The following is a 142,127-nucleotide window of genomic DNA, read 5'->3' as shown; positions in this document are numbered from 1 at the left end:
GAAACTGATGGTCAGGTTTTACTTGATCATCAGAGATTTGTGGGTTTGTTCCAAAGGCATTTATTGCCTTCGTCTTCTGGGGCTGTACCGCGTAATGAAGCTCCAAATGATCAACCTCTGATGCCTCCTCCTTCTAGGGTTCTGTCCAGTACTGAGGCTCCAAATGATCCCCCTTCGGTGCCTTCTCTTTCTGGGGCTCTACCGACTGCTGAGACTTCTCCTAAGCAACCTTTGTGAAGGCTCCCTCTTGTGTGTTTATTTTGACTCATGTATATGTACATATTTGTAGCTTATCGGGGATATCAATAAATAAGCTTTCCTTCATTTCAACGTACTGTGTTAAATACACCAAAGCCTTCTTCGCTAAGTTCTTTGAATTTTCTTTTGTTGAAGCTTGTATGTTGAAGCTTTCTGAGTGGAGCATGTAGGTTGGGGTAGTGTTTCCTTAATTTTCCGAGTGAGGAAAACTTCTCGGTTGGAGACTTGGAAAATCCAAGTCACTGAGTGGGATCAGCTATATGAATCTTAGAACGCCATTGTGCTCGATCCTGTGTCATGTCCTTCGTTAGATCCAAGTACTCTAAGTCTTTTCTTAGAGTCTCTTCCAAAGTTTTCCTAGGTCTTCCTCTACCCCTTCGGCCCTGAACCTCTGTCCCATAGTCGCATCTTCTAATCGGAGCGTCAGTAGGCCTTCTTTGCACATGTCCAAACCACCGTAACCGATTTTCTCTCATCTTTCCTTCAATTTCGGCTACTCCTACTTTACCCCGGATATCCTCATTCCTAATCTTATCCTTTCTCGTGTGCCCACACATCCAACGAAGCATCCTCATCTCCGCTACACCCATTTTGTGTACGTGTTGATGTTTCACCGCCCAACATTCTGTGCCATACAGCATCGCCGGCCTTATTGCCATCCTATAAAATTTTCCCTTGAGCTTCAATGGCATACGGCGGTCACATAACACGCCGGATGCACTCTTCCACTTCATCCATCCAGCTTGTATTCTATGGTTGAGATCTCCATCTAATTCTCCGTTCTTTTGCAAGATAGATCCTAGGTAACGAAAACGGTCGCTCTTTGGTATTTCTTGATCTCCGATCCTCACCCCTAACTCGTTTTGGCCTCCATTTGCACTGAACTTGCACTCCATATATTCTGTCTTTGATCGGCTTAGGCGAAGACCTTTAGATTCCAACACTTCTCTCCAAAGGTTAAGCTTTGCATTTACCCCTTCCTGAGTTTCATCTATCAACACTATATCGTCTGCGAAAAGCATACACCAAGGAATATCATCTTGAATATGTCCTGTTAACTCATCCATTACCAACGCAAAAAGGTAAGGACTTAAGGATGAGCCTTGATGTAATCCTACAGTTATGGGAAAGCTTTCGGTTTGTCCTTCATGAGTTCTTACGGCAGTCTTTGCTCCTTCATACATATCCTTTATAGCTTGGATATATGCTACTCGTACTCCTTTCTTCTCTAAAATCCTCCAAAGAATGTCTCTTGGGACTCTATCATACGCTTTTTCCAAATCTATAAAAACCATGTGTAAATCCTTTTTCCCATCTCTATATCTTTCCATCAATCTTCGTAAGAGATAGATTGCCTCCATGGTTGAGCGCCCTGGCATGAACCCGAATTGGTTGTCCGAAACCCGTGTCTCTTGCCTCAATCTATGCTCAATGACTCTCTCCCAGAGCTTCATTGTATGACTCATTAGCTTAATACCCCTATAGTTCATGCAATTTTGTACGTCGCCCTTATTCTTGTAGATAGGCACCAAAGTGCTCGTTCGCCACTCATTTGGCATCTTCTTCGTTTTCAAAATCCTATTGAAAAGGTCAGTGAGCCATGTTATACCTGTCTCTCCCAAAAGTTTCCACACTTCGATTGGTATATCGTCTGGGCCTATTGCTTTTTTATGCTTCATCTTCTTCAAAGCTACAACCACTTCTTCCTTCCGGATTCGACGATAAAAAGAGTAGTTTCTACACTCTTCTGAGTTACTCAACTCCCCTAAAGAAGCACTCATTTCATGTCCTTCATTAAAAAGATTATGAAAATAACCTCTCCATCTGTCTTTAACCGCGTTCTCTGTAGCAAGAACCTTTCCATCCTCATCCTTGATGCACCTCACTTGGTTTAGGTCCCTTGTCTTCTTTTCCCTTGCTCTAGATAGTTTATAGATATCCAACTCTCCTTCTTTGGTATCTAGTCGTTTATACATATCGTCGTAAGCCGCTAACTTAGCTTCTCTGACAGCTTTCTTCGCCTCTTGCTTCGCTTTTCTATACCTTTCACCATTTTCATCGGTCCTCTCCTTGTATAAGGCTTTACAACATTCCTTCTTAGCCTTCACCTTTGTTTGTACCTCCTCATTCCACCACCAAGATTCCTTTTGGTGTGGGGTAATGCCCTTGGACTCTCCTAATACCTCTTTTGCTACTTTTCGGATACAACTAGCCATGGAATCCCACATTTGGCTAGCTTCCCCCTCTCTATCCCACACACATTGGGTGATTACCTTCTCTTTGAAAATGGCTTGTTTTTCTTCTTTTAGATTCCACCATCTAGTCCTTGGGCACTTCCAAGTCTTGTTCTTTTGTCTTACTCTTTTGATATGTACATCCATCACCAACAAGCGATGTTGATTAGCCACACATCTTTAAAATTAGGCTAACACTGTCACTAGTACTAGGGTCTAGTGGTATTCTACACTTGTGTAAAGGTTTTAGGTTTGATTCTCGCCAAAGGCAAATTTAAACCACAATATTGCTAGCCTATTATGAGGCTTATCCACTCTCCACCCTTTAGTATAGATAATATCGTTTTTTTTTTTTAAATTAGGGTAACACATTATCATAAAAATAAGAAAGCCAATAGACCTGGATTGATATGCATAAACTTCATGATAAATCTAATAATTGATGACAAACTAAATTGGATCTATATATAACTATCTCGTATTTAGGCGTGGATTTAAGATGGACCTTATTTGAAGTATAATTGTGGTAATTAAGGATGCTTGATCGTTTAATTAACTAGCTAAGACGACATAATGCAACACAGGGCACCAATTTGCAGTGTATATATAAATTGTTCTAGTTGTTATATACATACCAGCAGTACTGTTAAAAAAAGGACCTGAAGGACAAATGGAATTATATATATATTCATTAATTGATTCATTAGATCTTAGACTTCAAGAAGCAGAGTTACATAGAAATCAAGGGGGATTAGAAGTTGTCTAGGAATCGCCTCGATGAAATAATTGTGAATGTGATGGTGTGAGTTAACTCAAGCTCAAGATGGCCTAGACGATATATGAATGGGTGATGCATGGTTGACATGAGGCTTTTCGTGTCAATAGTACAAGGACCAGTTGGGGTGTGGTCGGGATCGGGGTCGGGAGGAACAAAATGTTCGGCCACACAAATATCTAAAGTTTAAGTTAATATAAATAGCAACATTATATTTGAATATGACTGAAGAATAAAATTACATAGTTAAACACAACAAAAATAAAAAAGAAATTCAAGACCTACAATTACCTCTTGTCCAACTTCCCCATTTTCCGGAAAAAAAAAACATTTCCACTTTTTTATTGATAATTTTGCAACAAAGAATGCACGGAGATCCATCTATAAGTGAAACTTTAATGTTGTACTTTTTCCAGGTTTTGTTCATTTGGTCTCTTAAGATTGAACTGATTGTTGATTATTTAGTAATGATTATTTTTGTAGCTTTCTTTACTTACTATGTAATGAAATTTGGAAACTCATAATTAGCATGAGTTTTAAAGTTCGTTTGAGTTTTAATTATTGCTCTCTAGTATCAATATAATAGATAATAAATATTTTTTAAAAAAAATTGGGAGACTATCTTAAGAAGAAGGCTCCTTCATAAATTTAGCATATGGCCTCCGAAATTTCAAAGATGGCCGTTTCTTAATTTGTTTCCACATATTCTACTTTTGTTATTGGGTTAGCCATACACTTTACATATTTCTAACAATTCATATGACATCATCAAATAATTCAAGTCTTGGATAAGAATATACAATGCACTAGAATGTCCTTGTTGGCGATCCTTGTATTAATTGAACGGAATGTCACCATGTCGATTTGCCTATGCCATACAAGTCCTTCTTAAGATAAAGAAGCAAATGGATATATTTCAGGAGAAATATTAGGGAGAAGAGATTATACCATCTCTTTAATAAAGACGAAATATATTTGTACTGGTGAGCTCTATTTTTATTTTGAAAATAATGTAATGTGGTTCACCAAAATATAGTCCCTCTAACATTTTCAGTTTGCACGACTATTTTTTTTTTTCAAATATATATTTTTCTAGTGCAGAACTCCGCCTATGTAAGTTTATCCTATATTGCCGGTCCCAAGCCCGGATAAAGGAGGAGGGGGGGAGTCAGGTAGTCGACAGCCGGCACTCCTCGGTTACGTCGAATCCTTATGAAAATGAATCTAGAACGAAATCGCGCTAAAGCTAAGGCGTCACCCGTAAGTGGCGCGCTGTGTGGCCCGAGCACAGTGATAAGTGAGCAAGGGTCGCTGTATCTCTATCGGCACCCGAATGCAGTGTTAAATGAGCAAGGGGGCCATAGAAACTTCTTTTCGAACGACTCCACTCAAAGTTGTTTGGGAGCATATGCTCTTATCAACTTTACACAGGACACACAAAAGAAGTACTTTGATCCTATTAGACGGGGGAGGGGTGAAGAAGCTAGGACAGAAGGGTAGAGTTCAAGAGAGTAGAATGCGTTTAGGAACGTGGAATATAGGAACCTTAACGGGAAAATCTATGGAAGTAGTGGAAGTTATGGTGAGGAGAAGGATAAATATTATGTGCCTACAAGAAACTAAGTGGGTTGATCTTAAGGCAAAGGATCTAGAAAACTCGGGGTTTAAACTTTGGTATTCGGGCACAAATAGAACAAGAAACGGTGTTGGCATCATCGTGGACAAGATGTTGTAGATGTCAAGAGGGTAGGAGATAGAATCATGGCAATCAAGATTGTAATAGGACAAGAACTCATCAATGTGATTAGTGCGTACGCACCTCAAGTAGGGTTGGATACGAGTTCGAAGGAGAAATTTTGGGAAGACCTTGGAGACTTGGTGCAAGGAATTGCTCAGACAGAGAAGTTATTTATAGGAGGAGATTTAAATAGACATGTGGGCAGGGAGACAGGCAACTATGGAGGTTTTCATGGTGGCCATGGTTTTAGGGAGAGAAACGAGGATGGGGAAGCTATCTTGGATTTTGCAATGGCATATGATCTCTTCTTAGCCAACACCTTCTTTAAGAAGAGATAAGAACATGTGATCACCTACAAGAGTGGGTCGTCAAAAACACAAATAGATTTTCTTATAATGAGGAAAGGGGATCGTATAACTTGTAAGGATTGCAAAGTTATATCGGGAGAGAGCTTGGTTAATCAACATCGCTTGTTGGTGATGGATGTACATATCAAAAGAATGAGAAAAAAGAACAAGACTTGGAAGTGCCCAAGGACTAGATGGTGGAATCTAAAAGGAGAAAAACAAGTCATTTTCAAAGAGAAAGTAATCACCCAGTGTGTATGGGATAGAGAGGGGGAAGCTAGCCAAAGGTGGGATTCCATGGCTAGTTGTATCCGAAAAGTAGCAAAAGAGGTATTAGGAGAGTCCAAGGGCTTTACTCTACACCAAAAGGAATCTTGGTGGTGGAATAAGGAGGTACAAACAGAGGTGAAGGCTAAGAAGGAATGTTGTAAAGCCTTATACAAGGATAGGACCGATGAAAATGGTGAAAGGTATAGAAGAGCAAAGCAAGAGGCGAAGAAAGCTGTGAGAGAAGCTAAGTTAGCGGCTTATGACGATATGTATAAGCGACTAGATACCAAAGAATGAGAGTTTGATATCTATAAACTAGCTAGAGCAAGGGAAAAGAAGACAAGGGACCTAAACCAAGTGAGGTGCATCAAGGATGAGGATGGAAAAGTTCTTGCTACAAAGAACGCGGTCAAAGACAGATGGAAAGGTTATTTTCGTAATCTTTTCAATGAAGGACATGAAATGAGTACTTCTTTAGGGGAGTTGAGTAACTCAGAAGAGTGTAGAAACTACTCATTTTATCGTCGAATCAGGAAGGAATAAGTGGTTGTAGCTTTGAAGAAGATGAAGCATAGAAAAGCAGTGGGCCCAGACGATATACCGATCAAAGTGTGGAAAGTCTTGGGAGAGACAGGTATAGCATGGCTCACTGACCTTTTCAATAGGATTTTGAAAACGAAGAAGATGCCAAATGAGTGGCGAAAGAGCACTTTGGTGCCTATCTACAAGAATAAGGGCGACGTACAAAATTGCATGAACTATAGGGGTATTAAGCTAATGAGTCATACAATGAAGCTATGGGAGAGAGTCATTGAGCATAGATTGAGGCAAAAGACACGGGTTTCTGACAACCAATTCGGGTTCATGCCAGGGCGCTCAACCATGGAGGCAATCTATCTCTTACGAAGATTGATGGAAAGATATAAAGATGGGAAAAAGGATTTACACATGGTCTTTATAGATTTGGAAAAAGTGTATGATAGGGTCCCAAGAGACATTCTTTGGAGGATTTTAGAGAAGAAAGGAGTACGAGTAGCATATATCCAAGCTATAAAGGATATGTATGAAGGAGCAAAGACTGCCGTAAGAACTCATGAAGGACAAACCGAAAGCTTCCCCATAACTGTAGGATTACATCAAGGCTCATCCTTAAGTCCTTACCTTTTTGCGTTGGTAATGGATGAGTTAACAAGACATATTCAAGATGATATTCCTTGATGTATGCTTTTCGCAAACGATATAGTGTTGATAGATGAAACTCAGGAAGGGGTAAATGTGAAGCTTAACCTTTGGAGAGAAATGTTGGAATCTAAAGGTCTTCGCCTAAGCCGATCAAAGAGATAATACATGGAGTGCAAGTTCAGTGCAAATGGAAGCCAAAATGAGTTAAGGGTGAGGATCGGAGATCAGGAAATACCAAAGAGCGACCGTTTTCACTACCTAGGATCTATCTTGCAAAAGAACGGAGAATTAGATGGAGATCTCAACCATAGAATACAAGCTGGATAGATGAAGTGGAAGAGTGCATCCGGCGTGTTGTGTGACCGTCGTATGCCACTGAAGCTCAAGGGAAAATTTTATATGACGGCAATAAGGCCGACGACGCTATATGGCACAGAATATTGGGCGGTGAAGCATCAACACGTACACAAAATGGGTGTAGCGGAGATGAGGATGCTTCGTTGGATATGTGGGCACACGAGAAAGGATAAGATTAGGAATGAGGATATTCGAGGTAAAGTAGGAGTAGCCGAAATTGTAGGAAAGCTGAGAGAAAATCGGTTACGGTGGTTTGGACATGTGCAAAGAAGGCCTACTGACGCTCCGGTTAGAAGATGCGACTACGGGACAGAGGTTCAGGGCCGAAGAGGTAGAGGAAGGCCTAGGAAAACTTTGGAAGAGACTCTAAGAAAAGACTTAGAATACTTGGATCTAACGGAGGACATGACACAGGACCGAGCACAATGGCGTTCTAAGATTCATATAGCCGACCCCACTCAATGACTTGGATTTTTCAAGTCTCCAACCGAGAAGTTGTCCTCAATCAGGAAATTAAGGGAATACTACCTCAACCTACATGCTCCACTCACAAAGCTTCAACATACAAGCTTCAACAAAAGAAAAATTCAAAGAACTTAGTGAAGAAGGCTTTGGTGTATTTAACACAATACGTTGAAATGAAGCAAAGCTTTTTTATTGATATCTCCGATAAGTTACAAATATGTACATATACATGAGTCAAAATAAACAAACAAGAGGGAGCCTTCACAAAGGTTGCTTAGGAGAAGTCTCAGCAGTCGGTAGAACCCCAGAAAGAGAAGGCACCGGAGGGGGATCATTCGGAGCCTCAGTACTGGACAGAACCCTAGAAGAATGAGGCATTGGAGGTTGATCATTTGGAGCTTCATTACGCGGTACAGCCCCAGAAGACGAAGGCAATAAATGCCTTTGGAACAAACCCACAAACCTCTGATGATCAAGTAAAATCTGACCTTCATATTCCTTCATCTGGTCAAGCTTCCTCTTCATGTCTGTAGCATAGTCATGTGCGAGCCGGTGCAACTGTTTATTCTCATGCTTGAGCCCTCTAATCTCCTGTTTGAGACTCATCACTTCAGCCGCCAATGATTCAACTTGGCGGGTTCGAGCAAATAGGCGTTGGGCCATATTAGACACAGAACCTGCATACTGAACACTGAGAGCCAAAGAATTCTTAACAGCCAACTCATCAGACCGTTTGGAAAGTAGTCTGTTATCTTTGGGAATGAGAATGTTCATGGCCACCACCGCAGCGGTCATATCATTCTTCATCACGGAATCCCCAACACTAAGAGGACCAGTAAGGGATAAGAATGATGGGCGCCATATGTTGTCTGGAGAAGGCGTGGCTGCCTCTTCAACAAGGTTCAAGTCAAAACGACCGTCGGATGGGCTAGACATTTTCTAAGGTGTTGAAGAGAGAAGAGGTCGGACAAATCAAGATCTTAGAAATGCAAGAAGGGAGCTTCTACTGGTGGAGATTCAAGTGTGCTTTGGAACTTAATGCCAACCGCTATAAAAATCTGCACTCGACGGAGCTTCAGAAAACGAAGAGGCGCCTGCTCAGAAATCGAAGAGGCATTTGCTTTCTCAAAAGCTGGGCTACTTAGAGACCACGAAGGCTGATCTCAGAAATCGAAGACGCGTTTGCTTTCTCAAAAGCTGGGCTGCTCAAAGACCACGAAGGCCGATCTCAGAAATCAAAGAGGCGCTTGCTTTCTCAAAAGCTGGGCTACTCAGAGACCACGAGGGCCGATCTTAGAAATCGAAGAGGCACCTATTTTTTTAGCCTTGTCAGCACCTGTCACATGCACACTCAGCTTTACGGAAATTACGGGCATTCTGTCGAAGATTTATGGTGAAGTAGAAAGCACGTGAATCTTACTGTTCAATCATCCACTTTCCACACGCAACATCAGCTCATGGGTACCACAGATAACTTTGTCAAAGATCTCTGACAAAGTTTAGACACGTGAAGCTTACAGCTTCCACTACATCGCTATGACCAAGAAGGGTAAAAGAATAGCAAAGAAACAGCACTAACAAAGTTTAGACACATAATTTTTGAAGGTCTAGCTACCATATTATTACCCACAAGGGTAAAGGAACAGCACCACTGCTGGATAATTGGAAAGTCCCTGTGTGTCAACCTCTGTGCTCTGTGGCAAGGTAAACTAGCAAACATGCCCAACCTTTACTCACATTCGAGAAAACACTTCCAACAAGATTGCTTGCTCCAAAATCGAAGAGGCACCGTCCTCCGAATCTCGAGAGCCAGACTCCCAACATGATTACTTTCTCAAAAATCGAAGAGACACCACTCTCCAAATCTCGAGAGCCAGACTCCAAGCAGGATTGCTTTCTCAAAAATCGAAAAGGCACCGTTCTCCGAATCTCGAGAGCCATATCCCCGACATGATTGCTTGTTCAAAAATCGAAGAGGCACCACTTTCTCAACTTCGAAAGCCAGATCTCCTTGGATAAAGCTTGTCTGTAATCTTCATACGCAACATCAGCTTTCCAGATACCACATACCACTTTTTCAAAGTGCTCTGACAGAGTTAAAACACGTGAAGCTGGCAGCTCCCACTACTGTGCTATGACCAAGCAGGGTAAAGGAATAGCATTACTACTTGTTAGGGAGACTCCTATATATGTCGACCTTCATCCTCAACGGACAGGCAGACTTGCAAAAATGCTCAACCCTTCCTCATATCTGAGAGGACACTCCCAACGAAGCCTCTCGAAATACTTAGCTTTCTTTCCCCCCGATAATACCTCTGCAAACAAGCTACACCAGAGCAAGAATATCTCATATCATCAGGGTTAAAAGCAAGAGTATCACATATCATGTTTTTTCCTTGTCTTTTCCTTTGGCATTGTTCTTACCTATAAGACAAGGAGAAAGAGAGCAATCAATCAGCACTTGGAATCAAGCTTCCAGTCAGGAACTGACTGCCTGGAACCTCTCACCTGATTACTTACCTGGCATTGCTCTCGAGTACTCATCTTCAACATCTTATGCTTCTAGAGAAGATACCACATCTGCCTGAGGAACAGATAGGGCAAGTGAGAAGGATACAAGGAAGCATGTGGAGACAAACGTAACAAAACACGTGCCGATACATCCACTACTTTGTCAACAGCCAAAGTATCCCATATCAGCAGGGTCGAACGTACCCTAGATTTTATGGACTTGTTTTGACCCTCAAATTCTTCAGTCGGCCTTATACTCTGGAGGAAATCAGAAAACTCTCCAGCCCAGTTCAAGAATAAGCATGTTAAAAGTTACTTCTTCAAAAGCAAAAGTATCTCATATCATCTCTTCTCCTTTTTCTTCTCTTTATCCTTCATGCTGCCTGCAAGATAGGGAGAATGAGAACAATCAGCCGGAACTCGAAATCAAACTTCTGATCTGGGACTGATTGCTTACCTTGTCTGTCACCTCTTTCAGCAGATCCCCTAGCTCGGCGACTTGGGGGACTCCTACTACATGGTTTGTATCGCGCTTGATCAAGCCTGAAACTACAAGTAAGCTTCAAGTGAAATTGATACATTACCTTGTGCATCTCCACCAGTTAAAGATATCACCCCTGGATGGAGGAAGAGTACTTCCAGAGAAGATGCCACATCTACCTATGAGACAGATAAGGCAAGTGAAGACGATACCATACTTCGGTACTTAGAAGTTTCGTGATTACGAGATCATTTTCCCACAATATTTCCTAATGTCATTTGTACTAAATCATTCACTTGTACTCATTAAAGGAGAGTTTGAACCTATGTACTTGTGTAAACCCTTTACATTTAATGAGAACTCCTCTACTCCGTGGACGTAGCCAATCTGGGTGAACCACATACATCTTGTGTTTGCTTCCCTGTCTCTATCCATTTACATACTTATCCACACTAATGACCGGAGCAATCTAGCGAAGATCACAAACTTAATTTTTTCTGTTGTACCAAAGTCCTCACTGATTTTGTGCATCAACAATCCTTAAGTCCTTACCTTTTTGCGTTGGTAATGGATGAGTTAACAGGACATATTCAAGATGATATTCCTTGATGTATGCTTTTCGCAAACGATATAGTGTTAATAGATGAAACTCAGGAATGGGTAAATGCGAAGCTTAACCTCTAGAGAGAAGTATTGGAATCTAAAGGTCTTCGCCTAAGCCGATCAAAGACAGAATATATGGAGTGCAAGTTCAATGCAAATGGAGGCCAAAATGAGTTAGAGGTGAGGATTGGAGATCAGGAAATACCAAAGAGCGACCGTTTTTGCTACCTAGGATCTATCTTGCAAAAGAACGGAGAATTAGATGGAGATCTCAACCATAGAATACAAGCTGGATGAATGAAGTGGAAGAGTGCATCCAGCGTGTTGTGTGACCGTCGTAGGCCACTGAAGTTCAAGGGAAAATTTTATAGGACGGCAATAAGGCCGGCGATGCTGTATGGCACAGAATGTTGGGCGGTGAAGCATCAACACGTACACAAAATGGGTGTAGCGGAGATGAGGATGCTTCGTTGAATGTGTGGGCACACGAGAAATGATAAGATTAGGAATGAGGATATCCGAGGTAAAGTAGGAGTAGCCGAAATTGAAGGAAAGATAAGAGAAAATCGGTTATAGTGGTTTGGACATGTGTAAAGAATGCCTACTGACGCTCTGGTTCGAAGATGTGACTACGGGACAGAGGTTCAAGGCCAAAGGGGTAGAGGAAGACCTAGGAAAAATTTGGAATAGACCCTAAGAAAATACTTAGAGTACTTGGATCTAACGGAGGACATGACGCAAAACCGAGCGCAATGACGTTCTAGGATTCATATAGCCAACCCCACTTAGTGAGAAAAGGCTTTGTTGTTGTTTTATCTATTTTTCTAGTGGAGGAAAGAGGCAAATCATATCAGTATATGAGCATGCAAACAAATTGTACAAAGGTGTAAATATTTAGCATTTATTCCGAGTTGTCCCTCTGCCTCAGGCTCAAAGCGGTGAAATAATAACAACCCATTAAAGCACGAATGGGATCCCCATGTGTAATTCAAGGACAAATCCACCCAGTATTACTACTCAATGCCTAACACAACCCTTTTGCAGTTATTGGACAGTGCCAACTCCAACACTATTCTCTCCTCCTTCTCTCCTCCTGCTCCATGCATCCATCAGACTCTCTCTCTCTCTCTCTCTCCCGTAGGCAGGTCGGCATGAATATGAGATGACTAATCATCAGCCCACACTGATCAATCAGCAAGTATTATTCCAGGCAGCGCAGGCAGGCATCAGCAGGGCAGGGCCTTGAGTCTTGACTATTCTCTCTTTCTCTTCTACCATTTACTTAATTCAAAGCCTCCCCTTCTTGGAATTTGGCCTCACACCCTTTCCAATATTTATATTATAATACATACATACATACATACATACATACATACATACATACACACACACACACACACACACACATATATATATATATATATATATATATATATATATATATTATAATATATCAAACTTCCATTACAAAACAAACAAAAAGAAAGAATAGGTAGGAGATAGAGATAAAAGGGAAAAAGAACATTTCCTCAGTGACAGCAACACCTGTTCCATCTTTTTCTTCCCCACTTCCTTAATTTCGTGCCTTTTGTCCCCCCTCCAAACTCCCAACTCCCAACTCTAAACCCTTGCCTTCACTCTTCAAGGAACTAACGACTTAATATTTACTCTCTCTTTTTCTCAATATACCATCTATATATACATGTTAAATTTGGCATCCGCATAACTAATCGACAATATACAGTGAATGGTACTACTTTTAATTGCATCGAGTTTCTTATGGATAATATTGATGTGGTTAACACTAAAAATGCTAACCCATCTCTCCCTAACTTTAACAGAAAATCAAAGAGGGTTGATTAAATAGGACCGAGTTAGTGAGTATTTACTTTTCTTTCCTTGCTTGAAGTATTGAGTCTGGTTGCACACATAGTTAGCAAAATACGGAACAGGTAAAGTACGTGAAAAAAATACATGTGTATTATTCGGCCATTGAGTTTGGCCATTTTTTAAAATTTTATTTTATTCAATAATATGTTAAAATATGAGTAAAATGCGTGAATTTTATATGTATTATTAAAAAAATTATGAAAATAACATGTTTTAACGTGAAAAGTGCGAACATATGTGTATCGTACATTAGATTTTTTAAAAACGTGTCATTTAACGAATCAATAATACTTCTATGGGAAGCAGCTTTTTTTTTTTAGAAAAATACGTACGACATGTACAAAACACATATTATACGTGAATTTACTTACTATCGTTTCACATGTGGCTCACAATGTGGTCTCACAAGAGAGGGCTTGTTGAAAGTTTAAAAATCTCACATCGGATTTTAGCATAATAAATATGGGAATTGTTATTAGCACTCCAAAAATCTCATTCTACACTCCAAACTTTCTATATTAGGAAAGAAAAATACAAGTGTAGAATGAGATTTTTGGAGTGCTAATAACACTTCCCTAAAATAGAATACATAAACAAAAAGTTCCTAATAGCACCAACGTCTTTTTGTAATAAAAACTTTATACTTGTAGAGTTGTACTAACGGTAAAATGCAAGTAAAGAGACCATATTAGAGCAATTCCATCCCTAAAACTTTGCATCAGCACCCAGCCCATTTATTCACTCAAGTGAACAATAATAGACCTCAGTAAACAGTAATAGGCCAAAGCATCTCCACCCCTAAAAAAATGCGTTGGCACAAACGATCTCCACCCCTACAAAATACGCTGGCACCCAGCCCATTTAAAATATTTTATATTTTTTTAAAAGAATAAATAAATAAAATAGCTTTAATTTCGGATAGGATTTTTAACCAATCTCGTCACGCCACGTGTCATTATCCGAACGTACTATTTTGTGAATAGATTTCCGTTAAGATTTTCAACCAATCCCAACACGCCACGTGTCACTTCCTGTTTACAATAATTTAACCCATATTTCGATAAGATTTTCGATCAATCTTGTCACGCCTCGTGTCATTATCCGAACGTACTATTTTGTGGATAGATTTCTGATAAGATTTTCAACCAATCCCAACACGCCACGTGTCACTTCCTATTTACAATAATTTAGCCAAGATTTTGATAAGATTTTCAACCAATCACGTAGTGCCACGTGGCATTGTCCAAAACCTCATCCTTTCTTTTTTTTGTCCATATAAGCCCTACATCCCTACATTCATCCTCACACCAAACTCAATCCTTTTTTTTAGCTCAGAATCCTTCTTCATCGTTTCCAAATCTTGAGTGTAAGGTAGAAGATGAGTGACACACCCCGTCCCGAAGGAGGGCATGCTGGCCGTCACGTGAGAGTGACGTAACCATTTGCACAGTACGGAAGCTTTAATTATACAATTTATAATTTGATATACCCGAAGGTGAGTCCTAATTTTGTCCAATCTGTCAGAACCCCGCTGAATTCCTCGTAGTCACCACACCTTTGTGATTCCTGAACCTGGAGGGGCGCAAAACCAAAATTGAGTGGGTCAGTAAAACAATTCTTTTCCAAATCCAAACATTTCTCAAAACGTTGTAACCCCTCTCCGTAAAACCTGTATACTTTCCCAGAAATGTAAAATATAAATATACATATATATTCTCAATACTTACTTTTCATTAACTCAACATTTTCATATCAGTTATGCCATGCCATGTTTAAATTGATCAGTTAAGTATGAATGCATCAACAATAATCATATCAGGTGCAAGAAAGAAATCAACCGGAGGCCCTCTAATAGCCCTGTACGGTTGAATCTAGAGCTCAAAATCTATCACTATCACTCTGCCGGAGTCACCTCTGTGACCTGTACGGCCTTCTGCACATAGGTTACGCTCTAGTGCTTCTCTCATTAATCATCTGTGCACATAATCTAAGGTCACCCACCAGTCGAAATCTCACTAACACTCTTCGACTGGCCCGTCGCACCCACTCCGCGTGGACTGTGCGACCAGCATCTACTTGGATCCAAGGCGAGCGTGCGATGCGGTGAATACTATAAGCACTAAACCAAGGTGCAGGATTTGAGCTCAATATACATCAACATCATCATAACAGTAATTAAATACTCACCTGATACTCACCTGTGCGTCCGCCGCACCATTCATTCATATGCATCATATATCTCAAATCATACCTTTCATATCATTTCATGCATGGCAATTCAATTTACATTTCCATATATATTTCATATACTTCTATGCATGATCTTTCAATTCACGTTTTCATATCATTCTATATACCTTTCATTTAAAACATAATTTCATTCTAATTCAATTTCTGGGAAAGCGTCAAGTATATATATATACGGAAAACAAAACTGCCCACTCACAGATTACATCGACATCTCGTAGGTCCCTGAGCATCCTTTGGCCATGCCCGATGTCCGTATAATCCTCGCCTATACGAGAAGTAACCAAATTGACGTTATTTAACGCATAATCCCACTCTTAGCTAATAACTCCTCATATATTGCTCAAATTGGGTATATGAATATACCACTGTGACCTACACAACCTCAGGATCATCCCCATATTTTTAAAATAATTTTTGGAGGTCTCACGCGCCCCCCACACACCTGACGTGGCACGGACCAACGCGCCCCCCACGCGCGGCCACGTGCCAAGCACACTGACGGTGTCAATTGACGCCGTCAGGAATATTCCGTTAAACCCCGGAATATTCCGTTAAAAACTAACCGTTCCGTTAACGGCGTCAGGAATATTCCGTTATAACTAACGGAATATTCCTGCTTCTTCTCCGATGGACTCTCGCCGGACTCCGGTCACCGGAAAACTGGGAAAAATTTCTATTTAACTATTCTCACTCGTTTTTCGTCCATTTTTTTTCGTACTTTATACCAAAATGAAGCCCTAAACACCTACTATCACGTTGGACTAGTTTTAGGGTCTAAAAACAACGAGATCATACCTTTCCAATAATTCCAAAATTCGGCCAAACTCGAACCAAGTGATCCCGACGTCCATTTTGTTCAAACGAGGCACTCCGAGCCTCCTCGTGACCTCCTTAAGCTCACTGTGAGCTTGAAATTCCCTGAAACATCAAGATTTACGTGTGCATGAACAGTGCACTTTCACGGGGAGTTTAGAATCTAGGGTTTTCGAAGTGAAACTTACCTGAAATTGGTGTCTACGTGATCTTGGAGGTTCCAGGAGTTCGATGGTGGTCTTAACTCCGTCGTTGGTAGAAGTTTAGGGTGGTTTTGTGGTTGGTTTGTTCGAACGGAGAAGAAGAGTGACAGAGAGAGTGAGAGAGTCGTGAGGGAAGAGAGAGAGAGTGACTGAGGAAGATGAGAGAGACAACAAAACGGGAAATGGGGAGGGATTTAGGGTGTAGGACCCCACCTAAAGTCCAAACACAAATTATTAGTCTAAGTTTAAGTCTAATTAACAATAGTTTAGGATCTTTAGATAAAACAAATGTCGTACATTTACGCACCTTAATCCCGTTTAAGGGCATTTTTGTAAGTTCACGTCCTCGGAATTAGAAATTCCGGGACGGACTGTGACAATCTCCCCTCCTTATAGAATTTCGTCCCCGAAATTCCAGCAACCAACTAAATCAACCATACTCATTCAATAGCCTCGGGTAAATCCCTCTTATCCGATTCTCTTTTTCCCACGTAATTTCTTCCACCGAATAATTTCTTCACAAAATTTTTACCACTTACACTGTTTTAATTCTTAGGACTTCCTTTCTCCAATCCAAAATCGTCCTTAGTTCCTTATCAATCTGATCCAGTTTAATTCTCAATAGTTGCACTAGAATCTCATGTGAGAATCTGCCACCTAATGACAACGTATCGAACCCAAAATACATTAAGTACCTTAGCCAACTCTGAAGACATCACCACTTGTATGCAACTTTATTGATTCCTTTAGTGATCAAAAATGGTCTGATGTGTCTAAATCTTATCTTGTCTCCTTTCCAATTCTCGCCATTTCTGTTCGTGGTGAATTTTCCAAAATATCGAATCATGAAACACATCATACACTTACAACAACTCTGGAAGCCATTTAAATCTGTATTCAACTTCACCAACCTTTCGATGATCACGCTAAGTCCGATTCATTTGGGATTTAATTTGCCTTCCTTTCCAACCCGAATTATACTTTTCTATGATGAACACTTCGAAAATATAAAACTATTTGTCTTATACACTCGATTAGTGGCATATCCCTCAGTTAATCTCTTTTGCCATTCCTGGCTACCTTCAGGTTAAACTTAATCACCTGAATACTTTGAGGAGACTCATCCATAGTCTCAGGGTCTACTAAAACTCTTTCTTGATCGAATCTTCCTCTACCCAGAAACATTCCATCCACACGACACGCTTCATGGACTTTATGGCGTTATTTCGGAAATTGCGCACCCAACATACTTAAGAACTCAGGAGTTCTGTAATCCAATTCTCTTTTCCATAAAACAAATAAGTACTGTTACTCAACACTGGAGTAAATGTACTAACTTGGTACATTGACCAACTATCACTTCAAATTCGATCATAACCATCCTATGTACAAGGAAACTTGTACACATAATCCAAAGTAATATCTTTCCATTTCCACTGCGAAACAGAAAATAATTATCTCAATCCAAAGGTTTATTTCTTTCTGCCTCAATCCGCTGACCAAATAAAACTGTCAAATGGTATGATAAATCTTATTACTTTCGGAATATTGCAGAAGTTGAACAATGTACTTCGTCCAAAATTGCTTGCTTTAAACCCACAGCATTAGGCACATACTTTTCATTTGCTTGTATTCACATACCATTTGATTCACGAATCATGTACTCATTCTTTTTCCCTTCTTTCTCTGCCTTGGTTAATTCTTAAATTTCCTCGTCAAACATTTAAGTTTCGAGTACGACCTTACCAAACAGGCCTAACTTGAAATTTAACAAATATAACTTCTTCTCGATCTTCCATTCTTAATTTTTCTTCCGTTGGTTTTCAATCCACATGATGATACTCTTGGCAAACGTGCCAGACATTAATCTTACTGTAGTCTTCTCACCAAGTGCTTCAGCTAGAACAAACTTTACGATCACCCTGGTCGTACAATCATATACATTAAACAATTAAATTTACCTTCGCTACCTTAGATCAAAATCCTTCCGAGTAATGGATATTGAAGACTTTTTGGATTCGTAAAAATCTTGCATTCTTACCAAATATAATGCCTTCATAACTTCACAGCAAGGATGGTAATCATGACTTCCAAGTCACCCGTAGGGTAATTCATCTTATGAGATTCCATTTATCGTGAAACGTATGCAATCACCCTAACATTTGCATCAACATGCCTCCAATACCATTCAAGAAACATCACTAAAATTTATGATTACCACTATTCTCTGGGAATACCAAAATACGTGCATGAGTGAGGAAATACTTCAGTTGTTGAATCCTTTGCTCACAATTTCCTTCCCACTCATACATAACCTCTTTTCTCAACAGTCTCGTCAATGACAAAGCAATGACTAAAAATTCTTTCACAACCATCCAAGATAGCCTGGTAAGTTAAGAAATTCCAAATCTCAATTACGACTCGTGGTTGTTCCAAATTCTCAATTATGCTGCCTTTTAAAAATTCATTTGAATACCTTAAGCAGATATAACCAATCTCAGAATGCCACTTGATTCATCCAACATTCGCATTTGCTAAACTTAGCATACAATCGACATTCTTCCAATCTTTGTTCCACCGACTTAATACGTTTACATGCTCTGCTCTGGCTCAGAATATGCCAGAATATCTTCAATGAAAATGATATCAATTTATCAAGGCATTATTGGAATACTTCATCCATCAACTCATAAAACCGCATGAGTATCCACATAGCATCACAAAACTTCATAAGGACCATAACAAGTCCAGAAAACCATCTTATGATCAACGTCACTTATAATATTCAATTGGTAGTAACCAGATCTCAGTTCAATCTTTGAATCTTCGCAATTACTTCAGAGCTGGTTAAATAAACATCAGTACACTATCATGGATAACGGTTCTCGATCGTTACCAATTCCATTGTCTATAATCAATGAACAATCTCTAAGTCCATTTTCTTTCTCACCAACAAACTGGTGCTCCTCAAAGGTGTTGTACTAGGTTGAATGAAACTTTTATCAACCAATTCTTTCAACTAAATTTCCAATTCCCTTAACTCATCATGAACCAATCTCCAATATAAATTTATACCTGGCAACAAATCAATAATGAACCTCATATCTCTGCCTGAAGACAATCCAGGTATACTTTCAGGGAAGACATCAAGAAAAGTCTAACCCTTTCGACATTATTCACACTACTCCAAACAACATCATTTAGCACCACATGAGCTAAGTATTTTTGACAGCCTTTCAAAACAATCTCTTTGCTTTCACAACATAAATAATGGCTGAACTCACTTCACTTTGCATGCCCACTCATTAAGGTAACCTCTGATCATCCAGATCGATGGAAAGTACTGGTTTCCCGTAACATTCCGTCTTGTCACAATTATAACCAACCAATCTAATGGAACAGAATTAACTGATACAATATATATTCTATTATTATTAAGCATTCTAAATAAGTACAATACTAACATAAAATAATCTACCGGGTTACTTGCTTAACGAATCCACGAATGAGTTATTAATATTACGGTCTGCAGCCCGCAATACTAATAAATCATCGTTGTCTCGATAAGTAGGCAACCACTCTCAAAGATATAACATTACTATTTTGTCACTCAATGCAAAATACATACACTCGTCTTAACTACATTTATTTACTACTCTCTAGGTAATAACATACATAATAAGAAATATATCAGCCGAAGTCAACTAGAATGACCAATACGGCTGATTCAAATCTCATCTCAATAATACGTCGGCCGGATCCACTCCGCGTGGTCGGTACGGCCGAGCCTATAGCTCACCAATTTCTCATGCGTCAGCCAGATCCACCTCTCATGGTCTGTACGGCTGAACATATAATTCATCAAATCTCTCTGTACTCACGGTCAATCCGACCAAACTACTAAGTTCATAAACCTGCTGAATTGACACTATGATATCATGGAAAATTGTTGAGTACAACTGATTCTAGGGACGATTCACAATTCTGTGTCCCCTCTGTTCACATAAACACATTCATTAATTTCACACTTCCCAAAGTGTTAATTTTGTACCTGCTGCACAAGGTACATTTCCTTTACTCGAGACACCTTGTCTCAAATATCTGGGATTACCAGTATATCCATCACTTTTACTCTGACCAGCGACATTAAAACCTCAGCTGGAAGAATTAACTCTAGCTTCACTTCTTTCGAAGCTCTGAATCTTTCTATCTCCTTGATATGACGAATCATTAACTTTATCGTCTTCTTTTGATTCCCATTCATTTCTTATTCCTCTTTACTCTCGTTGATCATGCTCTCAGAGTCCTCAAGACTCAACAGCATCTCGTATATTCCTGGTAAGAAGTACAATGGATAGTGGTCACCCAAAATACCACTTCCCTTTTTGCCACCCAGCTTAAAACAACATAACACCTCCACCAAATTAACAACAATATCTGGATGAAACGAGGCAAGTCTGAAAACTTTCTATAATATCCCTCGATCATCACCTTCCTTGTCTCATATTTGTAAACTCTTGTTTACTACCATCGATAAATGCCGGAGGGATAAACTTTTCCTTAAACAAGTCCTTAAACAATTCTCAATCGACTGTTCCTCCGGTGACAACAAATCATACTCCTGTTTCCACCAGGATACAAATTCATAACCAAAACCAGGTAGTCATCTCGACCCCTTGTCAGAAGGAAGATTCCTTTGACTTGCATAATCCGAAACATCTTTTCCAAATGGTTAAACCGTTACTTCGCTCCCTCAGGTTCATCATTTCTCTTAAGTGATTCAAATTCAACTCATAACCCATCTTAAAATGTCCCTTTAGACAATAGACTGAATCACCATAGTAATAGTTTCCCCCAAAACCGCTATATTAGGGAGACTAACTTCCTCTAACTAAGTGGCTTGCTACGAGGCGGTGTAGTTCTGACAGAATTCACTAGAAACTTCTCAAGATGTCCAAGATTGCAACCATGCTCTGATACCAACTGACACACCCCGTCCCGAAGGAGGGCATGCTGGCCGTCACGTGAGAGTGACGTAACCATTTGCACAGTACGGAAGCTTTAATTATACAATTTATAATTTGATATACCCGAAGGTGAGTCCTAATTTTGTCCAATCTGTCAGAACCCCGCTGAATTCCTCGTAGTCACCACACCTTTGTGATTCCTGAACCTGGAGGGGCGCAAAACCAAAATTGAGTGGGTCAGTAAAACAATTCTTTTCCAAATCCAAACATTTCTCAAAACGTTGTAACCCCTCTCCGTAAAACCTGTATACTTTCCCAGAAATGTAAAATATAAATATACATATATATTCTCAATACTTACTTTTCATTAACTCAACATTTTCATATCAGTTATGCCATGCCATGTTTAAATTGATCAGTTAAGTATGAATGCATCAACAATAATCATATCAGGTGCAAGAAAGAAATCAACCGGAGGCCCTCTAATAGCCCTGTACGGTTGAATCTAGAGCTCAAAATCTATCACTATCACTCTGCCGGAGTCACCTCTGTGACCTGTACGGCCTTCTGCACATAGGTTACGCTCTAGTGCTTCTCTCATTAATCATCTGTGCACATAATCTAAGGTCACCCACCAGTCGAAATCTCACTAACACTCTTCGACTGGCCCGTCGCACCCACTCCGCGTGGACTGTGCGACCAGCATCTACTTGGATCCAAGGCGAGCGTGCGATGCGGTGAATACTATAAGCACTAAACCAAGGTGCAGGATTTGAGCTCAATATACATCAACATCATCATAACAGTAATTAAATACTCACCTGATACTCACCTGTGCGTCCGCCGCACCATTCATTCATATGCATCATATATCTCAAATCATACTTTTCATATTGTTTGTACCATACTTGACCAATCCCGAAACTACCGAGCATCGGCCAACGCTATACTGTCAAGGACCCAGAAGAGTTCCCCTCCGACCAGGAGGCCAATCACTACTCGACACGTGTCAAGATTAGAAGCCAATCAGAGCGCAGCACGTGTCGACATCAAGAACCAATCACAACATGACACATGTCAATGTGACAAAGCTACAAGTTTTTCTATAAATAGGGGTCATTCCCCCACAATATTGCCTAATGCCATTTGTGTTAAATCATTCACAAGAACTCACTAAATTGAGAGCTTGATCCTTTGTACTTGTGTAAGCCCTTCACTACTAATAAGAACTCCTCTACTCCGTGGACGTAGCCAATCTGGGTGAACCACGTACATCCTGTGTTTGCTTCTCTGTCTCTATTCATTTACGTACTTATCCTCACTAGTGACCGAAGCAACCAAGCGAAGGTCACAAAACCTGACACTTTCTGTTGTACCAAAGTCTTCGCTGATTTTGTGCATCAACATTTGGCGCCGTCTGTGGGAAACGACACTTATTCCTACTCTCTTCAGCTGTGTCAAGCTGGTTTCTATCATTCGTACACTTTCTTTTGATCAGGCATCCCTCTCCAGCATGGGAAGCGAAGGAAGCCACAGCATACAGAATGACACCCCCCTTGCACATAGTGCGAAACAACGAAAGAATGAAGGAAAACGAGTTCTTCTTCAAGCTAAAGTCGATGAGTTGGAAGCTCAGAACAACAAGATAGCAATGAGGAATGAGGTCCTCCAGGAGCAATATGAGAAGCTCTTCGAGACACTCCACGAAGCTAGGCAAGCTCAGACACGCGAGCTTGTTGCCCCCGTGGAAGTCAACCATCAACTGGGTGCCCTCCAACATAGAGGGTCACATGCATTCGACATAGATATCCCTGATAGGGAACAGATTACCCCTCGATTTGATAATCAACATGAGGCTTCTCTTAACCCAGTTGCTTCGACCCGAACCATGAGAAGCGGAGGGAGACACCTTTTTGCTGAAGGGGCAGAAGGATCGAAAGCCGTCTTTCGCGATTGTCGGGATTTCCTGAAGCAACGTCGAGAGAATTCCATCCATATAAGCTCAAAGATCAATGACCCAAGGATTTCTGAGAGACTCGGTCCCCTGCCACGGCCCGAGCCGGCCACCAATTTGGGGAAGGGGCAACAAGTCCTAGAGAGACATGAGGGTACAGGGGACTCAGAGGTGTTCCGACAGACATACCCTGGAAGCCAGTACAGCGAGTCCAGGGAAAAATCACATGCCCTTGATCAAACCTTCCTAATTCCAAGAGGAGATGGAGATTTACGAAAGAAAGCTCCAGTGGCACATAACTCCGCTCAGGACCCCCTTGTCCTACAACTTCTTGAGGAAGTAAACAAGTTGAAGGCTGAACGTCAGGCTGAAATACCTGACTGGAACCAACCCAGGCCTGGCCCTCTTACAAGGAGGATCCTCAACACCCCCCTTCAAGCAAAGACAAAGCAGAAGCTTGGCTTGCAACTTTATACTGGAAAAGAGGACCCGATTGAGCACCTTAACCTCTTTGAGTCCACCATGGCATACCGGATGCACACCGACGAAGAGCGATGTCTTCTCTTCCCCTCCACCCTCTCTGGCGGAGCTCTAAATTGGTATTGTCGTCTTACACCTGAGACGGTAGACTCATTTGAGGAATTGAGGAAACTATTTGTTTCCCAACACATTTTCCAAACCGATCGCTTGCACTCTGCAGATGACCTGTACACTATCCGCCAGAAGCCGGACGAGTCATTACGTATGTATGCTGGCCGCTTCAGCCATGAATACTCCCGGTGTGCCGAGGCAGACGACAAGACTGCCCTCAAAGCCTTCACGGCAGGCCTACGTGATTGTTTCTTTAAATACATGATCAATGCCAATACTTGGAAGACTTACTCTGAGGTGATGGCGCAGGCTTATAACCATGCCTCCGCCGAGGCAAAGACATATCAGGAGAAACCCCCTACAACCATCCTTTATCAACAAGTGGGAGGTGGAAGCCAGACTCACCTAAATGAGAAGACCTCGACTTTCCAAACAGCAGTGGCACCTCCCCATGCCTTGCATAATGCTTCGCCGAATCAACAGACATATCAATTTCAAGGCAAGAGGAAGGATTTCCATCCTCACCACTCTCCTTTCAGTAAAAAGAGTAAGGGACACTATCCCGATAACCAAGGGTATCACCACAATAACGCTCGCCCCCAGGCAGTCAATGCAGTGGGTCAAACCCGCATCAAGATACCCCCTACCCCAAGGTATGAGACATACACGCCCTTGAATGCCACATGCGCGGCCATTTACCCCAGCATAGCTCACCTGATACCAAAGCCAAAGCCGAGGCACCCAGATTACACGCCCCCGAATAACGCGGGCATGTTTTGTTGCTACCATGAGCATAACGGCCATGATAGCGAGAAATGTATCATCCTCCGTGATCGTATTGAAGCTTTGGCACGAGAAGGAAAAATTGATCAATTCCTTCTTCACCCTCAAAGGGATAACCGTAACCAACGCCAGGTGAATGTCATATATTCCATAAGCGGCGGCACACCCATATCTGAATCTTCCAATAGGGCCATGAAAAACAGTGAACGAAGTCTGAGGCCTGGTCACCAAGTGTTTCACGTGGAAGACATCAGGGGAGGGAAGTATCAAAAACCTAACTGGGATCCGATATGTTTCTACCCTGAGGAAGAAAGAGGCATCATCTACCCTCATAACGACCCATTGATCGTGGAGGCTCACATAGCCAACTTTGATGTTCGACGAATCCTCGTAGACACGGGGGCTTCGGTCAATATCATGTTTGCCGAAGCTTTCAGGGCACTCAGTGTAGCTGAACACTTGCTCGATCGCTCGATTTCTCCTCTGATAAGCTTCTCCGGTGATATCGTGCAACCCTTAGGGAGCATACATTTACCCTTTACTATTGGTACAGGCCCTTACACGGCTACCATTACCACTAACTTCCTAGTGGTTGACTGCCCAACGACATACAATGTCATCTTTGGGTGCACAGGCATCAATGATCTCAAGGCTATGGTATCCACGCATATGCTGTTGATGAAATTTCCAACCCCCCATGGCAACGGCTACATCAGAGGAGATCAGCTTAGTGCACGATCATGTTACAACACTTCAGTTAAGCAACAACACTTGCCCGGACCCAAGGAAACCCTGTCTGTACATGACCAAGTCACAAAGACCAGCCTAGATGAAGCGACCTTGGATCTTCCTGATAGCAACAATCAACCCGATGATCCTCGAGATGACTCTTTCACCCAGCAAGCCCAACCTGCTGAAGAGTTGGAGAAGGTACCTATCTCAAGAGATCATCCAGACCGCATGGTGAATATTGGCACCACATTGTCACCACCCCTTCGGTTAGCATTGATATCTTTTTTGAAAGAGAACACTGAAGTCTTCGCCTGGTCATATGAGGACATGCCAGGCATCTCTCCCGATGTCATCTGTCATCGTTTGAGTATTGACCCCAAGATCAAGCCGGTGAGACAGAAGCGAAGATCTTATGACGCTGAACGATACGAGGCAATGAAAGCAGAAGTTGAAAAACTCAAAGGCATAGGCTTTGTCCGCGAAGTCAATTACCCAACATGGGTAGCAAATGTGGTCCTTGTTAGGAAAAATCCGACCAAAGAAAGTCTTTCGCTTCAAAAGGTCTTGTGGAGGATGTGTGTTGACTACACCGACCTAAACAAAGGGTGTCCGAAAGATAGTTTCCCTCTTCCTCTTATTGACAGGCTTATAGACTCTACGGCAGGGTGTGAGCTCTTGAGCTTTATGGACGCTTATTCAGGATACAACCAAATCCTCATGAACCCCTCAGACCAAGAACACACGGCCTTCACTACTGACAGGGGACTATATTGCTATAAAGTCATGCCTTTCGGCCTAAAGAATGCAGGAGCAACTTATCAGAGACTGGTCAATTCAATGTTCGCCGAACAAATTGGGAAGAACATGGAAGTTTACGTTGATGATATGCTAGTCAAAAGCAAACATGCTGACCAACACATCACCGACCTATCTGAAACTTTCACCATTCTAAAGAGGTATCGAATGAGGTTGAACCCCAACAAATGTGCTTTCGGCGTGGGCTCTGGCAAATTCTTAGGCTTCATGATTAGCCAACGAGGCATTGAAGCTAACCCTGAAAAGATCAAAGCAATCCTCGACATGAAAGAGCCAATAACTTCAAAAGACATCCAAAGCCTTACTGGCAAGGTGGCAGCCTTAACCAGATTCATCTCTAAGGCCACAGACAGATGTGCTCCTTTCTTCAAAGCACTCAAGGGAAATAAGAAGTACATTACATGGACGGAGGAATGTGCCAAGGCATTCAGGAACCTCAAAGAGTACATGAGTAAAGCCCCTCTGCTCTCCAAACCAGAAGTTGGTGACACTCTCATCATCTATCTATCGGTTTCGGCTTCAGCAGTCAGTTCTGTTCTTATTCGAATGGACAGTGGTGTCGAACGGCCCGTCTACTATGCTAGCAAGGCCCTACAAGATGCGGAGACACGATACTCCAACATTGAGAAATTAGCTCTAGCATTGGTCATGTCTGCTCGGAAACTTCGCCCTTATTTCCAAGCACACGCCATCATCGTGCTTACCAATCACCCTCTTCGACAGATACTCCAGAGTCCTGACACGTCTGGACGAATGATCAAATGGGCGATAGCATTGGGTGAGTTTGACATCTCCTACCAACCAAAACCAGCCGAAAAAGGCCAAGCAGTAGCAGATTTCATCGCCGACTTCACATATCCTGTTGACATTGCTTCTACACCTGAAGCAGTAGCTTCATTACCATCGGAAGCTCAGAAGGTAGAATCAACGACCTCAGCATGGAGTTTGTATGTTGATGGCTCATCCAACCAACAGGGCTGTGGAGCGGGACTAGTCTTGACTACGCCCGACAAAGTAGCAATGGAGTATGCTCTTCGTTTCAAATTCAAGGCATCAAACAATGAGGCCGAGTATGAAGCCCTTCTAGCAGGATTACGTTTGGCCAAACACCTCGGGGTTAAACAAATTGATATTTTCAGTGACTCCCAATTAGTGGTCAACCAGGTTACCAACAACTTTGATGCTAAGGACAGCTCCATGGCAGCATATCTTGCGCAAACACAACTTTTGCTCAAGCACTTCCACTACCAGATCACCCAAGTTCCTCGAGCGGCAAACAGTCATGCAGACGCCCTGGCTCGCCTCGCCTCAGCTGTGGAAGACAAGATTGGAAGAAAAATTCATGTCGAACTGTTGGCAACACCAAGCACCATGGCCGCAGAAGTATGCAACTTACAACAGGGGGATAGTTGGATCACCCCGATCTATAATTTCCTTGCTCATGGCACCCTCCCAAATGATAAAGTCCAGGCTAAGCAAATTCGATACAAGTCTACCCGCTACCTGATCATCAATGATCAACTCTATAAGCGAGGTTTTAGCCTGCCATACTTAAGGTGTCTTACGCCTGCCGAGGCGGAAATCGTCCTTCGGGAAATACATGAGGGAGTCTGTGGAGATCATGCTGGATCTCGGTCCCTAGCACACAAGACTTTTCGCCAAGGATATTACTGGCCAACACTCCACCAGGATGCCATCAAAGTATCCCGCTCATGTGACAAATGTCAACGATATGCAACTATTCCTCATTCCCCTCCAGAGCCTCTTACTCCTATGATCAGCCCTTGGCCCTTCGCCCAGTGGGGACTTGATTTGATCGGCCCAATGCCGGCAGGGAAGGGCAAAGTCTGTTACGCAGTCGTTGCAGTGGACTACTTCACAAAGTGGGCCGAAGTAGAACCCTTGGCAACCATTACTGAGGCAAAGATAGAAGACTTCGTGTGGAAGAACATCCTTTGTAGATTCGGCATTCCCAATGCGATAGTCACTGACAATGGGCGACAGTTTGACAACAAGAAGTTCAGGTTGTTCTGCTCTAAGTTCAACATCAACTTATGCTTTGCCTCTCCAGCTCATCCCCAGTCTAATGGACAAGTTGAGGCCATCAACAAAATAATCAAGCGCACTTTGAAAACCAGCTTGGACAAAGCTAAAGGCTGTTGGCCAGAATTTGTACCCCAAGTTCTTTGGTCATATCGCACTTCATATCGGACTTCAACAGGAGAAACTCCATTCTCACTTGCCTTTGGCACAGAGGCGGTTGTCCCTGTTGAGCTCGAGCAAGCAACATTCCGAGTCCAGAACTACATTCAAAGTGAAAATGACAAATAACTCACCCTCAACTTGGATTTAGTCGAGGAACACAGAAACCAAGCTCACTTGAGGAATGTCGCCTACAAGCAGCGCATCTCCAACTATTATGACTCTAGGGTCAAGCCTCGTTCTTTCAAAATAGGAGACTGGGTCTTAAAGAAAAGATTACTCTGCGACAGAGTCCCGAGTGAAGGCACACTTAGTCCAAACTGGGATGGACCGTATGAAGTCATTGGCATCAGTCGCCCTGGCTCTTACACACTTAGAAGCTCCGATGGCAAGACCCTTGGCCATCCATGGAACGCTGATCACTTGAAGTACTACTACAAATAGACTCACGATGTACAAGTGTTGAGCTATAGCCGTTCGGCATCCTATGTAATGAAGGCCATTTGGCAATGAATTCAATAAAGAGTTACTACAAAACAAGCAAATGAAGACCGTGTCAAGCGCCAAAAAAAAAAAAAAAAAAAAAAAAAAAAAAAAAAAACTTCACCTCCAAAGCTTCACCCACAAAGCTTCACCTAAAAAAGCTTCACCCACAAAGCTTCACCTAAAAAGCTTCACCCAAAAAGCTTCACCCGAAAAGATTCACCTCCAAAGCTTCACCCACAAAGCTTCACCTAAAAAGCTTCACCCGAAAAGCTTCACCTCCAAAGCTTCACCCACAAAGCTTCACCTAAAAAGCTTCACCTAAAAAGCTTCACCCACAAAGCTTCACCCAAAAAAAAAAAAACGTCACCCGAAAAGCTTCACTTAAAAAAGCTTCATCTACAAAGCTTCACCATCAAAGCTTCACCTAGAAAGCTTCAACACCAAAGCTTCACCTACAAAGCTTCAACACAAAACCTTGCTCCAAATAAACAAATTTTGTTCACAAAACCCAAGATGCCCTTGAACTTGTACAAAAACACTTGGGTAAACATAAACATTTTTTGTTTTACACCCACAAGGGCCCAAAATTTTCCTTCTTATTTATTCACTTATATATGTTCCCAAACATATTATAATAGATCCAACAACAAGCCAAAGTCCCAAGTTTCATAATGGACAAAAGTACAAGCAATTCATCAATAATGAAGGTGCTACAAAAATTGGAATCTGCCCCAAAATAGAAATCCAACCCAAGAGACTTTTTCTCTCTCTCCCTCTTCCGCCTCCTTTCATCTATCAAATTTCTGCAACCTCTGCTCTTCTCCAATGGAGCTGAATTTTGGATACCCTATAGTTCTTGAGCATATGAACAACTTTCAAGAAGGAACCATTTCTGTTTGAGCGACGGAAATTAAAGTGTTGAAGCTCCAAACATGATAGTCGGCTTCTTGCAGATTTCGAAGCTGTTGTGATGTTTCGAAGATCTGGAAATATTTAACCGTTAGTTCATCCTGAATTTTTGATATGTTATGAAAGAGTCGATGAGGAACAACTTCAATGAAGAAAGCATACCGATCTGAACAAGAGAAAATGGAGTTTCGAAGCTCACAACAAATCTGACGGGTTGACAGAAAAATAATAACCAGTCATTCATCATACCTGGATTTCTGGAGTTATACTGCTCCGAGGGATCTCAAATTTGGATATGTTGTAGTTCACGAGCTGAGGAACAACTTCAATGAAGAAAGCATACCGATCTGAACAAGAGAAAATGGAGTTTCGAAGCTCACAACAAATCTGACGGGTTGACAGAAAAATAATAACCAGTCATTCATCATACCTGGATTTCTGGAGTTATACTGCTCCGAGGGATCTCAAATTTGGATATGTTGTAGTTCACAAGCTGAGGAACAACTTCAATGAAGACAGCATGCTGATCTGAGCAAGAGAAAATAGAGTTTCAAAGCTCACAACAAATCTGACGGGTTGACAGACAAATGATAAACAGTCACTCATCATACCTGGATTTCTGGAGTTATACTGCTCCGAGGGACCTCAAATTTGGATATGTTGTAGTTCACAAGTTAAGGAACAACTTCGATGAAGAAAGTATGTTGATCTGAACAAGAGAAAATGGAGTTTCGAAGCTCACAACAAGTCTGACGGATTAACAGAACATTGATGAACAGTTACTCATCATACTTGAATTTCTGAAGTTGTACTACTCCGATGGATCTCAAATTTGGATATGTTGTAGTTCACAAGATAAGGAAAAACTTTCATGAAGACGACTTTTCAATCTGAGCTATAGAGAAAGGTGTTATCTTGCATCCACTCAGGCTGATTAGTGGAAACGAAAAGCAATTCCACCAAAGAAAAGATGAAAAAGAGAGAAAAGCTACTAATTGCACTTGATCTTGTCTAGTCAATAGCATGCAGCATCAAACACACAAAAGTTGGAAATATTTTTAGATAAAGCATATACGAATGTGTGACATCGAAACAAGAATTCGTTACTTTGACAAATTAGTAACACGCGAGACACCTCATTCGGCAACTCTCTTCGCCTGAAGACTTGGGGGACTCCCACCATATGCTACTGCACCTTGATACTCGGCAGTCTCACAACCACTCAGTGACTTGGATTTTTCAAGTCTCCAACCGAGAAGTTTTCCTCACTCGGGAAATTAAGGGAACACTACCTCAAACTACATGCTTCACTCACAAAGCTTCAACAATACAGGTTTCAACAAAAGCAAAAATTCAAAGAACTTTATGAAGAAGGCTTTGGTGTATTTAACACAATATGTTGAAATGAAGCAAAGCTTATTTATTAATATTTTCGATAAGCCACAAATATGTACATATACATGAGTCAAAATAAACAAACAAAAGGGAGCCTTCACAAAGGTTGCTTAGGGGAAGTCTCAGCAGTCGGTAAAGCCCCAGAAAGAGAAAGCACCGGAGGGTGGTTATCCGGAGCCTCAGTACTTGACAAAACCCCAGAATGAGGAGGCATTGGAGGTTCATCATTTGAAGCTTCATTACCAGGTACAACCCTAGAGGACGAAGGCAATAAATGCCTTTGGAACAAACCCACAAACCGCTGATGATCAAGTAAAACCTTACCATCAGATTCCTTCATCTGGTCAAGCTTCCTCTTCATGTTTGTAGCATAGTCATGGGCGAGCCGGTGCAACTGCTTATTCTCATGCTTGAGCCCTCTAATCTCCTGTTTGAGACTCATCACTTCAGCAGCCAATGATTCAACTTGGCGGGTTCTAGCAAATAGGCGTTGGGCCATATTAGACACAGAACCTGCACACTGAACACTAAGAGCCAGAGAGTCCTTAACAGCCAACTCATCAGACCGTTTGGAAAGTAGTCTGTTATCTTTGGGAGTGAGAAGGTTCCTGGCCACCACTGCAGCGGTCATATCATTCTTCATCACAGAATCCCCAACGGTAAGAGGACCAGTAGGGGATATGAAGGATGGGCGCCATATGTTGTCTAGAGAAGGCGTGGCTGTCTCTTCTCCAAGGTTCAAGTCAAAACGACGGTCGGAGGGTCCAGACATTTTCAAATGTGTTGAAGAAGGAAGAGGTCAGACAAATCAAGATCTTAGAAGTGCAAGAAATGAGCTTCTACTGGTAGAGATTCAAGTGTGCTGTGGAACTTAATGTCAGCCTCTATAAAAATCTGCACTCGACGGAGCTTCAGAAATCGAAGAGGCGTTTGCTTTCTCAAAAGCTGGGCTGCTCAGAGACCACGAGGGCCGATCTCAGAAATCGAAGAGGCGTTTGCTTTCTCAAAAGTTGGGCTGCTCAGAGACCACGAGGGCCGATCTCAGAAATCGAAGAAGCACCTGCTTTTTCAGCCTCGTCAGCACCTGTCACATGCACAATCAGCTTTGCGGAAATTACGGGCACTCTGTCGAAGATTTCTGGTGAAGTAGAAAGCACGTGAATCTTACTGTTCAATCACCGCTCTCCATATGCACCATCAACTCCTCGGGTACCACATATAACTTTGTCAAAGATCTCTGACAAAGTTTAGGCACGAGAATTTCGAAGTTCCAGCTACCCTACTATTACCCATAAGGGTAAAGGAACAGCACCACTGCTTGACAACTGGAAAGTCCCTATGTGTGTCGACCTCCGTGTTTTGCGGCAAGACAGGTTGGCAAGAACGTCCAACCTTTACTCACATTCGAGAAAAGACTCCCAACATAATTACTTTCTCAAAAACCGGAGTAGCACCGCTTTCCGAATCTCGAGAGTCAGATCCTCGACGGGATTGCTTGTTCGAAAACCGAAGAGGCACAACTCTCAGAACTTCGAGAGCCAGATTTCCTTAGATAAAGCTTGTTTGTAATCTTCACACGTAACATCAGCTTTCCAAATACCACATACCACTTTTTCAAAGTGCTCTGACAAAATTAAAACACGTGAAGCTGGCAGCTCCCACTACATTGCTGTGACCAAGAAGGGTAAAGGAATAGCATTACTACTTGTTATTGGGAAATCCCTATATACATTGACCTCCCTCCTCAACGGACAGGCAAACCTGCAAAAATGCTCAACCCTTTCTCGCATTCGAAAAGGCACCCTCAACATAACCTCTCGAAATACTCAGCTTTATTTCCCCCCTATAATACCTCAGCAAATAAGCCACACCAAGAACAAGAGTATCTCATATCATCAGGGTCGAAAGCAAGAGTATCCCATATCATGCTTTCTCCCTGTCTTTGTCTTTGTCCTTGTCCACACCTGCAGGACAAGGAGAAAGAGAGCAGTCAGTCGGAACCTGAAATCAAACCTCCAATTTGGAACTGACTGCCTGGAGCCTTTGCCTGGTCGCTTACTTAGCATTGCTCTCGAGTACTCATCCTCAACTGCTGTCAAGGTCACGAATTCCACCGGCAAATACCTCATGACAGTTGATCAGATATTGGCTCTTTACACTGAAGCTGCCAAGCGTGAATGAGTCACTATGAAGGAATGTTCTGAAGGACCATTTAAATGCAAAGGTTGCACACCACTTCTGCCATGCAAAAGATTGAAGCAGAAGGTTCAACGGTGGGCTGAAACAGATCACTACAGCACGACACCTTTCCATACCACATTCATTATTCCGTCAACAGCAATAGTATCCCATATCATCAAGGTCGAACGTACTCTAGATTTGATGGACTTGTTTTGACCCTCAAATTTTTGAGTCGGCCTTATACTCTGAAGGGCACCAGAAAACCCTCCAGCACAGTTCAAGAATAAGCCTGTGGAAAGTTACTTCTTCAAAAGCAAAAGTATCTCATATCATCTCTTATCCATTTGCTTCTCCTTATCCTGGCAGTTGAATGAGAGACAATGAGAATGAGAACAATCAACCGGAAGCCGAAGTCAAACCTCTGCTCCTGGGTTGCTTACTTGGAAGTTTGACTGCTTACCTTGTCTGTCACCTCTTTCGGCAGATCTCCTAGCTCGGCGACTTGGGGGACTCCTACTATAGGGTTTGTATCGCACTTGACCAAGCCCGAAACTACAAGTAAGCTTCAAGTGAAATTGATACATTACCTTGTGCGTCAACATCAGCTAAATACACCATTCCCGGATGGAGGAAAGGTACTTCCAGAGAAGGGCAGATGAAGATCAGACCACACTTCGGTACTTAGAAGTTTCGTGATTACTCAAGGGATTGGATCTTGCAAGTCCCCAACCGAGGAGTTTCCCTCACTCGGGAACTTAGGGGAGCACTGTTTGTACCATACTTGACCAATCCCGAAACTACCGAGCACCGGCCAACGCTATACTGTCAAGGACCCAGAAGAGTTCCCCTCCGACCAGGAGGCCAATCACTACTCGACACGTGTCAAGATTAGAAGCCAATCAGAGCGCAGCACGTGTCGACATCAAGAACCAATCACAACATGATACATGTCAATGTGACAAAGCTACAAGTTTTTCTATAAATAGGGGTCATTCCCCCACAATATTGCCTAATGCCATTTGTGTTAAATCATTCACAAGAACTCACTAAATTGAGAGCTTGATCCTTTGTACTTGTGTAAGCCCTTCACTACTAATAAGAACTCCTCTACTCCGTGGACGTAGCCAATCTGGGTGAACCACGTACATCCTGTGTTTGCTTCTCTGTCTCTATTCATTTACGTACTTATCCTCACTAGTGACCGAAGCAACCAAGCGAAGGTCACAAAACCTGACACTTTCTGTTGTACCAAAGTCTTCGCTGATTTTGTGCATCAACACATATCATTTCATGCATGGCAATTCAATTTACATTTCCATATATATTTCATATACTTCTATGCATGATCTTTCAATTCACGTTTTCATATCATTCTATATACCTTTCATTTAAAACATAATTTCATTCTAATTCAATTTCTGGGAAAGCGTCAAGTATATATATATATACGGAAAACAAAACTGCCCACTCACAGATTACATCGACGTCTCGTAGGTCCCTGAGCATCCTTTGGCCATGCCCGATGTCCGTATAATCCTCGCCTATACGAGAAGTAACCAAATTGACGTTATTTAACGCATAATCCCACTCTTAGCTAATAACTCCTCATATATTGCTCAAATTGGGTATATGAATATACCACTGTGACCTACACAACCTCAGGATCATCCCCATATTTTTAAAATAATTTTTGGAGGTCTCACGCGCCCCCACGCGCCTAACGTGGCACGGACCTACGCGCCCCCCACGCGCGGCCACGTGCCAAGCACACTGACGGTGTCAATTGACGCCGTCAGGAATATTCCGTTAAACCCCGGAATATTCCGTTAAAAACTAACCGTTCCGTTAACGGCGTCAGGAATATTCTGTTATAACTAACGGAATATTCCTGCTTCTTCTCCGATGGACTCTCGCCGGACTCCGGTCACCGGAAAACTGGGAAAAATTTCTATTTAACTATTCTCACTCGTTTTTCGTCCATTTTTTTTCGTACTTTATACCAAAATGAAGCCCTAAACACCTACTATCACGTTGGACTAGTTTTAGGGTCTAAAAACAACGAGATCATACCTTTCCAATAATTCCAAAATTCGGCCAAACTCGAACCAAGTGATCCCGACGTCCATTTTGTTCAAACGAGGCACTCCGAGCCTCCTCGTGACCTCCTTAAGCTCACTGTGAGCTTGAAATTCCCTGAAACATCAAGATTTACGTGTGCATGAACAGTGCACTTTCACGGGGAGTTTAGAATCTAGGGTTTTCGAAGTGAAACTTACCTGAAATTGGTGTCTACGTGATCTTGGAGGTTCCAGGAGTTCGATGGTGGTCTTAACTCCGTCGTTGGTAGAAGTTTAGGGTGGTTTTGTGGTTGGTTTGTTCGAACGAAGAAGAAGAGTGACAGAGAGAGTGAGAGAGTCGTGAGGGAAGAGAGAGAGAGTGACTGAGGAAGATGAGAGAGACAACAAAACGGGAAATGGGGAGGGATTTAGGGTGTAGGACCCCACCTAAAGTCCAAACACAAATTATTAGTCTAAGTTTAAGTCTAATTAACAATAGTTTAGGATCTTTAGATAAAACAAATGTCGTACATTTACGCACCTTAATCCCGTTTAAGGGCATTTTTGTAAGTTCACGTCCTCGGAATTAGAAATTCCGGGACGGACTGTGACAATGAGGGTTAGATATTTATAGAAAAAAAAATTTTAATTTTTCTGTATTTTTTTTTATAATTTTTAATTAGTTTTTAATAAATTTTAATATAGTTAATTAATCTGGACCGTTGGATTTGAAAAATATTCAAAACCAACAGCCAACAAGCTGCCACATGGCCAATGGTCATAATTCTGACCGTTGGGCCCTTTTTTTTTGTTGAGGAAAAAAAGTGGACCGTTGATCTGTGATCAGACGGTCTAGTTTAAAAGTCAAATTCAAATTTTTTTAACCTTTGGAAATCCAATGATCTAGAAAAACTAACCGTTGTAAATCCAACGGTACAGAGAGGGCCACGTCGCCGAGCCCGGGTGAATGGTGAGTGCGTCTGCCAGCGGGCCCGGTCACCTACTTTCTTGTCTCCTACTCGCGCCAATGCGCGAGTGAACGCCACACGCCAACCAAATAGGCCAAACCTTTGGTCAGTCAAAAATGGGTTGGTCTATTGCCTGGCTTGGGTTGGGTGCCAGGCAAGTTTGTGGGCTGGAGTGGATTGACTGACCCCTAGCCTGGTTTTTTGATTGGGTGTTGGCACACTTCCCCTCCGGTGGGAGTGCTCTTAGTAGGGAACCAATGACCCTTTCTCTGAAATCTTGAAAATGAGTCCATCAAATAATTTTGTAGTCTTTTTTACTAAAATTATAGTTGAATGTAAGAAGGGAAATTTTATTTGAACCCATGTAACCTCTTTCTACACCCAACTTACTCTCTTCACCCATATTGTTTTTTATTAAAGAATTAATCTCTCTTTAAACCCAAATTTATTACCAAAACTACCATCTCAAACCCAATTCATAATGTTAAGTTATCTTTACACCCATCACCTTTATAAAATAACATTTGTAATTGAATTAAAAAAAAAGACGTTCTTGCCCCCACCCCCTCTTCCCACCAGCATTTCCATGGCTATTTTTTTTTTCTTTCAGCTACCAAACCCAAACATTTGCCTTTTTTATTTCTATTGATGTGCATAAGCAACAAATCAAACAATTCATCCCCTTATCTTTATCAACAAGCAAGGAAGTTTATAATCTAAGAATATTGGTAAGAAGTTTTTCCTTAGAATTTTCTAATTGTAGAAAGTTTAATAAACCATTCGGGATTGATGAAAAAAATTGAAATCAAACGAACAAAATATTTATAAATTGAGTCATACCTTAGTTGGAGGATTCAAAACTTCAAAATCACCCTCCATCAATAAAAAAAAAGTTTGTTTTTCTCTACAAGACCTATTAGGATTTTAGCTAGAATGAACGTAGGATAAACAAGAAGTGATGGTAGGGTTTAATGGGTTTAGATAAATTTGAATTTTATTATTAATTTTATTTTGTTCTTAATAGTAATTATGCAATAGGATAAAATAGATAATTAATCATTTAAATTTAAGTTAAGTTTAGAAAGAGGTTACATGGGTTCAAATAAAATTTCTCATTTAAGAATTCATGGTTGAGCACTTGAGCTACAATATATGTGCATGGATCGAATTGTAACTTAATATAAATAGAGGATAATGATTTGAGTCACGCCAATTGGAGGGGATAATATTCGCTATATTCAAGTTCGATGACCCTTTATTTTTCTATAAATAGAGTATTTTATTATATTATATATCGTCGATGACCCTATTTATGTTCACTTTTAACTTCATCTAATTTGCTTGCCTTTTTTTTTTTCTATGAGACTGGGAGTGTTGGTTTGGGCTCGACTGCTGTGTAGATGCTACAATAGAGTTCGATTTCGGTTGCGGCTTCCTTGTATGGTTTTTCTGTATGGGCTTCTTGCGCAGTTGTTTACCCAAAAAAAAGAAAAGTATTAAAGATGAAAAGGAAGGGCAACTTCAAGCAGCGAGAGGCACTCACTGCAACAGAAATTTTCTCTCGCCAATTTTTTTTTCTTTTTTTTTCACAAGTGAACAGTTGAAATTTAACTAAATGAGATTCAGTTAAATCCCAACCCTTCTTTTTTGTCCTTTGATGTACAGGAGAGCAAAGCACCTCATTGTAATTATGCCAGGACGACAATTTCCGAGCCCCGAACAACATTGAGTCCAAATCGAGCCTCATGCTGCTGATCGTTAATGAATGACATCTCTACTGCAACGCTTATCACAGTGGGACTACATTCGTTATCTTGTTCTGCTATATAACATGGAGGCAGCATGTCTGCCCTCCTGTTTGGGCCCTCCTGTTTGGGTGTCCTTCCCATCCTCTCATATTTATGTGGTCACGATTAAGACACGTCAATATTTTATATTCTTATTGCATTTTGTTTTATTATCTCTATAAAAATATATATATATATATATAAAAAAATGTTGACGTGGTTTAACCCAAACCGCACAAAATAGGAGGGAATTGAAAGAACATCCAAACAGGAGGGCAGACAATCTGCCTCCATATAACATTCAAAGCATATGACCAAGAAAAATAGGTTATTGATTAACAAATCAACTTGCATTGGACCTACCTAGCTACTGTTATCCCGCTTGAACTACCTAGCTTCGCAGACATCTTCAGCCCTAAGAGAAACATATCTGTTCTCTGCTGTATGATGAACCATCAGTTTGAATGCTTTTCAGATTCCAGATCTTCAAAAAGAAAATCACGTAAATAACCAGACCAAGCTTACTCATATGCACATTTAGAACACAAAAGAGGAACTGAAACCCACTTGAGGACAGGGTTGCAACTCAAATAAAAGAAGCTGGAGGCACAATTAAACAAAATTTCCTCTTTCAGAACAAATACTGAAGCTCCAACAACTCGCCTGAGCTTTAACTGCATCTAAGCAAGTAACATTAACCTTCAAATAGCGTTTAAGAACATAAATCACATCAAAATCCAAACATGAAAAAAAATTAAAAGGCATAAAATTCATAGTAAAACCGAAGCCAAAGACTGCAGCTATTTTACCCCATTGATATCAAGATGGAGCAAATGGGCACCCAGAAAATAAGAGCACACTTGCATGTTGCAAGGAAAGGGACCTAGTCCCCACTTTTCAGGGTCGTGCCTCTGGCTTAGCTATGAAGTTACCCAAGTGGCCACTAAAAAATTGAAAGAAAAAAAAAGTCCAATCTTCATTTTCTACATGATTGAGAAGCGGAGATGTTTAACAAGCACCACGAACAAAACAAACTGCAAAGCTTCACTTTTATTTCGCAAGTCTTCATAGTAGCATCCGCGTACCAAAAACCAGATAACCTTTTTAGGCTTCTGCAATCTCTATTTCCCCCTCCTGTAGTTCCTTGACTGCTCTTATAAGACCCCTTGTAATCCCATTGAGATGCAACCCGTTATCCTTCATTTCTTCAAGCAATTTCTCTGCTGTTCCCCAATCCAAAGCCTTAAGACAGAGAGATTGGATCAACTTACTGTACTCATCAACATTAGGTTGGACCCCAAAATGTTTCATCTCACCCAAAAACTTTAACCCTTCGTCAAAATCTTCCAGTTTGCAAAATCCACGGATAATTGTATGGTAAGTCACAGGACTCAGTTTAGGATGCTTCTTTTTGGCTTGGGATAATATTTTACAAGCCTCCTCCATCAGACCCCCATTTGCATAACCACTCATAATAACAGTGTAAGTATACACATCTGGTTTTAACCCCCTACTCTCCATTAGCTTCATCATCTCCATTGCCTCTCCCGTATCCCCAGCCTTAGAATAGCCATTGATAACAAAATTGAAAACTGCATTTCCTGGATGTGGGCCCTCCCTTGTCATCTCAAGAAGCAATTTTTTGGCCCCATCAACATCTTTTATCCTGCACAATCCTTGAACAACAGCTGAAAACGGCTTAATCCCATATTTCCGTGCTTCTCCAGATAAATCACCCAATATCTCTAGAGCTAAATTGACAGTTTCATCCTCCCTACAGAGTGAACTGATCAAAAGATTAACTGGCGAGCGTGGCAGGTCCTGCTTCTTCACCTTCATTGACAAATAAACCAAATGGGCATCTTTAGCTTTTTTGCCCTTGCAAAACCAAGATATGATCCTACCGACTCTCTCACCATCAGGCAAGACTCCTGCATCAAGCATCTTCTCGCAAACAGACTGAGCCCAATCAAAAAACGAACGCCTGCAGAGTGCTTCAATTGTAAAGTAATATGAATCTGCATTCGGGACACATCCAAAATCAGCAAACTTGTTGAACACCTCAAAAGCAGCTTTCCCTTTACCCAATTTTGAGAATGAGGATATCAATTCATTGAGAATTTCCAAATTCAACAGAGTATTTTCTTTCTCACCAATCTCCTTAACCAAATCCCATAGAAAGTATACATCTCTCTTCCTAACAAGGCCACTACATGTGGATCGTACAAGCGCATCGAGGACGTGAGTAGTGACTCTAAACTCGGGTTTCTCCTTCAAAGCCCATTTAATAAACCTAATCAAATTCTCACCCAAAACAAGCGGGGTTTCGACTAGTTTAACCACAAACTCAGAATGCAGAGTCAAATTTAAAGCATCAAAACTAGACTCAAGACTCCCATCAGCACTGCTCTGAAGGAGAGACAATACACTCTCCAGCTGCTCCAAATCAATCTCATACACCTCTTGCCCTTTCCGCAACTCTACATCAACACCCTCCGAACACTTTTCCTCCGCGTCCCCATCCCCAGGGGCAAGATTGTCCGGCTGGGAATCAACATTTTCACCAAATCCCACAGGGGCAGGTAGCTCTTCTCCTTGAGCGGAATCAGAATCCCTAGAGTTTTCTGAGAGCTGAGAGAAGAACCTAGGGTTTTGGAATCTAGTGTAAAAATGAGGAAATTGATCAACTAGAGGAGGAGTTAGTGTTTTAGAGGAAAGCACCTTGTGGTTTAGATGAGCTGCGGACAGCATCCGTGCCGCCGCCTGCGTCGAAAGGGACGCTGCTCTTGCTCTTGCTGTCACTGCATACCTCCACATGTCTATCTATGGATCTGCTCGGCGTGCCTAATTTACTCAACTCAAACAGTTAGCGACTGTGGGGTTCATATTCAAAAACCCTAATCTCTAGGGGGAGACGGAGAGGAGAAGTGCAGAAAATGAAACGTGGGCTTATGCACTCGGGTACGACCCGTATAACTAACTGCTTCCTCGTCGGGTTCTGGACAGCTAAGTTTAAAATGTTGGGCCGTTGGCCCAGCAGTTATAACATTAAGATTTCATTTTTCAAATCCGTTGTAGTCTCCACGTGGTCACATCGAAGTCCATCTTTGGGTTATTATAGGGAGGGACAAGCCGAACACAATTAAACCATTACAAATCTCCGCAGCGAAACAATCTTAGCATTAGATACGGCGTCGCGGATCCCTTGTACCTTCTTGTTTTTCCTTCTGTTATTGCTGTTGGTTGTTTGCCTCTAGGGTAGGCTTTCTTGTATCTTTTTGGCATCTTTGCCCGGATATATCTTATCTGCTTTCCAAAAAAAAAAAAACAATCCAAAATTACGTTCAAGTTGGGGAGATGATTCCTGCACGCCTTATCCATTTTTATCTCCTGATTCTTAAGGTTACCCCAAGTTAACCATTTTAGTTCAAAGCTCGGAAGGCGGCGGGCGATATAGGGTTCCATTGTAGTAGGCAGATTAAAAGAAACACAGGGAGAAACCGTGAACAAAGAAAGATCATGAAACAATTAAGTTAATCGAAAAATGACAACAAACTTAAGTATCCAAGTTAGTTACCAGCAAAGACCTTAATTAGACAGAATATACAACATTACTTGCAGTTTCAGAAACGCTTCTTTGCTTTCTAAGCACCAAGGGTATTTCAACCTACAAGATCCGACTAAAACACCTTCAGCCCTGTTCAAATTCATAAATCCCGTGACAACAAATTCTACAAACAGTAAACGAGCATCGGATGCTGGATCTTTTTACAAGGAGTATTAATTCAGATGTATGACATAACTATTGAGCATTGATAAAAACTCATTCAGCTTCAAGTTCGGCGCCAAACTGCTCTAACCTTGCAGCATCCTCATCCAGATTCCGGACAGAAGCATGGTTAACTAAACCATCATCCTCACTTGCATGTACTTGTCTACCGCCAAACCTAAATGAACATAATAATAATAATTAAATGTAGAACCAAAAGAAAATGGGAAGACTATAATCATTGGAAATCTACAAAATAAACAATTAAGTTCTTAGTGGCTAGAAATTTTTCAATGTCATGACATGTGGTGTACCAGCTCGTACTTCCGAGCACACTGAAAAATCTCCCACAGCAGCACCATCTACCCAACCTTACACAATAACTGCAATTGTAATTTAGTAAACACACAATATTGATTACCATCGCCCATTCATCATTTCTATGCACTTCTGAGCATCATTCCTATCCTTGAATCTGACCACAACAACTCCCTGGGGATGATTCTCACAAACCTACAAAGAAAACAAAATGGGAACCTGAGGATATTAGGAAAGGGAAAAGAAAGAGGAACATACATAGACATGTATACACATATCACGGAGAAATTCTGAATGCCATTCTTCATCACACACATGAAGGGTATATTACCTTCACTGAGTCCACCGGACCAAGCTTCACACATTCCTCCTGAACATCCGCCTGCAATTCTGGACCTAAATTTTCATCTGCCTGTAAACATTATTTAGGAGAAAGGTTACCAGAACAGGATCAGAATAATAAAATACCCTTCTCGCAAGGCTTTATATATTGAGAAAGTTGTTGTGCAAATAAACATCACCAACTATTGATCCGTTGATACCTGATACGCAGAAGGAAAAAACAAGTTTTCCAACAGCATAGACACTACATATAATCTGTTAAGACAGCTATCAACTTACCCTCATTTCAGCAGGAGTGAACATGTAGCGAAGAATAACAGTAGCTGGAATTGACACCTTTCCATCGTCATGGCCGGCTGTAAGAAAATGTGATCATACTATTAGTGTTGTAGAGCACATAAGGTACTTCATGCCAAAATTTATGACAGAAAATGTCCAGCAGGTTATGAAGCATAGGCATATGCTAATTATCCACAGACATTCACGTCAGGTTCACATTATGCTTCACTGTAAAATCCGAAACACAAAGAAACTACTTGTGAAACATAGGAATATGTATATGATCCGCAAACATTTCCTTATGATTAAAACAATGAACACACTGCGGGCAGAAGAAAAAGTAGTTTGTATTTTAAAATTCAAGATGTAGAAGAATTTCTATAATATATGTCATATGATATGATAAAACAAAAAGGCATATTATTATTCACAAAAGAAAGGGAACAACTGACTGCAAAAGCTACGCATACTACATTTGGAAAACAAGAATAGACGCTTCAAGCATAAGTGGAAAGGAATCACAATATGAGGTATTCCTTCACCGGAATAAAGATATCTAATGCAAGAAGCTTTCTGTTTACAAATCAGCATGAAAAATAAGGTTAAGTAAGAACACGACTAATATTAATATATGAACCTACCCCAGCCAAGCATCTTCTCTTCCACTTTCTTCAGTTTCTTTTTCCTCTTGTTGTCTGCTTGTTTGGTAACAAATGTGTCCCCTGCATACATAACAAAAGCTTTTAAATAAAACAGAACACACTTGAAAGCTCATAATCTAAGGCATGCTATTGAAAATGTTTCTAATACTGTGTTGATGATGTTTTTAAGTGGTTCTCTCATTTGTATATAACGTAGCAAATATTTTAAAATCTCACACTAAAAGTACAAGACAAAAAAAGTTCAACAAATATCATCTGACTACTAACAATTACCTTTTTGCTGAAACTTAGCTTGGGTGACCGACATAAGAACCTTGCCACCAGGGCGTAGAGGTGTTCCGTCCAAAATTTGGGTAGCCAAAACAACCGATGGTTCCTATAGTTTACAAAAACGCATATAATAAAATACCCAGAAATGACACGTTACATCACAAAGACAGCAGAAGTAATAAAAATCATTGTTACCTTCATATAAGTAACAAGTGCGTCTCCTTTTTTCTTTCCAGTTGCTTTGTCAACATACAGCTTCACACGAGGTTTTTTTGTTTCAGGATCCTATAAATTCCATTGAGTAACGAGCTTATATGGTGAGTATGAGAGCAGATATTTACCAATTAAGCTACACAGTGCTGGATGTTTAACAAGGAACACAAAGTATAATGTTCACACTTAGTCTCATGATACGATAGCAAGGCCACTTTCCATTATAATTTGAAAATAACTCTTTAAGAAAAAAGTCTAAGAATTTGGTTGCGGACAAATACTGGACTAAAAAAAATCATTATGCAGAAAATGATTTAAAGCTATATAACCCTGTAGTTTTTTGCTCTAATTCTCAGATAAGTACAATGCATCTTTAAAAGTTTCCATTCCAAAAGATATTAATTCACATCATTGAACCGTCTTCAAAAATGGTACTAATCAACAAAGTAACAAGATGAATTGTATGAAAAGAAGAAAACTTTACCTCCTTTATGATCCCACATTTGGAAAACACCTCTACCACCTGACGAATATCACTGAAATTAGTAGTATGCCACAATAAATACAGAGAATAAAACAATGACGGGAACTTACTTCGTCGACTGTGACGTCATCAGGCAATCCCGTTACATAAACATGCGTGTTGATCTTCAGCTCAAACCAACTTTCAGGAGGTTTATTAGCTTCCTGAAAGTACAAGTAATAAGACAGGGGGGAGTCAACTGGTACTGCTTCATAAATCCTATACACATAGACCATTTCCAGTCTAGACTAGCATAACCAAATTTAATAATAGGATCCAATCACATTCCCCCAGAACAATAGAGTTTGATTAGTAGACTATAATAAATAAAAGATACACAATCATCAAAAGTAAAAGAACAAGATAAAAAGGGCAAACCTTCTTGTCAGCTTCCTTATCTGACAATTTCCTCTTAGAACTTTGATTGCCTTCTAACTCACTGCTACCATTGATATCATCTTCTTTAGAGGGATTGGAAGCCTTTACAGGTGCATTAACCTCTTCACTTGCGGTGGCTTCAGAAAAATTGGCAGCTGGGAAAACTTCCTCTTCCTGCAAAAAAGTCATATCTTCTACCCCGACAGCGCTATCCTATTAGACATTAAATCAGTCAAATATACATTCAACAAAAACAAGCGAGACAGATTTTCAAGTTTGATATCAAAATTTTCCTATTTAATAAAATTGGAATACTGATCTGTTCGACAGACCATGGAAGGACACTCAGTGAAATGTTCAGAAACGTGGTACCCAACATTCTCTTCAAGGTTCGCCAATGTGCAACCAAACAACAAAAATCTACTTGTGTGCGTTCATTGGCATGCTACCAGATATACCATGAACAGAAAAACCACCACAAACAATAAAATGAAATATAAGAAAAACATAAGAAGGTGCAGCAACCATGAACCAACCTGGGGAACCCAAGCCCTAAGACCCCGATCCCACTTGTATGTTGTCCCATCATCATCGGTGAATTCTTCCTCTCCCTCGGGGGGCGTAGAAGGTCTGTCACTATCTGCTTGTTCTGCCTCGCATACATGCTTCTGCCATTTGTCGAAGTCGTCCTCATCATCAGTTGGGATTGGGGGCACTGCAATAGAAGTGAATAAATTGTAAGTCGAGTAAATCACGGAAGTGATAATCCCAAATCCAAAGAATAAAAAAGAACAAAGAATTGACCTGCGGTTGAAACATGAGAAACTTGGTCGTGATGGGATATTGCAGTGACGAGGTCAGGAATGGAGGAGAGTGGCTGCCATGCGCTTCTTCCTTGAGCCCAGACGAGCGTATGGAGGGTGAGGTAGCCATTTAAGAAATGCTCTGTCCAGGCGAAGTAAGTAAGCAAATTAGAAGTGCAATTGAACATGATAAGTGAGACTGAAAGGGTGCTCTATTCAATTGATTACGAGTAGAACTGAAATTCAGAAGAAGGAAACAATGTGGCAGTAAATTCAATTTCCATATTCAACATTACATCGCAAACGAGGTGAATCACTATTCTTTCTTCATTCCACACAGACAATTGAATGTTCATATCAATTGTCATTAATAATATTATAGGTTGTACATAATATAAGGTGCTGCTAGGGTAAGGGTAGGGGTAGGGGTAGGGCAAGGCAAACAAAACAAACTCACCCCGCAGCTCCGAGAATGCATAGGGACCAACATGCTGTTGATTTTCGCCCAGAATGAACCATCCCACTTCACTCAACTCTTCTTCCATCCCCAATCTTTTCTGCTCCCACCCTGCTGCTGCTGCAACTCCTACGAATCAAACCATATCAAATCACATCAAAACCATTTTCTTTATTCTATTCTTGCATTGTATTTGTACATACAATGTTAATTATATGTATATATTTATACAAGTTCCAACTTCCAAGGGTTTTTTTGCTCAACAACGATTAGGATTGAGGTGATTTTGCTCAACAACGAAAATTACGAAATATAAAAAATATGCACGCCACGCACCCGAATGAATTTGCCGCGCTTGCTCTTCTTCTTCTTCTTCTTCTTCTTCTAGGTGGTGACTCTGCAAGTCCTTCTCCAACGTCATCGTCTGTCTCTGCAACTCCGACTGACAGACCAAATTGTAATTGTAATTGTAATATCTGTAATAATAAACTAATTGGAAAAAGAATGGGAAACTTTGGGCTCTTTCCCATCACTTGGGCCTAATTGCTTCTTTCGGGTACAAATGTTGCCATCCGCCCCGTCTAATTCTAATTGAGGTCCAATGCCCTTCTACCGATAAACCAAATTCGTTTACGGCCCATTCGGACAAGGGGATATTGAATTTTAATTTTAATTGTCTAATTGCATATCCTTATGTTTTAGTCAAATTAATTGAATACATAACTTTTGTTTATGAGTGGAGAAAATCCTACTTGATTATAGCACTAGTGACAATTTAAGTGTGGTGATGAAGTGCTTCTTTTGATTTATACAGAGAGTTATCAGTTTTTAGTTGAAGGAGCTACAATTTTGAAACCTGATTTGTTCAAATGCATAAATTAAGTCTGCTTTCATACATGTTGATCAAAATTACTAGGGGCAATGAGAACGGAATATAATGGGAATTATAGTAGTAGTTTCACAATCCCTCTTACACCTTTCATATTGTTCGTGGCACCATAAAAATTAAGATATAAAATATTTTTTTTAAAAACAAACGATTGCTACTGCAAGTCTGCAACTGTATATACATAATTGAATCAGACAATAAAAATAAGGAGCAAAAATTAATTAAGTAGCCGTTACAAAAGCTCGGTAATTGGTAACATGGGGGCGGTGGGGATTCCGATACTACTCCCAACGGTCATATTTCCGATCCTCACTCACAAGTCACACATTTGATTTGGGAGCCTCTCACATTACACTTTGATAGCCAAAAGAAAAAGTGACCGTTAGCCCTCCACCCCCACCAACCCCTTTTTTATTTATAAATTAGGGATGCTCCCCCGCAATCTGAATCACAAACCTCTCTCTCTCTCTCTCTCTCTCTCTCTCTCTCTCTCTCTCTCGATCAGGAAAAGGGGATTTACACCTGCAAATTCAATCCAGCCTTTTGATTAGTTGCTGGTCATCAGCTTTGAGAAATCCAGATCCATCTAGTATCGTATTTAGTGGAGGCAAACTACAATAATTGTTCGGAAATGGGTGGCATGTCGATGAATGTGACGAAGTTGGGAGGAGCAAGTTCAGAGTCGGAATACCACACCCACAAGGTGTTCCTGCTGAGCAACTACATATTGCTGGGAGCAGCCTCCAGCTGCATCTTCCTGACGCTGTCTCTGCGGCTGCTGCCGTCGGTGTGCGGTTTCTTCTTGATCCTGCTCCACGTGCTGACAATTGCCGGGGCCATATCGGGATGCGCGGCGGCGGGGAGCAGGTCGAGCTCCAAGTGGTACGGAGCGCACATGGTGTCGACGGTGCTGACGGCGATATTCCAAGGGTCGGTGGCGGTGCTGGTGTTCACGAGGACGGGGGACTTTCTCGGGGAGCTCAAGTCGTACGTGAGGGAAGAGGATGGGAGTGTGATTCTGAAATTGGCAGGAGGGCTGAGCGTGATGATATTCTGCTTGGAGTGGGTGGTGCTCACACTCGCCTTCTTCCTGAGGTACTACGCCTCTGTTGAGGGAAGTGGTGGTGGCGCTGCTGGTATGAGGAGCTCCAAGGTGCAACAAGCAGCTGACGAGGATTTGAAGGACTGGCCATGGCCTTTCCAAGTCTAACATGGAACATAGGCCTGCTGGATCTGCTGCTCTCCTTTGATTTCATTTCATTTTATAATTTTATTCTCTAAAATAAATTCATTATGTATTTCATTCGTTCATTCAAATTCAATTGCTTGCTCGCTCGCTTGCTCGATGATTAGTAATTACTAGTTTCGGAATTTCAAGTTTTTCGATTAAATGAGTAAATAGAATGGCCATAGAATTCATAGCTTAATTTTTAATGAAAACGAGTTGATTAAAACTTTAAACACTGCAAGCGCATGATAAAATTGGCAGCCAAAATTGCCGAGGCTTGGTTCGATCGAGCCGCCACCAAGTAACACAAAAATTAAACAAGTCGCTTGATTAAAAAAATTAAATTCCGCCTTGGCCAAAAAAATGCATCAAACTACCATCCAACCACGACATCATAGGTGTAGCTTGTATAATCACTTGTGTATGCATCGCTCATTCTTCATTCACAGCTTTAATTGGTTTTCATTGCTCACAACAAAAGTGCATAATTTGATGAAATTTTTGGAATTAAGAAGGAAATCTTTACTTTTAGCATGAAGAAAGAGGACCGTTGAAAGGGCTAAAAATCTTTACTTCGAGTGCCTGCGTAATTTGATGTTGACGAGTGCCTGCGTAAAGTGACATGACCATACATAGTCCTCTTATCACAGCTTTGATTTGATCCGGTTCAAAAGCCAAGGTCTAAAACTGAAAGTTTATTTCGATTATTTGGCAACATGCTTGGATGGTTTTACTTCGCTTGGAAATTCATTCTCCTCCAACCAATGACTTGAGTGAAACTTAGGAGTCCAGATCCTAAAGAGCAACACAACAAGAGTTTGAGAGAGGGAGGGACGGACGATTGCGTCATATAGAGGAAGGAAAATCATTCAATTACTTTATAAAGGGAGCCCCAAAACAGCCAACAAAAATAGCAGCAGATACTCATAAACAACACACAGATTCATTCTAAAGGGAATTCGAAACCAACACAATTCTTACTCTCTTTTTTTTCTTTCTAGTTTCTGGGTTGACAGATTAAATAAAATACTAGTCAGTACCAATACAAGAAAGAAAAAACAAAACAGTGCATCAACAAAAGTTTACTCCTCCTCCATCCCACATTCTTCTAAACTTCCCAACCCTCTGAAGAGGCACGACGACAAGCCCTACCGAAATTACTCTCTACCAGACACAATAGGACATAGATAGGTTGGGTGGCTGGGCGCAGGGGAATGTGCACAATGCACTCAACCACCGCCCACTTAAACCTTTACTTCTCTACCAAAAATCCAGCTGAATGGAACAAGGGATGAAGCCTTGGCCCTTCCCTGTGCTCTTTCCTCCAACCTCCTGATTCTCGGTGGCAATTTACACACAAAATCTTGTGCCTTGCGTCCCTCACCAGAAAGACCAGTCAACTTCTCCACGTTCCATCTTCCAACCAAAAACTCCAATATATCAGCATAATCCCTGGCAGTATACACCTCAAGCCTCTGGGCAACAGCTGAGAAATGATCAAACAGATTATCATCCTGACCATCGTACATCAAGTGGGCGGGCATTGATATCTTTTTCCTCATCATGTCAGCTAAGGCCAACACAGTGCCATCTGGATCAATCTCAAACAGCTTTTCCACAATCTTTGTATACGCAGTTTCATGGCGCTTTTCATCCGAGGCAATGGTGCCACATATCTGAGCCAATTTCAAGTCCCCATGCTCTTTGGCTTGCCTGGCTGTGTTCCCATGGGAGATGAATGTTGCCCTCTCTTGGAATGAAGTGTAAATGAACCCAAGGTAGGGATTGTTCTCTGTTTTAGGATCCTACAGAACAGAAAAATTGAAAACCAAGATAGTATAAATGTAATATTAATTATTCATAATAATAATAGTACCAACTACTAACAGCATAAAAAGAAAATTTCAGCTATGTTTAACAGGCGTAAGCTGTGCAGAGTTTAAATCAGGCAACCAAAATTGGAGAGAGGGAAAATGGGGTAGATGTTCCTTCTTAAGAAGGTTCTGTGTGTGTGTGTGTATGTCTGAAACATAGTAGTGATAACTCATGAGATTACATCCATGAAAATAAGTGACAATCATGCAGTTACAACATTCCAATCAACGTAATCTCTTAATGGCTATTCCTTAAAGTAGTTTGTTAACTCAATAAGTCACACATAAATGCTTCATTTTCCACAAACGGTTACAATGCAGAGGTTCTCTGAGGTGCCAGAAGCATAGTGCTATAAAAGAACATAAAGAAAGACTTCCGTAAACAAAAATGACACTGGAACTTTAAGACACCATGTACTGTTCACATTCTATGACTTGTTCTCGTCTCCCTACTGTAATATATTAACGACCAGCCAAAAGGTTTTAAGCATCCCAAACTCCGGTCAGCGCAATAATGTAAAACAAAAAAGAAGAAGATAATAATAGCATTGCCCCTTATTCAACAAGTTTGCATCCTTCAAGATTAGTATAACATTGATGCTGAAATTCCTAAGCGTGGCTCAGAAAAGTTATCTAAAAATATCAGTGTCCAAAAAATAACAAAAACAGACAAAATGAGAGGAAAGAAAGCACTCACCATTCCTGATCCAATAAGGTACTGAATTGTCTTCTCGATTTGTCTCATATCTACTCGTCCAGAGAGATAAAGATACTTGTTAAGAAGATCACCATGCCTATTCTCTTCAGCAGTCCACGCCCTGGTCCAAATAGCCCAGGAAGTAAGGCTTGCACCAGTCTCATCCCGAACTCCGTCTAGGGTATTAAGCATTGTCTGGTACGTTGGAAGGGCTTCTTCTGTGATCATATCTCCAACCAACACAACAAAGTAATCATCAGGAATTTCCCTTGCTCTTTCCCTCAACTCCTTAACTTGCTCCTCAAATCCATCTGACTCAGGGAGCGGAAGAAAATCTTGTGGTTGCCAACATTTCTCAACAGGCTTTAGGTGTACCAAGATGTTATTCTCAGCCCAACCCTCTAATGACTTGAAGATCTCAATCTGTTGAGGAGGCATTGAATGAGTCACCTGAACATGTAACTCACGTGGAGGTCCAAAAGACTTCTTCAGATTCTCAGTCTCTCTATATAAAGCAGAAAAAATAGATTAAAAATTGGTATACTTCAAATAATGATTCTAACAACATCATCGTTCTCGTTATAATTATCTAGAGGTGGGAGAGAGAGCGTACATATAGTAATACAAAGTTAACAAAAACGAGAAACGAGCAAGAGATTAAGATTGCCAATTTTTTTTGGGGTGGGGGGGGGGGGAGGAGCAAACATGACCAGCAGCAATATACAGAACAGAGAAGTCAAATATACAGGCAACTACCAAATTCAGCTGTAAAACTGAACACAACAAACAGTAGTTGTTGCTTACAGCGTAACAGCTAAAACTGAAAAGGTGAAAACTTGAGAACATGGAAAAAAATGGATATCATGGATACCATTGTAAATCTCAATACGAATACCACTAACCATATCAACAAACAAATATGACACCTAAATGCTTGAAAATGTAAGGAGTAAGTGTCTAGCACAATAGAAACAATGATCTGACAACCTACATTGCACGAACCCATAAAATGATATTACAATTGACAAACAAGCAAATGCATAGACTCAAACATTAAGCACACAAAAGTAGCTGACTTTAATGGGAAAAAAATAAACTAGTGAGAAATCACTAAAAAAAAACTTTGTAATAACCACTCAATCACAGAAAGGGCCATTTAATTTTGGGAACTTTAACGAAAAGCACCCGATACTGTTCACTTTAACGAAAAACCACATTTTTACACTAAAAAGTCAATCCTGGTACTATTCACTTTACCCTTTATTTTGTCCTTATCATTCAAACTCAAAGTTTTCAAGCCCTTTTCATTAGTTTTCCTTTTAATTTTTAGTTTTAGTTCACTTTTTTGTGCTTGAGGTATGGAGAAAGTCTATGGGGGAAAGAAGGATGAAGAAGAATCGTCTGAATGAAGTAGAAAAAATGTACGAGGATAAATCTGTTTTTACTTTCAAGATATTGCTTTCATTAATTATTTTTTGTTTCTTCTTCTCCCTCCCACCAACTTTCTCCATCTACCCCTTCTTCCATATACTTTCTCCCTAACTCTTAAAAACCAAGTAATCGGAGAAATACAAAACCAAAAAATGCATAAAAAGAATAAGACACGGGGAAAATTGATACATTAAACTTGTATATGAAATAACATAGACTGAATAAATCGATTAAATAAATGAAATTAGTCAACTTACAGGACACAGTCCCAAAAGAAAGAGTTAAACCCAAGAAATCAGACCTACCCCTCAACTAATGTAAGAAATAGTTAAATACAAAGGGAAAACTTACTAGCGATTTTCATATCACTTTTTAAAATATCCCAGCAAGATCAACAGAATAAAATTCAATAGCAATAAGAGCACAAAGAGGATTTTTTTTTTATATAGAAAATAAGATTCAAAAAGCATCCAATCATCATTAGAAGTTCTACTATATGTTTCTGTAGCAAAATTGAACAGATAACCATTCGTGCAGGTGAAAGACAAGAGGAATTAGCTAACAACCGGATCCCAAAAATTAAACAAACAAAAAAAACAGAAAGGAAAATAGGAATACAATAAATTTCAATTATGCTTAGCAACCTCAATAATTACAAAAGACTTCTCAAAAAGTATACAAAATGAATGAGATTAATGCAAAATAGAATCCCAGAAATCCAAAAACAAACCCTGTTCAGCTGAATTAGCATAAAAAATTAGCAAATAAAAACTCAGATCAGCAGAATGGTTAAATATTCGTTCTTGGCGATACCCATCTGCATTTTCCCCAAGTGGGCACAGAATCCGAACACCCAAGATGATCAGCCGCGCACGCAAGCAATGAAAGTGCAGAAATGAATTGAAGAGAAGGAAACTCACTTGGTGGAGGAGTGAAGAGTGGAGGCCATGAAGATTTTGGGAGATCTGAGATTGTGGGACTTGGCAGTGAGGTTGTGAGACGGGAAGGTCAGCATCGAATTCAGACTCAGAGCCATCGGTTCTTTCTCTCTCTCTCTCTCTCTCTAAAGCTTTCTTTCTCTCTCTCTCGAGCTTTCCGCTTTCGTGAATCTCGGAGAAGTGCTAATTACGAGAGTTGGTTTCAAGTTATGTGACGTGAGGCTCTTACTGGGAGAGAAGGGGAAGGCAACACGACGAGAGAAGGAGAGAGGACAGCCGCAACCAAACGAGGAAATGTTTGGCGAGAGGGATGGGAAGTTTCTTTATTTAAAGTTACCTTGTTTCGATAAGGGCCACTCATTCCCACCTAATTACGTCATTGCCACTTTATTTTTTGGACAGTCGGTTGGCTTTGGCTTTGCTCCCTTCCCTTTTACTTATTTTTTTATTTACTTATTTTTTTATTTTCTCATTTCTTTCGGGGAATTGCCGAACTGGTCTTTATGACGATACCCAATTACCCATGAACATTTACCGTGGAAGTAAACAAAGTATACAATTCCTAGGTTGTAAGTTTGCAAACACTTTCATTTCTACAAACATCTCTAAAAAAAAAAATTTAGTACACCATGATAGTATTACGTAATGTTACTAATTCACATGATATAACATAAGTAGATAACTGTTTGGGCCCAAAATACTGGTTTGGGCCGAGCTTAGGATTGTTCTCGACCCGGAAGCGTTGCTCAGGGGCTGACCGTGTCTTATTAGGATGGGGTAGTTGAATCCTGATACAATAAGGAGTCTCGGCAGGATGAGGATGCTGAAACTTGGGAATGAATATGGCCTGATAAAGGGAAGAGTTCAAAGTCCTAATAGGAGTAGGACTGGTTGAGATAAGATTGGATCGGGGTAAGGAGTCCTAATCCGAGTATAGTTTTGATTTGATCCGAAACATGTTTGCTACTATAAATAGCGGGAGAAGTGCATCATTCAAGCCCCCTCCAATTCAACACACAAATTGCCATGCACAAACCCTCGCTATACTCGAAACCTATCAACAACCTTGAGATTTCTGTTTTCTTTTTCGCCGATACATCTTCAGTTTGGATAAACAACACTGTGAAGGCAACTGGCGAACATATTCAGTTTGGATAAACAGCACTGTTGCCGTAGAATCAGTCGACCGCAAAGCACCTTCAGTTTGGATAAACAGCACTGTGACGAGGCCGACTAGTTATCTATCCAAGTCTCGGTTGAGAAGGATTTTCAAATCCTTATTGGCAGAGGTCATCTCACGAGCCTTCTCGGCGAAATGCGGTGTTACAAATCACTAGATTCGGTACATTGAACGCCGAGTTATTTTATGATTGGATACTCACAAGTTGGATTTAGAGTTCGACATTCTGACTGCCAAACCACATTTACGATTAAGACGTACATCTACTTTGAATACTTGTGTCCATATAGTCTGGTGTCTATTCGGCGTGCTTATACTCTTACGAATATAATCACCGTGACCAAATCTGGCGCCGACGATTTGTGAACTTCGCAGAACTAGCAGCCTTGTCTTCAGGCTCGAGGACCTGAAGACCTAGACGTGTTCCTTCCTCGGCCGCAGTCGCAAGATCAAGAAGTCAGCAGCGCACCCAAAGCCGCATCCACACATTTTCCTCACCAGCCGAGCTCGACTGTCAAGTTGGCACGCCCCGCACATAACCGAATGACGTAGTTAGCTTATTAGCTACTCGGCCTGTACGCCACATAGGCTTGGTAGTTTTTAAGGTCAACAATAACATAATTGATGTTTATACAATAAGTGGCAACACTCAAACCTATAAATCTAACACGAAGCCTCGTAGCTGAACATGTCAACGCATTGTGTCTCCGTCCTCATTGCATGTCGAATACCAGTTAACACTAAGAATAGGTAAGGAACACCCTAATGTACCGATTTGTAAAATAAGTTCCAACATGAACAAGGCAACTCAGCAAACCAGAAAAGGGTCTCATACGAGCAAAGCAACATGTCTTACCGTTCAATAAGGAGATCTATCACTATTATTCTACTAATTGGTCCAAAGGGTCCTCGTAGGAACAAAGGCCTCTTGTATGAATTGGAAACCTACCTTGTAAAGAGGCCTAGTGTAAAGAACATTCATCATAACGATCGATAAGCAAGACAACCGTCATGAAGCATGTGGGCTATCTTTGATTGGTCCCTCGAGTAACAAATGCAAGTCCCCCTTTGTCCTAACTTGGAACCCACACGCACGGTGATACGCATCACCACACTAACCATGTTTCCAAAGTTCCACATCGACGAGATATGACAAATTTTCCCAACTTAGGATCCATCGAAAGAGTTCATTATTCTCCTTGAGAGTAATCGCAAGTGCATGATGATCTTTTTTTATGCGTCAATAATTGTTACAATAGGAACCAATAGTATAATATAACTATATGTGTTATAATAAAGTAGTAACACTATGTGATGGTCACATTGCCACATCGAAAATTTCTTGACTAAAAAACTTTAAAGTTTTTCTAAGTTTTCAATTATCGAATGAAAATGAGTTAGCGGTGAAATCAATGTCTTGACTCGCGTGATATTCTCTAAGAAAATAAAAGGAAAAATACACACATATATGTATGTATGCACATCACCTAGTGGCCTCATTTGGTATAGAGAATTGAATTTGAATGAATAGCCTTTTAAATTCAAGATATTTTTAATGGTAGACGAAAATGGTTTTTTATTTTGAAAAGAAAAGAATTACACATGAAGAAAACTTCTCCATTGTAATCTTCCAATTTTGAAGAAAATTGACATGTGTAACTTTTATTCTTAAGTAATACATCTCGTATCTTCAATTTGACCACAAATTTGTAATTTCTTATACCAAACAAGGGGAGTGTATGCTTATATTGAAAAAGAGAGTGCAAAAAATATTTCCAAATGCCACTTCGTATTTCTCTTCATTTGTAAGTGAGGCTTTAGATTCGATTCTCCTCAAAAGCGAATTTGAATCACATTTTTGCGAGTTCAATGTGAAGTGATGCATAGTCCACTCTCCACTCCTTTAGTGTAGATAATATAGTTTATTAAAAAAAATATTTTGCATGTATATATTTCTGTGAGTGGTCATTAATTGGGTTGCTAACAATAGTTAAGCGCAAAATTTTCAACAAAGAAAACTGGTAGAGTATAGGAGCCACGTGTACTTGTAAATTGAGCTGGAATTAGGGATAGATAGGTATGGGGAGAACAATGAACACAAGATCAACGCTGGGGACCCTGGGTGATGGTGTTGTTTTTCACGTCGCTGAGAAGAGCATGGTTCCTTCAGGTTAAAGAGTTGTTATTCTTTAAAACACGGCGGTCTATTTAAAAATTTGTGTTTTATGATCGAAACTGTTTTTATTATAAATCACTATGTAAATTTCTGCAAAAAAATCAATTAAAATCAAGATCGTATAGTCAATTAATTGTAGCAAATAGATAGACGGTTTATAATGCTTTTACTGAATTTGTCCATCTATTTTATACAGTTTGATGACTAAAAAACTTTAATTTAAAGTGATTTTTATAGAGATAATACGTACCTAAGTATTTATAATTTAAACAATTTCAATTATATATTGTAATTTTTGTGAATAAACCACGATATATTTAAGGAGTTCCTCCTCAATTCCAGAAGGTGAAAGTCTCTCTCTTTCACGTCAACAAAATATGAGACGGAGAAATCATTAAACTTTTCATTTTATGGAGAGATTATCGAAAGAGGGAGATAATATTCCACATGGATTCGTTTTCTTGCTGTACATGAATTAGCGTCGACGGTGACACCCCTTAAATAAAATAAATAAAACAAAAATATGAAGAGAATGATAGTGAATATTCATCTGGAGTCCCTCTCATTTTTTCCTGATGCTGAATATTCATCTCTTCTGTTTATGTGAGTTTTGTCATATCATATGCGTAGGAATACATCGTACAAGTAGCAGCCACTAGCCAGCGTTGTACTTGGTTCAACTGTTGAAGCAACCTTAGCTTTGTGGATCTCTTTCAATCCTACCATTTGTTCATCTTTTACTTTGAACTTAAAACGCTCGTTGAATTGAATCCAATCCAATTCAATCTCATCATTGATTGAAAACAAAAACATGCAATACAATTTTGAAGCAAAACCTATTAGCAATCGGTCGGATGGGTTAACAGTTGCCTGGTAGTGGTGGGTAGAGAAGGGAAAAAAGCCACAATCTCCCACCTGTATTTTCCTTCCAATTCAATTTTGTTGTCGAGTACAAGTCAGCGAGTCGAGTCTACAAAGCAAGCAAGCAAAATTGGTTTTACTTTTGCTTTAAAGCTTCTGGGACAGAACAAATTCTCAAAATTCATTCAATGGTCAATACTTTTCCACCAATACCCCCCTACCCATTACAAATCCACACACATGATATGACTCTCTCTACACACAAGATAGATGCTCATTAATGGAACGAGATCCTCTCTAGATCCCTCCCTTCAAAGCTCAACTATCAAGTAATCTGGACCTTTAAAAATTTGATCCAACAGCTAAAAATTATTATAGCTTTTAAAAGTTTTTACTACTTCTCTATTTTTAACCGTTTGATCAAATTTGAAAAATACGAACCACTTGATCATTAGGCTTTGAAGGGAAAGATCCGAAAAAAATCTCTTTCCCTCATGAATTACTCACCACCCCCAAAATTAATTATTATGTTGAAAAGTCAGTCAAGATCCGGAAAAAATCTCTTTCCCTCATGAATCACTCACCACCCCCAAAATTAATTATTATGTTGAAAGGTCAGTCACTAGTAGATACATGTCTTCATTTCGACCAACTGATTTCTCCTCAAGCCCTCCTCGGTTGTTCCCTAGTCCCAAAATAAGGTTGGTGGTAGGAGGATTAGTATTACCATGCTGTTAATCAGACACGGTAAAAATTTGTACCACGGGTAAGTGGATTCTGTTCTACTATCTGAATTCTCAAACTAAGATTTTATACCAAACCCCACCTTTACTATATGGGATTTCAGATATATATGCTGCTGCTAGTATATAGTAAATTATAATACATGCCATGCCACTCTCCAAAACACAGCCACATACCCCCGTCCCGTATATTACAAAAGACAGCGGGGAACTTAAACAAGAACCTACGGATGTTCCTACGTGCAACTCTGATCCCCTTCCACAGAACTTGCCTTCCCGGCTACCTGAGGTGAATTTTCATTAGGAGTAAAGCTTTTGCCAGTAGGCGGCAAGCACCTTTTCGAGAAAAAGGTAGCTATATTCTTGCTCCGCCCAGCACTCTTTTCTGCTAATCACAAACGAATATTAGTCTAAATTGACCAGATTCATGATGGTAAACGACCTCTATTAGAGTTGGTACAAATGTAATCTGAAAAATGTAAAGTGTAGCATTTACCCATCTGAACAGAGTCACACATACCAGGAGATATTGACAAGCCAACTTTGTCCAAAATTTCTTTCTTCACCTGCATTAAGATGATCGTATATTAGCAAACCATAATTTCCTACATATATAAGACTGAGCCAAAGAGGCATATCTCACTCCCAAGTGACCAAATTGCAACATCTCAATTATTCAAGACCTCGTGTGTTTCTGTGCGTGTGTGTGTGAGTAGGAGCGGGAACGAAACTTAACCAAGTTAAGAGTCATTAACCTGCCAGCGGCTATCCACAAAATTTGATATCTCTCGCACTTTATTCCTTAACTGAGACTTAGATACAGCTGGGAACTTGTGTTGCAAAGTTTGTAACACCTTATTGATGCTCTGTGAGCATGACTGAATGACGGACACCTGAAAATTGCACAGATTATTCTTAGTAGCCAACCATTGGCACCATTAAAAAGGAGATTTAAACAAAGCAAAATTATTTATGAGGCTATCCCCAACCCCTCCTATTAGTTTAGACTATGACTAAGTTTAGGATGCAGTACCAATGAAACAGCTCATGTAAACCAGAAACACTCATAAATGGTTTCTGAATTAATTTGTAGAAACAAATGCACTACTTACTATTGCAGGCAAATCTGATTCTGGTATAACTGTCACGGAAGAGGTTGATTTACTACAGCGATTGCCAATTGAAAGACAAACTTCTTGGTCGTCCCCTTGTATGCCATCAACTGATATCTCCACAGGTGAGCTACCAGGAAATACATGAATACTCAGAGCTTGCAAGCACATCTGTTCCAGCTTAAGAGTACCATTAAGATCGTCAGCCTTTAACAAAGAGACCTTGTCATGCGCCATACTTGATATAATTAAAGGCTGATTTTTCTGAAGAGCACGTTCTGTCAAATTCCCTAAATATTTTTGCTGTCGAAGCAATATAGAGAATTTTTCACTCTCTAAATCTTGCTTAATACTGAGTGAGCTTCTGGTCTCCTCAAATGTTGTATCAGTTTCCATCCTGTCAACCTGTACACCCTGCATGAATAAAATAGCAAGTTTCACAAATAGATACTTTCATATAAAGATAATTTAGGTGAGGAGACTGGACAACATTTCACTCATCAATAATAGGTAGAACTGTAGAAAGATTCAGAAAGGAAAATGTTATGCCTATGGAATTACTCTATAGCATGACTGCTTACAGTGGCTTCATAAGGACATTAGCAGACCAACCAGATTTTGGTGGACAGACTCAATGATCATCCAAAGCATCATCATAAGGGTGAAAAGCAACTTCACAATTTCTCACCTCATTTTCTGAGAGATACCCATCAGGTACAAAAAAGCCATCTTCACTTTCATCTTCATCATCAGGTTTAGAACAACCCTCTTCCAAGCTTTCTTCTTCGTCATCTTTATCGCAATCTGAGAGGTTTTCTCCAGGCTCCTCCTGGATAATGATAGTCATTAGTCGTTACTGACAATCATCTCCTACATATCAACTACATTGTATGAAAAGAGTCACATATTACCTCTTCCCACTCCTCATCGCTGTCAACGTCATAATCCAAGTCTGGGTCCTTCCTAAAAGGGTGGCATGGTCCAACAACATGACTGAAAGACCACATTACATTACAACAAAAATTATCATTGTCATATTTGAGCACACAGCAGTTAAGCATTCTAGACATCACATAAGACATAAAATGTCATGATTTAATTCCACTACTGCATAAAGACAATAAAAATGGCATTTACAAAAATATGCACTATGTAAATTTAGACGTAAAATAGACAAATAAAAACTGTAAAGGGGTCAAATGATCTACTTTCTTGCTTCCCCTTTGCCGTTGTACCCAAGAATTTCCAATCAGAAGTGCTCAATAAAAATGTGACACCAACTAATTAGGGTCAGCTACAGATAGACACAAACATAAACAGATTATGTGCCAGCCTGCAGGTTTTAACTACTTGTATGTGAACATTGGCATGTTTCCAACAAATTACTTGACAACTGACAAACGCTATGTTGCTGTCTGAAACGTCAAGCAGTCATTAAAGTTAAATGATCAAATAGTGGACACTCTGCAGGTTGACTATTTTAGACTCTTCTGAGCCATACAATATGTGCTTAATAAACCTCAATTAGTCTCACACCCCAAAAACTAAAATGCCATGAAGGAGATGAGCTCACCTTTTCTTAGGCCATATACCATAAAATGCAGGTCTACAGCTTTTATCAAATTGAAACAACTGCTTTCCCAGCTTGCATCTTTTAACATCAGCAAGAGAACAATCTGTATTAGTCTGACATGATTTATCATTGCAAACTTCTTCTCCCCATCTATCCGCAAGTTTCTCCGTGCTTAAATCATCACCATGAACTAGCTCTTTACTGGTTGTGAGCTTCAATTCCTTAAATAGTTCAGTCTTAGGCTTCTGACGTCGGCCCCAGTGTTGGCTTCTGTTTGAACGAATAACATAACCAACGTGGCACCAAGAAGACAAGTGTGACCTGCAATGTGTGAAGAAACTATCTTACTTTGAGACGAGTACATCTTTATTGTTATATGGTTTGAATATTGATAATACCAACCTGCGTATATCGTCAGCACTAATCTCCATATTAGATGAAAGAGTGTGATCCATTGACTGAGTTACTACATCAGGCATACTTTCACTGTTTTTACCCAATGATTCGGAGACAATTGCTTTAGTTAGGAATTGGTCATTCTGGCATGCTACGATCGTTTTGCTTCTTTTGACAAATCGTTCCATAATTGAAGCCTGCTTTTTTATGGAAAGTTTTTTTTTCAATTCAGCTTCTTCCTTTTCTCGACGGCGTTGTTCTCTTTCAGCATCCTCTTGCTGCTTCCTCTGCAGTTTCCTCATTTCAGACTCTTCTTTTTCACGACGCTTTTCATCTTTTTCTGACTCCCCTTGCAGCCGCTTTAACTGTTTCTCCTGAAATACTTCTAAAGTTCATGACACTACAACTAGAAAACGACAGGTATCAACAAATAACTTACACTTTGCAACTCTTCCTTTTGCCGCTCACGTTCCAATCTTTTTTTCTCTTTCTCAGCCTCTCGTTTATCTCTTTCCATTTGTTTAATTAGTAGTTTTTCTTCTCTTTTTGCTTCCTTCTTTGCCCTGCAACAAATAGGTAAACAAAATAAAACCTTAATGGATCTAAAATGCAAAATTGAAACTCTTACTGATACTCGCAGAATATACATACACGTCTGCACCATTTTTCACTGATAAGCGATCTATTAACGAGCGAATCTTTTCCTCCGACAGCGCTTTATCAAGCTGTTCTGATGCCTTCATCAGGTAATGTATGTAATTTTGGTCGTTCTCGGGATTTTGTAGTGCCATTGTCATTCCTAACATAAACATAAATGTCAGTAACTCATCTCACAACAAAAACCCCAAGTGAACTTAATGAAGATGATAGTGCAGGAATTAAAGGTGCAGAACGGTTCAAATCAGCCTGGCTGGAGTCATGTACAAAGAAAAAACCAACTTATATTTCTTTTCATAGCCACGTGGAAAAAGAATAGATAAAACCTACATCAATGAGCTGAGCTGAATTCAAGTGCACATAGTGTATAACTAACAAGACACAAGACGAGGGTTCCAAAACTTAAAGAAACAAGATCAACAGGCACAAAAGGTTTGTGCGTACTACTTCACATCAGTGTATGAAAGAATCGAACTCCACTTTGCATCAGCTTTAATTACTCAATGGGGTAAGGCTAGCCGACATTCACCTCTCCCAGACCCTGCCTAAAGCGGGAGCCTTGTGCACTGGGTACGACCTTTTTCTTATCCATTTTATTTCTCGGCAGTATGTCAATACCCAAAAAGAATAAAGAAATCAAATCTATAATTGTCAAAGATAATCCGTACTAATGTGGGAGCACGCCCCCTAAAAAGCATTAACAAATTTTGTGATTGTTGATTGGAAACATCAACCTAAAGCAGATGAATGTAAGTAGTCACTTCCAGCCTTTATTGTTCAATTTTGTGCATCATACTCTTTTCTAGTTTCCACTTTCTCTGATCTTATCCTCCTCTGACACCCAAATCTGTATTAAGTAAATGAAAGACTACCCCTCACCCCCAGAACACTTCTCTCTGTTTAGGTTAGCCTTCGAGAAGTGTTTATGTATGGCTAGACACATAACAAACAGTTGCATATGAGAAAGCATAACATGATTTTTTCCTTGGTATATAGGGAGCACTCAAATTTCAAAAACACAAAGGACAAGGAATAATTAGATCAATTATCTAAATTCCCTGATGCTTGAAAAGTCTATTTTAAGTGAAACCCAACTTATGCAGTAAATCGCTCCAGCCATTGCATGCTTCTGATTCTGCCTAACAGAATAAGTATCACATTACAAGGTTTTTAAGAATATATTGGTACCATAGCGACAGAGAATGTCACTGGAGACAATAAGAATTATGGTGAAGCAATCTGCTTTGTGGTGACAACCTTCATGTGATTTAGTTATGCATCATTGCTCAATATTTGTAAGGACTGCATAAGACAACCAAAACCAGACATCTATTTAAGGAGGCACATATATACCAGAAACAGCAGTAATCCTCTCATGGATCTTTCTTCGACACGTACGCCTAATATTCAATACTCCTCGCACAGATGCTGGCATCAACTTTACATCTCTTGTCTACACAATACATAAGAAAACATAGTAACTTATTAAATCAAAGATTAGATAAACACTGCAGCACAGAAAGTTCACAAACAGCAACAATTAGTAGGCGGCCCAACAATACACAAGCAAGCAAGAAAGCAGTAGCTATAGCCTATAGGTAACATCTCAAAGAGCAAAAAGCTATGGGTGAACATAAAATTGTCAAATAATCAGAAACAAAGCTAAACTGCAAGGGTATTCGGTTTTTCTCTCCAAGCACCAAACTAAAATGCCCACAATGGAACATCAATTAAATGAGGACCTAAACAACAATCTAAATACAATATAACATGAACAAAAACATACACAATAAGAATAATAATCAAAACTAGATTTACCAAAACACAAGTTCATAAATATATCGCTACAAATTCAGAAAAATACACAAATTGAACAAACCAAGAACGAAATAGATAGGCAAAATGTTGAATCTTCACAAAAATTCATTACCTCCCAACACCAGAGACAGGACTCGGACTCGTCCTCCAACACATCAGCATCAACATTCGGTACGCCATACATCACTCTTTGCCCAACAAAGAGAACAATGCTCTTCACATAGGCCAAAGTCACATTCCCAAAAACCTCATTTCGGTTCTTGACCTTGTCAAAGACCTCCTCAACAAGCTTGGACAATGGCAGCCCACTCTCTTCGATCAAAGCCCCAATGATCGAGTTCACATTGTTCACACATTGCTTCGGATCTAAATCTAATTTCTGACCCATCACTTCCTTGTAGTACCCAAACAACCCATCAAGCTGCTTGCGAAAAGATTGAACCTTTACACTTTTCGCCTCAACTCCCAAACACTCTGGGTCCAAGCTAGCCCTCTTTCGCTTCTGGGTCTTCCTCACCCGATCTTGGTTGGTAGATTTCTGGCTGCTCGGGTCATTTCCGCCGTCGATTACCGCCGCTTCACACGTCATTCTCAAAACCCTAGAGCTAGAAAAGTCCGATTCAGTCAAACCGCAGATGAAAGTCACAGATACGAATCCCGAACTCCCACGGAATCTGAACCGGACGGATAAGGGCGCCGTTTGCTGTCAATTGGATTGGGGATTAGGAAGAAAAACGATATAAGACTCTGAAACCCTAACGAGAGAGAGAGAGAAAGAGAGATGGCCTTTTGGAAAAATATTCACACAAACAAAAATCCTTCTTTGAGATTTTTGTTTTCTGAAAAAGAAGGGGTGACGGTGGTGGAGGCAGAGAGCGGCAGTACATATATAAATTAACAAATTTTTTATCCAAGAGCTAAATAGAAATGATTTTGAAGAATAAACAGATTTTTTTCTGTAAATGATATAAAATGGTTTCGATGAGCGAGACAATTTTCTATTTTTTTAGGATTTAAATTTTCTTCTAATTGTCATATTTTTTTTGTTTCTCCCGCCAAATTGGTTTTGCCTCCCAAAGTTCCAAAATAACGCTTATGGGTGGATTTCGATTTTCGCGCCGGGACACCAGTAAATTAGACACGTGGGGAAAGCACGGCGTTTTCTATTTCGTGTCTTCTTTTCAGTGAAATTTCCAAGCAGAACATAAGCAACAAAATCTCAAATTTGGGCCTTTGCCCAATCAAGCTGGGCTGGACACATTCATTAATATTATTTTGAGTTTTTATCACGGTTGAGCTTGGACTTTTCGATCAAAGTAATCTTGAAATAGAAAATCAATATCAATTTAGATTTTAAAATGATTTCTCTAAATTAATTTGGTCATTCTGCAATTTTTTGTTATTTTTATTAGGATAGTGTTATCCATATGCATCTTTTATCTCTTACACACGTCTCTTAATTTTTGGTTGTCTAAATAAATGAATTGAATAAAATGAAGAACAAAAATGAACAAGGAATTTGAATCACATTATTGTTAACTCATTGTAAGGCTAAGTTCATCCTCATCCCTTTTAGTATAGATAATATCGTTTGTTAAAAAAAAATTAACAAAGAATGCTTAAGAGATAAAAATAATTGTTTGAATAACACCACTCTTTTACTAATATATAATGTGACACATGAGCGAATTCTACCTATCCAACCATATGCTTCTGTGTGGATTAATAATCATAAAACAAACTTTTTTAAAAGATTTAAAAATCAAAATTGATCACACTTAACAAGGACCATTTTCATTGGAATGCCCGATTTCAGGGACCAACCCTGATAAAAATTAGGCTTATTTATTGATTTGCTTCTTATAACTGCCATTGAGCCTCATTTTACCAGCTAAAACTAAATATGTCTAATTTTACCCTTGAAATTGTCAAAATTGAGCCATTTTACCCCCTTTACGTCTACGCTAACAAAGATTTAGCACTAGGGCAATCTGAAAATTTATACCTCACCACATATAATAACTCATCTATGGTAGCATGGTAAAAATAAGTTACGAAATATTCATTGAATAAAATAATAAGGGTAAATTACATAGTAACCCCTCAGGTTTGAGGTCTATTACAATCGCATACAACATCTTTAAAACATTTCACTTTCATACCTCGCATACTATTTTATTTCAAAATAATACATCCGTTACATTTTCTATCATTTGATCCGTTAAGTGCTAAAAAAAAAAAAAATCTAGATCCCATCACCCCACCCCCTCCCCCATACTTGAACCTTGAACAAAAAAAAAAAAAAAAAAAAAACCTAAAACCCAGATCCCCCTAAAGCACCCTCCCCCCTCCCGGCACGAAACCCCATATCCCACCCCCCCCCCCCCCCCGCGCAGTCGAAGTCCAGATCTCACCAACCCCTCCTCCTCTACACCCATCTCCACCTCATTCGCGCACCCATGTTCCCCTATTTCCCCCTCCCTCAACCCAAGCCCAACCTGCAACCCATAAAGAAAAGGAAAAAAGAAACCTAGCGCACCCACCCTTGCACACATCCTCTTCCATCCTCTACACACCCCACTCCTTAAATCCATACTTATTGGGGAAGACGAGATCTGGGTTGCAAGGAAAGGGAGATGAGTTTTTTTTTTTTCTTTTCTTTTATGGGTTGCAGGTAGTTGGTGTGGATAAGGAGGTGGAGGATGGGTGCACGGTGGGTTTGGGGAAGACGGGAGGGGGAAGAAAGGGGTAGGTTGCAAGGAATGAGGGGTCGGGGGAAGATGAAGATGGGTTTTTTTTTTTTTATCCTCTCCTCTTCTTCTTCTTCTGGGTTGTAGGTTTGGTGGGTGGGGGGGGTAAGGGTTGCGGGTTCTTTTTTTTTTTATTTTTTTATTTATAAGATTCAGGTTTTTTTTTTAATTAAAAAATATTTTTTTTGCCACCTGGCACACATTTGGCAGTCATGTCAGCACTTAACAGATCAATGGATGGAAAATGTAACGGATGTATTATTTTGAAATAAAATAATATGTGAGGTATGAAAATGAAATGTTTTAAATATGTTGTATGGGGTTGTAATAGACCTCATACCAGAGGGGCTACTATGTAATTTACCCAAATAACAAATACACTTCTTAGAAATGACACTAAAATTCTATCATTTGATTTAACGGTAATATGGTTTCATATTTGTACATTTTTGTAGAGATAACCTTTGAGAGAAAATCTTAAAGATAGAATAAAGTTGAAAAAAATAACCGAAAAAATCGAACTTGACCCGAACCATACCAAACGCAACTAGAAAAAAAAAATAACTGATAATACCAAACCATCCGGCAATCAAAACTGAACAATTTCCAAAACTTCGGCACGAGATCGGGACCACAACTCCATATGTTCGATAATATTGAACTGAACCGAATATACTTATACATATGAAAATTATATGTATTTGAAATATATGTTTGTCATTGGATTTGATTGAGATTAGATCTCATAAAACTCTCCCTTTCACTCTCCTCGACGACTCTGACCCTCTCTCTTTCTCTTTGTTTCCTCTCCGGGGACTCAACACCACATACCACACCGCACCACACCATACCTCCAAATTCATTTGCTTGAGCCGCAACGTCAAATTCGTCACCAAATTCATCTTCCAGCTCTAGCTTGCACAGACTTTTTCACCTTCTCAACCCTCCACCACCCCATTCCTCTATTAGCTACCTGTCAACCACCTCTCTCTCTTTCTCTCTCTTCGTCCGGTAACAGCTTGATAAAAATCTCTTTTGTTTCAACCGTTGACGATCATAACCACTTACGTTTGTCACTTTTTTCTCAATTTATACTATGCAACTCACTCTCTCTCCCTCTCTGTTTCAAGATTTAGCATTTTTTGTTTCAGTTTTCCAAAATAAAAAAATAAAATTCGAAATTATTGATTTTCGGTAAACCAATTTTTGTTGTTGTTTAGGATTAGGTTTTTTTCCTCTTATTTTGATTTTTTGCTTCGGTATTCGGTAACCACTTTTCAATTCAGTTACCGAACCGAAACCAACCCTGGATAGATAGTTGGAATGTCAAAACACATTGAAAATTGAACCCTACAATGAATCACTCAGACAAGTTTATTTAAGGGATCCCTAAAGGGAAAGAGACTGATATAAATTATATTCAAATATTATGCTTTAAGTATGCTTAAGGTAGGTCAGAGTCAAATTGGGGTCAAAAGAGCGGGTCCCGGGCCAAGCTTCTATATTACGGACTTTGTTGATGCATAAAATCCGAGGTCTTGGAACAACGTAAATCTGACCGTGAATCTGCAAGTAATGTAAATAACACAAAATGTATCATGGTTCACCCCAAGATTTGTGCTACGTACACGCTGATTATTGTATTTATCTGAGAGGTAAGAGAGAGAATGTGAGAGCCGCTGTAATGAGAGTGAGGCTTTGAGAGGGGGGTGAGAGGCCTAAGAATTTGTCTCCTCTAATTGTGAGGGTGATGAGTCATTTTATAGAATAAGGGTTCCTCACTTATTACATATTTGCTCATTCCTTTGTTATATAATTACATTTAAGTCATCCGAGTATTTGTACAATATCTAAATACGGAAGCCCTAAATATGGTATAAACAGACTTTAAACCATTGAATTCAGGCCAGCAATCAACCTGTTGTGAGTTTAAAGTTGGCTCGATCAATACAAGCCAAGAAATACATGGAGCAAATCACACATTGAAAAAGTACAACAATAATATAATAGAGTTCAGCCACAGATGGTTCACTTGTTATTTTACTAATGTCTTTTAAGATAAAACTTCATGCATTAGGTTTATTTTATGAATGCATTGGTATGTAATTATAGTATCTAAATATATATGTACGTAATAAGTATATACATATGAGAAATTATACATGCAAAAAAAATAATAGATGATGATGATACGTGACTCTTCTCATTAGGAGAACTTAATAACAATTATGAATGATAAATTAAAATTTGATTGTTTATAAAAATCAATAGATAACCTAAACACACAAAAAACTTAATAATTAATACAAGTTAATTAGTATCCCAAAACTACAATTAAATGTTAAGAACTATATTTTTAATCTTACACAAGGTTTTATTCTAAAAGTGAGAATTTTCAAAGATTAGAGGGAAATTTTCTGTACTTTTATTAGTAGTGAACACTAAAATGCAATGCAGTTGTAAGGCCTAAGTCATAGAATAGAAGGTGTTATTCTGGAGAAGGGTGGTGCACTGATGGCTGTGGCTGTATGAAAAAAGAATATTTAACTGGCAAGGTGAAAAAGCGCGTCTGAAATTGGATGGATGGATTGATAGGAGGAGGGGACTTGTGGGTTACCACACACCCACAGAGATGCCACCGAAGCGAATAATTTCCTTATTGGGAAGGTTCTCTGGTGACCAATGCTTTATCTCTCTGGAGAGATAAAGTGTGAGACTGTGAGTGATGGGAGGCAATTGCTAATTAATCAATTGATTCTGTATCCCCTTTGCTTTCCCTTTGTTCCTTTTTGTTTGTTTGGCTACGCACTACGCAGACCTTGTCCAGCTTCCTTTTGTTTCTCATCATCTCATCTTATTTATCTTCTTGTCCTTTTTTGTTTTTTTTTTAATTTATCTACAAAATAGTATCTACTAGTTATCGTTTTGTGGTGGAACTTGGAAGGAATGAATGAATGATCCCTTCCCAGCTTCCCTTCAAGACTTCAACTTCAACTACAACTTCAACTACAACTATTAGCTAGCTAGCTAGCTTATCCTTATCAGTCACTTTCCCACTAATGAATTCCATCTTTTCTTTCTTTGTGTAGTGAGTGCATGCCACATTGCCACACACCCATGACCCATCCTCCCCCTCTCGCATGCCCTAAAGGTAACAACCCAACACCACAATATCAATATGTGTTCCATGTTCATATTAGAGCAAATGTTAACCACCAACCATCTTAGGCCATCATTACATCTTAATGATAATTGAAGAAATTAGGTTCTCATTATTCTTTTTACTACTTCATTGATTAAAACCTTATTCATTTTCAATTTTTTATCAAGAAGGTCCTTAAATATTAATAAACGTCATTAATTACTTCAATAATAAAATATTTTTTATTTCTAAATATATTCATTTAGTGTTAGAAATGTTACATTTGGTATATTTAATATTTATGGCTAAATTTTTTATCATATATTTTTATTTTTATTTTGTACCCTTTTTTAATTTGTACCAATTTTCTTTTCACTTTTAATTTGTACCCATATATTAATTTCTTTTTATGCCCATATTTTTTATGTTTTATTTGTATTTGTACACATATTTTTTAATTTATTTGTACTATTTTTAATTCTACTAAATGTATCCATGCTAATTATATGTATTTATTTTATGTTTAAAATATATCAGTAGTTATTTTTTTTAATATGTTAATAATTATGTGGGTACATTATTTTCTTTGCTATAACTTTGTGAAGAACAATATTTTTCTAATATTTATTTTCAAGTATTTATTAAAATTTAAAATATTATTTGAATTTGTTTAAATTTCATAATTTGTGGGACATTAAATGCATAAATGCATGAGTTAAATCTCATAACAAAATTTAGAGGATCTCGATCAAAATATTTAAACAAATAAGGTTTTAGTCTAACAATTAAGTTGATTAGAGACCGGAACCAAAATGAACCATGATAATTAGGTATCTAACTCACAAACAACCACTAAACTTAGGGCTAGTTTGGTATTATTGTGTTTTCTTAAATAAAAAAAAAAACTGTTTTTGTTGTGTTGTGAAAATAATCAATTATGAAATAAAGCAGTTAAGTGTTCTGTAAACTATAATACAAAAATGTTTTAGCAAAAAAAAAAAAAAAAAACAACAATGTCAAGGTTTTTGTAAACTTTTATATACGACTAAGTTGATGCTAAGCATTGACTCATTTAATAATCATAAAAACTAGTAACAAATAAATAAAACTAAGTATGGTCATCGAGGACCTCCCCCACCAACTCCTCCATCACAATCGACATCCACCTAGGCACAACAGCTCCTCCAGAGGGATCCAGATCCTCTCCGGATCTAAGGATCCTTAGCCTAAGGATCAATTATTCTAGCTCGTTGAAATTTGATCAAACAGTTATAATTATTATAACTTTTAGTGTGACCTTCTGTTTAAAGTCGTTTGATCAAATTTTAACGGGCCGGATCAATTGATCCCTAGGCTCAGGATCCTTAGATTCGAAGAGGATCTGGATCCCCCTCCATAGCAGCTTCAAATATTAAACCACTGAAAGATTATATTCACATACCCCAAATTACTTCTCTCACATCATTTTAATTTTTTAATATTTTTTTTATCAAATGTTAGTGGTGTGTAAAAAATATTAAAAAATTAAAAAGGTACGGGATAAGTAATTTGGGACGTGTGAATATAATCTCTCTTATTCAATTTGAGAAAAACAAAACTTATGTTAATTTGCGCACCATAATTCCTTAAATAATGTATTTATTCCTATTTTGTCCCTGCACTCGTCGCCAAGAGGTCGCGACCTCAGATCTGAAGGAAGAAAAGGTCGCAATTGTCCAAGGGGGCTGATGCGAGGAAGGAAGATAGGGAAGGAGAGAGAGAAGGTGGTAGGGTTGGCATCTCGCTGCGTTGGCGACGAAGCAATTCAGAGACAGTTGGGAGGGAGAGATTGAGTGGGAGATGAGGGAGAGATCAAGTTAGGAGACGAGAACATTTAGGTTTGATGCACAAAAATTTACCGTTCACTCATATTTTGAAACAAAAAACAGGATTTGTTTCAGTTACCAAACACAAATTGAGCCTTTCATCTCCGCTTATATAAAAAGTTAAGCAGTCCTTAGAAATCCTAAATTCGACCTAGAAATTAAAAATAAAACCATAAAATCTAAGTTACTGGCAGATATATATCTAGGTAGAATCAACTCATAAAAGCCGTAGAGGGTGCATGCTGTATGGCCATATATCGAAGACCGCCGTAGTATATCATCAGAAAAAGGGATTATAATCATTTCCAAAGGGAGGGAGTAGTATCTGCACGTTATTTTTCTTAAGATGAAATAGAATTTCATTAACAACAATAAGAAACTTACATAGGTATGTAGAGTAAATACCAAAAGGTCACACGTGTCAACAAAAAAAAAATCCATTCGCAGTTACAAATTCAACAAAAGTAGAATATAATTTCCTAATCACAGAGAATCTACATCTAACCAACAAGAAATATAATACTCACAAAACTCTATTACCATGAATTGTATTAATAGATGTCAAACTTTCTCCTCATAATTCTTTGTCAAGACAAAAACATAAAAACATGACTTTTCTCAATAGCTTTAAGCTCGAGAGAGCAACCACAACAAAGGTTCTCTTTAATAAAGCAAAAGAGGGCTCACAACCAGACGATATAGATGGTTATAAAACAGAAGGAGTATGGGTGAGAAAAGAAAGGAAAGAGTCTTAAAGGGATTGCCGCCAAGCCCGAGACGGAAAGCAGAGATTGGTGACAGATGGTTTTTTTTTAAATGTAATGTTAGGGAGATCAAATTTTTTAAATCAAATAATATGTTATATGTTTGTACCATACTTGATAAATCCCGAAACTACTAAGAACCGGCCAACGTTATACCGTTAAGGACCTAGAAGAGTTTCCCTTCAACCAGGAGGCCAATCACAGCGCAACACGTGTTAACACCAAGAGGCCAATCACATGGCGACATGTGTCAACATCAAAGGCCAATCACAGTATGACACGTGTCAATGCCAGAACAAAACTATAAACTCTTTTCTATAAAAGGAGATCATTCTCCCACAATAATCTCGAATATCATTTGTACTAAATCATTCACTAGCACTCACTAAATGAAAGCTTGAACCTATGTACTTGTGTAAACCTTTCACAATTAATGAGAACTCCTCTACTCCGTGGACATAGCCAATCTGGGTGAACCACGTACGTCTTGTGTTTGCTTTCCTGTCTCTATCCATTTACATACTTATCCACACTAGTGACCGGAGCAATTTAGCGAATGTCACAAACTTGACACTTTCTGTTGTACCAAAGTCCTTACTGATTTTGTGCATCAACATTATCAATATAAAATAAGCACATTAATTGACATTTAATCAATAATCTAATAATCTACAATCACATCATTTGGTTTGCAAATTTGCTTTAAAAAATTTAATCTCCCTATCTACAGTGATGCAATGGGGCTAAAACTTGGTTAGTTGAGAGATCTCTCAATTGGATAGGTAGAAAAAAATTAAATAGATACATAGTAAATCAAATATTAAAAATGTTGAAATATCTCATATCGATTATATATATGAGAAAAAAAGAGTTCAAATAACTCAACCCCACTCCAAACTAATACCGATGTATTTTGTGATAAAACCTACCCAACGGATTATTAAGGTTGTAAGTAACAAAGTGGGGATAATATCTATGTTGGTAGCAAGGACCAAAATATCGATAATATCAACGAAATATCGCGGATATTTGTGAGACACCGATATTTTCACACATATCCACTGAAAAATCGTCCAAATATCGCGATATTACCGATAATATCGCGATATTTGAGGCTGGTACGAATCGGAGAAGAACGCTGGAGCTTCTACAGCTTCGGCCGACTGTAAAAGAGCACTCTAGACTCCGATCTAGGTATCAAAATGAAATACAAGACGAGAGGAATGTTTTTATGACTTCCGTTTGCCGTAAAACGGTCGGAGGTGTTCAGAAAGTTCCTCGACACTCACGGCCTCGCCGGAGAATTCCTGGGTTCCACTGTCCTAGCTGCACCGAGAGAAAGGGAGAGAAAGACGAGGTTTAGATGGTGATGATGATGTCGTTGATGGAGTACTACGAAGGGTGTGCGGTGACTGGGTGTGTGTGTGTGTTCGACGGGAAGATGAGAGAACACAGAGGCCCGAGGAAGAAGAGGAAAAGGAAGAGAGTGTGAGGGAGGGAAAGAGAATAAAGAGAGAGAGAGGAGTTAGGCTTGGAGTCTTGGACCATCCGGGGAACAACAAACAAAGGTGGGCCCCATGGCACACCTATTAAGACTAAAAAACAATTTTAAAAGCAAAAAATCTGCTATCTTTATCTTCAAACATTATGTGGACTTGACTTTGCTCAGAAAAATTTGAACCTCATAGGAACTCTATGTGGTACTAAGTTATTCATGTATCTTACCATGCAATGTATAAAGTGTAAAATATTGTACTAATTCATTATATATAAATGATTATGGTGTGTTTAAACTTCTTTCATTAATTACTACATATTTTCTACACTCACAATGTTTGTCAGCTTGCTATATAATCAACTTAACAGTTAAATCCATCATGCAATGCATTTCCTTCCAATTTTTTGTGATAAACTAATAAATAATTGACTAAATAAACTTCCTGCAAAGTTTCAATAAAAATTTCCAAGTTTTTCTTATAATTTTCGTGGTTTTTATTCAATTTTTATCGATATCGATAATATCCCGATATTTCCATCGATATTTCCTTCCAATTTTTTGTGATAAACTAATAAATAATTGACTAAATAAACTTCCTGTAAAGTTTCAATAAAAATTTCCAAGTTTTTCTTACAATTTTCGTGGTTTTTATTCAATTTTTATCGATATCGATAATATCCCGATATTTCCATCGATATTTCCGTGTTTTTAAACTACCGATATTTCCGATATCATCGATAATTTACACCTTGGTTGATGGAAGTGTGGATTTGACCCATCTCTCTAATAGTTCTACAAGAACTTGCCTGCTATTTTGAGTTTTTGGTGATATATGTCAAAACGATATATGCATTAGTTATGCACTATGTATAACAATTCAACAGTAAAAGGAGAGAAAAGTTGACGAGAGCATGCAATGGTTTTTTTTATTTTTTTTTATTTTTAACAAATGATATTATTTACATTAAAGAGAAGGGCAATGATTTAGCCTTATAATGAGTTAGCAATAATGTGGTTCAAATTCACCTTTGGTGAAAATCGAACCTAAGATCTCTCATTTACAAGTGAAGAGAAATAACACTAGATTATAATACTAAGTGGTGTGAGTATGCAATGTTGTGTTAAGTGTATGAAGATGCAACTAGCTAGCTATGGCCTTCTATGGACTAAACAAACAAAGGATATATCGTGGGTGAAATGTACTTGTTCAGGTTAACAAGAATAGACAGGGTGTGATGATGAGTAGACAGTGTTTAAGTGTGTGGACGTTGGTTAGTAGAGCGCAGCAGGCATACAACACTCATCTCTCACGTAAGAGTCATGATCCATCTATTCTGTTTGTAATTACAGTGACTGATATATATATACAAAGTGGTTTGTGTCGTTCGCTGTTGAACATATATTTCTTGTCAATGTCTAGCCAATGTTGTAACCATTACCAATTACATGTATAAGGGTCCAGGATCCCTGCTGGTAAGTGGCATGGCTAGCTCTAGAGAGAGAGAGAGAGAGAGAGCTAGCTAGGTACTATATAGTGTTTGAAAATCAATTCCTAATGTCGACTTGCGTAAATAACAATGCTAGCTCTAGAGAGAGAGAGAGAGAGCTAGCTAAGTACTATATAGTGTTTGAAAATCAATTCCTAATGTCGACTTGCGTAAATAACAATGCGACTAATCTAGTTTGTGTAGTTCCTCATATTCACACATATCCGGCTCACTCTGCAATCTCTACACACATATTTGAATCAATTAGATTCCTTGAGAAAACGATGCCTACATTGCCTATGCCATACAAACCTCACAAGCGAATAAAACATTGATGCTTTCTAGCTAGTTTGTATTTTAATCACAATTGACTTATTCAACTCCAATGCATCCGCCGATTTAAGAGCAAATTTGAGATAATCTCATTTCTCGAATAGCACTTATCAACATATATACTGGATCAAGTCAGGAATCATTATTTATCATTATCTTCTCGTATAGAGAGAGAGAGGGGTAATGGTAGAGAGAGAGAGAGAGGGGTAATGGTAAAGAGATTAAGGCTTATTTGGATGTGCTTTTAAAATAACTGAAAGCGCTTTTAAAGAAAATATTTTTTGGTCTCAAAACCACTTAAAGTGCTTTTTAAAGAAGCACTAGTTATGTGATTCTTCCAGGAAGCACTTTAAGTGCTTTTCCAGAATTTACTTACATTTTAAAAGCACATCCAAACGAACTCTAAATTTGTAGGCAAAATTTTGAAAACGAAAAGACATTAAAGTTGATGATTGGTTTATTACTTAAACGTTGATAAACATGCTCATTCCTATGGGTGACACATCCTTTAGTTTGCAAATTATGTCTTCAAATTTTGCCTTTCTAGCATTACTCATAGGAAGAGAATAAACCCAAGCACTTCGTTCTTGAAGACGCTTTAAAATAAATTACAAGTCAAGTTTTGAATTTTGCACAAAATTTTGGAATCATCTTGTTGAGGATGAATTTCACAGCGATGAGAGGAGAGAACTTGCAAGTGCTTATAAGTAAGTAGTTGGGTTACATCTCATATTGCAAATTGGTTTTATAGTAGAACTTCAACTTCCTTCATATCAGAGCAGGTTGTCTCATGTGTGAAACCCAATGACCACACGTGCTCTACGACAACCTGTTTGTGTTGTCCACGCATTAGGCTTGAAAATTCGCTACACGTGAGTGAACGTGTTGACAATGAATCTAAAATTGATGAGAGGAGAAACTTTGTAAGTGCTTATAAATAGTTGAGTTATTCTCCATATTGTCAATTAATAGTATGATGTAACCTCAACTTTCTTCACATTTATACTAATATATTAGTGATTTGTTTTCAGTAGCTAGGGTTGTAGCTTATTTGTAGAAGAATGCTTTTATGCAACTATAATCTCTTTATTTCCGTTATATATACTTTTTCTTTATCTTTATTGTGTATGGATATAAAGTTTAACATTGAAAATCTAAAATAATATATTTTTTTATAAACAACTATATGTGTCAAATTCAATGTAGCATATGGGAACATATTAACAAAATAAAATGAAAAGTACAACAAATTAGGAGACAAGAAGCCTAACCTAACACAATCTAATAAAGTAATAAAATGCAAAACATAATGCAAAACTTTCTTCTACTACTTGACTAACCCTTGACTAAATAAGTTGTTTGTATATACACATGTAAATCTGGAAATTAAAATGAATTAATTTTGTATGATCTAATTTCCGAGGTAGCTGAGGCCTAGAATTTTCTTTGTTTGGGAGGGAAAAAGAAGATTTGACGAGGTGTACGATGATGGGGAGCTTTGGACCGACAACGCATAAACTGATCAAATGGGAATAAAAACTGGTGGTCCACTACTTTTAACAGTGGATGAAAGAGGAAGGGCATCGCCAATCGTCGTGTTTTCATATCAGAGGAACTTATAGTAAGAATCAAAAGAATATAAAAAAGTCAAGATAGCGAAAGGCAAAAACGAAAAAGCGATTGACAAATGGAGCAGAATCTTTCATGTGTGCACAGAAACAAAAGCTAACTGGGCAGATAGCAATACAGCATGCAAAGCAACAGAATATAAATAGCCAATAGACCTCTCGATTTTGATCACAAAACAAAACTCTCAATATCCAAAGTCGCAACTTATTTGGATACTTCGAGTTTTAGCTATACATATATAACACACACATAGATCTAGCTAGATAGCTAGTAGTACAAGTAGTTTTTTTATTTTATTTTATTTTATTTTATTTATTTTTTTTTAAATATATCTAAATTATATCTTATATATCCAAAAGAAAGAAAATGCCTCGGGACAGGGACCCCCTTGTTGTTGGACGAGTGGTAGGTGATGTTTTAGACCCCTTCACAAGGTCCGTTTCTCTGAGGGTGACGTACGGCAATAAGGAGGTTAACAATGGTTGTGAGCTCAAACCTTCTCAAGTTGTCCACCAACCTAGAGTTGATACTGGTGGTGACGATCTCAGGACTTTCTACACTCTGGTGAGTTTCCATCTTCCATCCATCCATCCATCCATATATGCTTCTTCAATTGACCTATTTTTTCATGAATTAATTTGTATACATATATATACATACAGAATTTTGAGAAAATGGGAAATTAACATGCACCGGTTTCATTAATTACTTCCACTAATTGCAGGTCATGGTGGATCCTGATGCACCCAGCCCAAGTGACCCCAACCTAAAGGAATATTTGCATTGGTGTGTATTTTGTTTCTCTCTCTCTCTGTCTCTCTCTGTACAGGGATATATATACATCTTTCCTTTAGCTTAATTCACTTGTTAAATAAATTTGCTAATATAGTACGAAGTAATTTGCCAACAATATTTATCAACTCGATCTCTATGCGTTTGTCTTTCAAAAGTGGGGAAGGAGTGTAGACGAAGAAGGATAAGGTTGGTGATGGTGATAAGTACTAATACTTCTGGTTGTACGAATGTTTCAGGCTGGTTACGGATATTCCAGCAACAACTGCGGCAAGCTTCGGTGAGTTGTTTCTACTGCACTTCCAATGCGCGGCCATTGGCTATATCAGCTTTGTCATTAACTACGGTTCTTTTTTATTTGAGAAATGTTAAGGAGTTCCTCTCAAAGTGGGACTCTTCATATACTTTTCGACACCTTATGTTTTTAGTACAATATTTTATAATGTTGACATGAGAATTGTGTCAAAAACATGAGATGACGCAAATAATTTCACTTTTAAAGAGTCTCATCAACATTTATCTTTTTGTTTATGTTTATTTGAGGGCAATCAAGTATAATTATACTTTTTTAGGATCTAACCATTAATTGTGTTGTATCATTAACAGTAAACAAGCCCACGTATATTACTCATAAACCTAGATTCAACTTGACTAGGTCTACCGTCTAAGTATGCAAGAACAATTCAAATTAAATCAAATAGCGAAGGGGTGACAATAATATTGTTCTAAACCCTAAACTTTGAATACAATTTGACTATGTCCAACAACTTAAAATAAATCTCATACGAAAAAAGAGTGGCAAAATTTATCAAATGACGTCACACATGATGACGAGGAAAATCACATATTGGGCCTCTTGGGCCTATAAGCTCTATGGTAAAGGTCTTTTCAGGATAAGGCTTTGTCTTTGACTAGAGTTTCCAGCGGTAATAATTTAAAGGAAAATTAATGAAAATGGTTTGAAAACTTTGAGTTTTAACGATAAGGATAAAATAAAAGGTAAAGTGAATAGTACTAGGTTTGAATTTTTAGTGTAAAATGTGATTTTTCGTTAAAGTAAACAAAACCTCCATAATTTAACTCAAACCCTATATGTCTGCCATTAAGGAACCCTTGTATTCAAAGAAAAACTAATGAAAAATGTTTGAAAACTTTGAGTTTTGACGATAAGGACAAGATAAAGGGTAAAGTGAATAGTATCAGGATTGACTTTTTAGTGTAAAAATGTGAGTTTTTTGTTAAAATGAACAATACCGGAAGCTTTTCGTTAAAGTTCATTATATTCAAGCATGGACACTGATAATGAAACCTATATATATTGATCATGCAGGGCAAGAGATCGTGTGTTACGAAAGTCCACGGCCAACAGTTGGGATTCATCGCTTTGTTTTTGTGCTGTTTCGCCAATTGGGTAGGCAAACAGTGTATGCTCCGGGATGGCGCCAAAACTTCAATACCAGAGACTTCGCCGAGCTTTATAATCTTGGATTACCGGTGGCTGCCGTCTATTTTAACTGCCAAAGGGAGAGCGGCTCCGGTGGGAGGAGAAGATAACTTTGATAATAATTATAGATAGGTAATCTATAGATCATAGTGTCGAAATTAAACGATAAAAAAAATGTAGTCCGTAAATGATATATACTACTACTACTACTATAGCATTGATAATAATAATTTGGCTTAGCTGGTGGGGGGATACTATACGTACTAGCTTAGCTAGTCTATCGATGTGTGCGAACAACTGGTATAGCATTTGGACATGCTTGTTTGACACTACATACTTCTCAATTTCCAAGAACTGCAACAACTAGCTATCGACATGCTTGCATGGCTCGGACTAAAAGCTGACTGTTTAAGTTAATAATAAAAGTGTTCGTATTCTTCGCTCCAAGGGATGAAGTTGTACTAATTAAATACAAAAGTGTCGTGTGTAATTGTCTATCTAAGACAATATGGATCAAAATATTCATAATATAAATGCAACCTTCCTGTTTAGTTGCCATCGTTGAGTTTGGAACCCTAATATTAATAATATGAGAAAATAGTAATGCAACACATGTTATAGATTTTCCTTGTATATAATGCAGCTAAATAAATAAGTCTCCAACACAATCGTTTCTCTCTTGAACTCTAATCCCACCTTCGATTAGATACTATAGAAACGATATATATGGGTATATCATACATGGTCCCATACACATTCATGTTACAATATGCATATGTATTCTTATATTAATAATTTTTAGCCCAATAAGAACTTCTGGAAGAGGGCTTGAAACTTTTGCATCTCCTGATGAGGAAGTGCCACCAAAATATTAACCCCAGTACCATTTGTTCCATTATCAGGCACATCTTGTTCAGGAAAGAACAAGATGATATCCTTCCTGTGATATACGACGGGACAACTGTACCTGGGCTTCCCCCATGGATATTCCACGTCAGCAAATCCTAATCTCCACCAGGATGACACCAACACCTCCCCGTTAGGAAAGCCTTTGCGTAACTCTCCCCAGTCGATGACGGACCTCGCATACTCATCTGTCATCCTTGCTGCCCCCTCAGACACCATCTCCACCGCTCTTGAGAACGGCCCTTCTTCCAGTTCCCTGCACCCAGCAGAAGCGTAGGCAGTCAGCACTCCATTCCCAGTGTAGCCCTGGGGCAGCGGCGGGTTCAGCCTCTGCCTTATGTCCACCGCATAAAGAATCCTTGACTCTCTACTTTCACCATGATCATCAACATATGTTGAAGATGACAATGCCTTGCACCGCCATATCAGGGCGGTCACCACGTTAAAGCTAGTAATCTTTACACGTTCTTTTGTACTACTAGCGATGGATTTTGCCTTCTCTTTGAGGTGAGCAATGTCGCTGGCAGTCAGCCGGAAGATCTTGAAGTCAAGCTCTTCTTGGGTGGCTTCAAACACTGTAGGGCGTCTGTCATGGCCGCCAACCTCAAGCTCATCCTCCTGCTTGCGCTCCAGGGTGGAGATATTCTCGAGCTCTTGTAACTCGGGGTGGATGAAGGTGACACGTGGTGGGGATCGAGCAGCTAAGATCTGACGGTCATTGTAAGGGATCACTGCCAAGGGCTTGTTAGCAGCCAGGGCAGCCAGATTGTCTAAGAACAGTCTGAAGCTTATACCGTCAAATGTTGCATGGTTGTTTGATATGCCCATCGCGAATCCACCACACTTAAATGTTGTCACCTGTTCAATTATTAGTTCAATTAATCACACGACAATTTTTCTGACTAATAAAACCACTCAGTAAATATTTCACCCTATATATATGTGTATATATAATTATATATTTGGTACATATATAACTTAGCTAGTAACTACAATATCTATCTAGTTATATTAGTTGATTACGTACTTAAGTATACGAAACATATAGGTCCAATCTAATTGATTATACAGTAACTACGTATGGTACATGTATCTGTATTTGTTGCTTAGTGCATATAACCATGTGAATCCCCATTTACAGAAACGTAGCATAAGAAGACAAGTAAATATGATCCAAAGAGCAAAGGCATGTTTGGAATTCTATTTGAATCTAATTTTTAAACTAAAAAACACTTTTTAAGTTTGAAGTTTAAATTTTTTTTTCATAGGACTATATTTTATAAAACTGAACTTAAGACTAACTTAAAAAATAACCTACTTTCTAAAAACACCAGAGTGAAATTTTAAACCTAAAGTTCAGTTTCTTTTCTATCTCCTGCCCTGCTCACTCCCAATCCTTTTTTTTTCTTCTCTCCTCCTTCTCTCTCTTTTTTCTTCTCTTTCCTCCAATTTACTCTCTTCTTTCTTCTTTCTCTCTCCTCCAATCCTCTATTTCTTTATTTCTTTCCTCCTCTTTCCACTTTCTCCCTCTCATGCGACCCTCTCTTCTTAGATCTCTTTTTCCAGTTTAACTTTAGATTTAATAATTTGCACGTTGTCAATTGTATGAGAAGTTCAAGTTTAGGGCAACACTATGCATTCCACATTAAGGAATAGGTTTTGCATGTGGGTCCCACACTCATGGGCATGAGGCATCGCTTTCTTATAAGAAACGAGTATGTCATGCATGATTATGACATCCTAATTCAACAACACATGACATTATTGAATAAGAACATCACCGTATCGATAAACACGTTCTATATGAATTGCATATTCTTCATTCTAACTATTCTCTAGAATTTTCACTAATTACATAAATTTGATGTGTCATTTTCTAACCTTTTATTTTCGCATTACTTTTGCTCAAAATTTTCTCTTGTGTCAGCTTCTCCAGAGGACTAGAGAATTATTTGAAGTAAAATTGTACTTTGTTAGTTGATGTGCCATATCATTTGCCTAATTAAGATGTCTACCTCTTCAACGAACAAGGCAAAATAGATAAGTTTATAAAATATTAGTGGGTTTCAATGTGTGTCAGAGAAATATGTTATGTTAATAAAATATTAATGGAACCCCAAATTGCCTTGTCTCCTCCGAGAGAAATTTTTTATTGTGTTTGGAACATGAGCAGTATATCACATATCATAATGTAAGTAAAGGAAAATTTTATTTTAAGATGTTAATTTTTAACACGAGTATCTCACTACTTATATAATGATGATACATGGCGTACCACCTCGTGTTTTGAACATATTGAAAAATCTCTCCTCCTCCACTAGGCTATTTTCCTTATGAAACTCTCCTAGGTATTTTTGTCTAGTCGTTGGAGCCACGTTTTGCTTACGTAGTCCCTGCTCTTAAGCTCCTCCTCTTGTAGTGAGATGCTCTTACTGTAATATGTACTATGTAGTTATACAATATATCAAACAGATTTGTAAGTGTCCAATCAACTCTTTCAAGAAAATATATGTTCTGAATGAATTATATCCTAGGTATGTTATGATATGATGTTTTCACTTTTTTCCTTCAAAGATGAAAAAAATTAAATTGTAAAAGGTTACATATAATTATGTCCTAATTAACGATAATTATAATTAAACAGATAGTTGAGCAAACAATTAATTTGCAGGGATGATTACATGTAACTTGTACTTGAAGGTTATATAACGGCCAAGAAGTCATAACCATGCATGTGAAGAAAATGCAATTTTGAAGGCTTGATGTATCACGTAATGTTAAAAGTAAATAATTAATTGGTAATATGAAGTTAGTTCAATTTTCCATAAGGACATATATAGTTTATAAACTTTTTGATGTGGGAGCACACGCAATATATACTCACACACACTATCATGTGTGGCCTTACTTAAGTCAAACACATAAACAACACAGGTGACATAGATTACATGTGATCATTGGATTTTCATATGTGGACTAATTAACATACTATAATAGAATGAGGAAAATTGAGATTTCATCCTACACAATGGGACGTAACTCAACTCCTCATATGAGCATCAATGGATATTTCATATATGAATTGTCAAAATTTCATATGAATGCTGATGTGCCCATTTGAAGGTGATGTCAAAATTTCTCTCATTCCAAGAGATTTGTTAAATTATTTCATTATGCATTGCCGTATTGGGCCTACTACTATAATTTTTAAGAAAAAATAGTTTAAAAGTTGTATTCTATTAGTGAATTATGAGACCCCACATATTATTAAAGGAATTTTAACGAAAAACTTCTGGTACTGTTCACTTTTTTTACATTAAAAAGTCAATCATATTACTATTCACTTTACCCTTTATTTTATCCTTATCCTTAAAACTCAAAGTTTTCAAACCCTTTTCATTAATTTTCCTTATTAGATAACCAAATTGACTCCATCTTTATTTGTTATAAAAGAAGACAACTAGAAAATAAGAAGTTAAATGATTCAGATGCCACGTCAAATATAGCACCTTTATCGGAGAAAAATGTGATGTCTTTTAGTACTAGCAGACATAGTTGACATATCATTTGGAGATACTCTTCTCTTAACTTTTCAAAATGGAACAATCTCCACATCCTCACATATTACGTAGGAGAACACATTGTATTTTACGAGACCACATTATACCATATATCTAGTAAAGATATTTTTGTATTGGTACGCAAACTCTACCTCTATTATGTGGTATATATATAGTGTGATTTTCTAACTTACTCGTCCTTTATAAGTAATGGAAGAGGAAATATTTTATGCACCACCAGTACTCCATGACCATGAGTATACATAAAAAACTAATTGGAGCTTGCATTATTAAGGCAATTGCAAACAAATTGGAACTGCTTTATTATCTTGTTAGCTAGCTTTATGCAGAACAAATGATGATGACCCAAATTATATGCGCAGGTACCTGCAGAATGAAAAGTGGCTGACGAAGACCATCATGATCATCACCAACAGCACCATCAGTAAGTTTCAGTAGTTGATCATGATCCATAGCGCTGCAAACTAGTTGTGCAAAGGCTGAATTAGGATAAACCAAGTCTCCAATCTCATCTAAAGCATACTCACTAGAAGCAACCACAAATCCTGCTCCGGCACCATTGCACTCGATCTCTAAGCGACCCGTGTTGGGGTTCACTTTCAACCTTCCCGCCAAAAAATCATAAGGCACCAATATCTTGGCGAGGCTGTCTCTGAGTTTCTCAGCTGCAATTTGGCCATCAGGAAAATCTTTGTGGGCACCGAAGAAATGGACAGAGTGGACGTCGAAATTAAGAACTTGGTCTATGTTGGATAGGAACATGGTTCTTTTCTGTGTCTGTTGGGATGGGAATACAAGAGATGAGTGGTGGACAGTGACCTTGAGGTCTTGGAGGAGACTGTGAGGAGGGTTTCCTTCACGCTCACGATCTTCATCTCCGCGGAGCTGGCTAATTCCCATGTTTCACTTAATTGGGCTAATTTTCTTCTTCTTCTTCTTCTTCTTCTTCTCCTTTTAGTGATAAGGGAAGGGAAGGGGGTAGCTATTTTCCTTCTATCTGTTCGTGTATATAATAGTTTTTAAACGTCAATTGTTTTTAATTACAGAGAATCCTGAATGAGACAGACAATACGTTGGGATGTGCTATCTACACATCCCTTTTTACTTCTTATACATTATTTGTTAATTTCTGTTTGTTGATCTTCTTCAATTCCTCTGATCCGAAAGCCGAAAATAAAAAAAGTGTGAGAAAAGTAAAAATGGGTATGTGGATATCACACCCCTACGTTGGTTGGACATGCACAAGCATTGACACACCAATTTAAGTTTTTTTTTTTTGTATTTTTTTTAAAGATAAATAGGGGTCAATAATTGAAGTTAATTTGTTACCTTAAGTAAGAAATATTGTGTATATATGGTTCGAGGGGACTATCAGTTTGTGACACGTCGTTTACGGCAGTTTGATCATTGATGCATTAGATTAGTTTGTTCACGCTGGGGTGTCATGTATTCCTTATGAACTTTGATGGTTTTTACTAGCGTGCAGGTGTAGATGCACGGTTAATTAACTTTTTTCTTTTCATAAACTGAAGCTGCATAAGGGACCACGTACGACAGCGATGTCAAACAATTTCCATAATGCTCAAGCCATACGAAAATGATTAAGATTGAAAAGTATATATGACGATGACCATGGACGTGGAGGGAGGCCCTTTAATATGAAATCAATGATCCCTTAACTATAAAACGAACAGCTAAGCTGCTAAGGTACGTAATTAATTCCATTTATTGGCTTGAACAAGGCTTCGACATTTCATTAGGAAAGTAATTAGAATTCAATTAATTATTAAGTATACAAGTATGTAACAAGCATGCATGATCATGAAGGAGCAGAGAACTGTGATCAAGAATAAAAACTTTCACATATCTTCATTTTATTAGTACATGATGCTAGCGACGTGTAACATTCAACTCCTAAATTATGTAAAATTATTATCGAATAATTTAATTATAGTCGAGTTGATAGTTGTCACAATCAATCAAAGGGATGGGAATGGACCGGCTGACCTTTGCTCAATACAAAGGCATGGGAGCTGTCGATCGGCATTAACTTCCCTAACCACTTTCATCAACTAATAATTAATCTTGCTAGCTCTTGACCCTTTTCACTTCACCCGTATCTATATACGTAGATAAGGAGATGATCAATAACATTGAAGCATCACCTCCAAAGAACTTATGATTCACCTGTAATTTCAAATTCAAAGAACTTATTGGCAGTATGTGTTGTAGGTGATGCGTCCTAATAATCTCATTAACATATGATCCATCTTTTGGATATAACCATTTTTTTTTGTTAATGCATTTATACATAATTTAAATATGTCAAAAGGAATTTCAGAACAAATGCTGATCGTTTAACTAGGAATTCTCCGGTACTTAGATGGTCTAATATTCCCTCGTGTTTGCGTTGATCATTCATCAACTTCTATGCTTGGTATAAATGGGCATACAACCCCCGCAGTTGTTTGATGTCAACCGCTCTGGTTGCTCGACGTCGAACACCGTGATTGTTTGATGTCGGTCACTACTACTTTATCTTGATATGGACGTTCACATGCTAAGCTGGGCATTTGATGTCCATGCTTCTTGAGTAAAAAATAATTTTTTTCGAGGGTATTTTTTACTAATTTTGTCAAAGAGTTTTTGAAAAAAAAATAAATTTACGAGAGTATTTTTATTAATTTTTTATTTTTAAAACTCGTATACTTCTCTTTCCACCCTTATTCAGGAGATATTTTTAATTATGACGGGAACACAAGTAGTACACCACGTGTTTTAACATGAGTAGTGAGAAGTTTTATTTTTAAGTTATTAACATTTTAGCACATATATCCCATCATTTATATAGTGACACGTAATGTACCATCCGTATAACGGTCAAACTGAAAAATCTCTTCTTACCCAGCGCATTGCTCCCGCCTGACCCTCCCCCTCCCCCTCCCCCTCACCCTCACCCTCACCCTCACCACAGCACTCCGCACCCACCCTTCCCAGCGTCATATACAGCCCAGATTTTACTTTAGAAAATGGCGTTTAACTCTTTATTTTAACCCAACAAATAAAATAACAATAATTAAAATGTTATTGAAGCAAATATATTGATAAATAAAATGAAAGGGACCAAGGGCATTAACCTTTAATTTTTAACAGATTCATGCTTTGCATGTTGATGATGACTTGATGAGCCATGATTAAAACTCAACACTCATTTGTGAATAAATAAAGGGGTGTGATATCCACATACCCATTTTTACTTATTTCACACATTTTTTATTTTCGGCCGTCGGATCGGATGAATTGAAGAAGATCAACGGACATAAATTAACAAGGAGTGTGTGAGAAGTAAAAAGGGGTGTGTGGATAGCACACCCCTAAATAAATCGTATGTGACATTAAATTGAACTCTTCTATAAACTTAAGTTAATGAAATAACCACATTTATGCGTGTATCTATATGATGATTTGCAAAGCTAGAGATCGGTCCGTGACTCCATGTAAATATTTCTCTAGTCACACCGCTAACATTTTGGCAATTTTTTCTTCTCATCACAAGAACATATGGCTACACATGAAACATCTTGGTGATAAATTTGAGGAATCCTTTAAGGATCTCAAATAAGCTTATATATATGTATATATAATGTTTTACTACACATTATATAGATAGATACGGATACATCTAAGTTACTAAGAAAGGAAGGGACCATTTGGTTTCGTAGAGTAGAGTGCAGTCTTAGTGTTATTGACCCCACGAGGAGAAGGAGGAGGACAAACAATAGGGAAAAGGGGTGGCAGTTGAGTCTCACAAGTCTTCATAATAATGGCGGTGACATGTATCGGTATCATCACGCGTGTGGCTCAACTGAAACCTTGCAATTTCTATCACAAAAGCAGCCAAGTTTTGCGGTGTTAGTTCCAACAGCTCATCTATCTGTTCCAAATTAAACATTAAAAACCGACAATTAATTTTTATTTTTTTTAATTTTTTTTTTAGGTAACCATTAATTTATTATTGAAGCATCCATATATCCATAATATCCATATATTTAATGAAAGTGGACTAAGTCGTACCACGATCAATGCAATACAATTGTAAAACAACATTAAGTTATTTTGGTTTCTATCTTCCAGGGAGATAAAATTTTAAGGTTTTGGTAAATATTGTTCTGATATTCTTCTTCTCTCATAGAGGAATATATAAACTTACACAATCTCCTATAAATTAGGAAACAAGGATCCCAAATACACAAGGATACTGATTACATAATTATATACCCAAAATATCTATACGTTCCTTATTCTCCAAGGTTGACTCACGCAACACTCCCTCTCACGTTAGTGCGTAAATATCATATAGGCCCAATTTGTCAAGTGAGTCCTGAAACACTCTCGCTGACACTGCATGAGTTAACACGTCAGCCAACTGGTCTTCAAATCTTACATACGGAATTTCCACCAACTTTTCTTTGATAAAATGTCTATCCACCTCAACATGTTTTGTACGATCATGCTGAATTGGATTATTAGCTATTTCTCACGCAACCTGATTATCACAATACAATAGCATGGATTCACGTGGCTTGAACCTGATCTCTGTAAGAAGAATCCTCAGCCATAATAATTCACAAACCCCATGTGCCATACCACAATATTCAACCTTTGCTGTTGACCTAGCAACCACATTCTGTTTCTTGCTCCTCCAAGTCGCAAGATTTCCTCCAACAAATATAAAGTACCCTGATGTAGAGCGTCTATCAGTAATATTCCTAGCCCAATCAGCATCAGTGTACCTTTTGACCTCCAAGTGCCCATGTTCCTTGAAAATCAATCCATTTCCAGCTGCACCTTTCAAATAACTCAATATTTGCATTATTGCAGCCATGTGATCTTCACTAGGAGAGTGCATAAATTGATTTATTACATTAACAACATATGCAATATATGGTCTCGTGAGAGACAAGTAAATCAACCTTCCTGTGGAGCCAAAAATATTCACTAGGCGACACGTGGACTTTTGGACAAAAGAGGACATAAATACCCTCGAGGCATACCAGGATTCCTACGCGCGAGGAGTGGGCAATCATCTTTCAATCAAGTCAAAAGTGCCCAAAAAAGGTAACAATTAAAAACCTCTTTCATCAAATCCTTTCTATAAGGTATTTCCCAAGACCTCGTATTTTCTATTTCATTATTTAGCTAATCAATTAGCTAAATAATATATACCTACCATATCTCCTAAAATCATCCTTAATAGTCAATAAAATCACCCAAATTAATAGCCAAAACCGGCCACCACTATTCACATCCTCACCTTTCCCATTTTCCTTATTAAAATAGTCATTCATTTTTATAACCACCCATTTATTCTTTTCATATTTAATTAGCCAAAAAATTGGCTAATTAAACATGAAATTGAACCCCACAAAAACCTTATGGCCGGTTACCATTATTCAAAATGGGGCAAGGCCTAACTCTATAAATAGGCCCCTTTTCTCACCAAAAATTCATTCCAATCCTCTTGCAAAAAATCCTAAACACTCTAAACACTTTTTCTCTCTAAAATTCTAACTTTGGCATCAGAGGTTTTTCGGCCAAAGCTCCCCTCATTCATCGTGGGCGCGTGAGGCTTTTGGCCTTAACCTAAGGTGCTAGTTGTTTTGTAGGTGCAAAATCGTCCAAGATCGAAGAGGAGAAAATTTGCATCCACACTTCCTACTAACCTTTGGTATCTTTCCCTGTTTGCTGGGACCTGATCCAGGTAAATCGACAACTGATGCTTTTGAATTATAGGTGTTTTTATTGGTTTACATGCCAGCATCCTTGTCTCAGACAAAAGGTCAAGAACATACTTCCGCTGAGATAAGTAAATACCATCATGGGAACGAGCAACTTCAATTCCCAAGAAGTACTTCAAACCTCCTAAATCTTTCATCTCAAACTCCGTAGAGAGATACTCCTGTAGTTTCTCCATTTCTTCTGTATCATCACCTGTGAATACCATATCATCCACATATATTATTAAAAAGGTAACCTTTTCACCCCTGCGTTTGATAAACAGAGTGTGATATGCATTTCCTTGTTGGTAACCATATCTCTTCATCACATCAGTGAAACTTCCAAACCAGGCCCTCGGCCATTGTTTGAGTTCATAAAGAGCCTTTCACAGTCTGCACACTTTACTTGTTATACTATGCACTTCATACCCAGGTGGAAGCTCCATGTATACTTCTTATTCCAGATCTTCGTGTAGAAAAGCATTTTTTACATCAAATTGTTTCAACGGCCAATCCAAATTAGCAGCTAAAGACAAAAGAACCCGTATAGTGTTCATCTTTGCTACCAGAGCAAATTTTTCTTGATAATCTACTCCAAAGGTCTGTGTGTACCCTTTAGCAACCAACCTTGCCTTGTATCTGTCGATGGTTCTATCCACCTTGTGTTTGATGGTGAACACACATTTGCACCCTACTGGTTTTTTTCCTTGGGGTAGTGTTTCCACGCTCCAAGTTCCGTTTTTTTGTAAAGCCTTCATTTCAACCTCCATTGCTTCTGTCCATCGATGATCCTGCAAAGCTTCTTCCACTTGGAATTTTAATTCCATCCATTGTATTCACCAATGCTTGGTACTTGGGAGATAACCGATGAGTAGAGACATACTTTGCAATTGCATATCTCACTTTTCCATTCAAAGAATACATGTAATGAGGTTTCCCACGATTTTGTCTAGTAGGCAATACATAAGTACTTTCAATGTTAATCAAATTATAAGCTACATCAGATTGGGACAAACTTACCTCACGGATATCCTCGGGCACCTAGACAGGTAAAAATAGAGAAGGGTTATTTCTTGAAGTGCTTGGGCTATCCAAAATTTGAGTCGGAGGGTGCGGCTCACTGCAACATGGTCTATTACTCGCGCTGGGCTCATATTGCATGCTAGGCTCAGAGAAGCCCTCGACTCCTAGACCTTCAAGCCCACCTGCCTTATCTTTTGAACTCAGCAAGCCCATATTAGGCTCACTAATGCTACTGGGCTCTTGGTGACACATTTTGTTGGGCTCACGACAATCACTTAAACCCACTGTTGGGTCTCGGCTGATCATAGGTGGTTGGCAGATTCCACCACTGCATATTTCACACTCACAGTGGCCATCCACATGCGCAGTTGGAATATCAATCCAACTATAATCTTTAGTGCTAATCTCCCCCTGAAGATTATAGTAGGTGTGGTAAGTAAGAAAAAACATCTCATGCTCAGAAAATGTAACGTCCATGGTGATGTACATATGCTTGGTAGGTGGATGATAACACTGGTACCCCTTATGTTGACCATTAAATCCTAGAAAAATACAGCGAACTGCACATGGATCCAACTTACTGCGTTGATTTTTGTAGAGATGCACATAGGCCACACAACCAAAGATATGGGGTTGCAACTGAAGTGAAGATGGTAACGTCACATGGTCGGCAAAAAACTTCCATATGAGTGTGAAAATTATGCACTTGTGAAGGCATTCAATTCATGAAATAAACAGAGTATCTGATGGCATCCGCCCAATAGAAATGATGAGCGTGAGCACCAATAAAGAGTGCTCGAGTGGTTTCCAAAATATGCCTATTTTTGTGTTATGCAACTCCATTTTGTTGTGGGGTTTGTGGGCAAATGGTCTCATGAAGAATGCCGTGCTCCTGAAAATATTGAGAAAGTTCGGAATTGAGATATTCCCCACCATTATCGAACCTTGAGGGGCAGAGAGTACTGATTTTTAACCATGCAATAAAACTGGTGAAAAATTTGACCAACATCACTTTTATGTTTCATAGTATAAAGCCATGTCATTCTGGTGCAGTCATCCATAAATATAACAAACCAACGAGTTCCATAATTAATAGCTACTGGAGAAGGCCCTCATACATCAGAATGAACTAACTCAAAAGGAACTGTTCTTTTTTTGAAACTTAAATTATAAGAAGTACGATGACTTTTTGCACGAATGCTATCACTACATTGGAAATCTGAGTCTGAAACACCATTAAATAAAGACGGAAGCAATTTTTTTAAATAACCAAAAGATACATGCCCTAATCGACGATGCCATAACCAGATTGTCTTATTCTTGCTTGAGTGACTGATGCGTACTTGATTTACTCGACTTGCATATACATCATCCACATAATATAACCCTTTCCTTTCAGTACCACGCCCAATTATCACCCGAGTATGGATATCCTAAAGTAGGCAAAAAAATGAGAAACATTAGCACAACACAATCTAATTGCTCAGTAACTTGACCAATAGAAAGTAAGTGATTGGATAAAGGCAGAACAAGTAGTGCGTTGTGAATAGACAAAGATGGAGTAAGGGAAATAGAACCCGCTCCCGTTACATAAGTAACATTACCGTTGGCAGTAATGACCTCTTGTTTAGACGGTGAAGTCATGTGATAGAATAATGATGCATCATAAGTCATATGATCTAAAGCTCTAGAGTCAATTAACCAACCAGTATCTCTTTTGGTGGATGTTATTAAAACAATACTGATTTTACCTAAATCCTTTGAGTTGTCGCTCATTGAGATTTGATTGATTAAATATAGGAGTGGGCCGGTGTCATCTCATGTGGACGCTGCCTCTGAAGTGGACCTTGCAGTTTAGGCTGTTGTGATTGGGTTGGACGAGGAATGGGCTGGCTTGTTACAACAGCAGCCAATCCTCGGGCCCCCCTTAGTTTTTTCAGGTTGGGCTTTGAGCCCAGTTTGGCCCCTTTGTACACTAGGCACTCTTTCTGGTCCAGTATATGGGTAGCCATGAATTTCAAAATAGGTATCCTCAATATGTCGTGTTCCATTACAGTGATTACAATGGAATTTATCTTTATCAATATCTTCCTGGGTACGAGATGGTCAAGTGCTGTCATGCCCCAGACCCGGAGTTGGTAATAAAACTCGAACCCGAATCCGAAATGTGAGTTAAAAGCTCAATAAATAAATAAAAATTGACACGGGTTGGAAAATAAACTCCTCTTATTTAAAATAATTCATGATTATCAAACAAATCAAGAATTCTTTACAACCTACAGTAAAGAGATGAATAAACTTTCTATTCTCCAATCTAATCCGATCTCATCTTGCCTATTCTCTTGAATATCTAGTTCATAAACTTGCATAATAATAAAGGGATGAGCTTTAATAGCTCAGTAGGTACATAACCTTATCACAGTTAATTGACAATATTAAATCAAGTGTCATGAAATCATATAGCCAAATATCAAATCATTATTGATAATAATGCATGAATGCAATGCAACCTTTTCAGTTACCCCTGTTAATTTATATAATAAAACACGCGGACCTGCACGTCCCATACCATGCATTTTACCCTTGCAGATGTGGTTCGAATGTTCTATTATAGAAATTAACCCCCATATGATATCCCAAGTTCATAAACCCCTTTTGCTAGTTGTTGATGCACAAAATCAGTGAGGACTTTGGTACAACAGAAAGTGTTAAGTTTGTGACCTTTGCTAGATTGCTCCGGTCACTAGTATGGATAAGTATGCAAATGGATAGAGACAGGGAAGCAAACACAAGATGTATGTGGTTCACCCAGATTGGCTACGTCCACGGAGTAGAGAAGTTTTCATTAATTGTGAAGGGTTTACACAAGTACATAGGTTCAAGCTCTCATTTAGTGAGTACTAGTGAATGATTTAGTACAAATGACATTAGGAAATATTGTGAGAGAATGATCTCTATTTATAGAAGAGAGTTTCTAGTTTCATTATGACATTGACACATGTCGTGTTGTGATTGGCTTCTGATGTTGACACGTGTTGCGTTATGATTGGCTTCTGATGTCGACACGTGTCGCGCTGTGATTGGCCTCCTGGTTGGAGGGAAACTCTTTTGGGTCCTTGACGGTATAACGTTGACTGGTGCTCAGTAGTTTCGGGATTGGTCAAGTATAGTATAAACAGTGCTCCCCTAAGTTCCCGAATGAGGGAAGCTCATCGGTTCGGGACTTGCAAGATCCAAGCCATTGAGTAATCACGAAACTTCGAAGTACCGAAGTGTGGTATCATTTTCACTTGCCTTATCTGTCTTATATGTAGATGTGGTGTCTTTTCTGGAAGTACTTTTCCTTCATCCAAGGGTGGTATTTTTAAACGATGAAGATGCACAAGGTAATGTATCAATTTCACTTGAAGCTTACTTGTAGTTTCAGGCTTGGTCAAGTGCGATACAAACCCTATAGTAGGAGTCCCCCAAGTCATCGAAATAGGAGATTTGCCGAATGAGGTAACAGAAAAGGTAAGCAATCAGACTTCTAAGCAAGCAACATGGATCGGAGTTTCAACTTCGGCTTCCGGTTGATTGTTCTCATTCTCCTTGTGTCGTAAACAGCAACAAGGATAAAGAGAAGCAAATGGAGAAGAAATGATATGAGATACTTTTGCTTTTGAAGAAGTAACTTTCCACAGGCTTATTCTTGAACTGGGCTGGAGGGTTTTCTGGTTTCCTCCAGAGTATAAGGCCGACTCAAGAATTTGAGGGTCAAAACAAGTCTATCAAATCTAGAGTACGTTCGACCCTGATGATATGGGATACTTTTGTTGTTGACAAAGTAGTGGATGTATTGGCCCGTGCTCTGTTACGCTTGTCTCTACATGCTTCCTTGTATCATTCTCACTTGCCTTATCTGTTCCTCAGGCAGATGTGGTATCTTCTTTGGAAGCATAAGATATTGAAGATGCGTACTCGAGAGCAATGACAGGTAAGTAGTCAGGCAACGGTTTCCAGGCAGTCAGTTCCTGACTGGAAGCTTGATTCCAAGTGTTGACTGATTGTTTTCTTTCTCCTTGTTTTGCAGGTAAGAACAAGGCCAAAGGAAAAGACATGGAAAATCATGATATGGGATACTCTTGCTTTTAACCCTGATTATATGAGATACTCTTGCTCTGGTGTGGCTTGTTTGCAGAGGTATTATCGGGGGGAAAAGAAGCTGAGTATTTCGAGAGACTCTGTTGAGAGTGCCATCCCGGATGTGAAGAAAAGTTAAGCATTTTTTTATATTTGCAAGTTTGCCTGGCTGTGGAGGATGAAGGTCGACATATATAGGAATTGTCCCAACAGCGAGTGGTAATGCTGTTCCTTTACCCTTCTCGGTCATAGCAATGTAGTGGGAGCTGCAAGATTCATGTGTTTTAACTTTGTCAGAGCACTTTGAAAAAGTGGTCTATGGTATCTGGAAAGCTGATGTTGCGTGTGAAGATTACAGACAAGCTTTATCCAAAGAAATCTAGCTCTCGAAGTTCGGAGAGCGGTGCCTCTTTGGTTTTCGAATAAGCAATCCTGTCGGGGATCTGGCTATCGAGATTCGGAGAACGGTGCCTTTTCGATTTTTAAGAAAGCAATCATGTTGGGAGTCTGGCTCTTGAGATTTAGAGAGCGGTGCCTCTTCGATTTTTGAGCAAGTAATCCTGTTGGGAGTATGACTCTCGAGATTCGGAGAGATGTGCCTTTTCGATTTTTGAGCAAGTAATCTTGTTGGAAGTCTGGCTCTCGAGATTCGGAGGGCAGTGCATTTTCGATTTTTGAGTAAGTAATCCTGTTGGGAGTCTGGCTCTCGAGATTCGGAGGGTGGTGCCTCTTCGATTTTTGAGCAAGTAATCATGTTGGGAGTCTGGCTCTCGAGATTCGGATAGTGGTGTCTCTTCAATTTTTGAGAAAGCAATCTTGGTAGGAGTTTGGCTCTCGAGATTCGGGGAACGATGCCACTTCGATTTTTGAGCAAGTAATCCTGTTGGGAGTGTTTTCTCGATGTGAGTAAAGGTTGAGAATTTTTGCCAGTCTGCCTTGCCACGGAGCACAGAGGTTGACACACACATGGATTTTCCAGTTATCAAGCAATGGTGCTGTTCCTTTACCCTTGTGGGAAATGGTAGGGTAGCTGAACCTTCAAAATTTATGTGTCTAAACTTTGTCAAAGATCTTTAGCAAAGTTATTTGTGGTACCCGAGGAGCTGCTGTTGTGTGTGGAAAGTGGTGCCTCTTCGGAATCCAAAGAGTGGTGCCTCTTCGATTTTTGAACCAACGACACTGTTGCCCCTTTCTTTTATAAGGGCAACAATTGTGTGCAAGAAGTACATTCATATAGTTATTGCTTGTAGGAATTTTCCCCTTATTTCAGAGATTTATTACACCTCATTTCTCCTTCATCATTTCTGAGAATGTCTGGCCCATCCGACTGTCGTTTTGACTTGAACTTTGGTGAAGAGGCAGCCATGCCTTCTCAAGATAACATATGGCGCCCATCCTTCTTATCCCCTACTGGTCCTCTTACCGTTGGGGACTCTGTGATGAAGAAGGATATGACCGTTGCGGTGGTGGTCATGAACCTTCTCACTCCCAAAGATAACATACTACTTTCCAAACGGTCTGATGAGTTGACTGTTAAGGATTCTCTGGCTCTCAGTGTTCAGTGTGCAGGTTATGTGTCCAATATGGCCCAACGCCTATTTGCTCGAACCCGCCAAGTTGAATCATTGGCGGTTGAAGTGATAAGTCTCAAACAGGAGATCAGAGGGCTCAAGCATGAGAATAAACAGTTGCACAAGCTCGCACATGACTATGTTACAAACATGAAGAGGAAGCTCGACCAACTGCAGGAATCTGATGGTCAGATTTTACTTGATCATCAAAGGTTTGTGGGTTTGTTCCAAAGACATTTATTGCCTTCGTCTTTTAGGGCTGTCTCGCGTAATGAAGCTTCAAATGATCAACCTTCAATCTCTCCTCCTTCTGGGGTTCTGCCTAGTACTGAGGCTCCGAATAATCATCATCTGGTGCCTCATTTTTCTGGGGCTTTGCCGACTGCTGAGACTCCTCCTGAGCAACCTTTATGAAGACTCTATCTTGTTTGTTTATTTTGATTCATGTATATGTACATATTGGTAATTTATCGGAGATATCAATAAACAAGATTTGCTTCATGTTAACGTATTGTGTTAAATACACCAAGGCCTTCTTCACTAAGTTCTTTGAATTTTTCCTTTTGTTGAAGCTTGTATGTTGAAGCTTTGTGAGTAAAACATGTAGGTTGAGGTAGTGCTCCTTTAATTTCCCGAGTGAGGAAAACTTCTCGGTTGGAGACTTGAAAAAATCCAAGTCACTGAGTAGTCGTGAGACTTCCGAGTATCAAGGTGCAGTAGCATATGGTAGGAGTTCCCCAAGTCTCCGGTCGAGGGAATTGACGAATGAGGTGTCTTGCTAGTAGCTAAGTTTCCAAAGTAACAAAACTTCACCATTTTCCTTTCTAAGTGGTAGCCCAAAACTCCTCTTTCATATATATTTGTTATGAAAGTTGTTAGGCCCAAAGAAAATGAGGCCTAGGCAATTTTTTTTTTTTTTGAATTTTCAAATTTTCGAAATTTTCGAATTTCTAAATTTTTAAATTTCCGAATTTTTGAATTTTGGAATTTCCAAAATATATATATATATATATATATATATTAAGCTTTATAGGTAAAACTTTGTAGGTGAAGCTTTGAGGTTGAAGTTTTGTTGGGTACCATGAATTGATTTTGCTTCACACTACCTTGATCAAGATAGTGTGAAGCTTTTGTAGGTGAAGCTTTTGTGTTGAAGCTTTGTAGGTGAAGATTTTGTGTTGAAGCTTTGTAGGTGAAGCTTTTGTGAGTGAAACTTTTGTAGGTGAAGCTTTTGTGTTGAAGCTTTGTAGGTGAAGCTTTTGTAGGTGAAGCTTTTGTGGGTGAAGCTTTTGTGGTGGGTGAAGCTTTTGTGGGGGAAGCTTTTGTGGGTGAAGCTTTTGTGGTGGGGGAAACTTTTGTGGGTGAAACTTTTTTTGGTGAAGATTTTATGGATGAAGCTTTTGTAGGTGAAGCTTTTGTAGGTGAAGCTTTTGTGATGGGTGAAGCTTTTATGGATGAAGGTTTTGTGGGTGAAGCTTTTATGGGTGAAGCTTTTGTAGGTGAAGCTATTGTGGGTGAAGCTTTTGTAGGTGGGTGAAGCTTTTGTAGGTGGGTGAAGCTTTTGTGGTTGGTGAAGCTTTTGTGGGTGAAACTTTTGTTGGTGAAGCTTTTGTAGAGAAGTTATTATGGGTGAAGCTTTGGAGTTGACGCTTTATAGGTGAAGCTTTGGAGTTGACACTTTGTAGGTGAAGCTTTGGAGTTGAGTGGGTACCATGAATTGATTTTGCTTCACACTATCTTGATCAAGATAATGTGAAGCTTTTGTAGGTGAAGCTTTTGTGTTGAAACTTTGTAGGTGAAACTTTTGTGGGTGAAACTTTTGTAGGTGAAGCTTTTGTGTTGAAGCTTTGTAGGTGAAGCTTTTGTAGGTGAAGCTTTTGTGGGTGAAGCTTTTATGGTGGGTGAAGCTTTTGTGGGGAAAGCTTTTGTGGGTGAAGCTTTTGTGGTGGGGGAAGCTTTTGTGGGTGAAACTTTTTTTGGTAAAGATTTTATGGGTGAAGCTTTTGTAGGTGAAGCTTTTGTGGTGGGTGAAGCTTTTATGGATGAAGGTTTTGTGGGTGAAGCTTTTATGGGTGAAGCTTTTGTAGGTGAAGCTATTGTGGGTGAAGCTTTTGTAGATGGGTGAAGCTTTTGTGGTTGGTGAAGATTTTGTAGGTGAAACTTTTGTTGGTGAAGCTTTTGTAGCGAAGTTATTGTGGGTGAAGCTTTGGAGTTGACGCTTTGTAGGTGAAGCTTTGGAGTTGAAGCTTTTGTTGGGTACCATGAATTGATTTTGCTTCACACTATCTTGATCAAGATAATGTTAAGCTTTTGAGAATTTGTAGTTGTCCTCCATTGATGAAGCTTTTATTGATGAAGCTTTGTTGAATTTCCTTTTTTTTTTTTTTCTTTTTTTTTTGAGAAACTAGAAATTTGAAAATGTAGGACAGACAACATATACAAATTTTGCTTCCACACTGTTGAGCAAGAGATTGTGATGCAAGCCACACCTTGTAGTAGTCGGAGGTTTGGATGAACTATATAAATTGAATTTGCTTCGAACAGTCTTGAATTTGCTTTGAAGGTTTGAGAATTGTAGTTGCCCTCCATTGATGAAGCTCTTGTTGGCACCATAAATTGGTTTTGCTTCACACTGTCTTGATCAAGAGTGTGTGAAGCTTTTGAGAATTATGGTTGAATTCCTTTGATGAAGCTTTTGTTGGCACCATAAATTGGTTTTGCTTCACACTGTCTTGATCAAGAGTGTGTGAAACTTTTGAGAATTGTGGTTAAACTCCTTTGATGAAGCTTTTGTTGGCACCATAAATTGGCTTTTCTTCACACTATCTTGATCAATAGTGTGTGAAGCTTTTGAGAATTGTGGTTGCCCTCCATTGATGAAGCTCTTGTTGGCACCATAAATTGGTTTTGCTTCACACTGTCTTGATCAAAAGTGTGTGAAGCTTTTGAGAATTGTGGTTGAACTTCTTTGATGAAGCTCTTGTTGGCACCATAAATTGGTTTTGCTTCACACTGTCTTGATCAAGAGTGTGTGAAGTTTTCTACGAGTTATAATGTTTGCATTGTTACAGAGGGGAAATGTCTGAAGCAGATGCAAGAGGGCTGAATAGTTTGATTTTCATATGCCATGCACTGAAGTTGTTGTTGGCTTGCAATAAGACTTTGTTGGTGACTATAACTCTTGTTGGGCATAAGTGCTCCCCTAGTTGAGTTGTCAAGCTTGAGGGTTTTTTATTATTTGTGAATGCTAGGAGTTCACATGTACAAGTTGTACCACTCGTCTTCTGGTAGGTGGAATAAATGGTGAATTGCTTTCATCACTTGGTTGGTGGTACGAATGTGAGTTCCTTCATCACATTTCATCATATTTCATCACCTGGCTGGTGGCACGATGATGAGTTCCTTTTTCACCTGGTTGGTGGCATGAATGGCAAGTTGCCAAATGATATTAGAGTACGGGTTGTACATTTCATCACCTGGTTGGTGGCATGAAGGAGAGTACGAGTTGTACATTTCATCACCTGGTTGGTGGCATGAAGATGAGTTCCTTCTTCACCTGGTTAGTGGCATGAGTAGCAAGTTGCCAAATGATATTAGAGTATGGGTTGTACATTTCATCATCTGGTTGGTGGCATGAAGGAGAGTACAGGTTGTACATTTCATCACCTGTTTGGTGGTATGAATGACAAGTTGCCAAATGATATTAGAGTACGGGTTGTACATTTCATCACCTGGTTAGTGGCATGAAAGAGAGTACGGGTTGTACATTTCATCACCTGGTTAGTAGCATGAAGATGAGTTCTTTCTTCACCTGGTGAGTGGCATGAGTGGTAAGTTGCCAAATGATATTAGAGTACGGGTTATACATTTCATCACTTGGTTGGTGGCATGAAGGAGAGTACGCGTTGTACATTTCATCACTTGGTTGGTGGCATGAAGGAGGGTACGGGTTGTACATTTCATCACCTGGTTGGTGAGAATAAAGGCAAGGTGTCTAGGCATATTGTAGTAAGTGTCGAATGACACAAAGTATGTTGAACCCTTTCAAAACACAGTTGGCTTATGTATGAATGTGTTGGAATGTATGATTGAATGAATATACTATGAAGCTGTTCGTTTATTTGTGTACTCTTATTGACATATACTTAGACTTTGTTTCATGTTGAAGCTTTGAACCCGAGTGTTTCATTGCTAGGAATGCAAGAGGATTAGAACCGAGTTGTCTAAATCACCTCTTTATTGAATTCATGCCAAATAGTCTTCGTTACATAGGATGCCGAACGGCTAAAGCTTAACACTTGTACAATGTAAGTTTACTTGTAATAGTACTTTAAGTGATCATCGTTCCATGGATGGCCAAAGGTCTTACTATCAGATCTTCTAAGCTTGTAGGAGCCAGGGTGACTGATGCCAACAACTTCAAACGGTCCATCCCAATTTGGACCAAGTGTTCCTTTACTCGGGGACTCTATCGTAGAGTAATCTTTTCTTCAATACCCAATCCCCAACTTTAAAAGAACGAGGTTTGACCCTTGAGTCATAGTAGTTGGAGATGCACTGCTTGTAGGCGACATTCCTCAAGTGAGCTTGGTTTCTGTGTACCTCGACTAGATCTAAGTTGAGGGTAAGTTGTTTGCCATTTTCGTTTTGCATGTAGTTATGGACTCGGAACGTTGCTTGCTCAAGCTCAACTAGGACAACTGCCTCTGTACCAAAGGCAAGTGAGAATGGGGTTTCTCCTGTTGATGTCCGATATGAAGTGCGGTATGACCAAAGAACTTGGGGTACAAATTCTGGCCAACAACCTTTAGCCTTGTCCAAGCTGGTTTTCAAAGTTCGGTTGATTATTTTGTTGATAGTTTCAACTTGTCCATTAGACTGGGGATGAGCTGGGGAGGCAAAACATAAGTTGATGTTGAACTTAGAGCAGAACATCCTGAACTTATTGTTATCGAACTGTCGGCCGTTGTCAGTGACTATCGCATTTTGGAGCATGAGACTTTCTTTGGTTGGATTTTTCTTAGCAAAGACCACATTTCCTACCTATGTTGGGTAATTGACTTCGCGGACGAAGCCTATGCCTTTGAGTTTTTCAACTTCTGCCTTCATTGCTTCGTATCGTTCAGCTTCATAAGATTTTCACTTCTATCTCACCGGCTTAGTCTTGGGGTCAATACTCAAGCGACGACATATGATATCGGGAGAGATGCCTGGCATGTCTTCATATGATCAGGCAAAGACCTCAATGTTCTCTTGTAAAAAAGAAATCAATGCCAACCTAATAGGTGGTGACAAAGTGGTGTCAATCTTCACCATGCGATCTGGATAATCTTTTGAGATAGAAACCTTCTCCAACTCTTCAGCGGGTTGTGTTTGCTGGTTGAAAGTGTTATCTCGAGGATCGTCGAGTTGACTGTTGCCACCATGAAGATCCAAGTTGGTTTCGTCCAGGCTGGTCTTTATGACTTGGTCATGTATAGAAAGGGTTTCCTTGGGCACATACAAGTGTTGTTGCTTAACCGAAGTGTTGTAACATGACCGTGCACTAAGTTGATCTCTTATGATGTACCATTGCAATAGAGGGTTGGAAATTTCATCAACAACATATGTGTGGATACCATGGCATTGAGATCATTGATGCATGTGCGTCCAAAGATGACATTGTATGTCGTTGGGCAATTAACCACCAGAAAGCTAATGGTAATGGTAGCTGTGTAAGGTCATGTACCAATGATGAAAGGTAAGTGTATGCTCCCTAAAGGTTGCACGATATCACTGGAGAAGCTTATCAGATGAGAAATCGAGCGATTGAGCAAATGTTCAGCTACATTAAGTGCCTTGAAAGCTTCAGCAAACATGATATTAACCGAAGCCCCCGTGTCTACCAGGATTCGTCGTACTTCAAAGTTGGCTATGTGAGCCTCCATGATTAGTGGGTCATTGTGAGGGTAGATGATATCTCTTTCTTCCTCAAGGTAGAAACATATTGAATCCCAGTTAGGCTTTTGACACTTGCCTCCCCTGATGTCTTCCACGTGAAACACTTGGTGGCCAAGCCTTAAAGCTTGTTCGCTGTTTTTCATGGCCCTATTGGAAGATTCAGATATGGGTGTGCTGCCGCTTATAGAATATATCACATTCACTTGGCGTTGGTTACAGTTATCCCTTGAAGGGTGAAGGAGGAATCGATCAATTTTTCCTTCACGTGCCAAAGCTTCAATATGATCACAAAGGGTGATACATTTCTCGCCGTCATGGTCGTTATGCTTGTGGTAGCAGCAAAACGTGCCCATGTTCTTCGTGGGCTTGTAATCCGGGTGCCTTGGCTTTAGCTTTGGTATCAGGTGTGCTATGCTGGGGTAAATGGCCACGCATGGGGCGTTCAAAGGTGTGTATGCCTCATACCTCGGGGTAGGGCCTGTCCAGACACGTGCTTGACCTACTGTGTTGACTGCCTGGGGTCGGGGATTATCATGGCGATACCCTTGGTTATCGCGGTAGTGTCCCTTACTTATTTTACTAAAATGAGACTGGTGAAGATGGAAATCTTTCCTTTTTCCCTGAGATTGATATGTCTGTTAACTTGGCAAAGTATTAAGTAAGGCAGGGGGAGGCACCGCTGCCATTTGGAAGGTTGAGGTCTTCTCATTTGGTTGGATCTGGCTTCCACTCCCTACTTGCTAATAAGGGGTGGCTGTAAGGGGTTTCCCTTGATATATCCTTGCCTCAGCGAAGGCATGGTTGTAAGCATGTGCCATCATATCAGTGTAAGTCTTCCAAATGTTGGCATTGATCATGTACTTGAAGAAACAATCATGTAGGCCAGCCATGAAGGCTTTGAGGGCAGTCTTGTCGTCTGCCTCGGCACAATGGGAATACTCATGGCTGAAACGGCTAGCATACATACGTAATGACTCGTCTGGCTTCTAACGAATAGTTTACAAGTCATTCGTAGAGTGCAAGCGATCGATTTGGAAAATGTGTTGAGAAACAAACAGTTTCCTCAATTCCTCAAATGAGTCTACTGTCTCAGGTGGAAGATGACAATATTAGTTTAGAGCTCCGCCAGAGAGGGTGGAGGGGGAAGAGAAGACATCGCTCTTCGTCGGTATGCATCTGGTATGCCATGGTAGACTCAAAGAGGTTAAGGTGTTCAATCGGGTCCTCCTTTCCAGTATAGAATTGCAAGCCAAGCTTTTGCTTTGTCTTTGCTTGGAGGGGGTGTCGAGGATCCTCCTTGTAAGAAGGCTAGGCCTAGGTTGGTTCCAATCAGGTATCTCAGCTTGTCGTTCGGCCTTCAACTTGTTTACTTCCTTAAGGAGCTGTAGGACAATAGGGTCTTGAGTGGAGTCATGTACCACTTGAGCTTTCTTTCGTAAATCTCCATCTCCTCTTGGAAGTAGGAAGGTTTGATCAAGGGCGTGTGATTTTTCCTTGGACTCGCCGTACTGACTTTTAGGGCGAGTATGTCAGAATACCTCAGAGTCCCCTGTACCTTCATGTTCCTCTAGGACCTGTCGTTCATTCCCTAGATTGGCAGCTGGCCTGGGTAGTGGGAGGGGACCGAGTCTTTCAGAAATCCTTGGGTCATTGATCTTCGAGCATATGTGAAGGGGATTCTCTTGACGTTGCTTTAAGAAGTCTCGACAGTCACGATAAACGGCTTTCGATCCTTCCAACCCTTATGTAAGGAGGTGTCTTCCTCCACTTCTCCTGCTTCGGGTCTAAGCAGCTGGGTTGAGAGAAGTCTCATGTTGATCAATATTTTGATGATTAGCTCGCTCCTCATCAAGGATACCCATGTCGAAGGAAGGTGACCTTCCGTGTTGGGGGGCACCCAGATGATGGTTGATGTCCACAGGGGTAACGAGCTCGCGTGTTTGAGTACGCCTAGTTTCGTGGAGTGTCTCAAAGAGCTTCTCATACTGCTCCTGGAGGACCTCATTCTTCATTGCTGTCTTGTTGTTCTGAGCTTCTAGCTCATCGACTTTAGCTTGAAGAGCAACCCTCTTTCCTTCCTTCTTTCATTGCTTCACACTAGGTGTAAGATGGGTGTCATTCTGTGTGCTGTGGCTTCATTCGCTCCCCATGTAGGAGAGGGATGCCTGGTCAAAAGAGAGTGTACGAATGGTGGAAACCAGCTTGACAAAGCTGAAGAGAATGGGAAGAAGTGTCGTTCTCATATACGGCACCAAATGTTGATGCATAAAATCAGTGAGGACTTTGGTACAACAGAAAATGTTAAGTTTGTGACCTTCGCTAGATTGCTCCGGTCACTAGTGTGGATAAGTATGCAAATGGATAAAGACAGGGAAGCAAACACAAGATGTACGTGGTTCACCCAAATTAGCTACGTCTACAGAGTAGAAGAGTTCTCATTAATTGTGAAGGGTTTACACAAGTACATAGGTTCAAGCTCTCATTTAGTGAGTACTAGTGAATGATTTAGTACAAATGACATTAGGAAATATTGTGAGAGAATGATCTCTATTTATATAAGAAAGTTTCTAGTTTCATTCTGACATTGACACGTGTCGTGTTGTGATTGGCTTCTGATGTTGACACGTTTCGCGCTATGATTGGCTTCTGATGTCGACACGTGTCGCTCTGTGATTGGCCTTCTGGTTGGAGGGAAACTCTTCTGGGTCCTTAACGGTATAACGTTGACCGGTGCTCAATAGTTTCGGGATTTGTCAAGTATGGTATAAACACTAGTGATCTTATCTAATTCATTGATCTTCAGCCCAAATCACCCACATCGACAATTCCTGTCGATATCTTATTTTACTGTGCATATCGAGCTCGCCTAAAACTGGTTTCACAATAAATAGATTCAACTACACAAAAGATCATTTCCAACTACCCTCATTTCTATACTTCCAATATGAATAATGAAATTCCAACCACATCAACATGAATGATGCACAATTAATGTCATTTCATCTTTCGTATCACAGTATATTCTCAACGAATAACATTCCAGCAATAATTCCATAACCAATAACAAGTAAACACTTAGAAGCAATTAGCCAAATAACATCCAATCACATTAAATAACCAAAACGAATATAATATTTCACGAAATTTAATAGAATCAATCTCTGTAAAAGTTTGCCTTATTTCCCCTACCTGGTCTCCAAAGCATTGCACCAACTCTATATTACAAGAGTGCACCACCATTGTGATCAATTCCCTGCTGCAGGCTGACATCCTAAGCAGGAAGATAAACACGAATATTTCAGCACCCTTATCTCTAATTCTATTTGATTTCTTAATCTCTTCCTTATATTTGTCTTCTCTCATATATATATATATAAATATATACATGCACAACATATATATAAACATATACAAGTATGTATATATATATATATATATATATATATATATACACACACACACACACACACACCAATCTCTACGTAATGCATGCATTGCATGTATCTTCATCTTTCTCTCCGGCAACAACTTAGTTGCAATTGGATGGTTTTGGCGGTCTCAAAGGCGGACCAAGAAGATTGTCTGCCCTCCCACTTACCATCCACTCCTACTTTTCTAACCATTGATTTCATTGATTTCATGTTTAGTTAATTTAATGCTTTAGATTTTGCCACCTCACCAATAAATCCAAACCATCTTTAAACCTTTCCAACTAGATCTACAGCCTTCCTCCATCTCTCCATCATGTTCGGGGGTTCAATTTTCCGGTGTCTAGCAAATGCCTCGGTAAAGCTTCCCGTCTGCTTCCTCACATCTGACGGATCAACATCGTAGAAGACCGGTAGACTGGTCCCCTACCCACTGTAAAAAGTCTCCATAGATTCTGCCCTTGGCCTCTCTGAGGACTTCCATCAAACACCTGGCAGGCACATTTGGGGTACTCAGTAGTGGAGCAAAGATAGTTGGTGTATCGGTTTTGATAGGGTTGATGGTAGCAGTATATTTCGCGTTGTTTGCCTGCCTCAAAAGCTTTGGTTTCACAGTGCTTTCCATACCATTTTTGTATGCCCCTTTGGTTTCAGCTTTGGTTTCACTTGCTGCTCATCCATTGATAGAGCTTCCCGTGCTGTTACGGAAGAACCCAGATGGGAGTTTCCCCACATGGTCGATTATAATGTTCAGCCTTTATTTGTATTTCGTCCGCTTCTTCTCGGCATTGCGGAGGTTGCATCGTAGGGAGGCTCCTTACACTGAAATCTCTGAGGGTTTGTTCGTTGGAGGGTGACCAAAATAAAACCCCAAATTCCCATTTTTTTTTTGTTAATTTAAAAAATTATTAATTCGTCAAGTTTCATCTCCAAATGTCCAAGCTTTCCTCTTTTTTTGCTTCTTCAGCCTCTGAACCCAGGTACCCTTTTGTGCTTTTTCCCTCTATTTTTTTGGGTTTAATTTCTTTCAATTTTTTGTTGCTTTAACATGCTTGAATTTTGATTTGATCCATCCCATGTGAGGAAGCAGACGGGAAGCTTTGCCGAGACATTTGCTAGACACCGAAAAACTGAACCCCCGACATGATGGAGAGATGGAGGAAGGCACTTGCAGAGGTTGCAGATCTAGCTGGAAATGTTTAAAGATGATTTGGAGTTGTTGGTGTGGTGGCAAAATCTGGATCATTAAAATAACTAAACATGAAATCAATAGTTAGAAAAGTAGGAGCAAATGGAAGAGGATGGTAAGTGGGAGGGCAGACAATCTTGATCCCAAAGGCAAGGATAAATTGGTGTCCTAAAATCTTTCCACGCAACCACTTTTTGATGAAGACTAAGCAACCTATACTGCTTATTCATTAAACCTATAATCACACGTGTAAGAACTATAAGTGACTAAGCACTTAAACATATCCACCCCTGCCACCTCCAGGTTCCATGTTGCACCATTAATTACCTATAAAATTAGCATCTAAAACTCTAAATAAATATTTATTTTAATTTTAAAATACGGGGTCTTACAAGTGCTTCCATTAGACTGTGGACGTGAACTGGACGCCTTGGTTGCCATAGCCATAGGGGGTACTGCCATCGTAGTCTTTGTTCCCATCATAGTGGCATTCCTCTGGGATTTTCGTTGTACCAAATTGAAGCATTCCAGGGATAGGTTTCATCCTTAGAATTTCACTTCGAACTTGATCAAAACCGCTATCTAATCCAACGAGAAATTCGTACACCCTATCCTTTGCAACTTATTCTTTCCAAGTTTTCAGGTTCGCTCCACACACCATACGAAGAGGACGTTTTGTCCAGGTCCTGCCAAACGCCCTTTAGTTCGGTGAAATATAGATTGATTAGACGACTGTCTTGTCTCGTTCGTGTAGCCTTGCACCAGAGTTCATAGTATTGTGACTCATAAGAACCATCATAGAACATCTGGGTAACACTCTCCCAGATATCTTTAGCCTTGGGTAAATCTATAAAGAGGCCAAGTAGGTGTGGTTCCATGATTTTGAGCAACCACCCGCGCACGATGGCATCTTCAGTTGACCACTTTACATATCCTAGATCATCTTCATCAACAACCGGGATTTTACCCGTTAGGTAGCCATGCATCCCGTGGTGATTCAAAGTGAGTCTACCAATGTCAATGCCATTCCGTTCGAGTTTCGGTTGAGCGACTCGAACTTCAATGTTTGGTCCAAGATGATGAATGGTTCACGCTTGGGGATGTGGCGCCAGCTTTTTCTTCTGCCATTGCACTGCCAATTGTAGCCTTGTTGCTTCCAAGGGCTACAAGACTTGATTTTTGGGTTCAAGATTTGAAGAACCAGAGTTTTGATGGCTAGGGCATGTATGGTGTTTAAGGTTTTTCGACAAGAGTCAGGTTCAAACCTGCTCTGGTACCAAGATAAAATTCTAGGGTTTTGGTAAATATTGTTCTGATATTATTCTTCTCTCATAAAGGAATATATAAACTTACACAATCTCCTATAAATTAGGAAACAAGGACACCAATTACATAATTATATGCCCAAAATATCTCTACATTCCTTATTCTCCAAAGTTGACTCACGCAACACAGGGTACAGACAACATTACCAAACCTGTCTAAACTAATCACCCAAACAAGCATTTGAAACGACTCACGGAAGGTTTTTATTATTGGGCTTAAACTACTAATACCGGGCCAGTAGCCTCCCAAGACATGTGAGCATTCTTGAGTCCAAACTCCAAAGTGGAGAAGAGAAGAAAACTGATAAGTGTCATCCAGTAGGATTGGATTACACGAGCCACCCAAAACCACCACGTGGCCACGAACAACCCCTTCTTTCCTTCTCCTCTGTTGTTTTTTTGTTGTTGAAAATATTCCTTCCTTCCTTTTTCCTTGCCTTGGGAAGGGAAAAAGGCTAACGGCCTCGAAACGAGCTACAGCAAAGAAAAAGGGAAGAAAGAAAAAGAAACGAAAGAGAAAGAGATGCTGAGCAGAAGCACAACAACAGTGATAGCTGCGGCTTCTGCGAAGAGTTCCCAGTTGTTTGGGTTTGGGATCAACAACAGTAGCAGCAACAATCTCTGTTGCACTCGTACTACTACTACTCGTACAAGTAATCTCTCATGGAACTTCATCAACAGCAACAAGCACAAGTGTAGGGAGTCAAGAATGGAGGAGAGTTTCACCACCCGGGCCTCCGCGCAGCCTCTCACGAATGCCGATGACCTCATTGACTCTGTAGAGACCTTCATCTTCGACTGCGACGGTCCGCCTTCTTCAACTTGTTTATTTTCTTACGTTGTTGAATTGAATGTTGATCCAATGATCTTCTTCTTTGTTTGTTTCATACCTATAAGAATGTAGTAGTGGACATTAATCCATCTGTTAGGATTTGAGCACATGAAAATTTATTAATAATATTATATGAGACTATGAATACACATTTGTATTGATTTGATTCCCTCCTAAGTTCCTAACCATTTTGTCTGATTACCTTTTAAAAAGGAAAATCCAATTTATTCAGAACCAAGTGTTGCGTTAGAAAAATTGGAGCGAGGGAACCATCGAACGATGATATGATTTGATAGGAATAGGATTACTCATGAATGTTCCATTAGAATTTTAATAATGTTTGTCTTACAGTCTTATGGTATTTATCTCTGTCGTGGATGGTATTGGTATTGCTCCATTAAATAATCTTTCAACTCATCACCCAACAACTGCAGGTGTTATATGGAAAGGAGATAAGCTCATAGACGGTGTCCCCCAAACTCTGGATATGCTACGGTCTAAGGTCGGTCTGTCTGTCTTTCTGGCTGCCAATGGAGCCACCTATAATGTATTTCAGTATTTGTAGTTTTGTACATATTCATATCATAGGGCCAGCAAATGTAATGTAGCATGATACGGGTAGATAATTTTAAGAGGCTAGCATTGTTATGTGGCCTCAAACCACTTGCATATTGTCTTTTCCTTCAGGGCAAAAGATTAGTTTTCGTTACCAACAACTCAACAAAGTCTAGGAAGCAGTATGGTAAAAAGTTTGAGACGCTTGGTCTAAATGTCAATGAGGTCAGTGTGACAGTGTGCCATTTTTCTCTTTCTACGCTCACAGATTTAGCAACTCGGTAATTCTAACCACACTTGAACAATTTCAGGAGGAAATTTTTGCGTCATCTTTTGCTGCTGCTGCTTATTTGAAGTCCATTAATTTCCCAAAAGATAAAAAGGTAACCTGCGTGCCTACTTGGTAAAAGTGAATATCTTGTTTCTGTTCATTTGCCTACAAGTGGAGTTTTTGTGAAGGGGAATGGTTTGCATCATATTGCATGTTATCTTCTTCATTGTTATTTCTGTTCGAATTTTATAAAGATTTCCAATATTATTTCGTCTGATATTTTATTTGCATATAGCCACAGTATTATATTAAGGTTATATGTTATTGACATGTAAGAAGTTGTGACTTTATTTCCAGTTACTGGCATCTCATGATTAACACTACAAATAGCTAGCGCATTCTAATCATGAATATTGATGATAATACACTGATGATTCGGTGTTTTATAGGTATATGTGATTGGTGAGGAAGGTATCTTGAAGGAGCTTGAGCTTGCTGGATATGAGTACCTTGGTGGCCCAGTAAGTATAAGCTAGAAACCGCATAATTGTCAGTACATTGCAAGTGTTTATTCTGTATCCTAGTCACTGAAATCAAGTGATGTGTTATTCTTTTGAGAGATAGAATGCTCCTGTTATATATGTATGATGCGTGGTATATAATGCCTTCTTTTTCTTACAGGAAGATGGTGGGAAGAAAATAGAGCTGAAGCCTGGATATCTGATGGAGCATGATGAGAGTGTATACTTCTGTCCTTTCTTGCATCATAGAACTGAGTTTGTTGTTGGGTTTTTAGAGATAAAAATATAAGTAGAACTTTCTCTCAAAGATTTGAAGCTTCTGCATTCCTTTTTGGAACCTTATATTGGAAATTTTGTTTGTTCATTGTTTTCCAGGTTGGAGCTGTTGTGGTTGGATTTGATCGAAATTTCAACTACTACAAAATTCAGTAAGTTCTGTTTATTGTTGTGTATGTCAATGTCAATGCATTTGTGTTGAAGATACTGCAAGTTTTTATATTTTACTTTTAGTTACAAGGCACTGTCCTCGTCCTTGTTATTAAAATGTGAGGAATCATTGCTGCTTCCAGTACCCTCTCTTTTAGATTCTTCTTCTACCCCACATAGTTGCCAGAAGTTAACCGTCTTCTTTTTCTTTGGGATGTATTTGTATTTGGGCCTATATGCAAATATTCTGTTACAGTCTTACAGAGAATTCAATGGAAAGTAATATATATCGTACTTTATTGAGTGCCAAATCATATTAACATAATGATCTTATTATATATGAACTTATTACATGTATTGCATTTGATCTTCCCTGTGTCAGTTAATATTATATGATGGTTATGTGATGGTAGGTATGGGACACTCTGTGTACGTGAAAACCCTGGATGTCTTTTCATTGCTACAAATCGTGATGCTGTCACTCATCTCACAGATGCTCAGGAATGGGCAGGTTCATTTCTTTCTTCTCCTTGTTGCACTTTGTGTTTTAATTACATTATTCTCAAATGCAGCGTTACGCTGCAAAACATTTGAAGATTTTTCTGATTGGAAAACTTATTTATTAGGGGTAGCAGTCTGCGTTCCTTGCACTCGTTCTGTTGTACTTACTCTTTCATATCTCCTTGATCATATTCAATTATCAGGGTACAAAAATAAGGGACAGGAGATACGAGTGTGAAAATTTTCACCTTTTAGGAGATAATAGTGAAAAAGCATATCGGAATCTACTGAACTTGTGAATCTTCTGAAAGTTGAATCAGATTATTCATGCTTCATTTACTGATACATGAGTTAGTGATAATTACTTGATTATATGAGACTTAAACTTCAGAGTTTACTAGGAAACCCTTGGATTTATGGACCTAAATATACCTGACCGAATGGGTTGTTACTGAAATGATGAAGCAACTTCTCTCTCAATAGCTACTACAATTTGTACTATACTGCAGGTGGTGGTTCAATGGTTGGTGCTATCCGTGGATCAACTCAACGTGAGCCATTGGTTGTGGGAAAACCCTCAACTTTTATGATGGACTACTTAGCAAATGAGTAAGTCAAATGCCTTATTTTATCTTGAGTAGCATGAGTGCTGTTGATCTTGAGCAAAGACCGACCATATTATGATGAGAAGTCTTATGCTACAGAACAAGGTCACCTCTCAATGCGCACAGCGTATAGTGTGATACAGATAATGCTCTTTAGGTTTGCGATATGGTCTTCATTGGTTTAGCATTTAATATATTGGGTTTAATCAATGACAGATTTGGCATCCTGAAGTCACAGATTTGCATGGTTGGGGACAGATTAGATACTGATATTCTGTTTGGACAAAATGGTGGTTGCAAAACTCTTCTTGTTCTCTCGGGTAACCAAACTCTGCATTGTTTGGGCCAAGTATATTTCATTTTGTGATATATTTAAGCTAAGTAAGGCTTTTCCGTTTTGTGTGATAGGCGTCACCACCTTACCAGTGCTTCAGAGTCCCGACAACTCCATACAACCAGATTTTTACACGAACAAGATTTCAGACTTTTTGTTTCTCAAGGCTGCAACTGTATGATTATGTTACCCCTAAAACCAATCTTGTGCTCATCTGTCATTATTTGCCTGTGCCAGTCATAACTTCGATATTATTAATGCCCATGTAAATTTTATTTTTCCAACTGGATATAGGTTTCAGATATCTATGAATTTGTGAAATTGATTATCTATGAACATGTGTGTATCTATATATTGACAGATAGATATAGAGATATAGTTTCTTTGTTTCCATTATCCTGCATATTATTGGCAACCAAATCAGCACATAGCTGCAGGCTGCAGCATCCGTATCTCACGTGCTCGGAGCCTCGGACATGCTAATGAGGTATTTTGTTGATTTCATATCCCCAAAGTTTGGGACTACCCCTAGGGGAGATCTAATTTGTCTTAAGTAGAGAAACTGAAAGCTCTGTCTATTTGTTGGGGCAACTGAGACAAAGAACATGCATTAGAGTTGGTGAAAAGCATTGCCTTCATTTAGTTATTGGTTTTGAAGAACTCGGCGGAGAACAAAAGCTTGCTTTAAGGTGACGAAAGTTCGAAATCATGAATTTATACTAACCAAATGACAAATATCTCTCTACTAATGTCGTGACAAAGGGCATAAGTGACTGCGTGTCTATTTGTGGTGAAACGAGATTCCTAGTCTCCTTCCCCTCTTTTCCGAATCAATCTACCATTCATTTTTATTTTGCTTACATTTTTTAAGTTATTTTAGTTATCAAATCAAAAACCAAATTAAACTTGTTATTTTTGTTGTTTAGTTAGTGTTCACATAAAGCTAGTAATATGTTGAGGTCTGATCAATCCTTACGGTTCAACACTCTTACTTATGCCATTATATTATCCTTACATTTGCAGTTGGAAAGAACACAAGTTTTAGTACCCTTACCAGAAATATGTGTTATTTTCTAATTAATAACGTTGAGAATATCACAATTGTGTATCACATTTGCTGCCATAATTAGCAGAGAGGGAGCTGGTAGAGTTCCCTTTTTTTTTTTGGTTGGGATATGACACTTAGAAAAGTACCATAATATGCACGATGGGCAGCCAAAGTGGTTACTATAGAGGAGGATTCTCTCCTCTCATCATCTCTTTCTCATTTCCTTTCCTCATATTTGAACAGTTATGGTTAAGCCACGTCAACATCTTATATTGATTTTTTTTTATAGAAAACATGAGACAAAAAGTAATATGTGAGAAAATGAAAGGGAATGAGATGAGAATAAAAGAGCAGAGAATCCTATCCCACTTCCTATATGTCCAAGCACATAAACATAAATTCCATTGTTCAAAATGTGAAGAACTCGTCTTCTTTATAGCAGATAAAATTATAGTTCATAAACTAGTTAATTTGATTGTATTGTGTTTGCTCGATTTATTGTAATACGACCAAGCGCCTCCCTCTTTATTGAAATCTCTAAACATTGTAATATACTATATATAAAGTAAACAGTACTGATAATGTTTCGTTAAAATTCTTTAAAAGAAGATTACATTTTTCTGTTTAATACAATGATATATGTTTATATCAAAATATGAGATAATTTATTAATATCAATCTCGTTATCTACAATAATCGAACTTAAAACCTCCGTCGCATAATAATACAGTAATAAATGACAATTTACATAAGAAAAGAATGCATGGTGATTTGATTTATCTTTTGTAGTTTCAAAATAAAAAAGAAAAGAAAAATGTGACATTTATTTTTTCCCCTAACCCAGTCATCATGAAAAGCAATATTTTCCTCTCTCGATTTCCATTTCCTCCGAATCCCTTCTCCTTTCTTCTTTCCCTTTTCTTCAATCAACCAATCAACCACAGAACACGCTCACATTCTCTTTCCCCCTTTCACCTTCCCTTCTCCTTTGATTGCCATTTCTGTCACTTCCTCTCTCTTTCTCTAATCACCCCCGACTCCCCCTGTTCTATGCAAATTAGGATTGATCCCAATTAGGGTTTTGATCTTTTCATCAGAAAACCAAGAAATGGATTCGGACGAAGAGTTCGACATGCTCGACGCCAACGATGACGACGACGATTTCTACAGTGGCGGCGATGATGATGCAGCTGCCGCTATGGACAGCGACGACGCTGGAGTTGCAGATTACGAGTTCATCGACAACGACTCCGACGATTCCAATGATGTCACCTCGCATCGTTACCAGGTGGCTTTTCTCTTCAATTATCACAATTTCATATCTTCTCTTTTAGTTTCTTCGAAATGGTTTTGGTTAATTGATTTTTTATTCTTATTTTTCTTCTGGGTTTTGAAAGTTGAGCCCTTTAGTACATGTCCAAATGTTAAATATGCTTAATTTTATATTGGGTCTACTCATAAATTTTCTTCTTTTTGTTGTATTCGGCGTTGCGGTAATGTTAGTGTTGCTGATTTTGATCTTAGGTTTCATTGATTTATCCGAAATGTAAATTTAGTTCGTGTTGTGGTAATGCCTTAAAAAGTCTGAGCCTTTACTTATGGTGGAAATGTTGATTCTGCTAGAATTATAGCTTCGTTATAATGTTAATATTCCTTGATTTGATATTTGGGTTAGTTGGGCTAGAGTTACTATGGAAGGATTTCCATGGGTGCTGCTATTCTTAACAAAAAAAGAGTTTGCATAGATTGTTGGTTAATTCTATCGGGTGCCTTTTTCTTTTGTTACTTGATTTGTTTTTTTTTTTGGTTCGGGCCTCGGGTCCCCCCCCCCCCCCCCTCTCCTAGGGGATTTTAGCTGATTTGTTAAAGTCAGGCACTTTGGGTGGTGGACAATGCCAATTATGTTTAGAGAAATTTGGTATTTATTTGATTGGTAGCTGACCATGGTTGAAGTAATTGGTTTTTTTCATCTTTGTGGCTCCTTTGGAGATTGCACTGTTTCGATGAACTCCATGGATGTGGTAGCCTTTCTCTCGAAGCATTTGGATCTCGGAAAAAGTAAAGTTAAAATATGATGCATATTGCAGAATGTTGTGTGCTCTCATTGGTGTGTCTAAAGATGGAAAAGTCTTTTAGTTTAAGATACATACTAATTGAAGTTTTGTACCTTATAGTTATTGTACATGAAATTTGTTAGTGGTTTTCTACATGCGGTTCTAACCTTTGGAAATTTTTAATGAACTCTACTATGCTGTGATATCTTTGCTTTATTTTCTCAATGTGTATTTACTGAAGCACACTTCGATGCTTGTCTGTAGGCAAAAATAAGTTTATCGGTTAGTTGTGGCTCCTATTATTGTTGTAATTTCGTTTTGTTTTTATTGCAGCAAAACTACAATGTTTTGACAGAAGCTGACATTCGTCAGCATCAAGAGGAGGATATTATGAGGATATCTACAGTGCTCTCTATTCCAAAATTTTCAGCTAGTATACTGCTCCGCTACTATAATTGGTAAATTGTTGTCTCCAATATTTCTTTTCTTTGCTTATTTTGCTAATTTCTTTACATGCTGACATGGATTGCCTTCACTCTTAGTAATGGGTACCTGGGTTATGTGACCCTAGTTTATTTTGTCAGATAATTTCCACTATACCTTCCCCAATTTGTTTACGATGCAATTATTTGATAGTTTTATATCATGGTGCATTGTTTTCCAATTTGTTTTGCCATGCATTTATTTGATAAGTTTTATACCACGGTGCAATGTTTTTCTGGATTTTCTAAAGAATATATACTTCCTTTATACTCACAGGAGTGTCAGTAAAGTACACGATGAGTGGTTTGCAGATGAAGAAAGGGTTCGCAGGGCTGTTGGCTTGCCAGAGAAACCAGTTGTTGAATATCCTAATGCTAGTGAAGTAAGCAGTCCATGCTTTCAGATGTCATCAATTTTCAGCCTTTTTTGCTTCAAAGTTTTTTTTGCCTTAGACCGGTATATATGGCTAACAACTTTGATAACATGGTCTTTTTTATAACAGCTTCATTGTGGGATTTGTTTTGAGATCTATCCTCGTGATAAGATGCATGCTGCAGCTTGTGGTCATCCTTTCTGTTCCTCATGCTGGGCAGGTTTGATACAATGTCATATATTTGTCTTTTTTCTTCCATGGAAAAGTTGAACTTTTAGTGTAGTGTGGCATGATTTTTTCACTTTTCTATTATCACCAGGGATGCATTTATAAAAAAGAATGCTGTAATATAAGAAAAGTATGTCCAGCAGGTTAGTCAAACTTTTGTTTATAGGATCATCAATACATGTGGATCTCATGTATTCATGCAAGACCCGTGTTGATGATTTTACGGTAGCACTTAAAAGTCAAGACTGGTACTCCTTTTGTCATCATTTAGTGGGATTTGTTTTCCCATCATATATAGCATTTTCTAGGACCTATACGCGCACACACATATTATGCATAAATAACATGAGTCTTGATAATGTGATGTGTTATATGTGTTCTAGTTCTGTTTCTTGTACTACTGATACAATTTTTGTATCAATTTTTATGTCTCTGTCGTCTAATATCCAGAAATCTGAAGTTTACAAATATATATCATTTTTTCATCTTGTTATTATGTTTCCAAATGAGTTTTGAGTTCTGTAAAACGTTCTTTTATAATTTCCATGTCTTGTAGGCTATATTAGCACAGCCATTAATGATGGCCCTGGATGTTTGATGTTGCGCTGTCCGGATCCATCTTGTAGTGCCGTTGTTTGCCAAGATATGATTAATGATTTGGCTTCCTATGAAGAGAAGGAGAAATATTCTCGCTACTTTATTAGATCTTATGTTGAAGACAATAGGAAGGTAATCCCACGATTGGATCCTTGATCACAATGATCAGCGATTTGTCTGTTCTCCCAAAGTAAATGCAAAACCTTAGTCCTTATATCTTCTTACTTGCCAAACGCTTAATACATTTATGGTTATAGTGATTAAAAACAAGTAGATAGTTTGCAAGTTGACAGTGTAGCATTAAAGAGCATCTCCTATTTGGTACTTGTGTTTTTATGTAAACTAGACACGCAGTTGACTTGGTGGCATCATAGGTAACAGTATATGGGCGAGAATGGTCTTGCAGAGGCAACTTAGAAGTAAACTTAAAGATTGCTTCATATCTGCTGATAAGATGATTACAGAAAAATATTTATGTTTTTCATTACCTTAGCCTAGTTGTTCCGTACAACTAGGGCAAGGTAATGCATGACTTTGTGAATTCTATGTAAGGTTTTAAACATATATTTTGCATTTGAATGTTGTTTTTTACTAGCCTTCATTCAACATTTTGTTGACCATTTTATTTCATGGATGTTTTTCTGTAGACAAAATGGTGTCCTGCTCCAGGCTGTGATTATGCTATAGATTTTATTGTTGGTGGTGGAAGCTATGATGTTACCTGCCGCTGTTCATATAGCTTTTGCTGGAACGTAAGTCTCTTTGAATTCTTCACATATAGTTTTTATCTTCATTGAAAATTGCATGTATGTGCATTTTGTATGGTGTGCGGGATGAAGATATGATAAGATGCGGTTATGTGAGAAATCTCCAAAACTCAGAATATGATTGTGTTGAAATGATACGATGTGGCTTTTTTTTTTTTTTTTTTTTTACTTCTTTTTTATATTTATGCTTTGTTATGTGTTGCATATGAGCCTGTAAACGTTGTACGGTATCACTTGGTGCTTCATATGAAGTTATCCTGTTCTTCATAGGTGCCTGATTGCATTTACATCTTGTGAATTTGACCTTGCAGTGTACTGAGGAAGCTCACCGTCCAGTTGATTGTGGCACTGTGTCAAAATGGATAATGAAGAATAGTGCAGAATCTGAAAATATGAATTGGTACGTAAGACATTAGTTATTGGCGGAATAGTACCTTAAATTAGGAGAACAGTGATCAGATGTGAACATTGGACTACTCCATGTCCCATAGGATGATGGGAAAATAATCTATGTGCTGATGCCAAATAATGTTCGATGAAAGCATGGCCAGTCCCTACCATAATAATTGCATGACCTGTCTAGCCATGTTATCCTGGATATACGCTTTGATATCATATCGAAACGACAATCCTGTAGCTAGGTAGTGCACAAATGCCAATGTTGAAGTGTGGGATGGTGCCAGCCAAAAGAAAAGGTCCGTAATGGTCACCTTAGTGTGGACTTTATAAGTTGGGAGCTGAATTTTTGATGATTCCCTAAAATATTGGAGTAAAATTTCTCAATGTTTGGGTGTTATGCTTATACAACAACAACAACAACAACAAAGCCTTTTCCCACTAAGTGGGGTCGGCTATATGAATCCTAGAACGCCATTGCGCTCGGTTTTGTGTCATGTCCTCCGTTAGATCCAAGTACTCTAAGTCTTTTCTTAGAGTCTCTTCCAAAGTTGTCCTAGGTCTTCCTCTACCCCTTCGGCCCTGAACCTCTGTCCCGTAGTCACATCTTCGAACCGGAGCGTCAGTCGGCCTTCTTTGCACATGTTCAAAATCACCGGAGCCGATTTTCTCTCATCTTTCCTACAATTTCGGCTACTCCTACTTTACCTCGGATATCCTCATTCCCAATCTTATCCTTTCTTGTGTGCCCACACATCCCACGAAGCATCCTCATCTCCGCTACACCCATTTTGTGTACGTGTTGATGCTTCACCACCCAACATTCTGTGCCATACAACATCGCTAGCCTTATTGCCGTACTATAAAATTTTCCCTTGAGCTTCAGTGGCCTACGACGGTCACACAACACGCCGGATGCACTCTTTCCATCCAGCTCGTATTCTATGGTTGAGATCTCCATCTAATTCTCCGTTCTCTTGCAAGATAGATCCTAGGTAGCGAAAACGATCGCTTTTTGTGATCTTCGCTAGATTGCTCCGGTCATTAGTGTGGATAAGTATATAAATGGATAGAGATAGGAAAGCAAACACAAGATGTACGTGGTTCACCCAGATTGGCTACGTCCACGGAATAGAAGAGTTCTCATTAATTGTGAAGGGTTTACACAAGTACATAGGTTCAAGCTCTCATTTAGTGAGTACAAGTGAATGATTTAGTACAAATGACATTAGGAAATATTGTGGGAGAATGATCTCGTAATCACGAAACTTCTAAGTATCGGAGTGTGGTGTCGTCTTGACTTGCCTTATCTGTCTCATAGGTAGATGTGGCATCTTCTCTGGAAGTACTCTTCCTCCATCCAGGGGTGGTATCTTTAACTGGTGGAGATGCACAAGGTAATGTATCAATTTCACTTGAAGCTTACTTGTAGTTTCAGGCTTGGTCAAGCGCGATACAAACCATGTAGTAGGAGTCCCCCAAGTCGCCGAGCTAGGGGGTCTGCTGAAAGAGGTGACAGACAAGGTAAGCAATCAGAGCTCCGACTGATTGTTCACCTTCTCCCCATCTTGCAGCAGCATGAAGGATAAAGAGAAGAAAAATGAGAAGAGATGATATGAGATACTTTTGCTTTTGAAGAAGTAACTTTCCACATGCTTATTCTTGAACTGAGCTGGAGGGTTTTCTGGTTTCCTCCAGAGTATAAGGCCGACTGAAGAATTTGAGGGTCAAAACAAGTCCATCAAATCTAGAGTACGTTCCACCCTGCTGATATGGGATACTTTTGCTTTTGACAGAGTAATGAATGTATCGGCACGTGTGCTGTTACGCTTGTCTCCACATGCTTCCTTGTATCCTTCGCACTTGCCCTATCTGTTCCTCAAGCAGATGCGGAATCTTCCCTGGAAACATAAGATGTTGAAGATGAGTACTCGAGAGCAATGCCAGGTAAGTAATCAGGTAAGGGGTTCCAGGCAGTCAGTTCCTGGCTGGAAGCTTGATTCCAAGTGCTGACTGATTGTTCTCTTTCTCCTTGTCTTGCAGGTAAAAACAAGGCCAAAAGAAAAGACAGGGAAAAAGCATGATATGGGATACTCTTGCTTTTAACCCTGATGATATGAGATATTCTTGCTCTAGTATAGCTTGTTTGCAGAGGTATTATCGGGGGGAAAGAAAGCTGAATATTTCGAAAGGCTTCGTTGGGAGTGCCCTCTCAGATATGATGAAGGGTTGAGCATTTTTGCAGGTCTGCCTGTCCGTTGGGGATGGAGGTCGACATATATAGGAGTCTCCCTAACAACAAGTAGTAATGCTATTCCTTTACCCTGCTTGGTCATAGCACGGTAGTGGGAGCTGCCAGTTTCACATGTTTTAACTCTGTCAGAGCACTTTGAAAAAGTGGTCTGTGGTATCTGGCTCTCGAGATTCGGAGAACGATGCCTCTTCGATTTTTGAGAAAGCAATCATGCTGGGGGTATGACTCTCGAGATTCGGAGAGCAGTGTCTCTTCGATTTTTGAGGAAGTAATCATGTTGGGAGTCTGGCTCTCGAGATTCGGAGGGTGGTGCCTCTTCGATTTTGGAGCAAGCAATCTTGTTGGGAGTGTTGTCTCGAATGTGAGTAAAGGTTGGGCATGTTTGCTAGTCTACCTTGCCACGAAGCACAAAGGATGACACACAGGGACTTTCCAATTATCCAGCAATGGTACTGTTCCTTTACCCTCTCTTCGATTTTGAGAAAGTAGTCATGTTGGGAGTCTGGCTCTCGAGATTCGGAGGACGGTGCCTCTTCGATTTTGGAGCAAGCAATCTTATTGGGAGTGTTTTCTCGAATGTGAGTAAAGGTTGGGCATGTTTGCTAGTCTACCTTGCCACGAAGCACAGAGGTTGACACACAGGGACTTTCCAATTATCCAGCAGTGGTACTGTTCCTTTACAGTTGTGGGTAATAATATGGTAGCTAGACCTTCAAAATTTATGTGTCTAAACTTTTGTTAGTGCTGTTTCTTTGCTATTCTTTTACCTTTCTTGGTCAGAGCGATGTAGTGGGAGTTGCAAGCTTCACGTGCTCAACTTTGGCAGAGAACTTTGGCAAAGTTATTTGTGGTACCCATGAGCTATTGTTGCGTGTGGGAAGTGGGTGATTGAACAGTAAGATTCATGTGCTTTCTACTTCACCAGAAGTCTTCGACAGAATGCCCATAATTTCTGCAAAGCTGAGTGTGCGTGTGACAGGTGTTGACAAGGCTAGAAAAGTAGGTGCCTCTTCGATTTCTGAGATCAGCCCTCGTGGTCTCTGAGCAGCCCAGCTTTTGAGAAAGCGAGCGCCTCTTCGATTGATTCGGAGAACGATGCCTCATCGATTTTTGAGAAAGCAATCATGCTGGGGGTCTGGCTCTCAAGATTCGGGGAGCAGTGTCTCTTCGATTTTTGAGAAAGTAATCATGTTGGGAGTCTGGCTCTCGAGATTCGGAGGGCGGTGCCTCTTCGATTTTGGAGCAAGCAATCTTGTTGGGAGTGTTTTCTCGAATGTGAGTAAAGGTTGGGCATGTTTGCTAGTCTACCTTGCCACGAAGCACAGAGGTTGACACACAGGGACTTTCCAATTATCCAGCAATGGTACTGTTCCTTTACCCTCTCTTCGATTTTTAAGAAAGTAGTCATGTTGGGAGTCTGGCTCTCGAGATTCGGAGGACGGTGCCTCTTCGATTTTGGAGCAAGCAATCTTATTGGGAGTGTTTTCTCGAATGTGAGTAAAGGTTGGGCATGTTTGCTAGTCTACCTTGCCACGAAGCACAGAGGTTGACACACAGGGACTTTCCAATTATCCAGCAGTGGTACTGTTCCTTTACCGTTGTGGGTAATAATATGGTAGCTAGACCTTCAAAATTTATGGGTCTAAACTTTGTTAGTGCTGTTTCTTTGCTATTCTTTTACCCTTCTTGGTCAGAGCGATGTAGTGGGAGCTGCAAGCTTCACGTGCTCAACTTTGGCAGAGAACTTTGGCAAAGTTATCTGTGGTACCCATGAGCTATTGTTGCGTGTGGGAAGTGGGTGATTGAACAGTAAGATTCATGTGTTTTCTACTTCCCCAGAAGTCTTTGACAGAATGCCCATAATTTCCGCAAAACTGAGTGTGCGTGTGACAGGTGCTGACAAGGCTGGAAAAGGCTGGAAAAGTAGGTGCCTCTTCGATTTCTGATATCGGCCCTCGTGGTCTCTGGGGAGCCCAGCTTTTGAGAAAGCGAGCGCCTCTTCGATTTTTGAGATCGGCCTTCGTGGTCTTTGAGCAGCCCAACTTTTGAGAAAGCAAACGCCTCTTCGATTTCTGAGATCAACCCTCGTGATCTCTAAGCAGCCCAGCTTTTGAGAAAGCAAACGCCTCTTCGATTTCTGAGCAGGCGCCTCTTCGATTTCTGAGCAGGCGCCTCTTCGATTTCTGAACCTTCGTCGAGTGCAGATTTTTATAGGGGCTGGCATTAAGTTCCAAAGCACACTTGAATCTCCACCAGTAGAAGCTTCATTCTTGCACTTCTAAGATCTTGATTTGTCCGACCTCTTCTCTCTTCAACACCTTTGAAAATGTCTGGCCCCTCCGACCGTCGTTTTGACTTGAACCTTGTTGAAGAGGCAGCCCCGCCTTCTCCAGACAACATATGGCGCCCATCCTTCGTCTCCCCTACTGGTCCTCTTACCGTTGGGGATTCCGTGATGAAGAATGATATGACCGCTGCGGTGGTGGCCAGGAACCTTCTCACTCCCAAAGATAACAGACTACTTTCCAAACGGTCTGATGAGTTAGCTGTTAAGGATTCGCTGGCTCTCAGTGTTCAGTGTGCAGGTTCTGTGTCTAATATGGCCCAACGCCTATTTGCTCGAACCCGCCAAGTTGAATCATTGGCGGCTGAAGTGATGAGTCTCAAACAGGAGATTAGAGGACTCAAGCATGAGAATAAACAGTTGCACCGGCTCGCACATGACTATGCTACAAACATGAAGAGGAAGCTTGACCAGATGAAGGAAACTGATGGTCAGGTTTTACTTGATCATCAGAGATTTGTGGGTTTGTTCCAAAGGCATTTATTGCCTTCGTCTTCTGGGGCTGTACCGCGTAATGAAGCTCCAAATGATCAACCTCTGATGCCTCCTCCTTCTAGGGTTCTGTCCAGTACTGAGGCTCCAAATGATCCCCCTCCGGTGCCTTCTCTTTCTGGGGCTCTACCGACTGCTGAGACTTCTCCTAAGCAACCTTTGTGAAGGCTCCCTCTTGTGTGCTTATTTTGACTCATGTATATGTACATATTTGTAGCTTATCGGGGATATCAATAAATAAGCTTTCCTTCATTTCAACGTATTGTGTTAAATACACCAAAGCCTTCTTCGCTAAGTTCTTTGAATTTTCTTTTGTTAAAGCTTGTATGTTGAAGCTTTCTGAGTGGAGCATGTAGGTTGGGGTAGTGTTCTCTTAATTTCCCGAATGAGGAAAACTTCTCGGTTGGAGACTTGGAAAATCCAAGTCACTGAGTGGGATCGGCTATATGAATCTTAGAACGCCATTGTGCTCGATCCTGTGTCATGTCCTTCGTTAGATCCAAGTACTCTAAGTCTTTTCTTAGAGTCTCTTCCAAAGTTTTCCTAGGTCTTCCTCTACCCCTTCGGCCCTGAACCTCTGTCCCATAGTCGCATCTTCTAATCGGAACGTCAGTAGGCCTTCTTTGCACATGTCCAAACCACCGTAACCGATTTTCTCTCATCTTTCCTTCAATTTCGGCTACTCCTACTTTACCCCGGATATCCTCATTCCTAATCTTATCCTTTCTCGTGTGCCCACACATCCAACGAAGCATCCTCATCTCCGCTACACCCATTTTGTGTACGTGTTGATGTTTCACCGCCCAACATTCTGTGCCATACAGCATCGCCGGCCTTATTGCCGTCCTATAAAATTTTCCCTTGAGCTTCAGTGGCATACGGCGGTCACACAACACGCCGGATGCACTCTTCCACTTCATCCATCCAGCTTGTATTCTATGGTTGAGATCTCCATCTAATTCTCCGTTCTTTTGCAAGATAGATCCTAGGTAACGAAAACGGTCGCTCTTTGGTATTTCTTGATCTCCGATCCTCACCCCTAACTCGTTTTGGCCTCTGTGCCTATTCCATTTCCTAGTTCAAACTATTTTGATGGGAATAGCCGCAGAAAGATGGGCAATCTGGGTTTACATCAGGGATGGATTAAAAGAAGACTTAAGTCTAAAAATTCTTTGTTTTGAATGATTAAATGAATACTTCACAAACCCTGATACCATTCCCAATAACTTAAAATTCTTTGAGGGCCTATCCCTCTCAGGTACGCATGTCATCAATAGGTCTGGTTATTTACTATCATGTATAACTCCAGCAGCAGAAACAGTGGCTTTACCAAACATTTTTTTTTATATTGTTTTTAGCCCAAAGTACTAAGTTATATTGTTGATGGATTTCAGGATATTGGCTAATTCCAAGCCCTGCCCAAAGTGCAAACGGCCGATTGAGAAAAACCAAGGCTGTATGCATATCACTTGCACACCACCTTGTAAATTTGAGTTTTGCTGGTAAGCATTTTAGTAACATTACCTATTGAATTTTGATTCCTGTGCATCGTAATCATCTGAAAAGTGATTTATTATCTTGCGCTCCTTTTCTAGCTTTTTACAAAGGCATTACTTATGTTACCACCTTGTAAATTCGAGTTTTTCTGGTAAGCATTTTAGTAACACTACCTATTGCATTTTGATTCCTGTGCACCGTAATCATCTGAAAAGTGATTTATTATCTTGCGTTCCTTTTCTAGTTTTTTACAAAGGCATTACTTATGTCGAAGCTGGATTTCATGTCATCGTGTATGTTGTTTGAACACTATCTGCTCAAAAAGAGGGAAAAAAAAAAAATCTTTCTAGAACACTGATACGTGTAGTAAATGCTTTCAGGCTTTGCCTCGGTGCGTGGTCGGATCATGGTGAAAGGACGGGTGGCTTTTATGCATGTAACCGTTATGAGACAGCAAAGCAGGAGGGAGTGGTATGTTAATGCAGTTTGCATCTTTATTATGATGGTCGTGTATTTTCTCGAGCTATTAACTCAGTTTGTGCCATATTATATGATTCTTATCATATTGTTATATACAGTATGATGAGTCAGAGAAGCGAAGAGAGATGGCCAAGAACTCTCTGGAGAGGTACACTCATTATTATGAAAGATGGGCAACCAATCAATCGGTAAGTACCTAGTTTGCCTATGAATTTTGTAAAACTGATGTCACTCAGACATCAGTCTTCTGACGTTCTCGTGTATGCTCATAGTTCTGACGTTAACTTTCTAAAAGGCTTCTTTCCAAATGAGCCAGGTTCAGTTAACTTATTTAGCTATGTTTTACCTCGATAATAAACAGTCATACATACATAATGTGACTCTGCATGAACACGTACAGAAGACGGAGTTTATATATTTCCTTTACATTGATGATTTCAATACTTGTTATAAACTTATAGGCAATAAAACTGTTGACAAACAATCATTGTGCTTGCTATGATCAGTTTTCTGAAGTATTGATGTTTGCTCATTGTTGGAAATGTCAATTAATTAAACTAGTTGTTGGATTTTTATAAAAAAAGTTTTGTGGCTTTCTTTGACTTATTTGCTTACTTAACGTTTATCTCCTTGATGCTTTAGCAGATGCATTCTTTGGCTTAATGTCAATTACTTGACATTTATCATAGGCTCTATGTGCATGTGCAAATGCTTTTTATTTTGTAAATTGATGCTTTAGCAGTTTCTATTATCTTCTTTTTTTGGGGGTATAAACAGTATCTATAATTTCAAAATACATGTTTTTCATGACAATCTATGATCCTTAAATAGTTTATCTTAATGTCTAATTTTGTTTCGTTTCCCTTCACTGCAGTCCCGGCAGAAAGCACTTGCAGACTTGCAGCAGATGCAAACTGTGCACGTAAGTAAAACTTTTTACTATCAGCTTTCTTGGTTAGTGATTCTGGTATAGCTGATTGATGTGGATATCAATTGTGTGGTTTGTGTTCCTGGGTTTATGCTTAGTGTAGTGTATTTTCTATATATACAATTTTATCCTTCAGTTTCTAATGTTTTTTGTTCAGTTTTTTTAAGTCATGTATACTGTCGATGTTATTGTAGCTTGAGAAGCTGAGCGATACCCAGTGCCAACCTGAGTCACAGCTGAAGTTCATTACAGAGGCCTGGCTACAGGTATACCACAAGTTACCACACTTTTCTACCAAGGAGTCTATTGCTTTTTCTTATTAAATTTTCGGTATTTTCAGATAGTTGAATGTAGGCGAGTACTAAAATGGACATATGCTTATGGATATTATTTACCGGAGCATGAACATGCCAAGAGACAGTTCTTTGAGTACTTGCAAGGTATGTCATTTTCTCAAGTTCGAAGATAGACAATACATCATGTTGCTTTGTCGTCATTAATATTTGTTTCTGCAGGTGAAGCTGAGTCTGGGTTGGAACGGCTTCATCAATGTGCAGAAAAGGAGCTACAAGTTTACCTCAATGATGAGGACCCATCAAAAGATTTCAATGAGTTCCGCACAAAACTTGCCGGATTGACCAGGTTATGTTCCACTAAATATATTACACTAAAGTTTTCTGATTGGATAAGTTGACTTGGGTTACAATGATATAGCTTTTCAGTTTATTGATTTATGGTTCAATTTCAATGAAAACAGTGTGACTCGAAACTACTTTGAAAATTTAGTTCGAGCTCTGGAGAATGGTCTATCAGACGTGGATTCCCATGGTGCCTGCAGCAGGACAGTAAGCTCAAAGAGTTTGGGAGGTTCAAGTAAGGGAAGAGGTGGGAGGGGCAAGGCTGCAACATCCAGGTCAAGTAGTTCCAGTAGAAACATTGACGATTTAGGCCACTGGTCCTGTGAACATTGCACCTTTGCAAATGTCAGGCCGGCCAGTGTGTGCCAGATGTGTCAACAGCGCCGGTAACTTGTTTCCTATGAAAATTGGCCTAATTGGTTGTGGAGGCCTTGGTTTTGCCTCTTTGGTTGGCAGATTGCAGCGGAGAAATAGCATGGCGGGTTGCGAGGGAAGGGTTACTTACCTTTAGAATTGCAAGTGCGAGGAGGATGCAGAAAATATCAAGGGTGGGAGGAAGAGACTGTCTTGCTTGTGTATTGGAACATGAGCTGTATATAGTTCCTGTTGTTTGTCTAGCATTTCCGTGGCTGTCTTGATTCATGCAAATGCAAATGCCTTGGACCTGTAATTTTCATGTCATTAATCAGTTGCTGATAAAATTGTAGCAAAGTTGGAATCTTTAAAAGAGTGGGTGGTGGTGGTGGTGGTTGTAACTTGTAAGAGTAAACTAGTCGCGGGGGGACTGGTAATTGCATTGGCCCCTGCTGCACCTGCACAAATCGAATAAGTTATGTACTAATTATCTTCCTCTTTTTTCTCATCTTGAATGCGAATGAACGAGCGATGTCCCTTTCGGGTTTCCTTTTGCTCCAATTCCCCCCCCCCCCCCCCCCCCCCCCTGAATTTCTATGAATGGCGCTGCTGCTACTCTTTAAATTCCATTGTTCTCTGTTATCATTGTGCAAGTGAAAGCCAAATATATGACCATTCTGATTTATCGGCTTTGTTGTAACTGAATTCAGATTAACAGACGGTGCAAGAATCTCTAATCTTCACGTATCAAATAGTATTGACAGGGCTAATTCTTTAGCAAGTTCACGTAACATACACGATGCAAAAGAGAGATGAATTGCAAATCCCACATCAGTAGGAAGCAAGATACAAAAAGAACAAAAGTATCCCTTGCGTAGTGTAGATTAGCTAGGTGGGGGCCCAGGGCTGCCTGCTTTCCCAACACAATTTCTCAAATCGCAGGTACAAGTCATCTCCAACCCCATACGTACAAATGCATTTGCCATGGCAGACGTCTAAGGCTCAAAGCATCAATTTTCCGGTTGTTTTGTTTCGTCACCTGACCCAAACCCAAGTTGCATAAATGACTCCGCCCTAATCTGGTTACCAGCGAGTAACAAGGAATGCTGATACACCATGAAGAAATGTGAGACAAATTTCGCTTCCTGCAATGCACATGTGGTATTTATACACTCCTGGTTTTGTAGGCAGTATAAGCCAACAGTAGTGGAATTGTTAGGCTATATCCTGGAAAATGGAGAACGGGATTCATCTCATATGCTTTGACGAGAGTCCTGCAATTCTGCAATCCAGAGACAAACGAAACATAGAAACCAAAGTAAAACATACATTAGTACAATATGCAATTACAATGAAAACACAAGATGCATCTTGATTTGTTCCCTCATACTCATTACTTCAAAACGGTTCCCAGGACGACAGAAGAAAAGAATTTAGTTTGGAGACTGTTCGTGGCAGGAATTTCCTTCGGGGATGACTTCCTGGCCAACGAGCACACAGCTCCCCTGGGAGATTGGCGCTGGTTGAGGGCTGCTGTCGGACTTCTGCTTTCCTATCGGGCTTTGTCGGGCAAGTCTCGTCGGGCAAGACTCTTCGGGCAAGGCTGAAAGAGAAGGACAGCGTTAACTTTGAGAGGTGTCTTTGTGGGGCCTTAGGTGTAGGCCTTGAGGCTCACAATCAAGGTTAACATTTTAGTGCTCAGGCGTGCCACTGCCATCTTCAGCATGGCAGATGTCGAATGGATGTCAAGTTTTAGTTGTGAATATGCATATGCCCGAGAAACCGTGTTAGATATAACAGGTGCCTTTGTGGGGCCTTAGGTGTAGGCCTTGAGGCTTCCTGTCAAACTAAACCAGTACTTGAGCATATTATATTTGGTCTTTATGGTTGTCGGAGTCTTATAACTATTATATTTCTGATTATCCGAGTCTGAGAGGTAGAGCGAACCCAAATAGGTGCCTTTGTGGGGCCTTAGGTGTAGGCCTTGAGGCTTCCCATTAGAGTTCGTTCTTATACTCAAACCATCTAGACCGCAGAATAGAATGAATCCAAATAAGTGCCTTTGTGGGGCCTTAAGTGTAGGCCTTGAGGCTTCCTATCAGAATCCATTCCATACTTAAGCGTTATATGATAATCATGATATAATAGAAATAAAACCAAGAGGTAGGTCGATTACTTGCGCCCCAAGTAACTTCGGACTTCTCGTTTATCAAGGATTGTCGTGGATGGGTTAAGTCCACATAAAGTTCTTTTTTATGCTTTGAGTTTAAACTAATCAGATTTACATGCCTGAGGGCTTAGGACTTGGATCTGATTTAAACACTGAAGATATATTCAAATCGGATCCAAGTACTGAGAAAGCTTTGTCATCGTGATTTTGCTAGAAACAACTTGCATATAACTGGAAATATACAACAAATTACTAGACTTTAAAGAAAGAGAAGACAAAGACAGAGCAAAGCAGGTCGGGCAAGATTAAACCTTATCAATTAAGGCTGATCGTCTTGCAGGTCCCTATCTTTGTAGTTCTGTCAAAGGTCTGAAAGCTTAGAGGGGGAGAGGGGAAAGGAGAATACAAAAGGTGAATCGATACTACAACAAGTTCGAACAAGGTAGTAGAACTATTACAGAGGTTGGGAGAAAAGATTATCCCGCGGGGGATGAAGGCTTGGGCTGACTACAGCTTCGTTTTGAAAGGCAAATCTGGCTTTTTGAGCAGAGTTTGTGCTTTTGTTTGTTTGATTGAGTGTCCTTATTCCTGTCTTCTCTTCCTCCTTTTATAGACGACTCGGTTTGGCTCCTGTAGCGACAGCTTTGCCCGAATACGGTCTGAGGGTGATGACTCATCAGCTTTATTACATGTAATGCCACCATAAAGTACTTTATGGGCTGTGCAGTCTGATCAGTCTACACCACTTGGTCCTTGGGTAGGTAGGCAAGTGGCCCTTATGAATTGTATCAAGTCAGAAAAGGCCCTTTCCTGCTTTCCCAGGTTTCGGCCGGGCCTTGATCTTCTATTCCTCCAGGCCTCCTTTTGGGCCGACTCCATCCTTGGGCCAAAAATTAAGTTTTTAATCCAAACAGAGACCCCGCAACGTTTCAGAATGGTGGTTGCAAGGTTCCAAACACTTCTCTTGCCCTATCTTAAGAAGTCTGGAAAAGTATTCACATATTTATGACATGTATGTAAGAGCAGGAAAAACCACAAAGACGAGATGTGGAAGAACCACCACCATAACATCTGGAGATCCAACGTACTTGTGTTTTCCGTTTTGATTGAAAGATTTAACCACCCACCCCATATAGGTCATGTATCCTTTATCCTTTCCGTCTGAAAACTTGCCCAATAAACCAGGGGAATAATATAAGGTAGAATAAGTATCCTAAGAAACCAAACCATGCTACGGGAAGCTTGCAGAGCTCCTGGAAAAACCAATCCTATAGCATTTACAAAGCCCTAATTCTTGTAAGTGAAATGTCTAACTGAGAAAATAAGGATAGCTTTTGGAATAAGGAGAACACAGAGTATGAAATATACAGCACACCAGAACATTGGGTAATACAAGGCAGCCCATTGACAACCCATGACCATAAATTCCTTCCAAGTCCAAGAAATCGTAGTAGTAAGACCATTAACAGAAAACGGCCTTAAATCAGATAACGTTGATCTGCCCATGAAGTCTGTTGCTTCTATTTGCAACCAGTATCTGTTAGGGACTGGATCATCAAAGGCTCTATGATTCCATGGACCAACAAAAAGATCTCCCCTGGAGGTATTATCCCCAATCATGTGCATGGGTGCCTCAAATACCAGATAGAGAAATCCAGGTCTTGAGTCATAGATCTTAGTCGTAATTGATGCAATTGGAGAAACAGAAAACACCAGGGCTCTAACTGTGCCGTAAGATAAAGGGACCATATCATGACATTCATATTCGTGATGGGATGAAGATATTGACGTGAACCGTGAGTCCAGGGGAAAAGTTGGCAAGATGATAGTCCTTTGGTGCCTGACTTGAAGTCAATGTCAACATACGAAACATGGCCTCTATCAATGGCCAAAATTCTCATGGCTCTGCTCCTCTTCCAGTCACCCATCTCCCACTCCCAGAACTCTTTGGCCGCTGGGGCTTCAGTTGAACAGTTAAGAGCACTATGAAAATACGGCCGACGTACATTAAGCTGGAAAAACTTCTGCAACGATAAAAAGTGATGACTCAACAGATGGCGCCTCTTCAAGTTTCTACCAAACCTAGAATGCAGATGCCCACATATATAAGCTGATATGGAATGATTGAGGAATATATCTTTTAGGCTCTTCCCGGAGTTTGAGGTCGCTGAGAATGAAAGAGGAAAATGCCCGAAGGAAATCTTGCTTAATAGTTCTTGTGATCTAGAGTCCCACTGTGAGAGGTGGTGCGTATCCAGTTCTGCTAATAGTTGATCAATTGGATGAGCAAAGAGATTAGACGGACCTCGTAAACCAACAGGCATTGTGCTATCAACTCCAACAAAGAGATGCTTCCGATCAGCAGTCTGGATGGAAATAAAAGGTGTAAAGCTTTTGAATTCACGCACACTTGAGGGCACGGTAGCATCTGTAATCAAGGCATGGGAATTGGGAACGTACAATTATAGTTGAACTCAATGTCAGGTAAACCTAGCACACAAGTTGAGTTATTGAATACACGATGACATATAGATATAAGGCAGCTCTGACACTGAAAAGTCTGAAAGTGAGAGGAATAATACCTGAAGAGTGACACTGTTGACATTCCGACTTCTGCCCAAGTGGCCACTGATGCTATACTTTGAAAAGAAATCAAAGGAGCCGCCGAGCTGTGGGACGCCAAAGTTGTCGTCTGAGATCAAAGAAGAGGGTCTTGTCAAGTCGACTCCTTTTGATGACGTCTTCCATGACGTTGCGGTATTCCAGCCACTCGTCCTCATTTTGCTTCATTGTCAACAAATCCTTGCTTTTTCCATCTGATTAATAATTATATATGAAAATCCAAACATTAGTATGCACTCATCAAAACTATGCCTGTGAGCCTGTGAGCCTGTGACTGCGAGATTATTGTTATTATTCACTAAATATGTTTCATTTCATCCATCATCCATCATCCATGTGATGACATACGAAACAGACCTGTGAGATCACCGGTGATGAAGACGAGAGAAGGGGTGATGAAGGAGAGGGCGGGCCCCACAAAATTCTTGAAGTCGAGAGCTCTGTCGGGATGGTGGACGCTGAAACGGAGATCAGAGAGCTGAACCACCCACACAATTGAGTCGGGGCCCTTCACATCTACTATCCTCCTCAGTTCTTGTTGGAATCCTCCTTCGGATTCTTCAGACGTTGTTTCTGCTGCTGCATACAGATTGAGATTGAGATTGAGATAGAGAGGAAGGCAGTGGCAGAGCATTATTACCCTAAACACCATCATCAGATGCCACTCGACCCACCACCCACCACCCATCTTCTTCATCGTAAATAAATAAATAATCTTTTGAATTTTTGAATGCTCCAGTTCCGCCCTTCCCAATTCACCAAATTCACCCAATTGCTTTCTGTTGTTGTGTCTTCTTCACTCTGCACTGCTGAGATTCAGAAACACCAACACAACAGACAGGTACACACCAGTCCGTCGTAAGCTCTGTAAAATACATAAATATATGGAGGGCATTTTAGTAAATGACGTTTATTTTTCTTTTGTATTGTGCAAGAGTAAACCAGAGTAACAAACAAAATATAAAGAAGTTTAATTGTTCCAACAAACATAAACCAAGACTTAAGCTGCTGCTGAGACGAAGAAGAAAAAGAAAAGCAGTCAGCCAGCCACTGCCACTGCCTGCAAGCAATTTTTCATAAACTTGTAATTCTTCTGTCGTCATTTGTTGTCACTCTCTTCTTCTTCTTCCTTCCGACTACTAGCACTTGTTCTCTTCAAAGTTCAATGGCGAGTAATGTAATCTTCTTTATCTTTCTCTCTTCTTATTTTTGTAATTTTTATTATAATTATTTCCTTAGAGCAACTCCACCCATGGAGCCCTCCTCCTGGCAATCCACTATTAAATCCACCATTTTGAACAGTAACTGCCTTTAATGAATAGTAATTGCCATTAATGAACAGTAATTGCCATTTGCATCTCCACCCTTGGAGCCCTCCCCCCTGGCAATAGGCAATAAAATATTAGTTTTTTTTGTTTGTTTAAATAATACAAAATAAAATTATTTGTAATTTCGGATAAGATTTTTTAAATCGTTCTCGTTGCGCCACGTGTTATTTTATAAACAAACAATTATTTAGTGATGGATTTCGATAAGATTTTTATCCAATGTCATCGTGCCACGTGTCGTTATCTTTTGAGAATCTTTGACGATAGATTTCGATCAGATTTTAACTCGTTCAAAATTGCGCCACGTGTCATTATCCAAAAAGATAATTATTGGAGATCGATTTCGATAAGATTTTTATCCAATACGATCGTGCTACGTGTCATTATCTTTTTAGAATCTTTGAGGATAGATTTCGATCAGATTTTTAACGAATGACGGCATGCCACGTGGCCTTATCTACAATCCAATCCTTTCTGAATCGTCCATATAATCCACCATCCATCCTCACAAATCTCACACCAATTTTCTCAACATCTCTATCTCATTATTCATAGTTTCTGCTTCTTCTTCACCATCCATCATTACAATGTCTTCTTCTTCATCAAGGATGATGTGGGAAATCGATCAGCAAGAGGAAGAATTGTTTAACCAATATGAAGGAATGTTCAACCTTCAGATAGCCGAAAATGAGATGGAAGAGGATGAGGAGCGTAGAAGGAGAGATGACGAAATAAGAATGGCCAGAGCCTCACATTCCCGTCGAGTCATCCAGACTGTTGCTCAGATATGCAGGCCCACCCGTTCAAGAAACCTTGATAGAAGCAGGCAACGACGGGGTGAAAAGCTGTTGGACTATTACTTTGTCCATAACAGTGCATTTCCTGATACGTACTTCAGACGTCGTTTTAGAATGGAACGACATTTGTTCAACAGAATCATAACTGATGTTTGCAATCATGATTCTTACTTTGTGCAAAAGAAGGATGCTTGTGATGTTATGGGTCTCATGCCTGAGCAAAAAATCACTGCTGCATTGCGGATGCTTGCGTATGGAGCATCTGCAGACCAAGTGGATGAGATAACGAGCCTAAGTAGCTCTCTTTCCCTCTATTCAGCTTGAAATGCTTGTTGAATAGCTGCAGCTTTTGCCTCATCTCTAGCCTTTTCAGCCTCATATTTCGCCAATTCCCGTGCCAACGTCAATTCACCTTGACGAGCAAGTTCTTGCATGTACTTTCCATAATCATTCTTGGAAGCACTCATTTTCCTCTTTGAAGCCTTCTTACCAAGAGGCCTAATTGGATAACGGGTCGACCCCGACGCTTGTTCAGGAATAGGCGTTTCAGGCACTTCTTCTCCATCTTCTTCATCAACATGGGAGCCATGATCGGGTGTAGAGTGTGGAAGGGTGCTGTGTACAAAGGTGCTGTGTAGAGGGGTGCTGTTCATGCATACTTCTAGACCAACATGCACAACTTTGAATTCAGGACAATCTTTAACAATAATCCAACATTCCCACCAGTGGAATGATTTGTTTCTTGATTTGATTTTGGCAGCATACCATGTTTGTGCTTAAGTTGCTACAAATGAATAATAATGAAATTATTAGGTAACAAATAAATAATACAAACAAATAATAATAATGAAATTATTATTAGGTAACAAATAAATAATACAAACAAATAATAATAATGAAATTATTAGGTAACAAATAAATAATACAAACAAATAATTATAATGAAATTATTAGGTATCAAATAAATAATACAAACAAATGAATAATAATGAAATTATTCGGTAACAAATAAATAATACAAACAAATAATAATAATGAAATTATTATTAGGTAACAAATAAATAATACAAACAAATAATAATAATGAAATTATTAGGTAACAAATAAATAATACAAACAAATAATTATAATATATTCTTACCTCATCCGCATAATTTGCCCCACTTCGAACATTACTACTAGCTTGTGTCAAGGTATCTCTCCACGTACTAAAGGAATAGCAAAGTATTTTCCAACGACTGGACATCGATTCTTTGGTTCTTTTCCCACCTATTTGCTCAAGAAATTTGGTATGAATTAAACTCCACATTTCTCGCAACTGCATCTCATTACCCGTAAGGGAATTATGAGTAACTTCAACCCAGCTAGTGCACAACGCAACATCTTCAAGAAGCGACCAATTCGTACCTGCATCAGTAGTCATTTTGTGGAAAAAAAATTGGATTGAAACTTTGAGAGAAAGATAGGAATTTGATTGAAAGTAGTTGAGAAAATATGAAATTGTGGTGTAAGGTAGATGGAGAAGAAGTGGTATTTATAGAAAAGTAAAAACAATTTTTTACAATTTTTTTTCAGATTTTTTACAATTTTTTCGGATTTTTTACAATTTTTTTTAAATTTTTATTCAAAAAATTAATCTGTGCCGTTGGATTTTAAAAAATTTGAATTTCAACACTCCAGATTGTGCCACGTGTCACAACGGTAACTTTTCTTAATTTTAAAACTATTTTTTCTTTTTTTTTAATTTATAAAACAGATTAATATCAACCGTTGATCTCAGATAGAACGGTTGATATAAAATCAGCTTTTTTTTTTTTTATTACCGTTGCAAATCGGACGGTTCTTATTAAAGAACCGTTAGGATCAAACGGACCGTGGGAAGCCACGTGGCTTCCCAACGGTAACTGGGATGTCTGAGCGCGCGGGCCCTCCCCCTTGAAATCCTGTCAGGCGACGCGCCCCCACTCGCGAGTGAGGGGCATGCGCCTGACACAAAAAAAAAAAAAAAAAAAAAGGCCGGACCCAGCCCTGGCGTCAGCGTGACGTCACAAGGCTCGGGGACCAGGCCTGTCAATTTTCAACGGGCCTGCAACTCGGTCTCCCACCCTCACTCGGGCCCTTCACCGCTGGACCTCCTCTCACCGGCCCTCAGGCCCTTTCCTGGAGCCTGTCCCCCGAGCAACAAGGATGGCTGGAGTTGCTCTTACAGCTGGGTCTCTTCTGTTCATGCCAAAGGGCCCCTTTTTCTTTGGGGTTCTTTGTAATTTTAAATTGCATTTTCCCCAAGTAAAGGGTCGTTGGATGTCAGATTATAATGTATTTTGTTCATTTTCTCGGCTTCTTAAATAAATTCATTTGTAGTTTGCTTTCTTTTCTTCATTTCATTTGGTTAATGGATGATTTATATGAACAATTTGATCAAATATAGCAACACTCACTCACTCTGGTTTGAGTATCAAATTTGCCATGGAATCAATTAGGCTCCACCTCACTCTCCAAAATGGGTTTGTGTTTATGTTGCAGTTTTCGCACTCCCCACCATCATATTCGGAATGGTTTACATAACTACATAAGAATCAAACTCACCTAAACCACCTTAAACCACCTTAACAATCCTTAACCTTTGAGTGATCATCATCACTGTTCAAATTGAAGGCTTGTGTACTAACATTCTCATTTTCTCTTCTTTCCATCATTCTAGTTCATGGCCTCTCGAATGGGAACTGCACCAGCACTAGAGAATCAAATCCCTGAAAGATCATATACAACTCCTGCAACTTGTCTGATCCACAACTGTTGCAGTGAACCAACCTTCAAGATCCAAACTTCAAACATTCGCATAAAGTCTGTGCCTTTCCCTTCCCCCCAAAGGAGATATACGTATTTTTAGGTAACTAAAAATTTGTATTCTTTTATGCTATATCTGACTGAGCTTTTGCATTTTCTTTCTGCCTTGTTGTTGTTTACAGAGTAAAGTCAACTGCATTATATCTGTATATGAACGGATGACTTGACATTTCTCTTATTTCTATGAATACCTTAATAATTATTGGAATCCCTGAACCATTCTAAATAGCGTGAGTTGCGTGCATCCTTGGTGCATAGACTGCTTCTGTTGTTCTAGCATTCTTTCTTGGATTTCCTCTTTTTGCTCTGCTGTGTCCCTACCTATTTCCGAGCTCCAGAAAATTATTATGTGGAATGATGCCCAAATTTGCTGCAGATTAGCAACTTATTCCAAGATCCTACCTTCACTAAGAACTAGGGGCTTAAATGAATGGGAGAGGTTTGCTTCTCATCCTGTGGCCACTGACCATAGACGGAATGGACCTTGAATGGATCAAAATATAGATTCTGCTTAGGCCGTTTACAGAGAATGATTTCAGTCATTTTGCTCATTTTGTTGGCAGTCAACAGTTGATACAAACAGGCCTTTTCTTTCTGGTTTAGTTCACAATATTATATATCCACGTCAGTCGTCAAATAAAAGTCCTGCGAACTGTATTTAGGAGTTATACTGATGCCTTCTTCTTTCTTGAGAATATGTTGATGCCCTTCTTGACATGCTTATTTTTGGTATGCTGACACAGTTTTCAGTCAACAAGACAACGGTGGAGAATAGCCTTTCCCTTGGACACAGGTGGGGTTCCTGATAACGGTGGGCAAGAGGGCATCAATGGCAACAACTCTAATCTCAATGCCACCCGATTGGGTCGGATAGTGATTGCAGGTGGAAGACAGCTATTGGAGAAGCTGAATTTAGCCAGGAAAAATGTTCCCATGAAATTATTTCTTCTTCTTTTGGGTTTCTACACGGCAAATGCATTGGCTACAATCCTTGGGCAGACCGGGGATTGGGATGTTTTGGTTGCGGGTATAGTGGTTGCCGCCATTGAAGGTATTGGTATGCTTATGTATAGAAAGCCCCCCTCTCAATCAAGTGGGAGGCTCAAGTCTTTTGTCATGATGGTAAATTACTGGAAAGCTGGTGTGTGCTTAGGCCTCTTTGTGGATGCTTTTAAATTGGGTAGTTAAGGATGCTTCTACCCACCTCAAGTCTGGAAGATGGAGATTTAGTACTAAAACTTGTGTTGTTAAATTTTAACACCCTTGATCCGTCAGTAGACTGTCCAATCCAGATCCACGTTTATCGTAAGATGACCAATCTTAACTAAATTTTTGCAAGTAAATGTTTGCCCTGTACATGCAGCTCTCAGTTTATTGTTCCCGAAGTTTTTGCAGTAACTTAATGTACAAGGGCACTGTCTTGCTAAATGAATCCTACATAAACAAATTTCTCTCATCTTTGAATTTCTTGAATTGTGCCTCCGGAGGATGGGATCATAAGAAGTTTTCCCCCTAATGACCGCCAGTTTCGGTATCTTTGGAGTCGGGGGTGGTGGCGATGGCAACGGTAGTGGCGGGAATTGCATCAGAAGGGATGGTATAACTTCACCCCCATAGTGCACAGAATAATGGCTTAGCCTCTGAACTCTAGCATGCTACATTCTACACTCGTGCCAAGTGACAACCATACGAGCATTTGTATACAGGGTTGGCTAATTGAAACAAAACACGGCTAAACTCAAAATGAAATAAAATTATAAAACTAATCTGAACATATTCAATGTCCATTAGAATGCCAGGCCTATCCAAGGCTACGACAATTTTTCCCTTCCGATTCAAGCTCCTTGACATTGTCAACAACATGCTGAAGTTTCTTCGACAGGTCTTGCGTATGTTCCTCAATGTGATTAAATAGAAGATCAACTATTTCTCTAAGTGCAGCAGACCGCTTTCTCTCGAGGAACAGCTTGTTAGTTAACTCTGCAATCTTTGTCTTATCGTCCTACAAACACATGACAGAATGAAAAAGAAAAGAAGCATAAGATCAATGAAATTCAGGTCACAGTAACGCAGTACAAGATGTAATGTCAGATTCTAGGCCTGTTAACTAATGTAACTCTTATACAAAATCCTAAGAAATATGTTATTGAGCAACGTGTGCAGTCGTGCAGATATAGCCACCAAAAATCCCATTTAATTGACAAAATTAAGTTGCAGTACCCCGATATAAGATTGTTTCCGAGTCTAATATGAGTTAATATGCATGACGCAAAACAAAAAAATTGCTTAGAACGAATTGAAGTCAATAAAAACTGTGAAAGATCACAATAACTTACCGGTACTTGATCATCGACGAGTCCTTTTGCAGCTTTATTGGGAGTCAATGCATGAGTGTGCTCCTTAACGAACCATTTAACAACCCATTTCCCAACACTGAGTTTCTTGACGGACAGCATTGCCCTACAACCTACCCTAGTCTGAGTCCGAGGCTTTAGGGTCTTCTTGTCACGCCTGTCAGGCTTTCGGAAACCCTCTTTGTTGCATACCAATGTCCGCCCAATGACAGTTCCATCATGTTTGGATCGATACATATCGTTCATACGAGTAACGAAACCCATACGTGTGGCATAGGCATTATAAAATGCCAGTGCACTTTCTTGTGAGTCGAATTCCTGACCCACGTACGGCTCATGTGGTTGGACCAGACTTGATCCATCTTTACAAGAATTTCGAGTCCTTTGATCATCGTCATGATCCTGTCCAAAAAGATGACTCATATCTACAAGAGAAGTTCCTACAGATGCACCATCAGATTCACTACAATAAACAAATATCTACATCAAGTTGAGAATAAATTATAATCCACCGCAACATAAATTCAATTCATGGAACCCTAAGTATCCATTCCTGCTGCTAGTCTCCTATACATGATCACTATCTGTGGAATTCCCAAATCCGAATTCATATATTATCTAATAATATCTAAGCAGATTTAATTTTAATTTTAAAGCATTGGGACGATGAAGCTGAAACAACACAGTTACACAATTTAAAAGAAACCAATTTCCATATTATTCCATGATTCTAACTAAGAAATACTAAGATTCCCAAGAATCAAATCACAATCGCACCCAGAAACTCAAAGGAAATTGCAAGACCCAATTGAATTCAATTGACAGAAAATCAACAAGGAACCCTAAGTAATTGAATTTCAAACTTACTGAATCATTGAAGTTTTCTACAGCTCGAAATGCTGGCACAGTGGCAGTGGCCGCTCGGATGCACACAGACAGCAACCGTGTTTGTTTAAAGCGCCAAGCTCAGACCCTGCGCGATACGGAACTGGAAGAGGTTTTCCGGAATTTCAATATTCATAGAAATAAAAAAAATAAAAAAAATTTCCAGACTAATGTTTTTATTTTATTTTTAACAATTGATATTATTTATTGAGAGGGAGTTGGTTTAACTTCACAATAGACTTGTAACAATGTGATTCAAATTCGTTTTTTATAAGAATCAAACTTAAAGCCCCTCTCACTTATGAGTGAAGAAGAACACAATTAGACAATATTACTAGGCATGTGCTATCCACACATCCCATTTTACTTCTCACACACCCTTGATAATTTATGTCTGTTGATCTTCTTCAATTCATCCGATCCGACGGCCGAAAATTAAAAATGTGTGTGAGAAGTAAAATGGGGTGTGTGGCTATCACACTCCTATTACTAAGTGGCTCCAACCTAAATGTTGTTCACAAATTTTTTTATCATTTCAATAAAGAGAGTTTTAACGTACACTCCTGGTACTGTTTACTTTTAGCGAAAATAATATTTTTACTCTAAAAAATCACTCATAACACTATTCGCTTACCACACATTTTTATTTTTTTATTAAAACTCAAAAATTTCAAGTTATTTTCATTACTTTTCAATTAAATAGTAAAGCAGCTTTTACATTTCGTATTACGTTTTCTTAATGCTCGTGCCAAATATTTTGAGAAATCACACAATTGATGTCATAAACTTCTACAAAAATTATGAAGATTACTCTTCATAAATCTATTTTAAAAAAAACAACAACTAATAAAAGGTTTTTTTTATTAGCACCCAACTAAATGTTGAATAAATCCCACATAATATTTTATTACTAAATAACTTATATACCCTAATATGCAATTACTATTTAGGCCATATATGTTTTAAAAAACAAAAATTATTTTCTGAATACACCCCAACTATGTATTCTAAGATTGTTTTCTTTCAAGCTCTTGAATATACTCTCACCTCCATTATAAAACAAAACCCTAACTAAAAGCACAACATACATTTTAGTTTCAAGCTTTAGATACTAGGCATGAATCGTAACATTAAAATTTCTTCTTTGATCCGACAGTTGCCCAAAAATATTCAAACATAAAATAAGCAAGAAAGACAATATGGGCATACACTTCTTCTCATAATGTGATCCACATATTTGAGAAATCTATGACTATCTTCTCCCCCAAAACTCTAGCAAGTTCTTTGCAGACAAACAAAGCATCAAAAACTATTTGAATAATTTAATTAAGGAAGAGTTTGATTGTAGGGTTTAAGTAGGGTGTGAGGTTTATGTAGAGGAGTGTGGGTGTAAGGGTAGTATTGGAAAATAAGTGGGGTGTATTAAGATAAATTTTTAGTTAAAAAGTAGATGTATGGTGTATTAAGTATGTGGGGTGTAGTCAACAAAATGTGAGATGTTAATAAAACAAGCCCTAATAAAATGACTACGAAACTTTAAATTTTGACAAAAAGAATTCAATGAACTTTCATTAACAATAAGGACAAAAACAGACCAACGTGCTTGACCCATTCAAACAATTTTACTCATACACCCCTAACGCCTTCGGCCCTTGCCCGTTTATTTTCGAACGTCTCACAGAATTTTCCCATTTTGCTTCAAATGGCTGATAACGTTTTTCTTGATGCTTATTCAAAATATTTGGAATAAAACCACAAATGTTGGATCAAATTTACTGTTGAACCAAC

General features: G+C 39.3%; 12 protein-coding genes, 1 long non-coding RNA gene and 1 pseudogene across 22 annotated transcripts; 5 read left to right on the top strand and 9 right to left on the bottom strand.

Annotated features, from left to right (window-relative positions):
* Window positions 1-29,753: 29,753 nt before the first annotated feature.
* Window positions 29,754-30,345, bottom strand: LOC139195382 (uncharacterized). Its single transcript, XR_011580228.1, has 3 exons — window positions 30,248-30,345; window positions 30,067-30,164; window positions 29,754-29,891 (listed from the first exon to the last, which is right to left on the bottom strand). It is a non-coding gene; the product is annotated as an uncharacterized lncRNA (long non-coding RNA).
* Window positions 30,346-38,817: 8,472 nt separating this feature from the next.
* LOC103419540 (small ribosomal subunit protein mS80 (rPPR6)) lies at window positions 38,818-41,145 on the bottom strand. Its single transcript, XM_008357643.4, has 2 exons — window positions 40,927-41,145; window positions 38,818-40,836 (listed from the first exon to the last, which is right to left on the bottom strand). Exons 1-2 carry the CDS (start codon window positions 41,020-41,022, stop codon window positions 39,310-39,312), a joined length of 1,623 nt encoding a protein of 540 aa, XP_008355865.3. The 5' UTR covers window positions 41,023-41,145; the 3' UTR covers window positions 38,818-39,309.
* Window positions 41,146-41,761: 616 nt separating this feature from the next.
* Window positions 41,762-47,000, bottom strand: LOC103434300 (splicing factor U2AF-associated protein 2). 2 transcript variants are annotated; one of them, XM_008372636.4, is made up of 14 exons: window positions 46,556-47,000; window positions 46,220-46,348; window positions 45,764-45,904; window positions 45,496-45,674; window positions 44,960-45,172; window positions 44,653-44,745; window positions 44,543-44,581; window positions 44,041-44,130; window positions 43,849-43,951; window positions 43,555-43,635; window positions 42,914-42,990; window positions 42,624-42,704; window positions 42,396-42,487; window positions 41,762-42,152 (listed from the first exon to the last, which is right to left on the bottom strand). In XM_008372636.4, exons 1-14 carry the CDS (start codon window positions 46,638-46,640, stop codon window positions 42,029-42,031), a joined length of 1,527 nt encoding a protein of 508 aa, XP_008370858.3. In that variant the 5' UTR covers window positions 46,641-47,000; the 3' UTR covers window positions 41,762-42,028. The 2 variants fall into 2 exon arrangements, with proteins under 2 accessions (XP_008370858.3, XP_008370859.3); XM_008372637.4 differs by having other exon boundaries at window positions 46,220-46,339; window positions 46,556-46,690.
* A 459-nt stretch (window positions 47,001-47,459) lies between these two features.
* Window positions 47,460-48,464, top strand: LOC103434299 (uncharacterized). The gene has a single exon (XM_008372635.4). It carries the CDS (start codon window positions 47,740-47,742, stop codon window positions 48,316-48,318), a length of 579 nt encoding a protein of 192 aa, XP_008370857.3. The 5' UTR covers window positions 47,460-47,739; the 3' UTR covers window positions 48,319-48,464.
* Window positions 48,465-49,257: 793 nt separating this feature from the next.
* Window positions 49,258-53,616, bottom strand: LOC103434298 (stearoyl-[acyl-carrier-protein] 9-desaturase, chloroplastic). Its single transcript, XM_008372634.4, has 3 exons — window positions 53,259-53,616; window positions 50,908-51,412; window positions 49,258-50,141 (listed from the first exon to the last, which is right to left on the bottom strand). Exons 1-3 carry the CDS (start codon window positions 53,372-53,374, stop codon window positions 49,581-49,583), a joined length of 1,182 nt encoding a protein of 393 aa, XP_008370856.1. The 5' UTR covers window positions 53,375-53,616; the 3' UTR covers window positions 49,258-49,580.
* A 4,671-nt stretch (window positions 53,617-58,287) lies between these two features.
* Window positions 58,288-64,789, bottom strand: LOC103434297 (chromatin assembly factor 1 subunit FAS1). Of its 6 annotated transcripts, none has more exons than XM_029099086.2 (12): window positions 63,905-64,789; window positions 63,328-63,427; window positions 61,969-62,116; window positions 61,757-61,880; window positions 61,324-61,691; window positions 60,922-61,242; window positions 60,260-60,341; window positions 60,037-60,177; window positions 59,349-59,762; window positions 58,992-59,129; window positions 58,733-58,802; window positions 58,288-58,621 (listed from the first exon to the last, which is right to left on the bottom strand). In XM_029099086.2, the coding sequence occupies exons 1-12, from the start codon at window positions 64,379-64,381 to the stop codon at window positions 58,473-58,475; spliced, it is 2,532 nt and encodes an 843-aa protein (XP_028954919.2). In that variant the 5' UTR covers window positions 64,382-64,789; the 3' UTR covers window positions 58,288-58,472. The 6 variants fall into 6 exon arrangements, with proteins under 6 accessions (XP_028954919.2, XP_028954918.2, XP_070677009.1 ...); XM_029099085.2 differs by having other exon boundaries at window positions 58,288-58,624; window positions 63,905-64,777; XM_070820908.1 differs by having other exon boundaries at window positions 58,288-58,624; window positions 58,757-58,802; window positions 63,905-64,777.
* Window positions 64,790-77,626: 12,837 nt separating this feature from the next.
* On the top strand, window positions 77,627-79,606 carry LOC103434295 (protein HEADING DATE 3A). The gene is given in 4 exon segments (NM_001293881.1): window positions 77,627-77,824; window positions 77,985-78,046; window positions 78,292-78,332; window positions 79,383-79,606. Coding segments are annotated over 4 exon segments (525 nt in total).
* Window positions 79,607-80,094: 488 nt separating this feature from the next.
* LOC139195383 (acyltransferase GLAUCE) lies at window positions 80,095-85,105 on the bottom strand. The gene is made up of 2 exons (XM_070820906.1): window positions 84,350-85,105; window positions 80,095-81,260 (listed from the first exon to the last, which is right to left on the bottom strand). The coding sequence occupies exons 1-2, from the start codon at window positions 84,881-84,883 to the stop codon at window positions 80,295-80,297; spliced, it is 1,500 nt and encodes a 499-aa protein (XP_070677007.1). The 5' UTR covers window positions 84,884-85,105; the 3' UTR covers window positions 80,095-80,294.
* A 2,683-nt stretch (window positions 85,106-87,788) lies between these two features.
* Window positions 87,789-90,206, bottom strand: LOC139195114 (uncharacterized mitochondrial protein AtMg00810-like). Its single transcript, XM_070820311.1, has 4 exons — window positions 90,167-90,206; window positions 89,707-89,974; window positions 88,617-88,878; window positions 87,789-87,917 (listed from the first exon to the last, which is right to left on the bottom strand). The coding sequence occupies exons 1-4, from the start codon at window positions 90,204-90,206 to the stop codon at window positions 87,789-87,791; spliced, it is 699 nt and encodes a 232-aa protein (XP_070676412.1).
* An 18,462-nt stretch (window positions 90,207-108,668) lies between these two features.
* On the top strand, window positions 108,669-112,796 carry LOC114824453 (phosphoglycolate phosphatase 1A, chloroplastic-like). The gene is made up of 11 exons (XM_029101508.2): window positions 108,669-109,164; window positions 109,625-109,692; window positions 109,878-109,970; window positions 110,057-110,128; window positions 110,466-110,537; window positions 110,698-110,757; window positions 110,913-110,965; window positions 111,377-111,474; window positions 111,974-112,073; window positions 112,286-112,389; window positions 112,478-112,796. Exons 1-11 carry the CDS (start codon window positions 108,882-108,884, stop codon window positions 112,582-112,584), a joined length of 1,110 nt encoding a protein of 369 aa, XP_028957341.2. The 5' UTR covers window positions 108,669-108,881; the 3' UTR covers window positions 112,585-112,796.
* A 1,492-nt stretch (window positions 112,797-114,288) lies between these two features.
* Window positions 114,289-127,897, top strand: LOC103434380 (probable E3 ubiquitin-protein ligase ARI8). Its single transcript, XM_029101509.2, has 15 exons — window positions 114,289-114,739; window positions 115,839-115,963; window positions 116,265-116,370; window positions 116,491-116,581; window positions 117,146-117,318; window positions 117,834-117,938; window positions 118,265-118,353; window positions 124,834-124,941; window positions 125,317-125,407; window positions 125,515-125,604; window positions 126,291-126,338; window positions 126,539-126,610; window positions 126,685-126,784; window positions 126,860-126,986; window positions 127,102-127,897. The coding sequence occupies exons 1-15, from the start codon at window positions 114,560-114,562 to the stop codon at window positions 127,370-127,372; spliced, it is 1,776 nt and encodes a 591-aa protein (XP_028957342.2). The 5' UTR covers window positions 114,289-114,559; the 3' UTR covers window positions 127,373-127,897.
* A 173-nt stretch (window positions 127,898-128,070) lies between these two features.
* Window positions 128,071-133,043, bottom strand: LOC103434293 (putative metallophosphoesterase At3g03305; annotated as a pseudogene).
* On the top strand, window positions 132,850-138,485 carry LOC103434292 (ycf20-like protein). Of its 2 annotated transcripts, none has more exons than XM_070820104.1 (3): window positions 132,850-132,969; window positions 136,955-137,097; window positions 137,844-138,485. In XM_070820104.1, exons 1-3 carry the CDS (start codon window positions 132,859-132,861, stop codon window positions 138,286-138,288), a joined length of 699 nt encoding a protein of 232 aa, XP_070676205.1. In that variant the 5' UTR covers window positions 132,850-132,858; the 3' UTR covers window positions 138,289-138,485. The 2 variants fall into 2 exon arrangements, with proteins under 2 accessions (XP_070676205.1, XP_017187472.3); XM_017331983.3 differs by lacking the exon at window positions 132,850-132,969 and adding an exon at window positions 133,132-133,305.
* Window positions 138,486-138,733: 248 nt separating this feature from the next.
* Window positions 138,734-140,517, bottom strand: LOC103419538 (protein FAR-RED IMPAIRED RESPONSE 1-like). 3 transcript variants are annotated; one of them, XM_008357640.4, is made up of 3 exons: window positions 140,322-140,517; window positions 139,437-139,917; window positions 138,734-139,102 (listed from the first exon to the last, which is right to left on the bottom strand). In XM_008357640.4, the coding sequence occupies exons 1-3, from the start codon at window positions 140,327-140,329 to the stop codon at window positions 138,902-138,904; spliced, it is 690 nt and encodes a 229-aa protein (XP_008355862.3). In that variant the 5' UTR covers window positions 140,330-140,517; the 3' UTR covers window positions 138,734-138,901. The 3 variants fall into 3 exon arrangements, with proteins under 3 accessions (XP_008355862.3, XP_008355863.3, XP_008355864.3); XM_008357641.4 differs by having other exon boundaries at window positions 139,437-139,894; window positions 140,322-140,516; XM_008357642.4 differs by having other exon boundaries at window positions 139,437-139,879; window positions 140,322-140,495.
* Between the last annotated feature and the right edge of the window lie 1,610 nt (window positions 140,518-142,127).

Source organism: Malus domestica, chromosome 04 (genome assembly GCF_042453785.1).
Source record: "Malus domestica chromosome 04, GDT2T_hap1".
Lineage (NCBI taxonomy): Eukaryota > Viridiplantae > Streptophyta > Magnoliopsida > Rosales > Rosaceae > Malus > Malus domestica.
This window is presented reverse-complemented; position numbering and strand designations above follow the sequence as displayed.

What these genes read in the sequence shown, in the direction of transcription:
- LOC139195383 (XM_070820906.1), bottom strand. Translation starts at nt 84,883, where the DNA reads ATGGGAATTAGCCAGCTCCGCGGAGATGAAGATCGTGAGCGTGAAGGA. An exon ending in AGCCACTTTTCATTCTGCAG is followed by an intron (nt 81,261 to 84,349) that starts GTACCTGCGCAT and finishes ATAATTGAACAG; the next exon opens with GTGACAACATTTAAGTGTGG.
- LOC103419540 (XM_008357643.4), bottom strand. Translation starts at nt 41,022, where the DNA reads ATGTGGAGGTATGCAGTGACAGCAAGAGCAAGAGCAGCGTCCCTTTCG. An exon ending in CAGCTCATCTAAACCACAAG is followed by an intron (nt 40,837 to 40,926) that starts GTGCTTTCCTCT and finishes TTCTTCTCTCAG; the next exon opens with CTCTCAGAAAACTCTAGGGA.
- LOC103434380 (XM_029101509.2), top strand. Translation starts at nt 114,560, where the DNA reads ATGGATTCGGACGAAGAGTTCGACATGCTCGACGCCAACGATGACGAC. An exon ending in AATATCCTAATGCTAGTGAA is followed by an intron (nt 116,371 to 116,490) that starts GTAAGCAGTCCA and finishes TTTTTATAACAG; the next exon opens with CTTCATTGTGGGATTTGTTT. An exon ending in GATGGGCAACCAATCAATCG is followed by an intron (nt 125,605 to 126,290) that starts GTAAGTACCTAG and finishes CCTTCACTGCAG; the next exon opens with TCCCGGCAGAAAGCACTTGC.
- LOC103434300 (XM_008372636.4), bottom strand. Translation starts at nt 46,640, where the DNA reads ATGACGTTGGAGAAGGACTTGCAGAGTCACCACCTAGAAGAAGAAGAA. An exon ending in TTCTCATGTTTCAACCGCAG is followed by an intron (nt 45,675 to 45,763) that starts GTCAATTCTTTG and finishes CTTCTATTGCAG; the next exon opens with TGCCCCCAATCCCAACTGAT. An exon ending in GTCCGGTGGACTCAGTGAAG is followed by an intron (nt 42,488 to 42,623) that starts GTAATATACCCT and finishes TTTTCTTTGTAG; the next exon opens with GTTTGTGAGAATCATCCCCA.
- LOC103434292 (XM_070820104.1), top strand. Translation starts at nt 132,859, where the DNA reads ATGCTCCAGTTCCGCCCTTCCCAATTCACCAAATTCACCCAATTGCTT. An exon ending in AACACCAACACAACAGACAG is followed by an intron (nt 132,970 to 136,954) that starts GTACACACCAGT and finishes CCATCATTCTAG; the next exon opens with TTCATGGCCTCTCGAATGGG. An exon ending in ACTTCAAACATTCGCATAAA is followed by an intron (nt 137,098 to 137,843) that starts GTCTGTGCCTTT and finishes ATGCTGACACAG; the next exon opens with TTTTCAGTCAACAAGACAAC.
- LOC103434298 (XM_008372634.4), bottom strand. Translation starts at nt 53,374, where the DNA reads ATGGCTCTGAGTCTGAATTCGATGCTGACCTTCCCGTCTCACAACCTC. An exon ending in ACTCTTCACTCCTCCACCAA is followed by an intron (nt 51,413 to 53,258) that starts GTGAGTTTCCTT and finishes TGCTTTATATAG; the next exon opens with AGAGACTGAGAATCTGAAGA. An exon ending in ACCTTATTGGATCAGGAATG is followed by an intron (nt 50,142 to 50,907) that starts GTGAGTGCTTTC and finishes TCTGTTCTGTAG; the next exon opens with GATCCTAAAACAGAGAACAA.
- LOC103434299 (XM_008372635.4), top strand. Translation starts at nt 47,740, where the DNA reads ATGGGTGGCATGTCGATGAATGTGACGAAGTTGGGAGGAGCAAGTTCA.
- LOC103434297 (XM_029099085.2), bottom strand. Translation starts at nt 64,381, where the DNA reads ATGACGTGTGAAGCGGCGGTAATCGACGGCGGAAATGACCCGAGCAGC. An exon ending in AAAAGGAAGAGTTGCAAAGT is followed by an intron (nt 61,692 to 61,756) that starts GTAAGTTATTTG and finishes GAAGTATTTCAG; the next exon opens with GAGAAACAGTTAAAGCGGCT. An exon ending in AATCAGATTTGCCTGCAATA is followed by an intron (nt 59,130 to 59,348) that starts GTAAGTAGTGCA and finishes TGCAATTTTCAG; the next exon opens with GTGTCCGTCATTCAGTCATG.
- LOC139195114 (XM_070820311.1), bottom strand. Translation starts at nt 90,206, where the DNA reads ATGGAGCTTCCACCTGGGTATGAAGTGCATAGTATAACAA. An exon ending in AACAGGGAAAGATACCAAAG is followed by an intron (nt 88,879 to 89,706) that starts GTTAGTAGGAAG and finishes GCACTCTCCTAG; the next exon opens with TGAAGATCACATGGCTGCAA. An exon ending in ATTGTGGTATGGCACATGGG is followed by an intron (nt 87,918 to 88,616) that starts GTTTGTGAATTA and finishes AATTTGGAACAG; the next exon opens with ATAGATGAGCTGTTGGAACT.
- LOC103419538 (XM_008357640.4), bottom strand. An exon ending in TCGTCGATGATCAAGTACCG is followed by an intron (nt 139,103 to 139,436) that starts GTAAGTTATTGT and finishes ATGTGTTTGTAG; the next exon opens with GACGATAAGACAAAGATTGC.
- LOC114824453 (XM_029101508.2), top strand. Translation starts at nt 108,882, where the DNA reads ATGCTGAGCAGAAGCACAACAACAGTGATAGCTGCGGCTTCTGCGAAG. An exon ending in TGGATATGCTACGGTCTAAG is followed by an intron (nt 109,693 to 109,877) that starts GTCGGTCTGTCT and finishes CTTTTCCTTCAG; the next exon opens with GGCAAAAGATTAGTTTTCGT. An exon ending in ATGGACTACTTAGCAAATGA is followed by an intron (nt 112,074 to 112,285) that starts GTAAGTCAAATG and finishes AATCAATGACAG; the next exon opens with ATTTGGCATCCTGAAGTCAC.